A 143651-nucleotide genomic window follows, 5' to 3' on the forward strand; every position below is an offset into this window, starting at 1 on the left:
ATTTTCACAATCTTACTTATTTTCTTAAAATCCTCTAAATTTAGTGGTGCTCAGTTATTTTGATCTAGCATCCTGTTTAGCATTCACTCAAATTACAATATTTTTGTAGATAATTCTTGAATTTCTTCCAATCCTCCTCAGTCCTCTCTTATCCCAGGTCACGAATTCTGCCGGTCATCTCAGCCAGTTCCATGTAGTCTATCAGTTGCATCTGCCATTCTTCCAGTGTGGGTAGATCTTGAGTTTTCCAATGTTTTGCGAGAAGTATCCTTGCTGCTGTTGTTGCATACATAAAAAATGTCTGGTCCTTCTTTACCACCCCTTGGCCGACAATACCCAAAAGGAAAGCCTCTGGTTTCTTAGTGAAGGTATATTTAAATACCTTTTTCAATTCATTATAAATCATTTCCCAGAACGCCTTCACTTTAGGGCAAGTCCACCAGAGGTGGAAGAACGTTCCCTCACACTCTTTACATTTCCAACACTTATTGTCAGTCAGGTGGTAAATTTTTGCAAGTTTGACTGGGGTCATATACCATCTATAAATCATTTTCATTACATTTTCTTTCAAAGCGTTACATGCAGTAAATTTCAATCCAATACTCCACAACCTTTCCCAGTCCTCAAACATGATATTATACCCAATGTCCTGTGCCCACCTTATCATAGCCGATTTAACCATTTCATCTTGTGTATTCCATTTTAACAGCAAGTTATACATCCTTGAAAGTACCTTAGTCTTTGGTTCTAACAATTCTGTTTCTAGTTTCGATTTCTCCACCTGGAACCCTAGTTTCTTGTCATTTTTAAAAACTTCTTTAATCTGAGCGTAATGTAACCAGTCTCGCACTTTGTCTTTCATTTTCTCCAAACTCTGCAATTTCCAGTTATCTCCATCCTTTTCTAGTATTTCCCAATATTTTGGCCATTTAGCCTCCATATTGGGTCTTTTTCGGGCCTTAGCTTCCAAAGGTGAAAGCCACCTTGGTGTTTTATTTTCCAGCAAGTCTTTATATTTTGTCCAGACATTAAACAGTGATTTTCTGACAATATGGTTCTTGAAGGCCTTATTTGCTTTAACCTTGTCATACCATAAATATGCATGCCATCCAAAAGCATTGTTAAACCCTTCCAAATCTAACACATCAGTGTCTTCAAGAAGTAGCCAGTCTTTTAGCCAGCAGAACGCTGCGGCTTCATAATACAACTTTAAGTCTGGCAGGGCAAAGCCCCCTCTTTGTTTTGCATCAGTTAATATCTTAAACTTAATTCTGGGCTTTTTGCCCTGCCAGACAAACTTAGAAATATCTCTCTGCCACTTCTGAAAGCACTCCGTTTTGTCCAAAACCTGAAGTGTTTGAAATAGAAACAACATCCTTGGCAATACATTCATCTTGATATAAATTCTAACATTTAAAATAGCAGTAAAAACATTAAAGCAGACCAAAAAAAAAGTGGCAAAACCATAAAATCACACAAATGCTCACTGGAATTCGTGTGGAGCAGAAGGGATGGTACCATTATTTTAAATTACTAGAAGCTGCAATCCCATGCAGCTTTAAGGCACATCCAACTCTTATTGATTTTGAAGAGGTTGCACCAAGGTTGGGAAATTCTTTGATCTGCAAAATTGCGCCAGACAATCGCCATTGATTACTAGTACAGTAAAATATGCAAGTCTTAAATCATATATTGTTTGAGGACTACAATTAACCTTCCTTGTGATGCTTCTGTTGCTGCAGGTATGTATTTTCTCAGCACATAAACCACACTATTTTGTCCATGGTAAAATGCAACTTCTGTTTCCCTATCTATCAGGATCCTGCCCACTGTGATAAATATGCTTACACACGTGTGTATGGTCCGGTTTGTACATTCAACAGAGTCAATTGGCAAAGCTTTTCCTGAATTGAGACACTTGTGAGTTTCTTCTATAAAGTTTCAATCACAAAGTGGCTAACACCTTCCAAAGTTTTATACAGTACTCTTCAACCAACTACAATAAAGATTCCTGAGGCACCTTAAAACTAGCACGTTTCACATAAGCTTTCTCAAAGTAGAAGAGTTTTCTCCATCAGATGTTGGAGTCAAATGGCAATGGAATGCAAAAAGTACACTCTGTAACAAGAGCTTGAGATAAGCAAATCAGGCTTCACAGCAGCAGGAGCCGAAAACCATTGTCTTGATTCAGACCCAAATTAATAGAACAGAACTTCTTGATAAGTTGTAATTCAGCAATTTCACATTGGATCCTCCTTCCAAAGTTTAATTTCTTTGTGGGAGGCCATCTTAAGGATAGTAGCAGTGTGTCCTGACAGGTTGAAATATTTGTCTGCTGGTTTCTAAATATTGCCATTTCTGATGTCATATTTTTGTTTAGGAGACTTAGAGTGCACCTATAGTACCTTTAATGTATTTTATGTTCAATCCCCCCCTAGAGTCTTAGGCAAAATTGTACGTAAAATGTACTTAAAATACATTTTACATATTTTTGGTACCATTTCCCCATAGACTCTAAGAAGCAAATCTATCTTAAAATATGTAAAATACACGTGCAAAAAATTCCCACTGAGAGTGACAGCACATCATCAAGACTCCCTGTGAGATTTCCTGTTCTGATTTCAACAGGCGTTGCAGTAGGCGTCCCAAAGCAGTAGCGAGTCGCTATTTTCTTAATGTTCACATTTCTTTTTTTAAAAAAAAAATCACAGTTGTAATCGGAAACACCTAGAAGGCACCAGGTTGTTGTTGTTGTTGTTTAGTCGTTTAGTCGTGTCCGACTCTTCGTGACCCCATGGACCAGAGCACGCCAGGCACCTCTGTCCTCCACTGCCTCCTGCACCAGGTTAGGAAAGAATAAGCAACTAACTGTGGAAGCGCCATAATTTTGGGTGCATTAATACACATGCACATTACAGCACTTGCTTCATTTTAGTCCTTAATCCTCTGGCTTCCAGCAACAGATGATCTACTGGTATAAGTGTGTTGTAATAAATCACTAATGACTATTGAGCCTATGTATTTGTCTCACTGACTCCCCTACTTCAACACAGTGTCTCCTATAACAATACTGTCGGGCACTAGGCATGACGGGATGTGATAGTCATAGAAAAAACATTTCCCCTGCTTAAAGCACCTCTTTTTAGAATTGGAAGTGAGTCATCATTTTCCTATTTAATATTGTCCAGAGGGAATGTATTTTCAGTGCATTATTGTAAATAAAGCCTGAGCGCCAAACTGGATATGACTTAAATGCCTCTGCTTGGAATGGAAAAGTTCAGTTGATCAAAATTCACTGAACTAAATCAAAAGTCTCTGAACTAAACCTGAAAGTACTTCCCATAATTGCTAAGTGATCTAAATATGAATTACCGTAGATGCATTCTGGGGTGGAACTTAGAACATTTTTTAGTTCATTTTCCAGTTTATTCTCTCCTCCCCCTGACAGGAGACCCAGCCTCTTAGCTTTCTTTCCTTATTTTTTAAAGGAAGTCAGTCTGATATCTGTCAGTATCTAACTGGCAACATCTAAATCTATCTATAGTGCTTAGTTTTAGTTTAATTTAAATGCCATTTCCCCACTATGTACTGTTCCCAATTTGTAATGTTGCATACACACCTTAAAATCAACACTTGATTTTGCAGTTATCGGTTATGAAAATGTTTTATGTGACCCAGGATTAATGACCTTTTGTGTGCTATCAGTCCTATCATTAGGCAAATTGAAGCGATTGCCTCAGGAAGCAGATTTTGGGTGTCACAAAAAGGGCAGAAAAAAATATTTTATTTTTTGTTATTGTGTTGTTACTTCCAGGGAAAGGCATTTGAGGGATTTTCTTCCTCTGGTGCAAAAATATGCTGGTAAGTCTTGGGTGCTTGACTCAGGGTGAGCATGGTGCTTACTGTTCTGCCTCAGGCAGCAAAATGTCTTACACCAGCCCTGGTTGTTAAATGCGCCATCTCTACTGACAGTGAAAGAGGAGAGATCGAATCTATGTGAGGTAATTCTTATGCTAATTGGGTGTAACACTTCCTTTTTTGGAAGCGATGAAAGAGTCAGGAGGGGTGGGGGACACATTACCTGTACTGAGAGTCACAAATTCCATTTCCCTTAGTGCCAGGCTTCCAAACACCTGACAGAATTATTTGAAGTGGGGGGGACATGCCTCACCCTTGTACAGTACAGCTGCTTGACTCAGAAAGCTTTTGGTCTACCTCAGAGCTCCTTAGGAAATGTAAGAACAACGCTGGACCAACTTCACAGGAATCTGAGTCATTTCTGAGGGAAAACTGAAACTCTTTTTTTACATGGCAAATCAAAGGAGTAGCTTCTGCTTTCACCTCCACTCCTCCCCCCCCCACCTCCAACCTCCGCAATGCATGCAACACATTTACAAACAGGGCAGACTTGAGGAAATATCTTAAAACCAAGACTGAAATGTTAATAGCTAATGCTCTAAGTAACTTTCCCAAATATAAAGCTCAGCTACAAGTGATGGGTTTGTTTTTTTTAAAGAGAGCTTTCCCAGCCCTTATACTCTAGGTGCATGAAATACTTCAGTCTGCACTGGTTCCTGCCAGTTCATGACTGACATGGATCAGCCTGGGCTGTGAAGATTGTATTGCTGGGATCCTCTTCTGCATTGTATTATTTATATGGTTGATTATTACAGGGATAGGAAACCTAACAAATGGGGTCCAAATGCTTCTTTATTGGAAACCTGCTTCTTCAGGACATGCCCTCCCTCAGCTTTGCACCCCAAGTGTTCTTGCTGCCGTCCCGGACTCTGCGTTCATCATCTGAGGCCCTTCTTCATATACCTTCGCCACATGAAGGTGGCAACACGAGAACAGGCCTTTTCTGTATTGGCTCCCCGTTTGTGGAACGCTCTCCCCAAGGTGGTTTGCCTGGCGCCTTCATTATATATTTTTAAGCGCCAGGCAAAAATGTTCCTCTTAAACCAGGCCTTTGGCTGATTAATATGCTACAGCCTTTTAAATGTGTCTGTGGGAAGGGGGGGTATTGTTTTCCTGTTTTGTTTTTATCCTGCATTTTATTCTGTGAACCGCCCTGGGATTTTATGATGGACAGTATATAAATTTAATAATTAATACAATAAATGAATAAGAATGTGTCTTTAGCCTCTCATTTCTCTGGAAAGGAAGACAGAGGATTGTGTGTAGAAACAAATTTACTGCACAAAATTAATATCTGACGTTTGCTGCTCCTCCTACTTTTGCCTCTGGCCCCACCCATCTCTAGCATGCAGCACTTGATAGGTTGCCCAAAATGGCTGAAAAAGCCTCCCCATCCCACTTCTGGTTCTTTGCACGTATATCTTCTTTTTTCCAAGGACCTCCAAGCATGCGTGGTTCTCTCTCCTTTCTCCCTTTTATTTCCACAAAAGCCTGTGAGGGAGGGTTAGGCAAGTGACTCATCCGAGGGAGGAAAGGCCTAACTTTCCCCAATAAGGGGTGGCATGCATTCTGGTTGCTCCCATGCCCCCCTCCATGCTGCTCCAGGGGGTTAGGGAACCACCTGAAGAGATTTGGGGGCTCACAGAGGGAGAACGTCCCATTGAACAGGCAGAAGGAGCCCTTGTACTAATGGGACAACGTGGCTGGGTACAACTCACGTGCTCTCCTTCACAAGGGTAGTGAGGGTGCCATCACTGTCATTAGCCTGGGTGGGTACAATCAAGGGTGCCAACTTGAATAAAATATGGGGGAGGGGCACAGGTAAGCCCCGCCCTGTGTAATCACATGACGTGAGGCACACACACTATTTGAATGGCAATGCCCATCAACTGGGGGGGGGCAGCCTCCTCAAATATTTTATTGGGGGGCAAAGACCCCTCGGCCCCTAGCAGTTGGCTCCCATGGGTACAATATACTAAAAAACTCTCCGTCCTTCCTTGGACACTCTAGTAGGGCCTGCTGTGTGAAGAAATTGCACATGTATTGGGCTTTAAGCTATTTCTATGCTGCCTTGATTTTTATTTAAAAGAAGGGCAGGATAAACTTGATGCCATACATAAAATTAGGCATATTAAAACAGGGTAGGGTGCACAGCCCACTGGATTAATCAATTAATTTTGCCCTAAATGCAGTCACATTGTAAAGTGTATGGAGCAGCCTTCGCTAACCTGCTGTCTTCCAGCGTTTTTGGACTACAACTCCTGTCAGCCCCTGCCAGCGCTGCTGGAGGGCCCCAGATTGGCAAAGGAATAGGCACCTGAATTTCCCTTTAAGGCCTTCACACATTCCAAATATATTATCACGCCTTTGCTGACATCTTGGATAGCTGTTGTTGTTATGACACAGCACCACCGTGTGTTCACTTGAATGAACAGCAAGTAAGGGCCTCCAATCTATAACGTGTGTATATACAGCAGCATGTCAAGAACAGAAACTACCCTCAAGGGCATTTCATTCTGCTTAGGCGGGGGGGGGGCCCTCTTCACTTCACCCATGGGCATAGGCCCTAGAAAAAGTAAAACAATAGGAATACTTAACTGACCAATCACATCAGTTCAGCCCCCCCTAACAAAGTCCTGCCCCCCTCTAACAAAAATCCTGACTATACCCATGACCCCACCCACCCTCCAGAGAACAGTGCTGCAGCAAACAATGCACGGAAGAGCTTCCCCGTTTACACACACAGCTATCTTTAAATCCAATTGGATTATTGCAATACAGCATTAATTGAAATGTTTCCAAATAACAGACAGAACTAAGGGCTGATTTTGCTAACTCTAGAGGCCCATTTTGCTTAGATCTATAGCTTCGGTCAAGCCTTGGTAGCAACTGAATTAAGTAAAATGGTATTATTCCTGGTCCACCTGTTATGTATACATTTCCATTCCTTCACTGCTCTTTATCAGTAATATTGGGGAGCCTACTTTTATTAGCAATCTGAGTCTTTGACCAGCTTAAACAGATGTAACACATTTACAATACTATATGGTACGTCAGGATGGGGAGTCAGTGGCAACACAGCCAGATGGGTGGGGTATCAATAATAAAATTTTTATTTTTATTTTTACTATGTTGCTGGAGTTCCAGTTCCCATCACCTCTGACCTTTGGACAGGCCGGCTGGGCTGGTGTTAGTTGGGGTGCAATGACGTCCCCATCACTAGTGTATGCTTTTGTGGACTCAAGCACCCTTTGTGGGTGTATGAAGTGAAATCTTAAATAAATAAATGAGAAAAATGTAGGGTGGAAGTTGAACAGCAGTGAGCTGCAAACCGCAGTCGGTGAGAATTACAGCTTAAACACAACAGGCACACACAGCGGAGTGGTGATAATTACAGAGATGATTGTATTAACACATGTAGCTGGGCAGGAAACCATTCACAATACGCAGGTACCCTATTGGTAAGCTCCCACAGGAGGTAGCGATGGCTACCAACTTGGATGGCTTTAAAAAAGAATTTGGCAAATTAATAGAGAATAAGGCATCTATGGCTACTAGCCATGATGGCTAGGTTCTACCTCCACGGTCAGAGGCATTATGCCACTGCATACCAGTTGCTGGAATCCCATGTGGGCAGAGTGCTGTTGTACTCATGTCCTGCCTGGATGTTTTCCACGGGGGTCTGTCTAGTTGGTCACTGTGAGAACAGCATGCCTCACCAGACCTGATCCAGAAGGCTCTTCTCGTCATCTCCAGAGGTAGCCCTGCCATGCAGGAGGGAAGTGCTTCAGGCAGAACCAGGAAGAGAAGGGAAGATGAAGGCAAGGAATTGATGCTTTTGGTGCAGTGAGACTATAGCAGAAAGCTGGTACCACTCCACTCCAGTCAAGTCATTATCACTTTATTGTTGCACGACTCCATTGCAATAACTTACACTTGCATAACTCACATTGTTTCTGAGTGTAGTCTTGAGACCCTGTGAAATAGCTTGAATGGTTTTATAGGTAAGCCAATAATGCTGGATCTATGAGCTGTGATTTGAAGCACTTCCCTGAAGCATTGCGGAAAAAGTAGGAGCAATTTGCAGCTGCAAAAGATGTCATGTCACTTTGATACAGCACTCTTTTCTTTCTTTTTTTAAAAAAAAGATCTTGACTCTTCCTTCAGTTCAATCACAGTTATCCCTATCGTCTTGCAGGGAGGCAGCCAACTCTGTGCTTTAGGCTGTTCTTTATTTTCTAACATATCCCTGAACGATTCTGTTACAAACAGCATCCCTTCCTCTTGTTGTACTCCTCCAGGTGCAATGCCTGCTCTCTCTGCTTGTCCTCATGTGCTGTCAACAGTCTGCAACACACACAAAACAGGAGGTCAGCACAGAAGAGGAGTAAAGTAAGAGACAGGCAAATCTTGGCACTAATCTCAAATTGAGGGGGGAAGAAGCATACATTATCTCAGCATGAAAGGATGAGTACTCTAGCATCACACTGACAATCCAAAAAGCCAGACTAAGCTCACTGCTCCTTCAGAGACATCCAGTGTACCTTAAAGCATCCAAGGCAACATGATTATCAAATTCAAATCAAAGTGCATCTTTCGCAACTTATTTGGGAGCAATTCCTCCTGAACTTAATGGGACACACTTCAGAGTGTGCATGTATTTGTTTGGACTGCACATCATCTTGAATTCAAGTATTCTCAAACTGGCTTATGATTTAATATGTGATATCTGCTGAGAGAAACTGACCTTTCTGGGGAATCTGCCAGTTAACCCAACAGGCAGAGCTGGCTCAGCCAGTAGACAGGGTGAGGGTGCTACCTCAGGCAGCAGAAGCCCCCTGAGGCAACACTCCACTCCCCCCCCATGCACCCTGCCTGCCCTGCCGCCTCTGCCAGCAGCAGAGAAGCGCTTCCGCCATCAGTGTCGATTTCAGACAAGTTTGAGTCCATTTCTGGCAAGATCTTGCCTGAAAACATGCAAGATCTTGTGGAGTATATAAGATCTCACACGATTTTCGGTGAGATCTCACTGAATCAGCACCAATGGTGCTGCTGCTTCTCCACTAGTGCCAGATGTGGTAGGGTATGCAGTGGCAGCAGAGTGGGCTGTGCAGGCAATGGCGGCAGCAGCTGGTATCGTGGTGGCAGTGGGAGTGGCAGCAGCGGCAGGGGAAGGCAGCACTTCCAACGGAACAGATCTCCAGCATAGATCTGCTCCTGTCAGGAACTCCCAAGACAAAAACAAGAGACAGAACCTTAGCAAAGAAATAAGAACTTATGTAATCATTACATTGGCAATAGACCTCCCCCACAAACCTTCCATTCCCCAAACACTAAAATGAAGTGCTAACATTCTGCCTTGTGAGATTGTGGTGGTGAAGCTCTATGGCAGGAGTTGTTAACCTGAAGGCCTCTAGATGTTACTGGACCCCCATCTCCCATTGTTCCTGACCATTGGCCATGCTGGCTGGGGCTGATGGGATCCACCAGCATCTTGAGAGCCACATGTTCCCCAGCCCTGCTGTATGGTACCTGAGCATCTTGCAGTCTTTAATATATAATCCTACAGAGTATCCACACTGTGATAAATGGAGTTTAACTAACATTTGCAGTGTGGCAGTGCTCAAAGCACACCAGGCAACTGCAAAACACGGAGGAAGAAATTATCTCCACCCACTGGACTCTTACTGTTTAACTGGAACCAACACACTGCTATGTTTTGTCATCTGTTGCTGTTTAACCAGGACCAAGCCTAGCAACTTTGCTGCAACTGGATGAGTGGCTTCTGCTCTTTTTCCAGTTTTGTGGGAACTGTTTGCACAGACCTTGCCATGTGCAGCATGGGTTCCTGAATGTTATAGCCAGTCCTTGCACTGCACTCATAGAAGACAGCTTTATAGTCCTGCAAGAAGAGGGAAAGAAGGCAGAAAGTAACTTCAATCAACAATTGTCAGAATCTGCCACTGGAATCACATTTCCCCCCTTTCTTGCTACACCCATTAATATATTCAGGGTTTACCTTCATGAACACTGAAGATACTCTGTCTTCTTAAAGGTTCCTTGCTATCTAATTTTCAATGAGGTACCTAATTTATGCGAGTCAAAGCTCACGCACATTGAGTTCTTTTTATTGGGGGCCATTCACAAAACCTTCAAAAGTCCAAGGTAACATTCTAAGGTTTGAATAACTTTACTGGAAGAATGTTTGCGCAGGAATGCTTGAGGCACAGAGGAAATTCACACATATCCCTGAGCAGCATGAATTTTCCTCCAGGTCCCTACTTCTCAAATAGCAGATTCTCATACTGTACTGTTATAGCTGTAAAACACATTCATTTACCTCCCGGTGTCACCAACGCTTAACCCTAAACAGGTTTACTCTGAGATTGCAAGGAGATTGGCTTCCAAAGTGATGCCTTATGATCGACTTTTCCCAAGGCAGATCCTCTACTTTGAAATATTCATTCACTTCCTTCTGTATAGAACCATCCTAGAAAATATTTTCATGCTCAGAACAACTCCCTTAAGTATTTCCAAATATTATCATCAGTTATGGAAGATGCCATCAAGTTTGTTAGCAGTGAAGGCGATTGGTGTAAGGAGGAAAGGGAGATACAGAGAACCAGACCTTTGCCAGCCTTTCCCCCTCAGCCCTGGGGACTTTGGGTTCCTCTTTGTCTGCTGTATCCATTTTGTTTCCAACAAGAAATATCACTGCACCATCTTCAATTCCATCCTGAAGAAAAGAAGCCATAAGACATTGCTCAATGAAGCGTGTGCTCATAATTAAGGAGAGGCTAATTCCTACACTCAAGTATAAGGGTACTTAGAGAACACCTGACCATTTTCAGTTTAGACAATAGCTAAGCATGGTTCTAGAACCTAGTTAAATGGTGATCCATAAAGATTATGATTATTAGAATAACTTACATAGTGCCTTTCATTTTGAGAAGAAATATTAAGGTGGTTCAATCCGATTTGTGCTCTTAGGGATCTGAATAATTTGCATGTTCTGAATAAGGGACATTGGGGATAAACCTATCATATTTTTTATTTAAAGAAGAGTCAAGTTAATGCTTTGCCTCAATATCTTTTGGCATGCTTCAACTATAATTAAAGTCAATACCTGAGTATTGTTAAGGTTAGGCTACCTGCCAAGCAGAAAAGGCTCAATTTAAGGAAAGATTATTTTGCTAGCACCCTTTTCTTTCTCAATTAGCTCTCTCCTTTACTCAGGTTAGAGCCAACAGGGATTCCTCCTACACCTTTCTCCAGGTAGACGAATAGGCTAACTGCACATGCTCCTTCTGCCCTAAAGCTCCACAAGATTTCCAGCTCTCATCACCACAAATTTGTTGCCCTCTTATCAAGACTCCTTGGGCCAGACTGTTGCTGTAAGGAGGACCATACTTTCTTCCTCTGGGTGGCTTGAATGGGGTGTGTCCACACACAGACACAATTTGCTAGTACCGCAGTATCAAAAAAAGAGGTATGGACTGTAAAGACCAAGTTATCTGTGTTCCCTTCCAAGTTTATTCTGACCTGGATACAACTCATCCAGTTTCGGACCGCCATGAAGGAGCACTCTGCTGTGACGTCATACATGACCAGGATGCCATCCACTCTCCGGAAATACTGCTTGGTAATACTCTGGAATCTAATGCCAAACAAAATCTGAGAACCTTAAATGCATTCGTATCTTGGCAGACATTCCACTACTCTTAACTGAACCTAGATTTGGACTCCCTCTGTGTGGCCTTCTTATTGCTAACAGCTCAAAATGGAGGCTTGTCTCCACTTACAAAATGGTGTATGGAGCACATTCCAGTCATTTCCTTTGGAAGGCTGAGGCCTCCATAGAAGAAGCCTGGAAGAACTGAGGATTTCCAACTGGGTAAGGTATTGGGTTACATGCTGACAACAGCTTCCCAAGCAGGGCTTGTGCCAAAACAGGAGGTATCACAAAGGAAAAGTTTTGAGAGGGGCCATAACTCAACAGCAGAATGTGTTCTTTGCAGGCAGAAGTTCCTAGGTGCATTTTCTGGTATGTTTTGTTTCATTTCCTGTTAAAGATCAGACATCTACTTGAAACTCTGGGGAGCTATTGCCAGTCAAGAGTAGACCAGGGGCCCCCTATGTGATGACTGAGTGCATCTACAATAACCTTTTCCCCTGTTGAAATTAGACTTGAAGACAGCATTTGATTGCAGCCAATATAATAGGTTGTGGTGTGTGCCCACAACAGTTTCTCCAGTTTGAAATGTTCCTAGAGGTTGAAAAAAGGTTGGCAACTCCTGCCATAGGCAATACTCAGCTAGCTATGCAAACAGTGTGACCTGGCAAAAGGCAGCATCCTGTGTACCTCCTAGCATTGAGGTTTGGCACCACTGTAGTTGGTCTTGTGCAACAGTTGCTGTGTCATCTGGACTGATCCTGCTGTTTCTCTCCCCCCTCCCACCAGCAGCAAAGAGCACAAGGAACAGCACAGTCCTAAGGGGCTTGGATAGAAACCAGGAGCACAATTTTAGCAAGCCTCTCATCAGTGGAAGTACTACAGCCGCTGGCATGACTGTCATAAAGCACCCTTAACTTGGAAGAGGTGCACCCATAAGAAGAAGGACCCTTGTGTTCACTTTGGAGATAGAGAAGATTCTGCTTTAAAACAAGGGTGGAGAAAACAGGTTTTAAAAAGGAAAGACTGTCTCAATGGCATGGGCCTGCATTTGACACTCACTGTCATCTCTCATACATCAAGGTTGTTTTTCTTCCTGGTTTATTCCCATCTCGCTGAATCACAGCAACAGCTAATGAGTCACCACTGAGTTTTACACTGCAGCAGGCAGCTGCAAAACTAATGTAAATATTCCTCTACACACATTTTTGAGCAGGGTCGCTGCTCTCCCTTTAAATAATTATTTAGTTGAAAGGTAGGATATAGCCACTTAGGCAAAGAAGGGTCTGGATGTTGACCCGGGTTGTCCCCATTGCATTTCCTGTAGAGTTGTGTGTCTCTACTCTTCCCCCTTCTCTCAGCTGCTTAGAGTGTGCCATTTCAGAAAAGTAGGTGGAAGGATACACGTTGAATTCTAACCCCCTCCCCCAACAAAAAACTCACTGCAAGTAGAAAGTTAGCATGCCAGCGAGTAAGGAGGCTAGAGTATGGTTACCAGATTTTTTTCAATGAATTCGGGAACACTTTTTTTTTTTTAAGCTGAGTAGCAACAAGGAGTCAGTAGTGGGGATGGTGAGGCTAAAGACCCTGGGCCCAAGCACACATGCATATTGTATAAAGGTGCAAAGCCCTTCTTTCGCACCCTGTGTAACATAAATGCGCAGTTTTTAAAAAACTGGGCAACGGCCAGCCGCCCACAACTCCCAAGCCTCCCCCATCAGTCAAAACAAAGGGGGAAGGAGATCTGTACTGTTGGATGTCTCGCGGCAGCGAGCAGCTCCTGAAGCCAGCCAGAATCAACTGCGCTACCAGGCTGGCTCTGGGCTGCTGAGGCTGCCGCTGCCACGTTTCCCGGGGACAGATTTGCAAATCCGGGTACTGTCCCCAGGAACCGGGGATGTCTGGTAACCCTAGGCTAGAGGGCTTGTCTAAACATGACAAACGTGTATAAGAAAACAGCAGTTTCATAAGGGGGAACTTTGGAGGAAATAAGTGCTGGCAGAGGGGAAGCAGCACGCAACCTTTTGCCTTGCCCACTCCTTGGGTCCAAAATATTTCCTCAAGCTGCTTCTCCCCTGACCCCACAACCCACCCCTCTGCTTCAAATTGCTCTCTCCCCAAGAGAAGTTTTATTTTAAATGCCCACTCATACCTTGGTCATGAGGACTTGCTACACGTTTGTGAGCAGCATACAGTACTTCCATTTATATAAAGAAAACTGTAAGTGGCCAGATTCTAAGAGTCTTGCATGCAAAAAAAAAGTACTGGATATGTGAAGTTTTACACTAGTCAGTTATTGCTGTTAGTGTTCAAGAACATCTGGAAATTTTGGAAGAAGGTTCAAGTCTCCTCATATTATCACTGTGTGCTTTTAGGGCTATTTACTGATCTAAATCTCACAAAATCCTTTACCTTTCCTGCCCAGCTGTATCCCATAGCTGCAAAACCACCTGTGTGTGGTCAACCATCAAGCTCTTCACCTGGTAATCAACGCCTGCAGGAGAAACAAGAGGAGTCTAAGGCCAGGATAGCACAGTGGGCAGAGTTGGACTTTGCATCTGGGAGTCCAGGTTAAGCATGTCTGCTTGACTCCTTTTATGACTTTGGGCTTGGGACGGGGCACCCTTGGCCGCAGTTCCCAGCAGTTAAAGGGGGGCAATGAACTCCTTCGCAGTACTGTTGCGAAGAAGGCCCCACAGAAAAGTCTGTAAAGCATAATCACAAAGTAGAAGTGCTATTGAAAACAGTAGACGGTCAGGGCTGGGGGGAAATGGGTGGGTTTGCAAATAGGTTCATTATTTATACAGAGTGGGCTGCAGGTTATTTTCTTGTCTGCTTGGAAAGCACGTGCAGCATCTGGTATGCTACCACAATTTGAAGTTAAAAGTCTTCCCAATGGCTATCAGTTAGTAGGGATTTGGGAGTTAATGCCTTTAAACGTTCTTAGGGCACTAAGACAGAAAGTAGCCACCATTTGCTCTTATCACCATTCCTCCACCAGTCCTCTCATCCATCCCCTACCCCTCCACTACCTGCCACAGAGCAAAGTTAAGAGTCCCATGATCACAGCAGCAAAGGAGTAGACTTGACAAGAGGCCTGGTGAAAGAACAGACTACATGCGTCCTGCCATTGTGCCTTTTAGAGCATCAAAATATATATAAACCTTGCCTCTGACTGATTGGTTGTGATTTGAATTAGTCAGATCTTAGCACTTAGCTTGTCCTTATCCATTTGTAACTATTCCAAAAAAACCATTTTAAAAATCCTCAATGTTAGTTGACTTTAAACATTATACCGCTAAAGGAATACATAGTGTGGAATGTCCATGGGGAATATTGCCATGTTTACAGTAGTACTGAAAAGGGGGATGTGTAGTGCACAAATATTTCTGCTGCAGAAGTTGTTGAGCACATGGCACAAGCCTCACTTAAGCACTTCTTAAATTCCCTTATGTCTCTCCTTTCTGCAGTTTGGGAGCCTCAGTTACCAATAGTTGAGCTGATCCCAGCCAGGAATCTATTGTAGCAGAAGCGATGGATGAAGGTGCTCTTGCCAACTCCGGAATTACCAAGAAACACTACTTTGAAGACACGGTCAGGAGAAGAACTAGCTGGCTCCAATACCTGGATGTAAAAGCCATTATCAAGGTAAGAATGAAAAGGAAGAAGAAAAGTTTATAGAGCTAGGGTACAAATTGCATTTAAAACATTGCAAGGAACAGACAGTGGGAACACTAATATGAGCAAATTTATACCCATGTTCATATCTGCACAACCAGTTGCATAGACTGAGGCTATGTTCAGATATTATCCCCACTTCTCACTGCCTAGAAAGCATCTGCATAAAGATCAGGTGTAACACTCAAGCTCACATGGTCCAGCAATTTTAACCTCACACTATCAGGGAGATAACGTGTTTAAATAAATGTGGGATCTCCTGATCCAGTCATTCATGTCACCCCTATAGTGAAGTGATGGCCTTTTCCCCATCTCACCTGGAGTACAAAATATCTGTACAGAGCCTGTTAATATTCACCTAGCTGAAACAGTTTTCAGACTATACCATATGGGAGGAAGCAAAGACTGAAGAGCAATTTTAAAAATATCCACCTGCTTTGCAACATTTGGCCCTGAATAGATACAGGAGGTAAACAAAAAAATTCCAAAGGTTTTGCTGATGGATTTTCTTGTTTTTCTCCTTAGCATTTCTGTTCAGTGTCACTTCAAAATTAGAAAATATAATTGCTACTAGGAATATAATATGCATATTAGTGCAGGAAGCTAATTGTCATGTCCCTGGCCCTAAACGATTCTTGGAAGACTGAATCAATTGAGGCTGGGGCTGCTATACTGCTGGCTGAAGAACAGAACGAGGCTACCAATTCTGAACCCGGGGTGATGGTTGTCAACCTGTGGACCCTAAACATAGGGAACTTCATGGCCACTCCCATGAGCCTGATTCATGCAAGGAACCAAGTACATCCCATTCCACAATGCCTGCAACTGTCAGATGCAGAAGGACTCACCTCCAGGCCAGGAGGTCCTAGTTTTAAAAAGTTACAGGCAGGGAAGTAGACAGGAGATATAGGTAACCTGGACTATAGGAGTTATAAGGTTGCAGTCAAGCTTCAGCTTTTTCCTGAGCAAGTTGCTCACCTGGAGCTCTCCAAGGTACTGAAATGCCACTCTTCCTTCCTATACCCCAGCGTGACCTGTGGATTCCAACTTGAAGTCAGGATGGGCCATTTAGTATACACAAAAAAGCCCACAAATGATTCAAGATTCAATAACAAAAAGACAATACATAAGGTTAGTATTCCCCACCCCCCGCCAGCTAGACTCACCACAGTTTCATTACCAATGGGCAGCCTTCTTGGCGATAAATGAAGATAATTAGGTCTGTTGGTCTTTTCTCTCTGGAATGTGCTGGTCTTCATCAGAGACTTTGGCTTCCCAACATTTCCTGCTGTTTCCTGCCTCTCTGTTTTCCTAAGAACCGCATATTCCTCCACAGATGAATTGATTCCTCTTCCCTGCTTCAAACTGGCAGTGTTGGTCAGGAAGAGTTTACAGTTTTTCTCTTCCAAATAAAAATCTTTTGGCAGGACAAGGGGAGTACTTCCTGGAGCAAGCTGCCTGTGCCAAGGCACACAAATGATGGGAAGAAATGTCCAAAAGCATCAGCACAATCAACATCAGCATTTACAGAAAACTTACTCACACTTTCATGTAACGTCAGCACTGATGAGGACAGGAAACCAACAGTCTTAAAATGTGAGGAGGGAGGAGAGGAGCAGCAGCAGGTATATCAATGGGTTCCAGAATCCTTAAGGCATAGCCACACTACAAATGTATGCTGGTTTTTAAATTAGTTTTGCCTCTTGGGGCTCCACTAGATGGGACACTGAGAATTGTACTTTTGGAGGGGCTCCAAGAAGTGTCAACACCCACAGAAATGAATGCATGAACAAAACAAATGAACAGTTAACATGTGGAGGTGTGGACAGGGCCAGAGGCAATGCTCATAAGTTTTGGCAATCTACCTTGATTATCCAATATGCCTATCTAGTTGTGCTCTATATTTATATATTACCATCCCAAAGGAGGCCAAAGCTGCTCACATAGTTCAGAAATGTGTGAAATAACTTTGCTTATGGTGTTCTGCCCCTCCTCTAAATGCATGCAATGTAGGAAACTTGAGGGTGTGTATATGTTGAATCTCCTTGTTATCAAAATTAGACTCACCCCCTCCTACCCACCTACACAGTCTCATTCAGTCACCAGTGCCCCACAGTCCCAAGTTCATCAAAGGGCAATTCCCCAAGGACACCCATTGCCTCAACCTTAGTTCAGTTGAAGAGGAGAAAGGGAGAGAACAGTGTGACCCAACAGACCGACTGTGGTGACTACAGACCGACAGCATGCAGTGGGACACAACACAACATATTCAGCTCTGACCGTTTGACTGGCTTCTCCTCCACTAGGTATTTGCCTATCGCTGACCCCTTCTTCAAGAGGGGTCTTTTGCTTTCAAGTGCCTGAAAATTAGAGAGAGCAATTTGGAATCTGTCATCTAAGTAAATTAAGAAAAAACAACCACCATGTCACTTTGGGAGAGGCCCTCCAACAGTTAGTCAAGATTACCCCAGGAGCTGCCATTTTGTGGCTGATGAGACATTAAAAGGTTTTTCAGTTTTGGGGTTGGCATACAGAAAGTACTCAACTTACTTCAGTACCCCACTTGTTATTTATATTTAAATTTTAAATTCCAATAACAAAGAATGCATTCTCAGGATGAAAGTACAATTTCCCAGCTTTAAAATGCATCCCAGAGATGTAACAGTTCTGCACCCTGCTTCCAAAGTTGTGTGGATCGCTCACAACAGATTAATCATGATGGGACATTTATTGTGCTGAATACGGTTTAGAATGATGAATCGAAAGATTATTCATAAATATATTAGTTGTTTCATTCAAGTGGGTTTTATTGTGTGCTTTGGGCAGACTCAGAACCCAGTCTTAACCATCTGATTGGACCTCTAAATGGTCTGTCATAATACAGTCATACAAAAGAAACACTTTACGCAATGGAACATGAGCACAAAAGAGGCAATTGTTTCCTGGCTGTTTCTCTAGCTCTTGCCAGCTTTTATTGGCTCAGTGTAACATTGGCATTTAAAAACAGACGATAAAGGAATATTGCATTACAATGACAGAACACACAAGCATGAAATATTTGATGAGAACGATAACAGGGTACATGGCATTTTATTATGGAAGTCTGGATCACAGGCTCACATTCCAACAACAGCATGAATTCTGCAGTATTTTGCCATCACAATAGTTGTCATAAACACATACCAAAGACACATATACTGTAACTAGACCCGTGATGAATGGGTTGTACCTGGAGACCGGTTCCTAGACTTCTGGAAGGTGCATGCAGGTTTCTCATTAAGGGACACACAAAGGACCAGATTGTACATGGCACGCAACTCCCTCCAAAACTTGTGGATGTATGGACTTGGGGAAACTCAGTTTCCATTCATAACACACAGCGGTACAACCAAGCACAGTACAAAATGCAGAAGCTCAAGGCACGATGTTTTCAAATATCAATTTCAAAATTAACTTCAGAATGTTTAGGGTGGTAATCCGGATTAATGAACAACTGGGGACCTGAAGGGATTGGCAGAGGAAAAGAAGATGCAAGGAGCCGAGTAGTCCTCTGCAGCCTTGGAACTTGTAAAGGTATCAGCAGAGTTTCCACACTGTGCTTCAACTGTCCTAGTTTTGCACAGTATCTCAGGGCCTTACTAGAGTAAACGTTGGAAAACTCTTTTGAAATGCTTTTAGAAGCATCTGTGAGCAAATTAGACTAGGCCTGGAGTGCCTGATTGCTTGGTCCAATCTGAGAACTCAGATATGCCCATTGCAATCTCTTCAAAAGGATGAGGCAGGGGGCAAATCACCTGCTGGATCAATGTCTTAGCTGCACTTCGCCATGCAAGGCACCTGCTGTGCCTTTTAACTCTTGTCTTGCCTATGTACTGTGCTGACTGAAGCATTAAAGATTTTGGCAGAAACCGAAATCAAAGTTCAAGCTCTTCATCCAGCAGGGCATTTCCTCCCATTTAAGTGTGCATGGATCCACTCAGATTTCTCCCATGTTTCGTCTGGTTTGGCCTTCTCCCTCACAGTGCCAAATGATTTCCAGTGCTGGTATTTATGCATAAACAGTCTTGGCATATTTAGAAGATTTTAATACTTCACTATTGCAAGGTCTCCCTGTTATATGTTGAAGCAGACTTGGAAATATGTCTTGCAGCGCTGGCAAACTGCCATAAACGTGCAGGCAAGAACAAGCCAGATATCTCTCCTACAGAACGATGCACTGTTAAACTCTGGCAACCTGATTGGTCCATCATTATGTCACAGTGAATGAAGACTGGTAATGACCACCAACCAGGAATCTCTAGCTAAAAAACAGTACAGTTGCAAATCTAACGACAACAGAAACAGCAGGCTAGGAAGGCCCTTCAGGCTTTAAAACCAAAAACCTCACCAGATCTACATTATGCCAGTATACCCCAAGTGTGCATTGGAGTTTGTGCTCTTCTCTATCTTAGAAAAGCAACAGCCTGCAGATGCTCCAACAGACAGACACAAGCATTGCAGTCTTGGACAAAAGAGAAATATACAAAGGGCCCATCATCAAGAGGCTTCAAGACAGGAAGTTGCTGCTTCATCAGCAGACTTCTTTTCTCCTTGATGATTCTCTTTGATGGTAGATAAAGCCTTCTAGGAACACCATACTTTTTTTAACTAAGGCAAACAGACATCTTTTGTTTTTTTACTATTCTACTGCACACTCTTGCAATGGAAAGATTGCTGCAAATTGCAGTTAGCATGAGCAGATATCAAGGTGTGTGTGTGTGTGTGTGTGTGTGCGCGCGCGCATATATAGTTGACAGGAACATAATGCAACGTATTTTTTCTACTAGAAAAATTAGAACTCAACTTCCTTCATTCCAGTTCCTCCAGCATAGCTGTAGTTGGTACATCTTGATACAAGACTGAGGTTCAGAAAAAAGGGGGAATGTTTAAAAAATAGAAACAAGTAAGGATCCTTTTTTCCATTAACTGAAGGTTTACATTTTACTTCAAGAGTCTGATGTGCTAACTCTAACCCATGCAACCTGCCTGTATGCAAGCACAGTCCACAGTGTTATATTTGTTTCTGCACTAAACCAGTTCTTTAAATCTGCAGAATGACTGTATGCAGATCAAAAGCTTGCTCTTTTTGAATTCCCACATCAGATGCAATCTGCATGAAGAGTGGTGGGTGCCTTTCTTCCCAGCATCCAACCGAGCATCCATCTCATTAATATTTAATGAGATAGAGATCAGACAACAAAAGCCATTGTAGCTTGCCTGGAGCCCATATTCCACTAGAGAACAGAGATAGCACATTGTCAAAGGGACAATCCAGTGGCTACTTTGACTTGTGAAGAAAAACCAATTTATGTCCATATGAAGTCTCTCCACATCCCTCCATGCCATACTGTAAATTGCTTTCAATGCGACCCCACTCAAGAGTTCTAAAACGTATCCCATGGTGCAGCATGAAAGGGATGCTTTTCAAAAAAGACATTAAAGTGCCAAATGGGATCTGAGAACTCACTGCATTGCTCTCTCTGAACTGCAACTGCAGAAGACAGTTTCTCCCTGTTGCTTCTGCTGCATTTAATGATCTCATTGAGACTATGGAGATCACATGCCCCCAGATTTATCTGGAGATGCAGCCACAGGCCTAGTAATTGGAAAGATGAGTCGTGGGACAGCCGGAGAGCCAGCCCACTCATAAGGCAAGGTAAAGAAGCCACCTCTGGTGGTGGAAACACAAAAGGCAGTGCCCCACCAGCTCTCCACCTGCCCTACCACTTCCACTGCAGCTGGAACACTCTCTTCTAGGCGAGTGGGAGGGGAGAGGCCTGCAGCAAAGCTTTGTAGAACAGCTCAGACTTGCTCAGCTTTGCAGTTGCTCTCTCTCCACTCCTAGGTAAGCAAGGCTTCAGTGGGGAGGCAGCAGCAGTGTGTGTTGGGGAGGGATACCTCGTTTCACGCTCAGATGGTGAAACAGGATGGGCTACCCATGGACAGACAGGTGCACAGATGTTTGAACAATCATACCCAAAGACTAGAACATTGCACTGGAAACTTCCCTCTTCTTTTTACACAAAAACATACATAGCAGCTTCAATAAAAACATTCCTGCACCCTACGCTTGTACAACACTAAAGACTAGATAGCTGATCAGCATACTCCCCCCCCCCTTTATACTTCATTCCTGCCCTGCATTTGTGGAGCAGGGAAATCAGCAGCAAGAGGTCTTTTGGCTCATCTTCACATTTTGGTTGTCTGCCTCGCTAGTCTATGATCAAATCTACTAAGTGGTATGTTTCGTGGACATTACATCTCTCCTACCAAAAACAAACTGCCCAGGGATGGAAAAGGCCCATTCCAGGAACAGGTCAAAGTAAGAGGCAGAAATAGACAAAAAGACATCTTGTTTGCAGTCTCTTAATTGTGGGCTGCATGACAATGGAAGCCTAGAAGGGTAGAGGCACAAGATGATATAGCAGAAGAACTATAGGCTGGAATGAGGCAAGGCGGTTCCAGAGATGAATTCCAGACTACTCTGCAGAATGGTGGTGGTGGGAAGAGAAAGAACGTAACTGGGCGTTCTCCAAGCTAGATGGCAATGGCTCAGCCTTAAAACATGGAGGTTCAGCTACGGTTCCTCTGAATGGAAGCCTTAGTGTACAAAGTTCAAGATGTGCAAAAGATTTTCTACCCCTCCAGGTTGGAGGGACACCCAACTGTAAACGCTTTCTTGAAGAGTCAGGAGCCAGCAGTCCTTATTGCCCCCTTTGTAATTGCCTGGTTTAAAAATGCGCAGCTCTCTCTTTAAAAAATAATAATAATAAGTCCACATGCAGGCACTACAGGGTTTCTCAGTCAATGCCCCCCCTGTAAATGAAATGACCCCAAGTGATGGCAACAACAGCAAGCTGCAAAGGGGAGGCGACGGGGGATTAGAATTTTCTTTCTCAGACTAACCAGCTTCTTGGCTTCAAAGGCATCTCTCTCGTCTCGCAGCTTCTTGTTCATCTCCCTGCTCCAAAGGAAAGAAAGACACACAGAGATAAGCGGTGGCAGTTGCTCTACACATACTGTGGTAGGGAACTAACAGTCCTCAAAGAGAAGTGAGAAAGGGGAAGAGACCACTCCTTTTTGCAACCACAAATCCCCATTCAGGTTTCACAGAAGCTTCCTGTGGCCAAAATCTTCACTGCAGAAATTGCTTTGGTGCTGCTCTCAGACATTACTTTAGCACCATCTATTGCCACATGGGATCTGAATCACCCAAAGCACTGGCCCCTGTACAGCTTGCTGCTTAAGTCAAGTGGCAGCCCTGTGGGTCTGGCCAATTCCGCTGGTTTTGTTTGAATAGCTGACATAACACCAAGGAGCTTTTTTATTCTATACCTCCCTATGCACGTGAACAAGCCCTCAAGGCAGATGGTGAAGAGCAGATGTCAAGATGCCCCCACCTTTACCTGAGCAGTTCCAGTTGTCGCAGGAGGCTTTTCTTTTCTTTCTGCATATTCTTAGAGACTCTGAATACATCCCTACATTTAAAAGGGGAAGGGGGGGTTAATGTTTTAAGGGTTACATGTTTTGTCCTGTGCAAACATTGATAATATGACCCAAATGCCAAAGCTGCTGGCAGCAATCAAGGGCAGAGGGTGGACTAATTAAATTAACACTGGGTTAGGAGCTGACTCCCATTCTTGCTCTCCATGACTTGTTGATGCAAAATATCATTCTCTTGATTTCCAAGAGAAATTGCAGCTGAGGACCAAATTTACATGCACCCTTTTTGCACCCACCACACTGCTATGCTCCCCAATCACTCCACCTCCCAAAGTAGCCTTCCTTGTTAAAAATGAGCCAGTAGTCTATGTTGACATTATTTTTATTATTACAGTGGTACCTCGGGTTACATACGTTTCAGGTTACATATGCTTCAGGTTACAGACTCCACTAACCCAGAAATATTACCTCAGGTTAAGAACTTTGCTTCAGGATGAGAACAGAAATTGCACAGCGGCGGTGTGGCAGCAGGAGGCCCCATTAGCTAAAGTGGTGCTTCAGGTTAAGAACAGTTTCAGGTTAAGAATGGACCTCCAGAACAAATTAAGTACTTAACCCGAGGTACCACTGTATTTTGAACTGTATGCAGACTGTGCACACTGCATATTTAAGTTAAAATGCAGACATTAGCTCTAGATTTTTTTTTATTAATACTAAAAACAACAACCCTGTACCATTTGGGACTTTCTATCTGCAGAGAAAAGGTGGCAGAAGATCTACCTACTGGGATCCTATTGTTCTGCAGACATTACGTTCAAATTCTTATCCCGGTTTATAACTGAAGTCATGTTTTGACCAATTCAGTATTAGAAAGTAGATTTACTCTTCAATAAAGCAAAAGGTTGCCCAATTTGCAGTGACATCATACATTTTGAACAGTAATCTGACTGATTCCTGTGGAGATCAGTGTTACTGTTTGCCACATTGTTTGTTCTCAGACTAGTAGGAGCCATGGTTTTGACAATACAAGATTTGGATTGACCTTTTATGGTGAATTGCTGTGGGGCTTGCTTTCCAAGCCATTTCTATCCATCTTCTAGGAAACGTAACCAGGAAAATGATTTTTATCTCTAGTTTATACAGAGCAGAGATAGCCAATGCGCTACCTTCCAGATATTGTTGGACTCCATCTCCCATCATCCCTGATCACTGTCCATGCTGACTGGGGCTGATGGGAACTGGAGTCCAAGAACATCTAAATGGCACAACGTTAGCTACCCCTGACAGAGAGAAAAGAAATCATGTTACTATCTCAAGGCCACATAGGAAGTAGATTTGTGGAAGAGAATAAAAACATCATGCATGTTCTAATCCTTTAACTCAGTCCTGGAAGCTAGAAAGTGTTCGTACTTACAGACCCCCTTTAATTTTATTTCATAAAAATAATGTAACACTTGATTGTAAAACAACAACAACAACAACCTCAAGGTGGTTGTCTACATATCTGGGTAAGGCTTGCCTAAACAAAAACACTTTTAGCAGGCACTGAAAAGAGTACAGTGAAGAGACCTGCCTGATGTCAATAGTCAGAGAGTTCAAAAATGTAGGTGCTGCCACACCAAAAGATCAATTTTTTACAAATGCAGACCAGGTATTATGTGGCACCTGAAAATAGTGCCAGTACTGCAGTTTGCAGTAGCCACATATTATTGCTATTCATTTCTACATTCTGTAGTCCCACTGATTAACTAATAAGCGTAAACCAGCATTACACAGCAAAAGCAACTGGCACTTTTCATTGCATGTTCTACAGCCCCACCCCAACACACCTGTTTTTCTGTTCCTGCTCTAGCTGGGCTTCTTTCTGCAGCTGTTGCAGGTGACCTCGGGCTACCTCCAGCTCCCATTTGCTTCTCTCCAGTTGGTCCAGGAGATTGTCGTTCAAGATTTTCAGCCTCTCATTTTGCACCCGCATTTCCAGCTGCTCTGAGCTCTGGGACTGTAACTGATGTTCTAGCTAAAAATATGTAAGAAATCAAGATGAACAGATCTGAAAAACCAAAAGTACAAAGGCATCAGTAGCCAGTGTCTGCAAGCAGCTTTGAGCTGTAGGGGAGGTAGAATAAGAATATGTTAAAATAAAAAAAAGTTGTACAAAGGAAAACAGAAAGCAGAGCAATACATCTGTGGGTTTTTTTTAGCTGCAATGCATTCAAGTACATTAATAATGACAACATGTTAAGGACCTGAACCAATGGATTTAAGTTACTAGAAAGGAAATTCCAACTAAACATCAGGATGAAATTTCTCACAGTGAGGACTGTTTGACAGTGGAAGCGATTCCCTTGGAAGGTGGTGAATTGGAGGTTTATAAGCAGAGGTTGGGGGGCCATCTGTCATGGATGCTGTAGCTGAGATTCCTGCACTGCAGGGGTACAGTAATTACCATGGTATCAATACCCCAAAGACCTCCTAGCTGCATTTTCATTCCCTATTGTGAAGTTGTCTTTTGTGGTCCCAATCTATATGCCTGTTGGTCACATGAGTGGGTAACCTCAGAGTCATAGAATTGAAGAGTTGGAAGGGACCCTGAACTGAGAAAACCCATATGGGGGAATTCTTAATCTCCTCTCTGTTGTTTTGCCCCAACGTAACTGCTCTTTAGTTTTTAAACAATCCAGAGCAAATACTGACACTGGACTTACCCAAACTGCACCAATAACGCAAATTACACAGTGTTATCTCTCAGCCGCATTCCTATAAGAGGATATTATGGCACGATGATAACGTCATGTGCAAACAGAGCAGATGGCCTTCCTTGGGTTGGTGGAGGTGGAGTCACCTGTTTGGAGCTAAAATATGAATGGGGCTGGCATCACATACTAAGGTTGTGGGCCTTGGAGGTTAAAGGAGGACACTGTGTGTTTTGCAAGTGTACAGATGAATCTAAAGGTGCAGAAAAGGACAAGCCAAATTATTGGTGAACTGGAGCAACTCCTCTATGAGAAGAGGTTACAATGCTCAGGGTTTTTTAGCTTGTCAGGGAAAGGACAGTGGTTGTGGTGGGGCCATGACACAAGATGTTTCATATAATGCACAGCACGGAGAAAGAGAATATAATTTTTCCCTCCCTCATAGATTACCAGAATCCAACATCATTCAGGGAAGCTGAAGGGTGGGAGAGTCAAGGCAGCCAGAAAAGAAGTTCTTCACCAAGTGCAAGATTGAACTATGGAATTCACTCCTACAAGAAGTGGTGGTGGTGACCATTAAAAGGGAATTCGACAAACTCCTGGAGGATAAAGCTATAAATGGCTAGTGGCTACTGGACATGAAGGCCAGGTGTGTGTGTGTGTGTGTGTGTGTGTGTGCGCGCGCGCGCAGAGCAGTGTTTCCCAAATTTGGGTCTCCAGCTGTTTTTGGACTACAATTCCCATCAACCCTGACCACTGGTCCTGCTAGATAGGGATGATGGGAATTGTAGTCCAAAACCAGCCAGAGACCCAAGTTTGGGAAACACTAGTGTAGAGCATGTATTAGAGGCAGTATGTGTCTCTGTACGCCGGTTGCTGGGGAATACATGCGAAGGAGAGTGTTACACTCCTATCCTGCTTGTGGGCTTCCCATACTGGACTGGAGAGGCCTTTGGCCTGATCTGGCAGGGGCTCTTATTGTATTCCTACAAGTCCCTTAAGCCACTGAAGAATAAGGCTGGAGAGATAAAATAATCACAGGCAGCTCCTACACTGGGCCAAGAAGCCCCTCCAAAAAATTACTTGCTCCCCACCTTACAGGGCACTGATTCTCCGACAGCTGATGCATACAGGATTTGAGAGTTTTTCCTCCTTCAGTGCACCTAGTCTGTCTGGTGCTGATGGAGGGTGGGGAGGAGAACAGTGAGAAGAATTTCCCTTCCCTAAAGTATCTTATATACTGGGGGGCACTCACATATGTCTACTCATCACTTCAGGGCTTCCCATGACTTGCAGAAGTGAAACAGCTGGTCACAGCGAAGTATGCAACGCTGTCTGTTTCCCTACAATGAAGGCTTTTGGCACTGGTTTTTCTTGTAACACCAACAGGAACCAGCAGGAGCTGGGGCGAAGGTGGCATCTCAGGCACAAGAGCCCAAATCCAGCTCTAGCCCTGTACATGTGTAAGAAGCAATGACTTTGGTGTCAAAAGACACCGCCAGCCAGTTCAGCGGGACCTGTGTAGACAATGCGGAGGGTAAAATCCAAATCCAAGCAAAAGAAACAAGGGTCACCCCCTCCAAGTCACCTTTTTCTGGTGGTACAACATCTTCTCAAATTCTTGTTCTTTGCTCTGCAGCTCTTTCTGAAGCAAGCTGCTCTTCTCATGCTTCATTGATCCCTGCAAAAAGCAGATAAATTGGTGCTTTTCGTTTTTTTCTTCACTCCAACGTTCAACATAAAAATAAATCTCAGGCACTTTGCAAGGATGTGGCTCATTGATTTAGCAACTGAGCTCAGTGTCCAGCTCAGGCATCCTGAGAGTGAAGGAATGAGGTGTTTACCTGGCTCAGCAGCCGTTCCCTTTCTGCTTTGATTTGTTGCTCCATTTCTTCATAAAGGCACCTGATTTCGCGGTCATGGTCTACCTCCCTCCTAAAAGCACAGAGCAAAAGGGATGAAATGCAAGGAACAAATACAGCATAAAGACAAAGTGGGAGACGGGATTTGGGGGTGGGGAAGAGAGAGAATTACCTCTCCACTTTGAAAGAAAATAAATACATCTCAGCTAACATAAGATGTGCTGTCTCACTTTTCAGGAACTTGAGTATTGATATGGAAATCCTCTGGCACTAGGGGGCGCCAGAAAGGCTTAAAAAGCTACACATTGAGAACATTTTCTCCGGAAACTTTTGCAACCTGACTGCTTATGCTGCTTAAGGTTAGACTAAGGCTGTGTACACATTACTAGCTTAAAAAACAGCTAGTCTGTTCTTTTTCCCAATCTGGGTTGAAGCTGGGGAAGGTTTTTGCATTTTTTTGGAAGGGGAGCGTTGTGGGAAAACATATCAAAACAGTATTTCAAAAGCAATGACAGGATAAGTACTAGATGGAAGTGGATTGTGGCTAACACTGTGTGTACACCACTTCCTAAACTAGTGGTGGAAGCACACTGGATACAGACAAATTTTTAGTGTGTGCACAGCCTGTTTGTGGCAGATGTGATTGGATTATAGAGGAAGAAAATATTCATAGAGTAATAGGTCCCGCTGAAGGCATTTGGACACTTCCACCTCCTTCTTTGGCATTCACGAATCCTCTCGTGGATGCTGAGAGAAACTTCCCCTCCCACTTCCAGCATCCTAAGACTGCATTGCACTTTCTATGGCGTAGTCACATGCCGTCCAGAAACTGCTTACCGTTTCAATGCCTGCTCAATGGATTCCTTCTCGTGATGTATGTCCCTGACATATGAGGAAATGTGGAAGAGAAATTCTTCAAAACTGGTTAGGAGTTCTGGCTTTTCTTTTCGGAGTTGAGCCCAGAGCTCCTGAACCTCGTTCTGACTGGAGCAAAGACAAACAGTAAAGTTTATCAGCTTGAGAGTGATAGATAAGCATAGTCCTTGCACCAAACAGGCTATAAAGAACTTATTTTAAAGTACTTTATAGTTAAGCCTCCTAGGCATCCCTCCCTGAGATGAGAAAATCCAGGAAATAAGAGGTCAAAAGTCCTCATCTTACACTTGCCCGATAATAAATGTTGGAAATGTAAAGAAACTGAAGGTACATTTTTTCACCTTTGGTGGACGTGCCCAAAGATTAAGGCTTTCTGGGAAATGATATATAATGAATTAAAAAAGGTATTTAAGTATACCTTCCCTAAGAAACCAGAGGCCTTTCTCCTGGGCATAGTCGGCCAAATGGTGTTAAAAAAGGATAGAACTTTCTTTATGTATGCAACAACAGCAGCAAGAATGCTCATCGCAAAGTATTGGAAGACACAAGAACTTCCCACGCTGGAGGAATGGCAGATGAAACTTATGGACTATATGGAATTGGCGGAAATGACTGGTAGAATCCGTGACCAGGGAGACGAGTCGATGGAGGAAGATTGGAAGAAATTCAAAGACTATCTTCAGAAACACTGCAAAATTAAGGAATGTTAGAGTGATGTTGGACTGAAAATAAGTGGTTTCCAGCTGTACAGGTTAAAGTTAATGATAGACTAAGATTAAAGATTAAGATTAAAGATGTTTAAAAAAATGGAAATTTGATCTTAAGAGGGAAAATTTTAATGGTATATGATATTAAGACCAAGGATTAGGTTTAAAGAAGTTGAAGTTATATATTTTAATATTTTATCAAACTAAAGATTGGGATTAAAAAAGTGGAAAAGAAACTGCTGGACAAATAATTTGGATTGGAATACAAAAGAGGGAGGTATGAGGAAGTCCAGAAAATAAGTAACTTAAAAATGGAAATGGAAAAGAGATATTGTTTTTAATTGTTATGTTTTTTGTTGTTGTTTTTATTGTTGAATTTTGTGTTGTTTTTTTGTGTGTTTTTTTTTGTTGTTGTTTAAAACTTTAATAAAAATTACTTTTAAAAAAAACAAAAAACAAAAGTCCTCATCTTAAAAAGTAAAGATGCATCTGAACATGTATAAACTGTTGGAGAATCTCTTCCCCCATGTGATTTTGCCCAAGCCTTATTATGCTCCTAATCCACCCATCCCTTTCTGCTAGTCCACTGCTACCCATGCTAGTCCCAACATCATCTGGAAGACCACAGGTTCCCCCATTCCTGCTGTAGCAGTGCAACCCAGGAAAACATAGCACATGCATTTTAATGAAGAGGACATGATAGATAGAAAAGGTCAAAGCAATGCTTCTGCGAAGCAAGTTTCCTAAAGATGGCAACAGCAATCGTAATACAGTGGTACCTTGGTTTACGAACTTAATCCGTTCTTAAACCAAGGTGTGCTTTCCCATAGCAGCGTGGGACTCAATTTATAAATGGAACACACTCAACAGGAAGCGGAACATGTTCTACTTCCAAGGCAAACCAAAACACCTACTTCTAGGTTTGCAGCGTTCTTAATCCAAGTTGTTCATAAACTAAGCTGTTCTTAAACCAAAGTACCACTGTAATAAACATGCACAGGTTGGAAAGTTCCAACTTACTCTTCAAAGACCTGGGATGCTTCGAGCTGCTCCAACATGGAGCAAAACCTCTTCTCTTCCTCTTCCTGGTCCAAGTCATCTGACCAGCCTGACTCAAAAGTCTCCTCGTGCCTGGTGCTTCCAGAGCTCTCATACTGCTCAATCCCTATGAACTTGCCTAGTCAGTGGAATGAGAAAAACAAAGGACTATAAGATCTCTCTAATCCCAGGTATGGCTTGCATCAGTGTTTGAATTATGAGGGGAGAGAGCTTGTGAAATCCACAAGCTCCATATCAGACTCCTTCCACTTTTAGCCAAATCAGGGCAACCATAAAAATTAAAAGAACTGGAACTGGTCCACTTCAGACACAGAACCATGGTTCACTTCTGTAATGAAAGAAGGAAGCTCTTCACATGCTCAAAGGCACCCTGCATTACTCCATGTCACTTTCGTTATTTCAGATGTTCCAAGGGTAAGCCGTTCCACTCAAAACAGGTTCAAGGACTGCGTCCTGGACTTTAAACAACGCATTTACCATGGAGTTCTATACATGTCTACTCAGAAATGAGCCCCACTTGAATTCAATGGGTCTTACTTCCAGGTAAGTGATGAGGGCCAGATTAATACATGCTGAGGCTCTAAACAATGCCAAGTTTGAGAGACTTCCATAGTGTTACCCCCCCACCCAAAATGTGTAACTTCTAACAGAAAGGACAATAAAAACAGAAATAAAAATTAAAGTTTTATATTTGCATACGGACTGGTACATAGGGGAGGGTAAAACTAAAAAATAACCATCTGACTAAAACATATATTGCAACAAGCTTCTCTTTATAGAAAACACCTTTAAATTAAAATGCCTTATGGTTTCTTACTTTGCCCATATGAAGCCTTTTAATGCACAGCAGCACAATATCTGTCACACTTTAGAACTTACTAAATGAAAAAGGCAACACAGCCTGATACACAGCCCTCCCCAACCCATCATTGGTTTGATCCATTAAAGTATGGTTGTTTTAAGAGTTAACCACTCTGGCCTTAGAGACTGGGAACTGGCACAATTGCACAATGTCAATACAGGTTGGTCCAATTCCAGATGTTACCCACTGAGCTTTAGGACACCACAACATTTATGGCTTGTGCAAAACACACTACGAACATGACTGTGTTCTAGTTCAAATAAGAGCCTGCCGTTACCTTCTTGCCTAACTCCCCACTCCTGATAGCTTTGATCAGCACTCTTCCTGGAATCTTCGTCAGATTCCTTGAACTGTTGACTTAAAGCTGTTTTCTTAAGGAGAAAAAAAGGAACTTGGCTTCTTCTAATCAGCACAGGGCCATAGAAAGTCAGAAAAACCTCTGCTCTCCCTCATGCAGCTCATACTTGGCAAAACAGCTTTGGCTACACTTTGCTGCAGGTGGATCTCTCTGCGGTGGCTGCTGCACAATGTCTCCACAGGAGCTGCGTGCTTGAGCGCTGAACTGGAAGCATTGGAAAGAGCCTTCTCAGCAGAGACAGTGAGTGTACGGCACAATATAGCCCCACCTCAGCACTGCTCACCAGTAGGATGGGTACACATTCCACAATCATGCTCTGCAAGCATGAAATCTGGTACGATATACAGGAATACGCTTCTCCAAGAACTGCACTTTTGGAGATAAGTTTAAAAGCATGTAGGGCAAAGACAGCCCCAGAAGGTGCACATCTCATATATATATAATTAAGTGCCTGCTTTATATCTAGCAAAAATAACATTTGCCGTGTAGGAGTATTGCACTGGCTTGAATCTGGTCCCTGGGTTCCTATCTCAATACCACAGTTCCTCAATTCTCTGCAGTTGCCTTGGCTGCCTAATATAAACTGCCAGTAGTCCAAGGAAGGAAAATATTTATGTTAAGAACACAGGAAGCTGCCTTATACTGAATCAGACTCACTGGTCCATCTAGGTCAGTACTGTCCACACTGACTGGCAGCAGCTCTCCAGGGTTTTCAGCAAGAAACCTCTCCCAGTCCTACCTGGAGATGCTGGGGGTTGACTTTGTGGCCCTCTGCATGCAAGGCAGAAACTCTACCACTGAGCTAAGGCCATTTCTTCCCATTCTGTCCACTGCCCACATACATGCTAAGCAACAGTAGTTGTCATTTTCTCCATATAGCCACTGAGCTTCACACTCCCTCGTTCCTCTTACCTAGTCCCATACTGAATTCGACTGGCGTGAGATACCCATTATTGTCTTGCTCTAGGCTGTCAAAAACAGATTCTAGTTGTTCAGGAGTGAGAGGAAGTTCACTTTGTAGCCGCTGTGAAGGAGGAGGAAAAAGAAAGGGCAGACCATTAAAACCAAAAGAAAAAACTTCCATTCGTCCTATTTTCCCAGCTCCCTTCACTGTTACTGCCACAAGTGCCCAGATTCAAAGTGTGCAAGTTGCAAATTCTTAATCTGAGCCCAAACCCAGAAAAAGGTGACCTGAGGAAAGGAGGCAGCCCTACTGTTAGGCAGGATGGGGCAGCTGCCTCAAGGAGCAAATGCTGGGGGACAGCAGTGCCATTCCTCGACTGTCCCTCCTGCATCCCCCTGCCATTCTCCTCCTGCTGCATGACTGCTCCTGCTCCTGCTCCACCTCCACAAACAAACAAAAACATTCTAGCTCATGGCTTGCATGCATGGTAGGAGGGAAAGCTTCTACTGAACATACAGATTGGACCAGAGGTTGCTACACCCCCCTCACTACATTGATTTTTCACCCTTGCCAAACTCAAGTCAATGAACAGTGGAGCTTGTTGAGAGCTCATGCCGTTCTCCAAAAGAAGGCAACAGAAGTCCATAGACTTCATAATCTCATAATAAGGAAAGGTGTGGTGCAAAGACGATGTTTTGGTACAAGACAATATATCTATGTCCATCAGGACAGATACTGCAAGTGCTTCTGTTAACAGGTGTGTGTACAAAATCTGGCATTACATAATTTATTGCACAACTCACTGGGGAAACCAGCTCTTGCTTAATAAGCGTGAAACAGGATAAATTCCCCGAGTGACCTTAGGGGCTCTGGGAGCTTTAACAGTTGTACAAAAGAAGGGAATTCAGCAGGTGGAAGTTTGCAGGTCAAACTCCACCTGCAGACATTCTTTCTTCTACAGAACTCTTGCAAAGGTGCAAGAAACCTGCCCTCCTTTTTCACCTTGCTACCCTAAACCAAAGATGGGCACAGAGTGAGATCTGGATCTGGTGGTAGATGCCCGAGTGATTTACAGTTTTGTTTTGTTTTTAACAAAAGCAATAAAATGGCCCAGGGCCAGCCCAATATATTTTGCAGTCTCAGACAAGGACAAGCTACCCCCATTCCAGAAGCCAAGTGGACTGGCAGGTGAAAGTTACTCCAACACCAACAAGCGGATAGTGTCCTCCGTGTCACCTGAGGGAAGCAGACCAATTTGGGAGGAGCAGGACAAGCTCTGCCCTCCAATAGAGGGCAAATGGTGCACTCACTAGCTCCCTCACTCAGCCTAATGATATGATATCTTTCTAATACATATTCCCTGCCTTTCAATCAGAAGGTTGCAGGGTGAGTTGCAGCATGTAACAACAGAAAACACTCACAATACAATCAAAACAGCAACAAACATAACATAAGCAACCACCCAAAACAATAATTCAAGGACAGGGTTGAACTCCCTCATCCAGTTTCCAACAGAAGTCATCAGCCAAGGGGACCAACACAGTTTCGGTACCATGTCCAGCACATTTGCCACTTGAGGTGAAACAGGAAGTACGGCCCTGCCGCCTTCACTGTTGGCACAGATTTTGGGTGAGATTCTGGCAATTTCTAGAGAAATCTCGCTGAAATTGCACGAGAGCTCATGTGCTCTGCAAGATCTTACATGATTTCGGTGAGATCTTGCCAGAAATTGGCGCGATCTTACCCGAAATCGTTGCCGGTGCTGCTTCTCTGCTGGCAGCCTCACCTCACCTAACGGCTGTGCCGGCCCTTGATGTCCAGGCCTGAAGCCATACTGAAATGGCAGCAGGTCTGAGGCTGGGTCACTATCACCCTGTTGAGCATAGAGTGGGGAATTTTGTGTCTGGGTGATAGGTGCTTAGCGCTTTGCTCAAGCAACAGTCATTCAGCATAGCCTTTGAAGGAGAAACAGTAGATCAGGGGCATGAGAGCAAAGGGGCCTCTACATTTCTAATAGCTGTGTGGAAGAAGGAACTTTTGGCCAGGAGCTTTCATGACAGGTTGCACCTGCCAGAAATTCCACACTGCTGTGAAAGATACAGGATCCCTTGTCCTCCCTGGCATTTCATCACCCTAAGATAGAGAAGGAATGGAAGTACAGACAGAGCAAATTTCACAGCAGCAGCAACAGCAGCCCCTGATGTGTCAACAGGAGTTTTCAAGTCTTACACACACACCCCTTAACACACACACATTATAGACTTCTGATATCGGTGGGATGTTTCCAGCACAAAGGCAAATAAAATCTACACATGGCAGTACATCGCTCATAGGTGGCAGTTCAGGAAAGCAAGAGCTTTTCCTCTGCAAAGGAGGTGGCCACGGTCAGTTTTCCTGCTTACCTGCATGTCCAGCTTGGTGATAAAGCCCTTCTCCTCCTTGTCACAGAGCCTGAAGAGCTCCCTGGCCTTCTCCAGCATCTCCACCTGCATGTTTCCCACATCATTCAAGCAGAGAGTGGAAGAGATGCCTGAGGCTGCTCCATCCTCTTCCTTGTCCTCCACATGGGAACTTTCAGAGAGTTCTTCCCCTGGTCTTTCCATTGCTTCAAATGACCATTTATTCACATGGACTGGAGTGTATCTAACTGCAAATATAAGGCGTTCTTCTTCAAAAAGCAATGTTGGTTTGAATTGTTTGGACTCCTCAAAATACTGACCTGATTCACAAGTACCATTAAGCCATAGTTTAAAATCAACTATGGCTTAACACAAATGAGGAGTGTGCTGGTAGGTGCAGCCAATGCAATGCTTCCTTCAACCCTCCACTGTTTCCGTGCCAACAAGAAATAAGCCGGAGTCCAGCTTGTGGTGATGTCTCCATAGAAGCCAAAATTTGTTCTTGACGTAACACTCATGGTTTATATCAAGAGAAACAAGTGATGAGCCTGGGTTCAGAGGTCACAATAAGCTAGACTCTGGCTTGTTCTGTCTGTAGCATGGCAGTAGCAGCAAGAGGAGAAGGGAGGAATGAAATAAGCACTGTATTAGCTGCACCCACCAGCTCACCTTGCTCACTTGTGTTTATTAAGTGGGAACCAGCTGATTGAGTGAAAGGCTATCATCATGCTCCCAAGTAATATGCCTTGTTGAATATGAAACAAAGGACTGGCATTACCCCATTCCTATTACTGAAAGATAATAAAGAGAAGGGAAATTGACGTCTAGTAACAATGGGATTAACATGCGATTTTCTCACAGAAACCTGCATTTCAAAAGCAAAGGGCAGCTGACAGCTTTCTTGAAAGAACAGGACTGGGTGTCCCTGAGCATTATGGGTAGAGGCCTACCCACATCCCCTCTTTTTACACTTGCTTTATATTTCTGTAAAATGAAAACTCTCCGTCAGCAGCTGTGGGCTGCCAAGAGAAGAAAAGCATTAAGCAAGATGAGATCACCACAGAATCTAATTATGAGAAGATAGGACAGTAAGAGCCAAGACCCTCCCAATTGGCAACAGTGATACAAAGGAATATAAAGTAGGCAGCCATATTGGGATGAGCACAAAGGTTGAATCCTCCCTGTCCAGCCCAGAACCCTGACAGGGATGCAGACTGGTCCCCTCCTGGGTCATCAGATTTGTCACTTGGTGAGAAAGGAGGGGTTGATTGACTCCCACTGTATGTGCTCAATAATGTGCTGGTGGCTGCACCCATTGCTGTCATGCAGCTCCCAGGCCAAAAATGGTTAGTCGCCCCTGGAATAAGCACACATTTTTGGACTTTTAGATTAGCCAGTCTTTTGTTTAGGGAAGTTGTTAATGTTTGATGTTTTATCATGTTTTTAATATTCTGTTGGGAGCCGCCCAGAGTGGCTGGGGAGCCCAGCCAGATGGGCGGGGTATAAGCAATAAATAATAATAATAATAATAATAATAATAATAATTAGTGTTCAAGGCACCACTGGTTCAGATTCAGAGAAACACAAGTGAAATTCCTGAAGTTGCTACCAAGGGTTGCATTCAATTAACTTCTACTGAGAGCAGAGCCATTGAAATTTATGACAAAGACTAACTTTGGTACATGAATTTCAATGGTTCTACTCTAAGTAAAACTTAGTGGAATGCAACCCTTGGGGTCCTGATATGGCCAGTTGAAAGCCGCTTATTATTTATTTCCATGAAGCACTTGGGCCGCAAGTGTTTCATGTCTTAACAACGCCGCATCCTTAAAACAATTTTAACAACTGTTTCCTTTCCCTAGGTAATTGTAATCCTACAATGGTAGTTTAGCATGTTCAAAAAAATTCTCAGCACCCTCACCAATCTAAAATCCATATAACTGTTTGAAAGGAAATGAAGACAATTTAAGTGGCACTTTTGTATGCATAGATCGGTATGCTCTTTGGACTACTTCTTAGGATGTCCCAACATAGCAACACACTCTAAGGCTACAATCATACACATATTTAGCTGGAATGTACTTCTGAGCAGACGTGCAAAGGATTGCACTGTGTGAATGTCAATTAGGGGAGGGATGCAAATAAATTATTTCCCAGTTATCCCTTATACATAAAGGTAAAGATAAAGGACTCCTAGACGGTAAGTTCAGTCAAAGGCGACTATGGGGTGCGGTGCTCATCTCACTTCAGGCCGAAGGAGCCAGCGTTTGTCCACAGACAGCTTTTCGGGTCATGTGGCCAGCATGTACTGTACATCAATAGAATAGTTATCCCATTGTTTATTCACTACAGATAATGCCCCCTCCACAGGATATTTTGTATGCTTTTCCCAAACTGTAGGAACGCACTGCTTTCTGATCACTCTAGGGAATGAGCTACTTACACACACATTCTGTGGCACATCTGTTTTGCAGGCTCCTCCGCCTAAATGTAGATTAACAGCATGTCCACAAATTCTGCGCGAAGACAAAAAAGGGTAAGGCGTTAAGCATTGCTGCCAACAGTTCTAACTTTTATTTATACAACCGCTTAACCTAAAAATAAACTAAATCTCCAGTTAACAAGAAAGAATATAATTGTCAGATCACCAATAAAATCTAGGTGATATATACTAAATCATAATGCTAAGCAGTGCAACCAGGGAAAACAAATACATTTTTTAAAAGCATCTGAAAATGCCATTGTTGATGCCTCCCAAATGACACAAGGGAAGACCACAACATAGTCAGCAAGGCCTCCTACAATGATTCTCAGGGTCCACTGAGTCTGAACTGGGGGAAGTGATCTGTTAGTGGTCCCAAGTTGTTTAAGGCTTTAAATGGCAATATTAAAAACCTTGAACACGGCTTGGTTGCCAATGAACAGCCACTGCAATTTTTTAAACGGAGGAGTAATGTGTGTACAGCCAGGGACTCTGCTCAGCACCCTACCTGCTGCATTCTGCATGAGCTGCAACTTCCAAACAAAACCCAGAGGCAGCCCCCTTTTATTGGTTACCTAAATAATTGTGCAGTCTAGAAACTTTCCTGATCCATATAGCCAAAAGTAATTCCTATTAGAACAGGAATGTCAATTACATTGGGAAGACTGGGAGCAATTAAGTAATCTTCTAGGAAAGCAGCTTTTTCTTGATTAGGCTTCTACGGGCATCATTCATTCAGTCAGTCAGTCATTCATTCCCTGCCTTTTTTCTTAGATGGGACTCAAGGTGGCTTACAGATTAAAAACAAGAACTGCTAAAAACATAGATAAATCCATCATTAAAATACAATTACAGTGGTACCTCGGGTTACATACGCTTCAGGTTACATACGCTTCAGGTTACAGACTCCGCTAACCCAGAAATAGTACCTTGGGTTAAGAACTTTGCTTCAGGATGAGAACAGAAATTGTGCAGCGGCAGCACGGCGGCAGCAGGAGGCCCCATTAGCTAAAGTGGTGCTTCAGGTTAAGAACTGACCTCCGGAACAAATTAAGTACTTAACCCGAGGTACCACTGTAAATATTGAATGAATTAAAACTATATGCATTTTTTAAAAAAAAACTGTTTAAAACACTGCAATAATCGCAATAAAAACAGCATGGCAGCAGCCTTTTCATTAAAACCAGTCAATTCCCATAGCCTGTTGGAGCAAGAAAATTTTTACCTGCTGGCAGAAAGACAGCAAGAAGGGAGCCAGTCTGACTTCTCTAGGGAGGGAGTTCCAAAGTCTGGGAGCCGCTGTGCATGAAGTGTGTGTGAAGACAACCCTCAAAACTATCAAACCCTCTATGTATTTTTTTATCTCCATGTGGCTTAGAATATCAGATCATAAATCATATGCAGTCAAAGTTCAAGGAGGCCAGCTAGAAGGAAGTTTTTGCCAAGACTTTATGTAGAACCGCCACCAGTATTTTTATTAAGATGTTTTTATTTTTTAAAAAGGGGGGGGGATAGGAAAGTCGAAGGCTATACAAAATTGCCCAGAGGTGCTACAGGCAGGTGTAATACTCAAGCCTGTTGTTTCTGCTTCTAGCCCATTAAGTTTATTTTTAACATCCCTTTTAAAGAAAACGGGAAAGATCTGTGTGAAGTTTTAGTGGTGTATGCTCAGCAGAAGAGGATTAATACAGAAGACTGTGCTCATACTACCCACAACAATGTTTACTGATGATCAGTCAGTGGAACAAACCAGAAATATAACCTGCCGTGTCCAGACAGAATTAAAATAGTCCTTATTTATCAATGTGACCAAAATAATAATAATCACCCCACTGCTTTTGGAGCTCTTGGCTCCCCTCTTTTGTTTTTAATAACCTAAATCATTTGGTACAATCATCAGCAAACCTGGTGAACTTTTTAAGGGCCTTTGAAGTAGCAGGGAAAGAGCAAGGGAAGAGAAGTTTTACTTCATAGTTGTTCTAGGGAGAAGTTTGAGGAATAAGGGAAAGCAAGAAAGAATGCCAGATTTATAGACATACTGTATTTTTCGCTCTATAAGACGCACCAGACCACAAGACGCACCTAGTTTTTGGAGGAGGAAAACAAGAAAAAAAATATTCTGAATCCGAGAAGCCAGAACAACAAGAGGGATCACTACGCAGTGATCCCTCTTGCTGTTCTGGCTTCTGGGATAGCTGTGCGGGTTGCACTCGCTCCATAAGACGCACACACATTTCCCCTTACTTTTTAGGAGGGAAAAAGTGAGTCTTATAGAGCAAAAAATACGGTACTTCCGGATCAAATTCATTGGACTTCCGGGACAGCGCCATCGGCAATGGCGGAGTTCCTCTGACAGAGAGGAACCTGCTCTGTGAAAATCGGGTCTTGCCGCCGCGGCGAAGGCGGAGACCCTTTAAAAATCCCAGGCGGAGGAAGCCTGGGAACGTGGGATTCGGCTGACACCAGGAGCGCCTCCCCTACTCGCAGGGAAACCCTTTTTCAGGGGTCCGAAGCGACGTGGGGTGAGTGGCGCGATGTTTTGAATCAACCGCTACTTTTACGGAGTGAAGCCGCACAGCCGTTGCCGGAGAGCGCTGACTTTTTCCTGTGGACAATTGGACTCTAAACAAGTACCCGTGAGTAGAACGGAAAATTGGATTAAGTATTAAGAAATATTTTAATTTGGCACCGAAACTGGAAGGTTCTAAACAGGAAGTCCGCCTCCCGTTTTTTGTAAATAGATTGAAGCAAAAACTTTGTAAGCTAAAGTCTGGAAAGTCGTACATAAAGTTCTAAATTTCCTTCATTCATCACCACCAAAACCCCTCTTGGAAGCAGGAGAAAAGAGGGGATTTTTTGACTGTTTAAGCCTGCAGGAGAGAGAGTAAAGAAAGATAAATTTTCCACCGTCTCAAACCTGGGAACGGGGTGTCAGAGACAGAAATTTATGGGGAAAGTTCATCGACTGTGAATGGAACGTCTTTTGACAGATAGTAAAAAAAAAAAGAGAGAAATATATTGATTCCAATGTTGCTTCTTGCAATCAAAAGAAACAAAGTATTTGAAAAGTGAAAGTAATTTTTCCTTGTTGGTCCTGCTTTTAAAAGATGGATACAAATAGAAATTGTCTCCTCTAGAGGGAGCTTGTTAATTTGTTGCCGGAGCTGATTTGGGGACCTCACAGCTGTATGATTAGGATCGTGAGACCAGACTCTAACCTGGGGGGGGGGGGGGAAATGTGTTTACAAGAAGTCTTGGTGCTTCCTTTTTGCAAGACAAGTGCTTTGCTGGAGCAGATGCATGAGAAGATGGATTTGATGACTGTTGCAGTTAAAAACTTTGGACAAACGGCGAATACCCATATAGAAACCATTCAGGAACCAGCCCAGGAATCTGTTTTGATAGGGCAAGCACAAGGGCAGAAGAAAATGGAGGAGGTTGTTGTTGAACCTCAAATAACACAAATGGAGAGACCCGAGGCCTTGCAGGAGTATAAGCCGCTGTTCTCGAAGTTCGAATCTGGAGTGGACCAGGGGGGGTCTGGAGTTGTGAGGGCTCTTAATTTTGGAAAGACTTTGAAACATCCTTTTAAATACTTTCTGGATTACAGTGTTGACTGTGGGGAATGGGACTGTGGGGAATGGGCTGATCTGCTGAGGAGAGATGGAGATACTTTTGGATTGGAGTCCTCCCGAGACCTACCCCCCAATGAGAAAGGAAAGAAAATAAGAAAAAGATCAACAAAAGATAAAGGAAAGGGCAAGTATAAACAAGAAGAAGACCTGCAGAAGGGACATAGAAAAGATTTAAGAGCCTCGGACATAAGAGCACCAGGTTGATGGATTAGATAGACGAGAAAGGACTGACAAAACCCGAGACCAGGAAGAAGAGACGATGGATGAAGATTGGAAGAAAGTTTTAAAATTTATTTAGAAAAGTATTGTAAAATTAATGAGTATTAGAAAAATGTTGGAATGAAATTATTTGGCTTTAGCAGAAATGTCAAAAAGAATTATGAAAGAATATGTTATGGTTAAAAGAATTTGGTATATATAAGTTTCAAGTTTTAAGTTTTAGGGTTTTTAGGTAAGATAAGGTTAAAATAGATTAAGGTAATTTAAATGACAGAATATTGTGAAAGATGGAAAGGATTTGCTGGGATAATTAACAACTAGAATACAAAAAAGGGAGGTGTGAGGAGGTCGTTGAAATAAGTTAATGAAAGTTAAGGATTTGGGAATATTAGACTTGTTTTTTAATTGTTTGTTTATTTTTGTTTTTTGATTTAGATGTATTGTATGTTTCGTTATTATTTTTTTGACATCGGTTTTTATTGATCTGTATTGTTTGATTGTTATGTTTATCTACTTCTTTCTTTCTTTTTCTCCTTCTCGTTTTTTCTTTCTTCTTTCTTTGTAACTTTAAAATTCTCAATAAACATCATTTAAAAAAACAACAACAAATTCATGCAGTGGTGTTCTGTCAGAATTTTAAAGAAAGTAACACTTTTCTTTTGGCAGTAGCAACCAGAATTCTGGAGCCCGCAGGAAAAACAAGACTTCCGCCAAGTTATGACAACAAAGCTTGGGATGCTCTGATTCTGAACAAATGGATATAATTAAAGCTGGTGGCCAATTCACACAGACACCTGCATCTGCACCGGACTTAACCCAGAGGACCTTTGGATGTTGCTGAACTACAACTCCCATGAGGCCAAGCAAGCATGGACAATGGGCAGGGATTATGGGAGCTGCAGTTCAGCAACCTCTGGAAGGCCAAACTATCTGACCTTACCCAAAGGCAGGAAAGTCATAATATACTTGGGGAGTTTTTAATAGATAACAAGGAGATTGTTTGCTCAGTTTATTGTGCAACAGTTGGAATAATATCTTATCAAGAGAGGAGTGACTGTAAAGATCATTATTAACTGAGAAAGATAGAGCCACTTCATTCCTATTACCTGGCAGCTTGAACAGACACAGACATTGTAGAAACAAATGTAGAAACATACCAGGGTGAGCCAAAATGAGACCTTCCACACACTGGTATTATGTCAAAGAACTAACACAACCTGCTCCCTCACCAGAAAATTGCAGTTTTAAATAACTTTTGGGGGAAGAGTGGGAGATACCAGGGCTCAAGATGATCTGGTTACAGCATTCTCTGACTTAATCCCTGGTGTGCAGAGACTTTGTAGTTCCTCAGCAGTGGGTGAAAAGAATCTGTACTTCCTTACCTTCTTCTATGTTTACTTGGTATGTCCCAAGGCACACATTAAAGTACCACGCATCAGCACATTTGCTGAAGTCCAGCAGAACGTTCATGCAATGCCCCTTGAAAGCCAAGCCAATATTCTTGGCTTTATGTAACAGAGATAAGGACTGACGCTGGAGGAATAGTCAATGAATCTGCCCAGCACCTTTCATCAACAGCTGAGGTCCTCTTTTAGGTACCCTTCTGCCATCTAAAATAAAGTAGATGTGAACCGGAGAGAAGGTCTTTTCAGTACTAGCACCCAGTGTTTAGAACAGCCTCTTGAAGAGATGGTAAATCAACATACCTATATGTTGATAAGCTACCTTGTGTACTGCAGCCTAACAAAAAGATGGGGTAAACATTTTTTAAAGCAATAATAATCTAGATCTATATCTAAGGATAACCATAAGCAGGCGATCTAAACTGAGAGTTTAGTAGCTACAGAATTAAGAAACATCCAAGGATTGGTGCCCAGTAACAAAGAATTGCAACATGCATGGTGTGTTTACTGCCTCTACAGAGACTCTTAATCCGACACTGGAAAAAGGGTGAGATGTTTTGTACTAGGCACTCTATATGTTTATCAGCACCATATTTAATCACATCTGCTTTGCAGAGAGTTTCCCTGTCAAAAGACCCCATGAAAAATCCACAACATCCACCATGAGTCACATAAGGCTGGAGGAGCTGTGGGGGAAGATGAAAACTAAGGCCCATTGATGTTCCCTGATCACGTCAAATTTGTATTTCAAAGCCATTTTTAGAATGGACAGTTTTCTGGCCTTTGTTTCTGTGTGTAGGTGGAAAGGAGTAAAGGGGGGGGGGGGAGCGGACCACTGCTTAGAGAACCTTTTGCTTGCTTTTCATAACCTCCTGTTAAGATGGATTTCAAAAGGTCATGAATAGTTTGTGGAAATTAAAAGCAGGAGTGAGGGTTTCCAAACAACACACTCTCTCTCTCAAGCTGTGCTTATTGCTGTATTAGCCTCACCCTTTCGGGGGATTATAAGGCTTCTGAAAAGATTAACCTTTTAACATAATTCAATAACAAAACAGAAGCAGGAGTGCCCAGGTGAGGCCTGCTTTTCCAATGCCCCTTCCCCACCTCAGAGGATTAACGTTTTAACATTAGAAACTAGAGCGCTCTGTTTCTGGAGGGAGTCTATCCTTCTTGAGAAATGTTTTCTTCGTTCTCAAGCACATATGTTATAGATTACCACTGATCTCACTCCCAAGTCTGCACGCTTAGCACATCATAACCCAATGCACTTGCTTTCCCACTGGTGGGAAGAGGAAAGTGAGACTGTGGCCCAGTGCCCTCCGTGTGCTGTTGAAATCTCCCTCAGGATCTCTGGAATATCTTCATACTTTCCTGGCTCTCCGCCTCATCAAAACAAATGCAGAGCCTGTAAGCATTTCTGCCTGACACTTTTTAACACGCCATGCAGACAAAACAGCTTGGAATATATACATATGCCAAGTACAGTATGTGGTCTAAGGCGAAATGTGTTCAGATTGGGCAAGAGCAGCCCGTATCTGCTAGTTAACCATCTCCGCACACCCTTCCTCACTGCTTCTTAAAAATATGGACAGATATAGGAAACCCAAAATCCCTGCAGCACTATGGGCTCATCCAGACTTCCTTTCATGCTATGCTTTCAAGGGACAGGTCCTGTGCTTTAAAGCTCCATGTCTGAATAAGGCTGGTTGTTTTCTTTTGTCCCAGAGCTTTGTCTGAGAAACCCATCCTTTACCGCTGAATCGGAGCAAACAGCAGTCTGCGGGAAACTGCAGTGCAACTGGCAGTGAGAACAATCTTAAGGGTTTTTGAACCTGTGGCATGCCTATTGCTGAGGGCAACGTGGAGCCACCAACTAATCATAACATGACTAGAAGACCTGCATACCAACCCGTGTAACACATTGGTGACAGCTATACTAATAGCAGCAGCAGGTACAAGGATTTAAGCAAGAATAATCTCAGGGATAAAAGGAAAGGAGTGAATTGTTTCACGTAGGCAGCTGTTCTTTGTAGATAAATGAGAGCATCCTGGAGAACTATTACTTGTTGTTCCTTGTTGCTTTATTCTAGTCAGGTCAGATAGCCTAGGAATGGAGGGATTAAAACAATAGTTAAATCTCAACTTTCACTTAGGCTGAACAAATTGCTGCACCCTCAGACTGGCATTGGTGAAGGCCATTTATTATGTGATAAGTAGACAAGACCAGAGGGACAAGGAAGCAGGGGGAGGGGAGGAGTACCAGTTATGCTTGCTTTAGGAACTTATTCGTTTTGCATTTGATAATGATAAAGTTGCACATATTCTTGCAGCAGTGTGGATCAACGATTACAAGCACCCCCCTCCCCTTTTCAGTGTCCTGTAATTGCCTGTTGCCATATGCTTGTTTTCAACTGCACAGAAACAGAGGAAACAAAAAGCCACCCCAGCCTGTTGGAAATGTCACGGTAGGATGCTGTTTGTTTTGAAAAGCAGCCGTTCAGGGCTGCAAGCCAAGGCAAAGCTGGCCTTGGCCACAGCAGCAACTATCAAGGAGCACAAGGCTTTATCACAGGGCCATGAGAAAGGACACAGCACCGGAGCCACTTGACAGGATCACTGAGAGTTCTAAGCAGCATTGTTTAATGCCCTTTACCTCCTCCTCAACTGGTCACCCCATGGGCCCGCAAAGCAGCCCTCAAAGATAATATTTACCCAGCAAAAACAAACTTTGACATACCAATACCAGGAGAAATATATGAGTTCAGGTAGGAGTGCCTTGGCTGCCTGTGGATTTTATTTCCTCTTTCCTTATTAGCTGCTTCAAGATTTTAACTGGAGCCTGAATGGATTTTTAAAAACACTTTTAGGGTCATGGAGGTGACTGAAACAAGGCCATTTACGGAACACAAATCATTGCAGAAATCCCTTCTAAGAATCAAAGATCACACAGGAAGAGCAAAGGTAAAACCGTACATTGCTAAGTCAAATGGGAGCTGGTGATCTTGAAAAAGCTGAGAAGAACAAGCTTTTCTCAACCCTCTTTGGATTGCATGCAGATATATAGGACTATAAAATGCATCCACATCTCTATCTCTCTCTGTGTGTGTCCAGTACTTTTTTTCTTTAAAAAAAAGTTTAGGGGGACTCTCATTTTCCTGCTCATATTGAAATACTGCCCCTCAATGAGGCCAAACTTAGATTCACAAAATGTTTAGGTAGGGGTATGCTGTGTCCCCCCCAGAAAAAAGCACTGTGTGTATACACACACACACTTACACTTGTTTCCAAGGCTCATAAAATTAATGCTTTATCTTGGTTTTGCATGAATCCAAACTTTCCATTGGGAGGTATCCAATATGCAAAACACACCACTTGACATCATGTTCTGGCCAGATTTGCATCCTTCAATAGCACCTGCTGTAAAGCTAGACTATTAGCTGCTGCAAGAAGATTTCTCTTACAGTTAAGTGTCTGAGGAGGTGGACTAACGTGTAAATGCCATGGATTGCATGAGAGCCCCAGGAGTCTAGGATGCAGTCTAAGAATCATTTTACCACCACTGTTTGTGTGAGCTAGGCCTAGGTTTCGAACGTCACACATACCCTAGTTGTCTCCAAGAGCATGGAATTGGTAGGATACCTATTGGTCCTTTAATTGAACTTTCTGCCCCAAGGCAGTCTTTCCTGAAACAACTCTGATATCTCAAGTCCCTATAATTTCTGCCTCATATACTTTTGGACTTCTTGTGGCAGCCTGCTCAGAATGTTCCTCTGTAGGGAGAATCAAGTCCTGATGGGCAACTGTGTGTAAGCATACTTGGGAATGGGGCTTGTACTTAGATCACTATTTGAAGTTAATCCAAGTTGCAATGTCATTACTCTCCCTCATGTACAGCTGAAAAGAAATGGTTTTATTGAGAGCATGGGGGTAGAACAGAAAGCCAAGCAGGAAATATGAGTTCAATGAGATGCATGCAAATATATGAATCTCAGGAACTCAAAACAGGCCACACATGCAAATATAATCTCTTCAGCAAATGGATTTTGGTCGGTTTTCCTTGAAAAATAACAAGTGCTTGTTTCTGTCTTCTCTTCATCAAGGAGCTCATTTGCTTCCATTTAATGTTGAAAAGAATATGCTCTCACCCTTTGTCCATTCGATTAATGTAACATGGGGGCAGAGAATCATCCAGTGACATGAAAAGGGTCTCTGGAAGGAAATTAAATTATCTGCACTTTGATGCTCCCTTTCAACTTCAAATAATAGATATGCAAGATTAATCCCTTCAATTTCCTGACTGGTCAGCTGATGGGTCTGCAAAACAGTCCTCAAAGACAATATTTACCCCCTATATCCATGTTCTGTTTGGAAGCATATGAATGTAGGGCTCTGATCCCCCATCACGTTCTCAGCACTCTCACAAATCTAAAAATTCTCAGTTTTCTGTAAGAAGAAGTCTTTAATATGGTCATGGAGAGGTGGCTTTTATCCTTTAAAAAGGAACAAGCACTAACAAAAGCTGCAATATGGGGACACATATACAAAGCTGCATTATAGCAAGTTAAACCATGAGTCTATCTAGCAGAGAACCAACAAAACCATTGCACTTCTTCTAGCTCAACATAGCCACACCCTTCCCCCAGAGCGTCCATTAAAGTGTTCTGTTGCACAGTTCTCCACTGCCCATGAGTCATGTCAGGCACTTTGGAATGAACCGCTATAACGGGTTACGAAGGGAGAGCTGCTGTCAAACACTCCACACCTGGCTAGAGTGAAAACTCATCACGCTAGGCAGACTGGGCAGCAGGAGAACCCAGATCTAACAGTAAAAAAGTCAAGATTTATTATACCAGTGACCCAAGAGAAAACTCATGACAACTGCTATCAAAATCACATGAGCACCAGTTCAGGGGCCATTTGGGCTCCAATGAACACAACTCCCAGTGTCAACACATCTTCCCATTTACTTCACTGGAACAGGCAACGTCATGAAAGAGGGTAGAGGAGTGCCACGTGCACAATGGAAGCAGGCGCACCTGCAAAGAATTGATGCAACAGAGTGGCAGCCGCTGAGAATTGTTATTACACAAGTTCAAGTGACGTCATTTGGGGGTTGCATGACCTCAGTGATTGGCGGACTTTATATTTGGTGCAGGGGATCAGGCAGTCAAAATGTGTAGCAGACAGAATGAAAATGTCACCAAGAACTCACAGGACTGATGCCGTGACAAGATATGGAGTGCTTAATGGGGCAGAAAAAAACAGCGTCAAACACTCACTACAGGTCTTTGAAGTTGGTCTTCCAGTTGGGTGTGCCAAGCTCATACCTGAATGCTCTGACAGCTCAGCCATTTTCTCTCTCTCCACCTTAACAATATCTAAAGCCCAACCAGGCTGTAGTGACTTAAATCATCAAGAAAAAGGCTGATAAAAGTTAGTTTTTATTTAACTGATACTTTGGCATATCTTTTCTTAACAATGGAGCACATCTGACCACTATGTTAATTTACAACTAATTGAGTAATAATAGGCTTTGCTATACTATATACATTATTCATTCTTTTCTATTTTTTAACCTATGGAGGAGATATAGTATTTGTGCATAACACTCAGTCTTGGCTTATTTGATCCAATGAACTTCACAGCAGAAATACTATTGCATACAGGTGAGGATGCTGACATTCTTCTCAGCATATCCAGCCAGTTATCCAGAGCAAGGACATAGAAGAGGAATAATAATAAGAAAAAAATATTGCAAGTGCAAGGCCTCATCCATTCTATGTGAGCATTACACTCATGCTTCCCAAGTTGCCTTCTGGAAGTGCTTATCAGTTCAAATCAATTTACTTTAAAGGAACTGGGATTTGCAGGTAAACTAACAATCCACACCTGTGACAATGGCCTCGAAGAGCTTTCTCCAAACCATGGAATGTCAGCAAAACAAACTCCACATCAACACCACCATAATTCAACATAAAGTTAATCATGCTCTATCCCACTGAAGTCAATGCTTTTAAGTATGATTGAGTTGGATTGGTTCCTGCATGTTATTTACAGTTCAGTTAAAGCTGCAACCAGGGTACACTTTCCAGGAAGCAAATGCTACTGAATAAATGAAACAATAATTTATTATCTCTATCCCATTCTTCAAATTCCACACCCAAGTACTCAACCTGATGGAACACTTCTTACAAATATGCTTAAAATTGCAATGGGGGGGGGGAAATACTGTGCCAACAAAATAATGTCTCCTGCTATACAAGACAATTTAAACAGCACAAAGTTTCTGTTCTTGATAATAGGGCTTACGCAAATAGGAACCTGTCTTAATTGATACACTGATTTTTCCATTCTTTTGTCTCAGAATTACATTGTCCGCTTTTCATTTGTTAAGAATCCCCATTCCAAGTGGTAACAGAGAGAAGAAAGATGGCTCATGGAAATTTAGAGCTTCTTTCTATACCCCAAGTGGCTGTTCATTCTGCTACTCCTTTGGTCTGTATAGACTGCTCCATCTATCTGCAATCCCAATTCCTAATTACCCTCATTCCTTAAAGGCCTAAAACTGCCCTTGTTGCCGACACCAAACATGCAGCAGTTGAGTTTCCACAGCTGCAACAACACCACACTCTTACAATAAAGTTGAAGCTACCCACAGGCAACTATATAATACTAAGAGCAGATCTGTGTAAAAGTTACGTGGGACTTAGATGGGACTTACCAGCTTGAGCCCTGGGTTCAAATCTCAACTCGAAGAGCAGAATTTGTGAAAGGCCCCACTTTTTTACCTGTACAGGGGAGCAACAGAGAAGCCCGTGAGCACCTTGTGTCAGATATCCAATCACAATCAATCACCATAGCTGTTACGACAACTAATAATTACTCCTACGGTGCTTAAGATGCCAAGACAAGAATTTCTAATTCCTCATTGAAATGAGTCATAAGTTATTACTGATAAGAGTGGTTGCATCAGAGGTCATTAACTGGGTCATTGTTAAGGTTCTGTGCCCATAACAGTGACATAAGCAGCAGAAATTAAACACTACAGTGATGGGGGAAACTGTACCTGTTATATTTCTGTCTGCAATGCACTAAGGGTTGCAGAACCTCTTATAGGAAGAAGATGCAGCAACACTATGGGGACGCATGCTAGCACACATTACAATACTCTTAGGACTATACAGTGGTACCTCTGGTTACAAACTTAATTTGTTCTGGAGGTCCGTTCTTAACCTGAAACCGTTCTTAACCTGAGGTACCACTTTAGCTAATGGGGCCTCCCCCTGCCACCACGCCATTTCTGTTCTCATCCTGGGGCAAAGTTCTTAACCCGAGATATTACTTTCAGGTTAGCAGAGTTTGTAACCTGAAGTGTTTGTAACCCGAGGTGTATGTAACCCGAGGTACCACTGTAATCTTAAACACACACACAAACACCTAGCTGGTCTTGCTCATATGCCTTTACACTTAACTTTAGCAGGCAACACATTTCCCATTATGCTTCTTTCCACACCAGGAAAAGCACCACCTGCCAAACTTCAGTGTCTCAGGCAACTCTTGAGAGGCAACAACTGCAGTGAAGAACAATGCAAGAGTTTGACACCTGCAGTTTTCTCAGCACTGAACCGTATCCATTGCAGCTTCACCTGATGAAATTCTTCCTGTCACTGCACAAGAACTATGCCAGAGGATTATTTTTTTTAAGACAGCAGGTTCAGGAGGGCTTTGCTAAAGAACCACATTACGCATTTTAGTTTTTAAAAGGTGGTTATAAACAAAATAACTAAATAAAGCCACCATCTTATCGTCTAAGATTGCACTGAAGAAGTGGCTCTGTGTTCACAAAACTTCATCAGTTTGTTACTGTTTATTAACAGACCTAAGATGCCACAAGAATCTTTAACGTGTTTGCTAAAAGAGAATGAAAACAACTGATTCTCTAGAAATCTCATAGGGGAGAGGAGCCACCTAAGTGAGTGAGCTGGGTGGCCCAACACCATAAGCTTCGTGGAATTTTCTGTCAGCCGATTAGGACGCATTCGAGCCACTGAAGGCTCCGGATACCTCAAAAGGAAGCCTTCTACAGCTCAATAATCCCAGGGTCTCTCTGACACACCCTTTCGCAAGTAATACCGACGCATTCCTCCCAACGGCCATTATCGGCAAGCCTTTCGGGGGCGTCGCCTCCTAGCGACCTGTCCGCAGGTCAAGGCAGACCACAGATGGGGCTGCAGGTGGGAAGAGCGGTTCCTTTCTGAGGTGAATTCGCGTTAGCCAGGTGAGGTGCAGCACAAACTCACCTGGATATGCGTGTGAGACGTAGGTCGAGAGAAACGGCCCCCAAGACCCTCTAATAGCTATCTTCTCAGAAAGGGGGAGGGACCCAAAGTTTCCGATCGCTCCCGGCGTTACCTGATCCCTCTGATCCTGAAGGCACCTGGAGGAGAGACGCAGAAGGGAGGGGGAGATTTCTTTTCCTTCGCTGATGTTAAACAAAAGCCCAGCAGTCCAAAGAGTTGGGATCGATGTGCAAACAGAAAAGAAACAGAGAGAGGTTTTTTTTCCCCAACCCGGAAATGCCTGAAGAAGCCGGACTCGCCAGATGAGGGGGGAGGAAAAGACAGAAGGGAAACTCTTCGGTCGTTGCTTGAACTTTTTCTCTCTCCCTGGCGCGCAACGTGTTCGCAGCAGGTGCGGAGGGGCAGGGCCAGCTACCCTGGGGCTGCTTGAGGGGAAAGGAAGCTCGCCTCGTGGCCAGTTAGAGCCGCCTCCAGACCTCTTCCTGCTGCTGCTGCAGCTGCTGCCCCGGGCCCTGCTTCGAGGCGTCGAAGCCGGGCTTGCCGCCCTATAAGCGGCTACCCGCGAGGAAGCCCCGCTGAACTTGGAGGGCGCTTCCTTCTGAGTAGCGCGTGGCTAGGGCTGGGATGAGGCGCCGTCGCGCAAGGCGGGCTGCAGCCCGGCGCGGGCCCCACTTTGGGGGCGCGCGCACGTGCAGGGCCGCGCGAAAAGTTTGCAGGCGGGTCCCCGCTCTCCTCCTTCTCCTCGGGACCAGCTAATTGTGAAGCGGGGTGGCTCCAAGGGCCGCGGGCGGGGAATCCTCGCAGCGAAGCCGTTGGCCGAGCGCGCGAATTAACCTTGACATACCAGCAGCCCCGTCCGCGTCAATGTATTGCTTTTTCCAAGGCCTGGGTGGAAGCGGGGGGGGGGCGGGGGTTGGGAGGCGGGCACAGATATAGCCACGCCGGTGGCGAAATGCCTGGCTCGATCGAACAGAACAGATCCAGAGGGATTCCAGGCGGAGGAAAGGCAGCGCTTGGAGACCGCTCGCCGCGCTAGGAGCTGCCGCCCTCCCTGTCCGGCGCACGTCTGAAAGTGACGCGGACGGTATGCGGAAGCAGTGAAGGGGCAGATAAGTTAAAAGGGTCGTCCTATGGCTTGCTTCTTCCTAGATGCGTGGCAGCTCCCAGAGCAGCAGCAGCAGGGATCCTGCGGCACCTGACGACTAAGGCATGGTGCGGCGGCATAACCTGTCGTGGATTGGCCTCCATCCATTAGGACTTTTTGTTCTTTCTTTGAGCATACAGCGATCTAGTCCAGCATCCTGTTCGCACAGTGGCCAACCAGGCGCCTGATACAAACTCGCATGCGGGACCTGAACACAAGCGCGCTCTCCGCTCCTGCTGCTGATAGTCAGAAGCCTTTTGCCTCTATAGAGACAGAGCATAACTATCAAGGTTAATAGCCATTGATATCCCCCATGAATTTGTCTAAATTCCATCCATGTTGGTGGCTATCACTGCCTCCTTTGAGAACCATTTCCTTAGCTTAAGGGAATCTGGGGAATCCATGGGAATCTGGCTTACATTTCTTTGACTGTTGTTAGTATCTAGGTCAGGATATCATAGAAGCATGTTACTTTTTAATGCTACCATCCATGGTAATAATAATTATTATTATTATTATTATTTATACTGCACTCTTCTGGCTGGGTTTCCTCAGCCACTCTGGGTCGCTCTCAACAGAATATTAAAAGCACGATAAAACATTAAAGACTTCCTTAAACAGGGCTGCCTTCAGATGTCTTCTAAAAGTCAGATAGTTGTTTATTTCCTTGACATCTGGTGGGAGGGCGTTCCACAGGGCAGGCACCACTACCAAAAAGGCTTTTTGCCTGGTACCCTGTAACCTCACTTTTTGTAGTGAGGGAACCGCCAGAAGGCCCTCGGAGCTGGACCTCAGTGTCTGGGCTGAATGATGGGGGTGGAGACGCTCCTTCAGGTACTTTTACGGTGCTTTTATTAAGCCCCCCCCCTTTCCCCTTTACATAATCTTGTGTGTTGTGGCTTTGGTTAACAGCACAGGAAAGTCTTTTATCTTGAGTCAGACCATCTGACTGCAAGGCAGTGGCTGTCCAAGGTTTCAGATGGGGGTCTACCTATCTCCAGCCCTACCTGGAGATGTCAGGGATTGAATCTGGGACCTTCTATATAAGTGAAATGTGTGTCTGTACCACTGAGCTACAATAAGCATATCTGGCCAATATATGCACAAAATGGTGAGGCTGGAAAGAGTGTGTTAAATAAGGGGTGCATAGATTTTGCATCTGTCCCAGATGATGCACTAACAAACCCACGAGTATCAACTTGGCCAACACAAACACAGGAGAGTCAGATGGGACCAACAAGTCCCTGCACTTTCAGAATTCACAACTGGTGACAGCTGCTCTAAACGAGAGGCCAGAATGAAAGGTTTTCTGGATGTGTATTAAATCAGCAATGGATCTCAGTGCAAAATACACGGTGGTTTTCCTGGATCACCTGGTTTCATGACAGACAGTGGGTAGAAAACTGAGGCAAAGTGTTGGTGAGGAGTCTAGCAGGGCTGGGTGAGTAACAAGCTATGGCTCCAATTCCTAATGGGCTCCTGAGAATAATTGGTGGCTTCCAAAGGAGTAGTTGTGAGAATGGGATGTCAGGGTAGGGTCACACGAGGCATCTTGGTGTCACCAAGCTTAGGGTACCTCGGGGTCTGCCTTCCATCTTTGGATGGCCAGGCATCTCTCTCCACCTCTCCCCCCAAGCTGATTGCATCAAACAAGTTCAGCTTTCAATAGAAAGCACCACGTGATTACAGCTGCCAAGGCCAAGGGGTACAGATTAAAACACACACACACCAGTTCACATTTTTAGGAATTATTTTATTAGGGAGGTATATCGTTTCAAAATAAATACTTAACACATTTCCAATAAAACATGGGGAGGGGGGGGAGCAAAGCATAACAATATCAAACATGGAACTGTTCAAGCAATGACTACTAAAATGCTCCCTAATATATTCGCCATGTAAAATAAAATTGTTTCCTCACTAATCTTGTTGCTGCTCTGACTTCAGACAAAATATGTTACTCGTGAGCAAGTGCTAACATTGATCTATGACAGGCTGTCCCACAAGTGCACAATCGCATCAGGGTACCGCCCCCCCCCCCAAATCAGCCCAGAGATTTCTGGTCTCAAGTAAGACTAATACAAAACAAAATTAGTTCTAAAGGTTGGGTCTTATTCTCTATTTGGCACTTTGGATTTTCTGCAGATTGCAGGTCAGGCTGGTGTGCATCAGTGGAACAGAGAGGACACCAGTCCCTTGTCACAGCAACCACAGCGTCTGTGGCAACATTACCAATCCACAAGCTGCTACTGGTTGCAAGGAAACTGGATAGAGAGAGAACAGGAGAGGAATGGGTGCTGTAAGGACAGCAGCAGCAAGTGGCATTAAAAAAGGAAGAAAAGGCACTGTGAAAACTTGAGAACAATGCTACACTAGCAAGATACAGGCAATCCATTAAGGCAAGCTATTGTTCCATTGGCTTCTGGTGTAATCAGATGCCATTCTTTAGTCTGAGGAAACCATATTAAGTGCCAAGTCACGCAAAAGCTCGCACCTGCGTCACCCTATTTCAGCCTTTATCCAAAAGACTCCAAATTTGGCCTTACAAAGCCTTTTCCAAGACAAAAAGTGGGAGAGGTTGGCTTCCCCCAGCTGGCACACAGCTATGGTGCATAGCTTCTTACTATTTGTGCTTAATTTACAGGTTGGTGGTTATTAGAGCCTAGACTAACCTAGACCATAGCATTTTAACATGTTTTTGTTTTTTTAAAGAAGTCAGGGTTAAAGAACATCATGGATCTCTTTTCCTTTCAAACACCCAATGCATGTCAGAATACTAGGTTTTGGCAATAAAATCTGGATTTCGTCCAACTAAAGCAATTAAAAATTAAAGCAGAAAAAAATACTGAATTTTACTTGATGAAACAAGCATTTATAACCCTGGTTATTTTCCCATCTGACCAGATGGGTTGCTACAGAAGAGGCCATATAAATTATAACATATTAGCAGCAAAACAAACACAGCAGTATAATCATTCTGCCTTAAGCAGCAACTTACTAGAAAAACCTAAATCAGTGGTTCCCACACTTTATTTCCCACTCAAAAATTGCTGAGTGACTAAAATGACCCCCCCCCCCGCCTGTTCTGGCAACTGCAATGTGCTGCACTAGATGCTGTATGATTTTTAATTTCATTTCTATTGCTTCTTTTATTTTTTATATTTTAATGTATTACAATTTGAATCCCCTAGAATTCAAATTGTAAGTGTTCTTTGCATACATGTCACAGACCACCTAGATGAAGCTAGCAGACTACTGGTGGTCCACAAATCACAGTCTGGGAACCCCTGATTTAAATTGTGCAAGACATTAAAAAACACACAAAAAACATAAGATACAGTGTTGAATAAGTTAGTGGTTGACTATATATGTACACATACAAACATGTTTACTGTTTTCTTACAGGAAAGAAGTTCACATTTACATTATGATAAAACAACAGGGGAAAATAAGCACATGGCAGAATTTGGGATGACGAAGGCAATGTCTTTTTTTCTGAATATTTCAAAATACAAGAACCTCCCCCCCCAAAAAAAAATTACTTGGAGCAGACCAAATGGTAGTTCACATGAATTACAACAAGTCTCTAGCTATTATCATCCTTCTATAGGAGAGAAAAGACTTTTTGATATACAAGCACTCCTTAAGAGAAAAAAGATTCTGGGTGCTATTTCATGCTAATCACACTCAGAGCAGACCCACTGAAATCCATGGACTTACAGTATTTCAATAGGTTGACTCCAAGAGCCCTGCTCAGAGATGCTTGCTATTATTTCATGGAAGAAGGGTGAGATAGATGTTTACTATGATGCGCTCTTCATGAGCATTTCCCCCCTCCCAACAAGAATACAGGGGACATACAAATCTTTGCATGAAACAGGTAGCAACAATTTAACAGCATGTCTTCCTCCAAATAAGGAGTTCCATTTTTAGGTAAGGCCCTCCACAGAAATGGCACCACAGATTATATTTCAGTTAAAATGCAGAGGACCTCTAAATTTTCCTCTGCACAAATAGCTGCTGGCTGCATTGTTTTCTTAACCAACATAAAACTAAACACACATGCAACATCTCCAAAGTTAAGTCCGCAGCTAGAGCTCCAAGGCAAATGTTTGTAGAGAGAACAGTAAATTCCTTGCCACCCTGTGTGTTTACATAAAGTTATAGAAGAGGGACTATTGCATTGGCTAGTGCCAAATGCTCACCACTCCCATCCTGCCTAGTCACAAAGGCTTCATACTTGAAGAATTCCACATTTCTAAACTACTTATAAAATTGTTAAGGCTACATGAGCAGTCAATTATGCTACTTATGCTACATGAGCAGTCAATTATGAATTGGAATATTTTTCTTTTAGTGTCAAGACGGTTTTCATAACTCATTCTCAAAATCTGTTTAGCAGCTGTGTCACTCCAGAAGCTCTGCAGATGAAAGCATTTCTAGAAATCCTAGTATTGGCCACCATTAAAAAAATGCACTACAAAGTCATAATGTCCTGACTTGAGCCCATTTCAAATCATTATACTCTGAATTTTCTTTAAAAAAAAAAAAGCCCCAAGGATGTACCTCATGGGCCTCAAAGAGTCTCATAAAGCTCAGCAGTGCAACACACCCCTACTCAGATGCTTTGGAATGAACAAAAACGCAAGTCTATTCAATGTACACTGAGTAGTGAGGTATGCCTACCAAAGAATACCCACCCCTTTGTTCTGCAGTGGCACTCTGAATTGCATCTCTATTAACACTGCTTAACTGATATGTACTGTGTCAGCTCCCCCTGCCCCTGAATACCCCTTGGGTTCTCTTTGGCATTCAACTGACTGACTGCGTTGTGAGAGGATGGAAGATGGTAGGTTAGTGTGCAAAGGAAGTCAACCTCCGCACAGTCCAAATACAAAGACTTGTTTCTCCCTGTAGCACAAACCTATCTGTGCTTTCATGGTACAAATCACAACAGGGAAGAAATATATATTTATATTATATATACACAGATATATAGATATGCCCCAAAGCCAATAGAAAAGCAAGCCACAGAAAACAGTATTGCTATATGATAAGGGATGCTGCTGCTTTGCTGCCACAGCAAATCTCTGCTGGGCTACGCAGTAGCATGAACAAGGCAACAGCAGTGAAATGTGAGATAACAGTTTAGTGCTGAGACAATTAGTAGTCAGTACATCACATTTGAAAGGCATCTGTAGGGAGAGGGATTCTATACAGCAGACAGGACATGTGCTGCTACATGGAGTGCTTAACCTTTAACACACACTGCAGTGAACAATTCCAGCAAGTGGGGAACTTTGCAAAAGCATTGGGAACACATACCAGATCTTTGGCTCAGAAAACTTCAGAACCTGGCAAGTAACTAAATGTCCTTCTGGCTCTATTGACTATAGGGGGGAAGCCCTCCAGGTTAACCTAAGACATGAATCCCTGTTTCATTCGCAGAACAGGAACCAAGATCCACTGAACTAGCCTGTAGTACAGTGGAGGGGAACCTGTGGCCCACCAGATGTTGGACAACACCTCCTACCTTCCCTGACCATTGGTCATGCTTTCTGCGGCTGATGGAGTCCAAAAACATCTGGAGAGTGCAAGGTTCCCCCCCTCTGACACAGGTGGATACAAAGAAGGATGTGCATTCACTTCTGACACTTTCTGGCACCCTTTCCCTCCTTTTCACACTGTACTGCCATCCCTTTTAGGACCTCCAGCTCCTGACTAACCACCACACCAGTCACAATTCTGTTGGGGTTGCCAGGTCCTTTCAAAAGTGATCAAATATACCACTGGCACAAAGTGCATATGGATTCCTCAAGGTTAAATCCAGTTTGGCCAGCATCAGTTTTGGCCTCCAGCTTCACTTTCATTTTGTGAGTGGCAAAACACCCCTTCTCTCCTCACATGCTCAGCTCCAGCTCATCAGATGAGCCACAAACCATTTGAAAAACATACACTAAGCTGTCTTAGCTCCTGCATTCTTCCTCTATCCTTCTTTACATCCTTTTTGCACATTTGAAGAATAACGTAGTAGTGTTTAGCATCATCCAAACAACATGGAGCATCAAAAAGAAAACAACAGCATAGCTCAAGCATACATTTAGGATTGTATTCAATTCAATTTTACTCAAATGAGACCCACTGAAATTAATGGATCTAAATTAGTTACGGCCATTAATTTCAATGGGCCTACTTTTAGTACAACCCTTACGAAGCACGTTTCAGAGCTTCTAATATTTACTCTCTCCATAGATAAAAAAAAAAAAGTCCCTTAGAAGAAGGTGATCCTGAGAGGAACAAGGAACTCTAATGTTCTAAGAGTTCATTTTTACAAGTCTACATTCCTAACATCTATATTAAGAGCAGTGGCACCCAGATAGATTTGAAAGAGAATGTGGGGCACAGGCATTTAAAAAGGTGCATCAGCTGAGAGTTGAAAACCAAGGGCTGCCTTAGATAACAAGAGCCAATCTGGCAGCCAGTTGTTGTAGCCTGCCTGCTTTTCACTATTCTGTGTAGCGCAGGCAAAGATGATCTATGAGGGACTCGGCTTTCTTCAAAACAAAGACCCTTTTACAACACTGAGGTTAAAAGCAAAGAAATGCCAGAGTACTGATTTGTGTCCCAATCCTCTTATCACAAATGGCAAGTTCAATATGATATGAGGCCTCTGAAAAGGTGTCCCAAGCAAAACTCTTTTCGGTTCAACCAAGAGACCAAGCACTTCTGTCACAGGTGCTGGGCATTTATACACCATCATCTATAAGAGTGTACGCAACGCCCGACACATTGCTATGGGTTTGAACACTGTGCAGCCACCAGCTTAGCAGTTGCACAATGGCTATATTGATGTAAATTCTCACTCTGCAAATGAGAAAATAAGAAGTCTCTTAGCAGGTGTTACAGCTCCATTAGGAGGCTGTTGAGAGGCAGTGGCTGTCCACCCTCCCCTGCCCAAAGTGTGGCAACGAGATCAGAAAAGCTGGAGGCTTTCTTGTGTGCAGCTTGCTGGCGGGTGCCTCATCTGCAGCCCTTCTGATGGGAAGATGGACGCCTGCAGGTCCACGTTGATGCAGAACAACCCCAGCATCAGCTGGCGCTGGTACTCCTCCCATTTTGTCATAACGTCCGTCAGGGAGAGGTTACTCCGCAGCCACTTGGGCAGCGCCTCCCCATAGCCGATGCTCAAGGGGAGGGGCAAGCTTTGGCTTTTTCTGAGTTCCAGGTGGTAGTACAGCCTGAGAGAGAGAGAGAAAGAGAGAGGGGAAGATTTTTAGTTTGTTTGTCATGCTGTACTCACAAGCGCTGTTTGCTGCACTGGAGCTTCCAGGCTAGACATGGAGATACTGAGAGAGGAGTGGGGGATGAAAGATCACACATTCCCCATTGCAGTTTCCCCTTAACAGTACAAGATGCCAGTGTGATGCTACAGTCGCATACAAAAAGTCAGCAGCACAGACTAGGGTCATGGAAGGTGCAGGTGAGCAGTGCTCAGATTCTCCTTGCATGCCTCAATACTGACCTTTGACACCCTGGCTATCCTAGTCCTGCCCCTTCCTAGTCCCGTCATTGGCCCATAAGCAGAAAGTGCCACGTGAGCTGACTGAGGTCCAGGGGAAACTTTGAGCCTCCAGAGTCCCCAGGCTGATGGTCGTCACACTGATGAGTTTCATTCGGTCTGAGAAAGTGAGTCAGGTGTACAAGTGAGAACACAAGCTGCGTAGAGTGGGCTGCTCTGCAAAATGAGATTCTCCACTGGCAGAACGGACTCCGTTATCTCTCGATAAAACCTGCACCCCGCCGAGTGCAAGTGGACTGTGCGACACCCAGATGTAATGCACGAGCCACCCGTTGACATGGTAACTGTTTATTGTCACACGATAAATGCAAACAAATCACTTGAAAAACCATCTATTTGTTATATTGTAAAACATTAAATGACAGCTTTGTTACTGAAAGCTGTTTCAAACAATAGAAAATAAAGGGAAATAGGGTGCCTGTTGTTAGGTTGGAAAAATATATACGTAGTGGCTTTCTCTCCCCCTTACTTTTTAAAAAAGTTGTTGTTGTTATTTAATTAAGTATATAAACAATTGCTAAAGTAGAAAATAACAAACAACTTGTCCCAATAAAATCATATACATTTGTCTTGCTATACAACATCTCATTTGGTTACTCTAAAAGATCACACCACATTTCCCTGTGAGTGTTAGGTGGATTCCTACCACTATCCAAACAATTTATATATTCAATGATTCCCCCCCCCCATGTATTATAAAAAGAATAGGGATGGTGTTTGCCCTTTGCTGTTCTGACCTGACATGTTAGTTTCTCTGCCAATGCTATTGACCACCGACTATTATACCAAGAATCAATGTTCAGCCCAAAGCCAGTTTTCCAGCATCCATGGCTATCTCCATTTGGGCAACCTCTGGCTATCTCCACCCCCCCCTCCTACCTTTGAGATAGAATCCAATCACTTTTTGGCAGTTCACACACAATACATTTTTGCCCACTGTCCTGAACTGCCCTGGGAACATGTTCACATGCAGAAAAGAAACTGAACCAAGAGTGAGCAAATAGATGCATTTGAAGAGGGTTGTTTGGGTTTTAAACTTAATCCAAGATAGCTCTTCAGAACACTCTGTATATGGGGTGCTACTATATCTAAGTTTTACTCAGAGTAGATCTAATGAAATCAAAGACCCTAACAGGTTCATTAATTTCAATGGGTTTAACTCTGGAGTAAAACTTAGTTGAACACCACCCTTGGAAATTCTGCATTTTTCTTTTAGAAAGAAAATTAGGCCCTTTCAAATATATTACGTACAACATCTAAGGACTTCAGGCACTTAGTTATGTTATTTCACCATCAAAACAAAACTGGGGACTGTCAAGCCTGGGTTTTCAGTTATTTGGTTTCTTGAAAAAGAAGCGCACAGTGCTGTAGTTTCATAACCATGTATTCGGTTACCTAGGCACAGTAACACTAAACCTTCCTGAAGAGTAAGGCACCTTTATTTTATAGAGGGCTGTGCAAAGTAAGATGACACATCTAGAACTGCCATCTTAAGCACACAAACTTGGAGGAGAGTACAAAGGGGCTGATTTCTGAATAAGCACGGTCAGATTGGAGGCCAAAGTCCCCCTGATTACCATTTATATGGCGCCAGTCCTATGGCAACTCCTAGTGTCGCAATACTTAGAAAAGCAAACAAGATAATCCTACCTGGCTGAGAGATGGCTTCCCAGCTTCTTCTTGGCTTTCCTCATCAGATAGTGGCAGACTTTCCTCGTCTGCTCCTTCATCCACCTGATATCCTCAGGGACATCTGGCAGCCATTCAAGCAACCTGAAGGAGACAGGTGACCAACAGGGACGCTGTTATGTAACACAGCCCATTGCTACACTGCAAGCACGAAGGAGCACCAGCCACGTTGCCGCTTTGCAAAGGTGTTCTTAAAAACAGCCTGCACAAGGGCGCCTCTTGTGACAATGGCAAGTATTCACATAAAGAGCATGCCTCCCCTTGCTAGAGTAGACCAATGAGCTTTCTAGTCCTGAATCCCATTTCCCATGGTGGCTAACTAGGTGTCTATGGGAAGCCCAGATGCAGCACATGAGAGCAAGAGTTTGTTCCTGTTCCTGTTTCCCAGTGGCTGATAGCCATCTCTGACCCTGCACATAGACCTCATGGCTAGTAGCCATTGACAACCACATGGGAGAGGGTCCTTGGCTTTCAATAAATTCCCTTGGAATGGATTTTACCTTTGTTTTATTTAGAACGAAGTCCCATAGAATAGCAAGTTCTTAACGATAAAGTTGATACAGCAATTTAGGTCCCAATCGCAAGCGTTTCCCAAAAGCATATCAGAAACAGGATTTAGAGCATACCTGACAGTGAAGGAGAGAGCCGACTCCAGAGGAAGAGTGTATGGAAGCATCAAGGTAGAGGCCAGGCGCACAGGCAACAGGTTGGCAATGCCGGTGAAGAATCCCCTCCTCTCAGCACAGGCTTCTAAGAGCGCTGGAGATGGAGACAGTGAGTTATTCCAGTCACCAATTCAATTGGGAAAGCAGAGACTGCCCCCTCTCAATTTTTAGAGGAGAAACCCCTGTCCAAAATTTAGCCCTCTCACGGCTCCAAACATCAGCCCAAAAGGCAAGGAGTAAAAATACAGTATAAGATTTTGCCCAGCTCATGAGAAGCAACCAGAGGGATTTCTATTACTCCTCTTCCCCAGAGAAAGAGTCCAAGCCTGCTTTGTTTGTCCCATGCCTCATTTAAAAGGTAGTATTCACTATAGAACTTGAATGCCTCTGAAACCTTCAATTCTGTTGGGCAGTATGAGTTAGCAACATGTTATTGCCAGGGCCCTGAAGGCCCCACAGTTAAAAAAAACAGCATTAACTTGTAATTTCCCAATGCAGGTGTAGGTTTGAAATGAAGTGAGGGACTTTGCATGCTACAACAGAAGTGGGAATTGGAAACACAAGTCACCAACATTTTAAAAGCAATTACTGGATGTCCATACTACTTTGAAGATCCACAAAATCTCTCTAGCCATAAACATGCATCTACTACTAAGCAGGGGGACCAAGAGGTTTGTTATAGGCGGGAAGATTGTGTCAATTCTAGAGCTGGCAGCAAATCACTTTATTCATCTCTCCTCAACACTGATCCCCATCTTATCTGTCTACAGGCATTTCCCGACAATTTTGCTGGTTTTTATGCTTCTGTGTCCACTATCTGTTATCTCATGAGTCACCTAAGAGAAGTTCCAATAGGAAAATAAAAAACTATAGCCAGACCCTAAATCAAGGCAGGCAGCCTGTTCTTCTCAGATACCAACTTTACTGGGCAGTGGAGATTGGAACCAGAGTTTCAAGTCAATGCTGTGCACCAACTTCAGAATTTCCACATGCATAGGTGAACACATGCATACTTTCAAAACACTGCTCAGTACACTTGCATTATTAATGAGAAATAGAGATTTTCTGAAGTCCTGTGATATGTTTGTAGGGGACCATGGAGCAAATTGTATGCCCTTACATTAGCCATACTGCCCACCCTGTGTATTTCATGTATTCACAGTCTCCTAATTTACCTTTGGACATGGCCAATTATGGCCAACTATACAATGAAATCAATTTAACCGCCATGGCTTCCTCCGCAGAGCCTGGAACTTGTAGTTCGACTATGTACCAGGGAAACCAAATCATCTGCACAGAACAAAATAAAACGTATGCATATGTGCAGAATTGGAATGTCTATCTTTTGCCTCTCAACATTCTTCTTTCCTCCGCTTCTCCCGTTTTCTCCCACAAAGGAAAAAAGCAGGACATAAGTCAGGGGTGGGGAACTCGTGGCGGAGGTCCATCATCAGATGCTGCTGAACTACATGTTCCTCACCCCTAGAGCATTATAAAAGCCTCAGCCTAGCCTGTGTAATGAGCAGAGCCTTGTGTTAGACACAGACACACAGCAGACTCTCCAACCCAATATCATACCTTGGTTCAGTTTAGGAGGCAAGTGTTCAAGAATGTGATCTTCAGCCTCTGCCAGTGCAGCATTCTCTCTCAGCGGGTCCTCTTCCTCTGCCTCCTCCTCCTCTTCTTCAGCATTCCTCACCCCAGCACCATTTTCAATAGCCAGCAAAGGGTTGGTGGGTCTTGGACGATGGAGAAGACCTGAGGAAGATGGGAGAAGGAACTGTTGTGCTTCAACCAAAAAATTAATATGCTTTGCAGATTATCTTTCCTAACAGTAGAGAAAGTGGCAGTCACAGCCAAAAGCCATCTGCTGTCACAGAGGATATCGTGTACAATAAGCACTGGACATCAAATTGCCACCAAGGCATGTGAGACAGCTGTGCAAGGCAAGAGGGTTTACAAAGGAGAGAAATAGCTCCTCGGGAAAAGACTCAGTGGGCATCAATGCTACACTCTTTTTGGCACCAGGTTAAAACTTATTTGTTTACTCAGGCTTTTTTTGAAAAGCTACATTTGTCTTTGGAACATTAAAAAAAAACAAAAAACAGGTATCTTAAAACAGTAGAGCAATGGTGGATTATGTTTTCCTTTCTTTGTTGTTATAACTGTACACTGCCATCGGATCTGTTTGAATAAAGTTTAGTTTACAAATATTTAAAAGAATATTGTAACACGTACGTTGTACAAACTGTGTGCTGTCTAATACCTGGAAGTATCGTGCAGCAGAAGTATGTCGTTTCTTGTAAAACATGCGCATGGAGGGACATTCAAATGTTAAATCCTGCCCACCAATATACCCCACCTCTGCAGACTAAGAACTCAGTACCACGTGGTTTATCTATCCAGGGACCTCCAACTCCCAGTAGTCTGTGATCTACTCACAGCATAAAAAAACTGGCAGTGATCTACTCATTGTCGTAAAAAGACTGGCAGTGATCTACCCAAAGGTTGTGGAGCTTTTTTTAGGAAGCCAAAGTTGGTGGGAGTTTTTTGGTTTTTTTGTTGTTGTTTGTTTTTTTGCTTTTTTGTAAGGAGATCGCTGAGGGGCCAGAGATCAACCAGGATCTACCAGGAACACCATGTGATCTACCAGTAGATTGCGATCTACCTGTTGGACATGCCTGAAGTGGTACCTCGGGTTACAAACACTTTGGGTTACAGACTCTGCTAACCCGGAAGTAGTGCCTCGGGGTAAGAACTTTACCTCAGGATGAGAACAGAAATTGTGTGGCGGTGGCGCGGCAGCAGCAGGAAGCCCCATTAGCTAAAGTGGTACCTCAGGTTAAGAATGGTTTAGGTTAAGAACGGACCTCTAGAATGAATTAAGTTTGTAACCAGAGCTACCACTGTACATGCCTACACATTCTGTAAAGTACCATTTGAAATTCTAGAACTACTATACATAGCTTCAATAAGAAGTCCCAAGTAGACCCTTTCACACCTGCAACCATAAGAAATCTTTGGCTGTCACCAAGTCAATTTCCTCTCTAATTGCCTTCTCTGGGGTAGCACAGTGGGGTTGCTGAATCATGTAATATAAGAACATAAAAAGAGCCCTTCTGGATCAGAGCAAAGCCTCAGTTGGTTGAGTATCCTGTTCTCATAGTGACCAACTGTTGCCTGCAGGAAGCACACAGGCAAGACCTGAACTGCATCAGTGTAAGTAGTTAACTCATGAACTGTAAGGACAAAAAATGCAGTGCACAAGATTGCTGCACTACAGACAGTCACCACAAGGTGACACTATAGACACAAACAGTGTGCTCCGGCCACAGCACCGGCTCATGCCAGAATAATAGGCAGAGTGCTAGAGAAGCATTGTTATGCTCTTGCACAGCTTCCATTAAATGAATTTTGTGCAGGAGAAGACCCCAGTGGATCATACCCAGTGCCATTTTGCATCTATGTGATCAAATACAAAATAGATTCTCTTCTCATATCCAACATTTTGCTTTCATTCAGCGATTTGTGTAGGAGTATGTAAAACCTCTTGATTTACTCAGAACTTTTCTAATTATGTAGAATGGAAAGTGTGCTCAACCTCAGCTAAGTGGAAATACAATTGGTAATAATGAAGCTGGCTGCTGCATAGGTACTATTAAAAATGTTTTCTGCATAGTAACAACTGGTTAGATGGGACAACTGAGGGTTAAGCATGGCCACCAATGGATTTTATGCACAAACAGGACACAAAGAAACATATAAAGCAGAGAAGAAAAATGTTTTTACACAGTTTTACTTTTGCTAGAAAATTTGGGTGGGGAGGTAAGGCAAAACCTTTTGCTAAGTGCTTACCATTCTTTTTCAAGAAGTGGAGTGCATCCCTGTATCCTTGCTTGCACATGTCCCGCAGAACCTGCACACAGAGATAAAGGAGTCAATTATGATGATGAAAGCCTGTGTCTAAACATTCCAGTTGGAAGGGCAAGAGGTGCTTGTTTTCTGGTTACAACCATTGCTACCCCAACAGTGTTTTCTACTGCAGCAATAAAAGAGGGAGAAAGGGCAGAAAGCAAGAATGGACCAACAGCCTTTGTTATGTTGCTAACTAAAGGAAGAGGCACGAACACGGAGGAGACATATTATGGTCTGGGCAATGGCTCTGAATGAACACCCATGGGGGAAGAAAGAAGGCCAACAAAGGAATGTCCATCTACACCAACTGAATACAGTCCATAAGCATTTTCAAACAATGCCTAATTGAAGGTATTTTCAGGTGTCTTCATGTTATTCCAATGGGATTAAAAAAGGCATTCAGTGCATTCCAAAAGTTTTAAAGGCTTCTTGTCCCATCACTTTAAAAAAACAAGTCAGATTAAATAATAGAATGAGCATTTGCCACTCCAAATTAGGCTACCTGTCAACACCTTCTAAAGAATGGGAGTGGGAGTCCCAAGTTACATAAAGTGCATTGGCTTATCACCCACGTGCCTTTCAGCGACTTTGTTGCTTGTTTCTAAAAGGAAACATGCAGCTGTTCATGAATCACCATATGCCCGTCTCTCAGAAATGGGTAGCATAAACACCACTGAAGCTTTATGGAGGGCAGGTTGGTTTCTATAGGTGTGTAAGCTCCATTCAACACCAGTGGGACTCACTTCCAAGTAAACATGCACAGTCTTGTGTTAGAAGCATAAGGGCTAAGACAGATGAAGTGCTCTGATGAAGAATGACTACAATGATTTGTATTTAGAAAGTATATAAATTCAGGTTGCCTGCAGTTCCTTCAAATGAAGAGCCATAAACAATGTTTACCATCTGTGGAAGCTCAAGCGTCACTACAAAAATATAGACAATCATGCTGGGCTCTCACCTGAGGCTCTGGTGGAAACAGGGCCTTTGAAAGGCGGTAGAGGTTGCGCATGTTGAACTGAATGCTGGTATTCGTGACCCTAAGCTCATGGATGTTTGTGGAGCTGTCCCGTGGACAGATATCACTCTCCCCAGAGAAAGGGGACACCGTGATGGTGTTCTTCAGCTCATACTGTGGCAGGTTGTCAGAAATCCCTCCATCAACATACCTCTGGGAGTAGAGAAAGAATGACAAGGAATCATTGAAGGTTTTATTATACAGATACAGTTTACAGTCTGTCCCACCCCCAAATTTCCAAACACTTATAGGCAATTGCAAATGTACCAGTTCACAGTTGCTTGGCGAGTCTGGCAGGTTATAGCAGTCATATTCAGGGGATGTGAATTGCCACCAATATACTGATGACACACAGCTCCATCTGTTTCATTGGTGCCTGGGGAAGCAGTAATGGGCTGGGTGTGGGCCAAGAAACAGAAGCTGAATCTAGACAAGCAGAGGTGCTGTGGTTGCACAGAGTCCGAGAATCAGCATAACACCCTTATTCTGGAAGGGGTTGCACTCGTCTGCATCCTTTCCTGAATAGAGATAGCCTGGCCACTATTATCCATGCTCTGCTGTCCTTCAGATTAGACTACTGTCATGTACTCTTTGTAGGACTGCTCTTCCAAAATGGTTCAGAAGTTGCAACTAGTGTAAAATGCAGGGGTCCAGAGTACTAAAACAGCTGCACAGCTTGCCAATTCTCTTTAGAGCCCAAGTCAAAATGCTTATGTTGACATTAAAATAAGAGAACTTCTCTTTTACCAACCTACCACCTGGGTCTGAAGATCAGCTAAGGAGAACTTCCTGATGGCCACTACAACAGAGGTGTTCAGTAGTGTGAGGACCCACAGTACAGCCTTTCCTGTGGCAGCTCCAAAACAATGGAACTATCTCCCTACTGAGTACTGTAGTGTCTTGCATCAATGCTACACTCTTTCAAGAGGGAAGTGAATATACTCCCCCCCCCCAGGTTTCTGGAGGTTAGGAGGCATAATGCACTGAGGTCAGTGTATGGCACCCATTGTCACCTTACATTATCCTCTGTTGTTTTAGTTTGTGCTGAGTTTATTTCATATAGATGTTTCAATTGGCCTCGGAATATGCATTTGTGCATTTTAATATGTTGCGCATCCCCCTGTGACTTTATGATAAAGAGTAGTATCAAAATATCTAAATAAAATGAGTGAGATCCATGGGGTGACAGCAACCAGAGAAGATCCCTAGGCCTTCTACTGACATACCCACTGCCTACCTACATTAGCTGGAAGGCAAGCACTTCTGAACTATTGCTTTACTTATCAATTGTTCAATGCATCTGGCCCAACAGGGCTTCCTGTTTCAGACAGCCGGCTTTTTGCTGTGAGGTATTTGGGAGACTCTTGGGTTGCAATGAGACTGGCTAGAGACAGAGGTGAAGGCTCTGCTGGCTCTAGCCTTATCTGCATGCATAGACAGGGCTAAATATGTTTAATCTAGAGGAGAGGGATGCTTTGAGATTGGATCCAAACTAAAATAAGACCAGGGAGAGGTGATGAAGCAGGCACATCTCCAAAACAAGACATACACACCCCCTCCCAGCTGTTATTGTTAACAACATTTTGTAACAAAAGCAATAAATAAATAAAGCTAGCCGTCTATTGGGGACCTTCCGCCTACATTCCAGTTAGGAACAAACTGTTCGTGCCAACCTTCTCCACAAACTCCACCTCTCTGCTTCTACCAGACACTCCTTGAGTTCACAACCTCAATTTGATTTAGTGCCGTTGCAAATGGGCTTTTCTTAATACACTCAGCCAGACCAGAATGGAACAGATATCAGGAGAAAAGGAAAAACAAAACCCTTTGGTGCAGCTACCTTTAAACAGTTCACTGTGGCTTGTTCTGAAATGACAATAAACCATGGCTTACTGCAGGAATAAGCTGATGTGTTTCAGGCTTGCGCCATCTTCCTTCCCTTCTTATTCTCCCACATGGCTGCAAGGAAACTGGAAGCCTTAACTTCCGATTTCAATTAACAACAGCTTAACATAGTATTAAAACCCTGAACTGTGGTCAACTGAAACAAGCCACCGTAATAAAACTATGGTTTGAAGTTGGCTCCTTTTGACAAAGGGTAGCCACAGCATGTCAGGGTTCAGACATTATGGTTTGTTTATTTTACTATTTATTTTCAATAGTAAAATGGCCAAAAAATAACATAGAAATGATAAGTAACATTAAAAAGTATGTAAACAAGCCTAACCAGGGTTCAGACATTATGTTTAACTGCAGTTAGTTTAAGGCAGGGGTAGGCCTTCTAAATCTGGCCAGTGGATGGTCTGGGAATCAGCATGTTTTTACATGAGTAGAATGTGTCCTTTTAATTAAAATGCATCTCTGGGTTATTTGTAGGGCATAGGAATTCGTACATTTCCCCCACCCCCCCAAATATAGTCTGGCCCACCACATGGTCTGAGGGACGGTGGACCGGCCCCCTGCTGAAAAAGGTTGCTGGCCCCTGGTTTAAGACAACACCTCCTCACAGCCATGCTGTCAGAGAAGAAATGGTTTTTTTCAGGAGCTTCTGCCTCACTTCCCTGTGCCATAAGTTGTGGTTTACTGTTATATATGAAATAGTCACATGGGGCTTCTCAGAGAAAGCTGGACCAGAGGGTTTTTCCTGCCTTCCCCAGATTTATTGCCCTTTGGCCTGGGTGGTGCTGAGTAATCTCCTATTCCAATGGCACTAAAGTCTAAGAGTTCAAGGAAAGGGTGCTGCTGCACTGATAGGCTGTGTGTGCTGTGCCCTCAACAAGAGTGCAATTAGCTGACATGCTGGCTTATTTGCTGCTAGACACACACACACACACACACACACACACACACACACACACCACCCTTGATGCCTGAAACAGGACTGCATGAAAACAAATAATCTCAAGTTTGGAAAAAAACTGACATCTACTACTGTGCTACACAGATCTATTTTCTTAAGGCAATATTGTTGGCATCCTTGTCAGGAGCTGGATAAAACACAGCTGCAGATAGCAGGGAGTTTCACCACTTTATGCAAGTCATGACAGACACCTATTAAATACCCATTTTATAATCTGAAGATTATGACTAATACAGACTTTGCGGCTTCAGCATCAAGCAAGATACTCCCCCTCATCCCTGCTCCCTTTGACTTAATAGCCTGCCTGATGTGTCCCTGGGATGATGACACGATGACTAAAGCGTGTGGCTTATGGTCATCAGTTCCAACAGGAATGAAAACGAGACAATCAGTCGCGAGCCACTTCTTCAGCTTTAGCCCTCCATGTATAATACGGAGACAGTAACAGCCAACCTTGCAAGGATCACAGCATGACCTCGTACCAATGCAAACAATTTTGGAAGCCCAAGTCCACGATGGCTTACTTACCACTCCTTGAAGACTGGGAGGGATGAGGCCACAGTACACTGGGATGAAAGTGCTGCAAACACATGCCTGAGAGAGACAGGAAAACACCACATGAAACCTAAATAACACGCGGGGGAGGATTTATGTATCCAGAGCACCAAGTAAATATCATCTGATGGAACAAGTGATAGCTACAAGACAGCCTTTCACCATGAAAGCATAGTCAAGTCAGGTGTCCCAGTCCCTGGTGGCTGGGAACCTACAGATTCACATCTAAAGCAACGAGGCAGTCACCATGTTATTACTTGCCTGGATAAGCTCCTCTTTGGAGCTGAACTCCGATAAGATGACATTCTCTCCATCTGAGACCCGCGTCAGCGAGATGCCCAAGCGTCCACTGGCCACCTCATGCCCGTTGTCTGGCAGAGTCTTGTATAGGCAGGTACGGATGATTTTCACTAAGTTGAAGGAGGGGTGCAAGGGGCCAAGAAACCTCTTCCGAGCCTCCTTAGAGACATGGATGATGTTTGCACCAGCCTCACCTAAGGCACAAGAGAACAACGGACGTTAGGAGGGCGCTGCTGCATGATACTAAGCTTCCAGGCTTTACACGTTAAGGCACTCTAAACAGCAGTTATCTCTGAAATGCAGGCATCACAATGACTGGCGGTTTCAGAATCATAAAACTATGGTACTGCTGAGAAAGAGAAATGGACAAAACAGCTCATGGAAGGCTTGTCAGTGACTGAAAGAACAGTTAGAATTTGAGTTTCAGCCTTGTTATATTCTGTCAGCAAACACTGTTGTTTTAATGGTGGTTTTAAAATTACAGAATGGCAATGCCCTTTGTGCCATTTGTAATAGAAATCATGCAATTAAATAGTCCTGAGGAGGAAGTACATGGTTCCCCAAACAGGTTGCACACTGCAAGAAGCCGCAGCCACTAAGCAGTTTGTTGCAGCATGCACCCATGTTTCAAATGTTGTAATTTTAGTATAGCGAGTAACTTCTGTTTGCTAATCTAGAGCTTCATTGGGAAATGACCTCACTGCCATAAGCCCTTCCCTTATTCCCCGCGCCCCATATCCAGAGTTGTTTACCTTCTCATGCAGTTCCCCCTGCTAACCACAAAAATATACTCAAGGTTAAATATAAAACAAATCTACTATGTTATAATAGGCTATTCTATTTTTTCTTCTATTACGTGATCACTGGTTTTCAAACTTGGATACTGCACATCAATAGGATACCATCTAATAAAGCAGCCATCAGGGATTATGTAGCTTAACTATGTCTTAGTACTTGAAACATGGTCTCATCATGAAATCAGCAGCAGTCTGGCATATCTGTTCTTGCACCACAAAACCCTACTGCACCATATTCACTACCTCAAAATATTAGTCAAGGAACATTTAAATTGATGCAAATTACGACCAGAAAATCATAAACATTAACTGGAGAATAATTTGTTACATCTGCTATGCAGTGGCGTGCTCACATGGAATATTTCAGAACATCTGGGCTGGCCCAGTGCATCTCGGGGAGCTCAGCATTCCAGGTGTAAAAATAATAAAACTTCTATGATCCCTTACTGGCAGATGAAAGTTAAGTGTCGAAATAAGCCTCCATTGTGGATTTTTAAAAGAGCACTATTGGATTAAACCAGACTATTCCAGTCTAGCATCCCACTCTCACAGTGGCCAATGGGAAACCCACATGCAAGACATGTGTGCAACACCACACTCTACACTTGTGTTCCCCCAGTGACTGGTATCCAGGGCATACGGCTTCTGATACTGAGTTATCCCATAACTCAGTTATCATGACCAGTAGCTATAACGATCAGTCAGGGATGCTGAAGTTGTATCCTGCATTGCAGATCCTGCACTGAGCAAAGATTCTAAGATCGTTAAGTGGGTGTTGGTCCACAATAATTCTTCATACTACCAGGCCTAAAAGACACTCCCCCAGTACACACACACACACACACACACACACACACAATAAATTGAATTTCAAGTGCTTTGACTTCCACATTCCTCTACTGCTCTGATGTCAATCAAAGGATACTGCAGCATCACTTAGCTACAGCAAATGCAACACTTTGGGATATTCAGACCTCCACATTCTGTAACTGACAACCTGGCTACAGCACTCTTTGACTCACATTGGAGCGGCTGAGGAAGTGGAAGCCAAAATGTTTTGCTATAATAATTTGATCAGTTTGTGAGTCACTGTAATAAATACATGGTATTAGTGATTAAATGCATCCTTCCATGAGTCAGAGCGAACTGGTCTGAAGTACTGTATGAGATACTGCCACCAACTTTGATACACAAACCCCCACAAAGGAAGACTGATTTCCCCAAAGAGAACTTCTTAAGCTTGGCAGCAACACAGGCTTTGATTCAGTCTTCAGAGTTCTGTTGGACAGGAGTGAACTGGGCAAAACAACAACAACCCAGCAATTCTTTCCCTATTGAGACGCTTCCACTGCTCTATCACGTCGCTCCAAAACAGTCCACAGTTGTGGGAACAAAAGCTCAGCTGCTTCATTCTTAACTGTCCCAGCGATCTGCAGTGGGTCAGAGGCTGACTTAGTAGAAAAACAAAGACTCCCATTTCCCCACTTCCTCTCTAGGGCATGCCAGCCAGAAAAACTTGCAAAAGGCAAAGGGGGTAGGGGAGAGACAGTGGGCAGAGAGACTAAAAGCTGTCAGATTCGAATTGCCAGAACTCACAATGAACGTAGACTGACTTGTTAGGACTTGTCTTCACCTATCTGCCACCCTCATATCTTGTGCTAGCAATTTCCTTAGTTTATCTGCACTGTATGAAGTACGGTAGTTCTTTCTTTTGTCAGTTCTGTATCTCCCACCATTTGGCTTTGATGGATTGCCATGGCTTCCAGTATTATTGGAAAGGAATAAAAACTTCTGTCTATCTTCTACACACCATGCATCATTTTATATATCTCTATCATATCCTGTCTGACCCATTATTTTTCTAAGCTAAAAAGCCCCAAATTGCCCCTGACCCTGGAGGTACATCAGCCACCATGACTAGCAGCCATAGCCTGCTCCTCCTTGGATTCCTGCAATAGAGAGGTGCTCTTGGCATCCCTCCTGGAGGAGACCGATTTTAGGGAACAAGCAAGCCCTTGCAATATACACTAAAAAAAATATCCTGGTTTTAATATATATACCGTATTTATTTTAATGTTTAGATTAGTTGTACTTCTAGCCTGTTTTTCACCAAATAGCCCCAGGGCAGCTTAACAAATATATAATTAAGGTAAGTACAGCTGCACAATTACAAACAAAATAAGAACCACAAAGATAACCGACAACAAAACAATAGCAAGGAACTGCAGTGTAGGAGTGCTGATATTGCAGATTAGAGATGTAGTCAGAAAATGTCAACTGTTTTCACAATCACAGTTTTTGGTGCTGACAACCCCAATATCCTTTCTTAGGTTTTTAGCGAGAGCACATAAAAACCAGCAGATTGTGCTCTGCTTTTCATAATGCTGCCAGCAAATATGCAAAGCGAGTAGCACCTGCAACAAAATGTTAACAGTGTGCAGTGCTTCTGTTTATGGGTGCAGGTTCCAGAATATTCCATTCTACTACCCCTCCCAAAAAAGTCAGCATTTAATGGCCACTAGGGTCATGGGCAACTTTTGGAACTGACATGGCAAGGCATCACTGAGGCTGGGACTGTAATTAACTCCCCAGGCACACGTACACTTTGCACTCTTAAGCACTGGGTTGCAGGGGGAGAGAGGCAAGCCTTCCCTAAAATTAGGGAAAGCCAGAAGCAAAAGGAATAGCTCCTCTTCAGCTGACCTTTAAGTCCTCTGGAAGGGGGTCCTTACCAAACATATCAGTACAGTTCTTATGCATAAAATGTGTCCTTTACTTATTTAAAAGCAAGAACATAGCTGTGTACTTTGAAAGTGCCAAATAACCTTTAAGGAGGACATGGATAGAGTGAACTTCAGACTTCCTAGAAGAGAGATTCAGCTTGGATGCACTGCCAAAGGAGAGTGGATTTATTTGGATAGACTCCAAAGTAGATGACAGCAGTGATGATAGTTGAGCATGTGCTATAACCTTTTGAAATGCTATGTATACACACTCACACACTTTAACAGAAGAAGGCCACCAGCAAGCTGAGCTTTGGCAATGCTAGAGAGGATTATTAATGGGAATTAGAGAACTCACACTAGAGTGCTGAAGGAGAGGGAAGGTGACTCCTATTGAGGAATCACAGTAATAAACATCCTTAAGATATTATCTCCAGTTCCTAGCATAAGGCTGGTAGAGGATATAAAAGATGGGTGGTCTCAATTTGTGTGTATGCCCAATCTCTCTTCATCCCTCACCCAGAGTGCTATTCAGCTAGGCTTTACTGGAGCAGATCTACTTAAATTAATGGACCCAACTTAATCATGTTTATTAATTTCAGTGGATCTTCTTTAAGTAAAACCTAGCTGAATACAACTTCCAATATTTTGGTCAACCATCTCAATATTGTTTATAATATGCTCCATTGCAATGCAGCTCCAGAGAGGGTTACAAATAAAATACAAATTTGCATTATACTACAGTGCCTTAGAAAACAAGGCAGTTAATTACAAGCATAAAAAGAGAAAAAAAACCCACATCAAGCCTGACACTAATATCCACCAAAGTCCTGAGTGAATAGAAAGGCTTTCACCTGGCACTGGAAACTAACGAAGTGGGGCTTTATTTTTCTATGGGAACTTTCCATTTCATAAATTCTTAAGTTCACAATGAACAGATGCCAAATACAAATACAGTATTAAGCAAGCTTGTTACCTTTCTTTACTAAGTACAATAAAAACAAATATGCTAAATTAGACCACTCTCTAGGGCAGGCACCCCCAAACTCGGCCCTCCAGATGTTTTGGGACTACAACTCCCATCATCCCTAGCTAACAGGACCAGTGCTCAGGGGTGATGCGAATTGTAGCCCCAAAACATCTGGAGGGCCGAGTTTGGGGGTGCCTGCTTTAGGGCATCAGAAAATTTCCCAGTTGAAATTACCCTAATTGTATTTTGATTCTTGAAAAAGAAATCCAGAAAACCCAACATCACTGCAGGAAACTCAAGTGGTGTAAGCTCCAGTCACATCTCAGAGGGATTCCAAAGCTGGGGCACCAACCCAGAGATGGCTTGCCCCTTGTGTCACTGCATAATAAGCTTCCCACAGAGGAATTAAGCAAGGCTGTACAGATGGAGGCCCTATTCCAGGCAACCTAACCTCAAATTGTGTGGGGCTTATAGCCATGTTTGTTTGGGGTGCTGCTACATGACAACCACATACAAGCTGCCCTGGTTCCCACCAGACTCTTCTCCCCTCTTCCTCCTCCATCTCCATAAGCCCTCCCTGCTGGTGCCCAGAAGCTCTAATTTCGGGAAACCCTGTACCTTCTCATAATCTCCCAATACTTAAACCAACAGAACCAAGGCAGGGAACCTTTGATCCTCCAGATGTTGCTGAACTAGAGTTCCCAGCAAGCATAGCTAGTGCCCAGGGTTGATAGGACTTGTAATTCAGCCACATCTAGAAGGCCAGAGGTCCCACACCACAGCAACAGAGAGACACAAAATAATTAGAAGCACCACCAGCTCTCTTCCCAGGAAGGGTCAATTTGACCTGCAAAAATATTCAACTCACAAAAGCAAAGCAATTCAAATTAGTGGCAAATAAGATTTATCTGCAAGCAAGAGATGGCAAAGCTACTGTCATTCTGGAAGCCCCGGTTCTTCTTGGGGAGGATCCATCTCAGAGCAAAGGGCACTAGCTAAAGCCAGGAACATTCCAGTTTCATTAGGTATTCCATTACAGACCAACACAAAGGGCATTTTAACATGTGAGGCTTAAAAAGCATTCCAAGAGGAAAGTAAAGCTATACTGGCCAAAATACACACCCACTTGTACGGGGGGGGGGGGGGGGAGAGCACAGCCACGATTACAGAGGAAGGGATAACTAAATAAATTCCAAGGCATCAAAATGGTCTCACAAGGGCATCAGAAAGGGCCCAAGGATATGATTTGCGTGACCTGCAAGGAGACACTTTGAATTTAAGACTGAAGAATGCAAACCTTGATTGAGAAAGTTGGTGCTGTCTCTGTTGCATGAGGAAAGGGGAACAGGCAGAGGGATTCTGGAGGTGGGGAGCTGCAAAGAACAAATGTTTGTCCTTTCAAAACATGTGGTTTCAGATACTGAGACTGATATTGCACAATTGCAAGCAGAGGCGGATTTAGGGAAGCACAACTGGTCTTGTCACAATGGGTGCAGAGCCTCAGGGGCACCACGACTATGAGGTAGAATGGAAAGGGAGAGGCTCGATGGGGTGGGGTGCCAAATTTTGGTGTTGCATAGGGAGCTGAAGAAATGGGAGCCCTCAAGGTCTGCCACTGTTGCAAGGGCTATCATTTAGTCAGCTTTCCACCTCCAAGGTATGCCAGCTACATTTTAAAAGCAGACCATCTCAAAGAGACCCAACATGATATAGGAGATGGGATGGGAGATGGACCATTTCAGACAGAAACAGCCACTCTGCAATCAGGCTAGACTGTTTCTAACTATGAGGCACATGCAATCCCCCACCCCCATTGTAACATTGTGATGGGAGTAGCCAGGGCTGTGGAACTTGTTTTCTTCAAGAGCTCTTTGGAACAGATGCTATAGGCCTTATCTATCAAGGTCACCCTACTCTATACATCTGGGCATCAACCTCATTAAAAGAGCTGCTTCCCAACAGTGTAGGATCTGCACAGATTTATCAAACACTGATTCCAAAGCATCCTTCTGTCTCTTCCCAGTTGCAAATCATCTTATTCCAGCCAGGATCATGACAGCTGCCTGGATTTCCCTACAAGGCTACCATGACACACTGGTTGCTCTTTCTCTCTCTGCCACTTGGCATTCTGCTTTACATCACACCCTTCCTGTTTTCACACATTCCATATCTGTTCCAGCAGGCTTTGCTTTTTGCCAATTTGTTTTTCATCCCTGAAGAAAAGAAAGGCAGCAACACCAGTCAGTACTTCACACACACACACACACACACACACACACAAATGTATTGCAAATGACAGGAAGCCAACTAAGTTACCTGCAGTTGAGGCTGGGGGTACTTACTAAAGGTAGAGGTATTCAGTGGGCAGACCCAAGATAGCAACTCTCCAGTCAGCAACCATATCATAGATTCCTCATAGCAGAAATTGGGGAAGGAGCTTCTTTCCTGTCAAAGTTTCAATTTTCCCAATTCAGCAGTCCCAGTGTCCAGCAGTATCCCATGCCTGCCTCATTTTATTTGCTAAGTTTGGGGAAGTTTAACAAAGGCACCAGAAGAGGCTGCCTTAGAGCAGCAATGAAGCAGTTTTCAACTATATTCTACTTAACAAGAAGCAACCATGTATATCTCCAGTCAGTGGAGGGTGCGGATGAGATGAACAGCAGAGGAAAACACACTTTGTGGTTTCCCAATAAACAACTTCTGCTCGCTTTGTTCCTTCTCCATCTGCATACGGCAGTCATGAAACTATCTCTCACAATGTAAGCTTAGAATCCAAAGGGAGGCAAATTTTTGCACATCTGTCAAAAAACTGTCAGACGACCACAGCAACAACTGGTGCAAGTTTATAGTGACTCTTCTTTTTTTTAAGGATCACCCACGGAATAAGCACAGAGGTTCCTCTGTAACTAAAAAAAAATCTGTGGAAAGGGGGACTATCATAATGATGCCCACCAATTACAATCTACTAAGTGAGTCACAGTATCTTTTTAAGATGCTTGTTTCGGGAAAAGAACTCAATGAGTCGGTTTAGCCTTCTAGACCATTCTGAAATGCTTTCTGCACACATAGGAACAGAGGGTTTCAGGCAAAAGGTCTTCCCCAGCTTCACCTGGGGATGTCAGGGATTGAACCTGGGACCTTCTGCAAAGCAGATGCCCTACCTCTGAGCGACAGCCCTTCCCTGGCTGTTGAGTTGTTGCCTTCTCTGTTAACTAAGGCTGCCTACCAGCCCTCTAAAAGCCTGGAAGCCTCGGAAGATGCTGCAGCAGGTGCCCTTCCTGCCTTGCTCCTCCACTGCTCTTCTGCTCACCCTTCTTGCTGCGGAGCCAGAGAGCCCCACTTGCTGTGGCAAAGTGGGAAGAAAGGTAGGCAAAGGCACTAGTGGAGGAGAACAGAAGGAGAGTGTGCATCTTCCTTTGCTGCTCCAGTCTGTTTTTTCAAAAAAACAACAACCCCACAAACAAAGCAAGGACAGATATTATCTCTTAAGTTGGCAGCTGGCAATGTTGTTGTCAATAGACTGCACCACCCTAGAAGGCCTTGCCTCAATCCGAAAAACAGCAGCAAAAAACAAAACCCCAATAAAGTGATAAATCATTGGAAAAGAACAGAAGTTTATAACCTTGCATGGGAGACAAAGCTTCTTTGCAGGCATTAAGACACTCACGTGACTACTGCCTCTTTATGGGGCTTGTTTCCTCAGAAGTGTTGAGAAATGGTGTACACTAGAACAATTTGTTCTGATGTTTGAGTGGCCTTCTGCACTCCCAGGCCTACGAGTTTCTGAGGTGGGGTGAGGGGTGGTGGGGAAGATGGGGCCAGCTATGCAACTTCTTCATACTCCTCTTTGTTTGGGATGCAGTGCAAAAAAGACAAGGAGATTTCCCTGTACAACAGCAGCCCTATGCTAAAGGCCATTCTCTACGAGGAGAGCACACGAGCCATCCTTCCTACACTACAAGCTGCCACGTTAATTTTTTTTTTAAAAGGTCATCTTGCACAAATATTTGAGAAACGGCGCCACACAAACAAATAATTCTGCAAAAGAGAGTTCTTAGAAAGCCTGGCCAAGAGCCATGGCTATGCTTCCAGTTCCTGTGAGAACTTATCATTTGCACAAAGTGACTTTCAACCAAGCAAGGACAGTAAGAACGGCTCCCCATAAAAGTGGGGAACAGACGGTTTCAAATTAATTCAAATTTTATCAAGCTGCATCATGAAAACATAGCTCTCTAGATGGGCCTATTTCCATCCTGGATAAGCTTAGCACAGACTGGCATCAGAATCCTTTTGTTCTGTGGCTTATTGGGTTTGGAGCAATTAAAGCTAGCCTTATTCATCAGTCTCCTTAATTATAAACTATAATTATAAGCTCAGCCTTCATTGTCGGTAGCATTACTTTACTACAATATATAAATGATTCTGGAGAATGAGTAGATAGACCGTCTTTTTTATACAGAAATCTCAGCAAGCTCACATACGTACATTCTGCACAAGCAGTACAGCATTTTGGCTTTACGCAATAATGCAAGATGAAAAACATCATGATGGCAAGATATCCCCACTCTGAACCCTACCTTTAGCAGCACTTTCATTTAAGAAAATGAAATGGTTTCAATAACTGTGCAGCAGTAAATTCATTTGGGGATGAATATTGGTTATAGAACCTAACAGATTCCAGAGCATATTATTTCCATTTTGTAAGCCTTGTTTCAAATTCTGACTAGGACTGAGATGAGCATTTTCCAGAAAAAGTACTGTTAATGGGGAGAGGGACAAGAAGCTTCATTTACTCAATTCAATCACTACCACTAATGCTGTACAGTGGTACCTCGAGTTATAGACGCTTCAGGTTACAGGAGCTTCAGGTTACAGACTCTGTTAATCCAGAAATAGTACCTCAGTTTAAGAACTTTGCTTCAGGATGAGAACAGAAATCACGTGGCAGCGCAGCAGCAGCGGGAGGCCCCATTAGCTAAAGTGATACCTCAGGTTAAGAACAGTTTCAGGTTAAGAACGGACCTCCAGAACGAATTAAGTTCTTAACCCGAGGTACCACTGTATTTATAAAGCACAATAAATTCCCAAATTGCAATGATAACCCATAGCGATCAATTACCACAATTTACAACAACACTAAATAATTCAGCTTTACGTCAAAATCAAGGTGAAAATCCTCCCCTCTTCCAAGAAAAATCCTCATCCACTGATGCATAAGTCTGAAATGCAAAAAGATCCTAATTTCATATGATTATATACTTATAATTATGTACGTATTCATGTTTAGTCACAGACTTTCAAAAATAACAGAGATCTTCCTTGTAAGGGTGTGTATGTTGTGTACTTAACATGTTGCATTGCATGAATGAAAGTAAAGTATAAAGCACCACTAACAAGGTGTGAGAAGATAAGCATCTGAACACTTTCTTTTGCAAAAGGGCAGTGGGTGGCTGTAAACAGTGTTTCAAGCGACCAGAATTTTCAGGATGCACAGTTTTGCAATTTACAGTTAACAAGTAAGGCCAGCCAGAGTTGAGTCATCCAGAATAGAAATGGTACTGTTCTGAGTGATATTGTGCAAACTATGAGTTCTGCTGGTTTGACACCTCCTAGCAGCCACAATTATTTAACCTATTTCCCACCAGAGGTTCCCCTACAGTAGGAGACTAATGGGGCAGGTTGGACCTCTTTAACAAAAGAATGCACCGTCCAGTGTAAATGGAGCTAACAAATGCAGCTCCTGCCACTATATAGGGCTCAGTCTGTTTGTTGCTGAAGGAACTGTGTATCTACAGCACAGCCTTAGCCTTGCCTTGCCTTGCCTTGCCTTGCATCCAGCTGGAGCCTCACCTCATCTCGCCTCACCTCATTCCACTGCTGCCTACTCCCTAGTTCAGCAGACTAGAGGAAAAACAACAAGACAGAGGGGCTGGGGAAAGGCTGTATGTGTACAGTAGTGCTCAAGAGAGACAGTGTGGTCTAGTCTAGTGGTTAAGAGTGGCTGACTAGAACTTGGAAGACCCACATTCAAATTCCCATTGAGCGGTCTTGGTCCAATCACATGCGCGTTCGCTCTCTCTCTCTGTGTGTCTAAGGCACCTGATAAGGAGAAGCACAGTGTGGGTGGGTGTCTGTGTATGGTGCTTTGAGCTCCTCGGGAGAAAGGCAGGATATAAGTAAAGTGGTGATTCAGGGGCAGACTCGGTAAACTTTTGTAGTATGGTGCCCTGTGTGAGGTCAAAATTTGGTGCTCCCAAATGGATCTTCTCAATTATGGATCTTCTCAATTTTGCGCCTCCTCGAGTCGGTACCCTGTGAGGGGAGACAGCCCACACTGCCCTAATTCTGGCACTGGGTGATATCAATACTTTGCAAAGATGTGTTGGCCAATAACAGTTTACCTCTACCAATGCGCAAACTGCAGTTTGTTTCCATAACGGTTTACCAAGGCAGGGTGGCTTTTAGATACAAAGCCATTTTATCAGACGTGTGGGCTGTGAAGCTATACTGAAAAACACCATGCTGTTACTTGCACTCCTCCACACCACTTCTTGAGTGCTTATTGCTGCAAGAACAGAGGTCATCCCCCTCCATCCCACCCCCAGTGAAGTTAGCAGACAAGACTCCACCTTTGTTACCAAAGCTTTCCTAATCACTCAGACCAGAGAAAACTAGACTGCTTCTGCTGAAATGCAGAATTAACCATCTTCACCATATTTATTCTGTACGGCCAGTGAGACCATAGGAGAGAGCAGAGAGTATCTGTGCTACCATACATTTGCTTTCCTATAACACTCTCTCCCTTTCCTCTTCGACAGAGGCCTTTAAGGAGTGCAAGTGCCCAACTAGATGTGATGGGGCTGGGGAGACTCATTGGTTTCTCATGAGCCTCCAGTTTTCACTTGTGAAGCAGGAAAGAGTATAATTATCATAAGATGTGAATAGAAGGGCCAGTGGAGCTTAAGCATCTCTTCTCTTATGCGGTGCCTCACCCTGCCCAATAGCTTCAGGCTGCTTTTCAATGTCCTGGCAAGTCCAGCTTAGCAGGGTTTGAATGAATCCTAACTCCAAGTGTGTTGTGCATTGTTTATTTGCTTGCTTGCTTGCTTATTTATTTACTTAATCTCCCCATTCATTTCTATTCCATCTTTCATCCAAGGAGCTCAAAGTGGTCTACGTAGTTCTTCTCCTCCCCATTATATTCTCACAGCAACCCTGTGAGGTAGGTTAGACTGAGAGTGAATGACTGCCCACGGCTGAGGGGGGATTTGAACCCTGGTCTTCCAGGTCCTGGTCCAACACTCTAACCACTAATAATAATAATAATAATAATAATAATAATAATAATAATAATATTTTATTTATACCCTGCCCTCCCCAGCCAAGACCGGGCTCAGGGCGGCTAACACCCGATATAAAACAAATTGACTGAAATACAACTTAAAAACAAGATTAAAATATAACATTAAAACATTAAAACTCAAATCAAAAGCTTTTTTGGGGATGAAAACGTCAAGTCTTCACCAAGACTAACTACAAAATATTGCAAGTGTTAATGTAAAGTGCAAATGCCAGAGCTCAGATCCCTGATGAACTGCAAAGCTCACTCACTGAATGGGAGACTCACTCCCTTTCTGAGCTAACCCTGCCTCACAGCACTGTTGTGAGGATACGCAAGTTTTGCTATTTTATCACCCAACAACTCCTTAGCATGTTTGCAATGTTCCTTTTTATGGTGTTGAAGGGTTGTTTTGTTTTTGTTTTATTTTTAAAATCTGGCTGGCCTAGAACTTCCAGAGAACATAGTAATATAGGGTCAGGCAGGAGTCTTCTAGTCATTAGGACAGTGATGGCCAAACTTGGCCCTCCAGCAGTTTTGGGACTACAACTCCCATCATTCCTAGCAAATAGGACCAGTGGTTGGGGATGTTGGGAATTGTAGTCCCAAAACAGCTGGAGGGCCAAGTTTGGCCATCACTGCATTAGGAGATAACCAGATAAGAGAGGAGAAAATCTGCATTGCAAATTCAGGCCTCAGAGGCTAGATCCAGCACTAGGGAGGCCCTCTGCGCCCTTTCAAAATCCCCTCTCATGAAAGCCCCAAGGATTCACTCTGCTAGGTTGCTTCATATACTGGGCTTTCTCTCCCCCCAAAACCCTGTCCTCTTTGCCCTTCCATCTAGTGCTTACGTACTAAGGCTTATGGTTTACAATTTAACTTTGCCCCATTGGTGTTGGGTTACTCACGGCAAGCTGCCAACAGTTAAGTCATAATGAATTTATTCCAATGGACTGCCCCCCAAGGGCAATATAATTCACAAGCAAGGCACAGTGATGTGTGGTTCAAAGACTAAAGTTTTCCACATACACTTGGTTAAGCCATTGGCATACTCCATCCTCAAGGGAGTCTTGGTGCTGCAATATCTGGTGGTAGAAGTGGAGTTTTCTCATCAGCAGATTACCCATGGATTCCTTCATCTTTCCACAAGTCTGTTTCTGGGGGAGCAGTTGCACAATTCAGGTTTGCATTGTACACAAACAAGAATTTGCAAGGGAGTCTCATTAATGTAGGCTCCTCTAACTAAACAATGGCCAGAGATTATGGCTGCTTGCATACTGCAATCATGTGGAAGCACAAAATACAGCCGTGGACACTAAATTCAATTACATTTTTTAAAAGGAGGTTTTCTATTCTAACGGTGGCAACAAGAACAGTTTGAATTGAGCCCAGAAACAAAACTGGTAACCAGTGTAGACATAACAAAACTAGAGCAACAATTAACCCCAGTGAACCACAGTTCTGGCAGTTGTGTTCTATACAAGCTGATGCTTCCACCCAACTGGCCCTTATAAAGGGTTCAGAGCATCTGGTCCTTAACAGCTCACAGTGTGGTAAGAGATTGGAGGAGGAATTAAAACTCAATTAAGAAAACTCATTTAGCAAAGTTCCAGTACTGACGCCTTATCACAGAATCCAAATCTCGGAAGCAAGAAAGCCTATACTATACAATGCCTCCCATTTCCTGAAGCAAGTTACGTCCATACTGAGTAACACAAGTAACAAAGGCAGCCTGGATAGGTGCACAACTGGGGCTGAATTTCATTCTTCTCTCTTGCTCTTTATACTCTAGTGACAAATTGACAGGACTAAAGGTGGCTCTTTAGAAAGTGACAAATGATGTGCCCCACCATCACAAAACTCCTAAGAGGCTTCAAACATCTAGAGCCTTCTGAAGCATTGGAAGAGTTACCTGGAGATAACGAGAAGGCTCATCATCTAGCAATCATGCTCCTTGCTTCAAGTTACAAGAAAAGAGTTTCCAAACATCAGGAAAAACTATCTGAGAGTAATAGCTGTTCAACAGTGAAACAGGCTTCCACGGGAGGTTGTGGATTCTCCTTCCCTGGAGGTTTTTTAGCCAAGATTGGATGGCCATCTGTTATGGATGTTTTAGTTAAGATTCCTGTATTGTAGGGAGACTAGATGACTCTTGAGGGTCCCTTCTAACTTTATGATCCTATGAAATGTAAGTTGTAAGATCTACTAATGAAGTAGGTTAGAATTCAATAGGATGGCTCCTTAATGCCCCCAAGTTATGCTGTTGTCACCTGATCACCCACTCATAAAAAAGGAGTTACCATCACATTCTTAAAGAGAGAGGTCTGAGATTTAGTCCGACTCAAGGTAGTTACATAATGGTTAAACAACAACAATGGTTGAACAACCAATTTACTAGTAGCCAGCTTGCACCTGATATACGCTTAACCCCCTAAGGGCTCTGAAAGGAGATTAACAGCTGACCTGTGCCAGTTGCTGATTTCTGAAATCACGTGACCATCTCCTTTATCTGACTACCAGAACATGAAGCACAGCCGTTCCTAACATTATGTACTGTAAACAGCACTTCACTCAGGCATGAGTATGAGGGAAAACTTGTGACAAGAACAGACAACGCCTACAACCCAGGAATGCATGCTATCTGCACAGAATAGCAAATGCTTACAAAAGGCAATCCACATAAAGTTAATAAGAGGAATACTTTTCAGACAGGATTTATAGGGTGCTAATGATTTTTTGGTTCATTATGTTTTACCTTTGAATGCTGCTATTAGTTGGTACTATTATGTTGGTTTTACCTTGCTAGAAAAACAGCTTGGTGACCATTTTTGTTGAAAAGACAATATATATGCTGTATTCATTTATATCTAAATTAATATTCACCATGTCAATGCTTCCTGCAGAGTAATGAACAGGTCTAGGGACAAACTGTCAGGGAACTGCCATCAGTGCCGGAGGGAGAGAGCAAGATCCAGAGGCATTCCAGAGAGCGTCCCGGGATTGGGAGAGGCAGCCCATCTTCTGGGGAAGAGAATCACCGTAGCACCAGTGGAGAAGGGGGGCAGATGGGGGAAGCGGCGAGGCGGTCCCATGACTCCTTGCTGGGGACCAGCGGTGAGAGTAGGGATCCTCCGCTGCCTACGCCCTCCTTGCGCAGAAGGCTTTCGTGCAGAGAGAGTAGGAGGAGACTAGGCGTCAAAGAGCTTCTTTGCTGAAAGAAGTTTAAGAAACGCCCACAGACGGATTCTGCCAGCGATTGAGACAGCCAAGGGTGAGTGGCTGTCCGGACAGAAAAGGTTCACTCAGGCAACCCAGCCAGGTGTTTGCACCGGCTTACGCACGAGCAACCCCTAGAACCACTACACAAACACATGAAGATGCCCCAAGGAACAAATTATTATATGCTACAGGAGATAACAAAAAATAAAATTAGACATTTAATAACCATCAGAATATAACCTAGGGAAGATTCCTCCCTAGCCACAAATACATGAGAACAGTGCTCACAGTGCAAAAGCATAGGACTCCTTGATATCTTAGTGCACAGATGAGCAATATCAAGACACTGTTGGAGTCGTATCAGCATAGCCAATGGTGAGAGGTGATGGGAATTGGTAGTAGAGCAACATCTGGAGGGTGACAGGTTGCCCATCCTTGTCTTAGTACTTTACTACAAGTTTATTGCTCTCTCATCTCCATTTGTCACTATTTCTAAAACTCAAGCAGAGTTAACAAACATTGCTTGCAAATGAAACACTGATCTTATACAAGGTTGAACTATATGGTCTGCTCATATACAACAGAGCACATTAGAGGTTACATTCTATACAAACACAGACCCTTAATTAAGGATTGAGTCCCTTGCACTCATGCTAGGGAACAGACCTTAGTGAACCCAACTGGAGTTACTTCTAAATAAACACACTTAGGACTGCACCGCATGTCTTTGAGGGCTCAAAGGTGCCAATAATATCCTCTTACGAAGGGAACAGTTACTGAGTAGCCTCAGAAGACCAGAGCAAAAAGCATGTCTAACACCACCTTTACAGGAGGGTCTCCTGTCAAGCCATATTCTTTTCCCTGTAGTCACATGGAAACTTGCTTCTTTATCACCCGATGACATAGACCTGATCACAGAGTAGCCAACACTGAGTCCTGGATCAAGGCTGGAACCAAAGGTCTTAAGGAAGACACTCATAAAACCCTTCTTATATCATCCTAAGCAAACCTCTCTGGAATGTCAAACATCTTTATCACACAAAATATGCAATTCTTGACTGCAGAGTGTAGAGGATGTGTGTGCATGAATCCTCACTACTGAGAATGTCCTCGCATGCTTTAATGGTTTTGCTGATTGTGCCAAAGATTAGTGATGCTTCAGAAGGCTAGTAAGATTCCCTCAAATAACTTCTTGTTGATTACCATTTTCTGGCAGTAGCTAACACAGTTACTTGCATTTTCTTTGGAGATACTTGAGCTATACTGGTACATATGATCCATCACAACAGGGATTCTTCTGACTCATCAGTGTATCACTGGTACTTTTGCAAATGTGTTGCCAGCTTCCCAGCAAGAGCACAGAGGACTTTGGCAGCTGTCAACACGGGTGTGTACAAGTCTTCTAGTTCCAAGCCAACAATAATATGATAGACAAAAAGCCACGACAGATTTAAAGCTCCAGTTTTGATTGGCAGAGGCGCAAGGGGTGTTTAACCCTCTTCCCATGCTATTTCTGCATTGACCATGACACTCCCCTCCTGTAACCAAGATCAACTTTGTTGGATGGGAAAAAGAGATTCCCAAATGATGCCTACATTATTTCCCAGGTGGTTCTAAGAACAACTTCATTGTGTGAATGTGCCTGCATTTAAAATTCTAATAATAACGTGGAAGGAAAGGGTTAGACACTAAACTACTTGACTCAGAGCTACTATTTCCTGCCGAACTGTGAGCCACCAGCAATTGCTTTTTAAAAAATGTTTAAAATAGAAGTTATATCCTTTGCCATGCCTGTTTTGGCTCCTGCACTTGGACTAATATAAAGTGACCCTAACACACACACAGAAAAAAGGGGGGGTGGGGAGAAATTGAACCGAAGACTGAGGCTATGCTAGATCTTGTGAGACAGACGTTTTGCTCTCAAAGGTAACTCAACATGACAGATTGGAAATAACTTGTTGGTAACAAAGATATCATTCCCTAAAACTATGGAGTCAAGTTCTAGGGATGCTACTTTTTTTTAAGAGTAGGAGTATATGATTTTGAGGGTTGGCTCATACACACATTACTTTGGGGTATATGATTCTGAAGCCATGTGTTCAACATCCCAACTGGGTGAAGTACACTTCCATTGAGAGAAGACGTAGGCATCTGGTGAGGCAGATGTACAGCACTCTAGGCTGGAGATAGATTACTTAGGCCCATGAACCACAAAAAGATGATGCAAGGGCACAGCCAGACACGAAATTGTGGTGTGCATGGAGGCGGTTTGGCATAATCAGCTCGCAATTACCAACATCATTTCCTATTGATAGGCCATCTCTATATGTAATCTTCTACTGTTCCTCCCCCTCAGTCTAACTATTCATTTCCCCTTCTGCCTTCATAGTCATTCTCTTTCTTCCCACAAACTCCACCAGCCACTCTGTCCACTTCCTCTCTTCTCTTTCCTTTCCTTTCCTCAAACTAACATGCTACCCCACAGGGCTTTCTTTCTTTCTTTTTTAAATGATATTTATTAAAGTTTCACAAGAAAAGGATCACATTAATAATAATAATAATAAAAAATTAACAATAAAAAGAAAAATACACAATACAAAATACAAAAAGAAAAAAGAAAAAACAGTTAAAAACAATTCCGTCTTTTCATCACTTCTTTTACGTTTACTTGTTTCCCGGACCTCCTCATACCTCCCTCTTTTGTATTCCAATTCAGTTTGTTAGTCCAGCAATTTTTCCCCTCCTTTTTAATCCTGATCTTTAATCTTAATATATTATAACATTAAATTTTTACCTATTAAAAACCAATTTTTCCATTCTTTTAACCATTACTGCTAGAAACCGCTTAACTTCAATCCGTCATCATTCTAACATTCATTAATTTTACAATATTCCCACAGGGCTTTCATCCAGTGGGTCGGATCAAAATGTGACTAACCCTCCATGGGCTTGACCAATCCCCTGACCCCAAAACAAAAAAAGGCTCCAGAAATGGTGCCGTAGTTGTAAATGTATATGCATGCAAATTTTACTAGATTACTATTCACCATGGGCATGACAGAACATTTCATTTATTTATAAAAAATATTTACATACCACTGTATCATAAAAAGATATCACAGTGGTTTACAGCAATATAAAAACATAAAACCAAACAGTAACATCATAACAAGTTAAAAGCAAAAAGAAATTAAAAGCAAACATCAATAGACCATTGTGAGGGATGTACTCTTAATTCCCTGCATAGGCTTGACAGGATAGAAAAGTTTGCAGCAGGCGTTCAAAAGCTGGCACAGAAGGCACCTGCTAAATCCAGACAGTCCTTAGCCTTCATTAGCCTTTCCCTTCTTCTCTTATCAGGTAATTATAGCCTTAGAACTAGAGAAATCTGCAGACCTAGAGAAACTTTGCCTAGTTGTGAGTAGCGTGTGTACATGTTAAAAAGTCACTCCCAATGTGAAAACTCAATGGCAGAAAACCAATTAACTGCTCTTTAACAGATCAACAATTTCTTACGGTCAGGGCACATGCTCACAAGCAGCACTGGAAGCCTTCACTGCCCGCAGGGGCGTGGTGCACATCCTGGGGGCGGGGCACGCCACCTGCAGGGGCGTGGTGCCCAGCACGGGGGGGGGGGGGCAGCCGCAATGGCACCCCACTGGGATCGTGCTGCCAGGGGCGGTGTGCTCCTCCCACACTCCTTTTCTTCCGCCAGTGGGCTTAAGGACTCTAATCAGTGTGAAGCTGGTTTGAGAAACAATGCATCAAATGGGAATATTTCATAACAAAATACAGGATACATATTGAGTTAATGTGTTGTTCTGGATCAAAAACCCAGAACTGGGAATGCACAGAAAACAGGAGTGTGAACACATCCTCTCTACCCCCTCTCATTCACCTCCCTAAAAAGAAAAACAGCTTTCTAAGGACAAATGCAAGTTTGTTCTTCTTCCATAAAAGAGTGACAATGAAAAGTGTCCATATAATGCAGCCAGTATGGAATCTGCAAGATAAATTTTTGGGAAGGAGCTGGCAGGAACCTACCGTAATTATGAACTTGTAGATTTTGAAAGCAACATCCAGGGCTTTATCTCCCATCCACTTTGTATTCAGGGATATAGTACACCTTACTGAATAAATAACACATAGCAATACAAAGTGAACAGCAGAGGCTTTAAATTTGTTTGTATCTGTTTTAACAGAAATTTGTGCAATCTTAATTATGGATTTCCTTTCCTGAGCCACAATTAAAACAAATGCATACACAACATGCATACATACTGAGTTTTCTCATTGGGCGTGACTCCAGTTCAGCTGGAGCTCAGAGGCATGTAATGTCACTTTAAATGCATTTCAAGACTATATATCCCATAACCAGTAAGTCTGGTTACTCCATGGGGTGCATCTTATTAAGTTTACACCTGGAAGTTTCTATATGCTCATTAGTATCACTCACTTTGTAAAGGTATTTTTAATTAACAAAACAAGCCTGGGTTCCTGTTGTTTCTACCTCTACAAAGTTCATATCTACACTTTATATCTCATTGGACTATTTCAGCTGCCATTTGCTTTTTAAAGAAGTGTTTGATCCAGAATCCAGGGGATGAATGTACATATATGGCACCTAGTGTAGGTGGGCAATGAGTAAATGAAGATTAGATTACCAGTGTGCACTTGTGTGTAAAACAGCCTGCACCATCCAGGTGCTCTCCAGGCATTTTGGACAACTCTGTGCTCTGCAGTGATGGAAGTTCTAGTTCAGAACATCTGGAGGGCTCCAGAATGGCAAAAGCTGTAAGAATACAATTTGCATCCTGCCCTTCTTCCTGGAAGCGCCCATGGCAGCAAACACATCTTTTTTTTAAGCATTCTAAAAAATGGTTGAAAACTTTCTCTACACTGTTCTTGTTCACCAAAGCTGATTAAATTACCAATGAAATTGAAAGGGAATCTTTCAAATGACTAATCACAAAACGAAGTACAAAAGTATGTTCATTATCACCAGCAATTACAGCACAAGGTACAATCTCCATGACAGAGTGGTTTGCCTACTTTTGCTTACCAGTAAGATTACGAGCAAGATTAAAATAAGTGGCCACTTGAACACTGTTCTTACTGATGATAAAGTGACACAATTAATGTGGCCATAAGCCACCCCTGTTTTAAAGCATATATGTATTTATATTGGTGAATGGACAGCGAAAGGAAAAGATGGATGTGAGCAGCAAATTTGCATGTACAGTACTGTATGTGTAAAACATGTAGGAAAGACTCATTCAAGAGCCGGGATTGGTTGCTGCTCATTGGGCAAGTGTGCACTCATGGTAAACATTCACATGATGTATGAAAAGTTATGTCATTTCATTGCCACTTGCACTGAACACGTATTATGCTTTCCTACTTCTTCCCAAATAGACCCCTACCCACTAGCAGGAATGGCCTAAAAGACAGTCATCAGAAGCAATGTTCTGTAACTATGCAATGGGGAAAGCTGAAACCAGGGAACTTCCTAGCTATTCTATAGTTAGGAATTAGTCTTGGCGAAAGCCAGGGGCAAACGAAGGCTAACCTGGGGCGGGGCAAACCGCCGGCTGCGCACATGCTGCGCCGCTACATATGACACATGCGTGGTGTCGCTACATAGAGTGCATGCAAGTAACACCGCGCATGCGTTGTACATAGCGGTTTGCTACTAGCACCACTCGAACGACATATGGACGGTGGTGGGATCCTCTGCTTGCGGCTGCAGCTGTGAACAGAGGATCCTCCACATGCGGCTGCGGCGGTGCAAGTACCCAGTGGGGTGCCTTCTTGTCACCACCCCCAGACATGGCACCTGGGGAACACACACCCCTTGCGATGCCACTGGCGAAAGCTCAGCCCTGTGCTTGCTTAGCACCAGGTCTCAGTTTGGGAATACAGAAAGCTACCTTATATAACAAGCAAGACCACTGGTCTAACTAGTTCAGCATTGGCTACTACGATAAGCAGTACAGTAGTTCTTTGAAGTCTAAGGCAAAAAAGGGTATTTCCTTATCACCAGCTATTCAAGTCCCCTGTTTAACAGGCAATGCCAGAGCAGAGACTGAATCAGGAAACCTCTATTTGCAAAGCAAGTGCTCTGCGACAAAGCTGTGTGTTGCCCGTACATGCGGAATAATGAGAATATCCTGTCATACCAGAGAAATAAGCCCCAACAAAAGTACAGTACTGGTGCATGCATTACTCAGGGCTGCATGCAGAGCCAGCAAATGGACTGACCCACCCCCTGCCTTGTTTCCCTGGCATAGCCTTTGGGCCTTCAGTTGCTGCAGGTCAAATAAAAAATTAGAAATGAAAGGTTTTCCCAACAAACAAAAGCTCTGTTTTATCTGCTGGATTTCTATCTGTTGGGGTCTTAAGGGCACAAAATCCCTGCAACTGAGAAGGAAATAATCACAATTTTAGGGTTGGAATGGACCTTGGAGTCACCTAGTCCATAGCTGGCAGGTGGCAACTCACATCTTGTTTCCTTCAGTCCAGCAAAGACTAAGCTCATGTTTCAAGGAGGATTCTTGCTGCCCAGTTCTAAGTATATTTACTCAGAATTAAGTCACAGTACAGAATTGCAGCCTTAGAAACCTTTTTTTAAAAAATCAGTTTATTAGAAACCTTTATGAGAATTCCACGAGAGACAATTTTGAAGGGGAAAAAAATACTAACTATCCTTTTAAAGGACAGTTAGTGACCCCTAATGCACACCACACTCCCTTTCAGATAGTGTGCATACAGAGGGCTTGAAAACAAACAGATGATCTAATTTAGAGGACATGCAGCTTTATTGTGTTCCAGGTTCCCGGAGAGATAAGCAAATAATAAATCAAGATTAACAAAACAACACCACTTATAAGATATGGTAGAAAGCATAGGTCTGAATCCATGAAGCCCAAAGACTATGAATGAATATTTAGGGAAGGGCAAAATGCTTTTGAGATACTACTATGAGAATATGTTTTTGCTGATATTCGGCATCTGCATCTGTGCAGATGTGATTTTAGGCGCCGTGGAAGCAAGTCCCCGTGCCGGTTTAGCACATTGTGCAAGCGGGCAGCTCGGTTCGAGGGCAGCTCGCAGGCTGGTCAAATGACCTCCGCGGGCTGCTTCCGGCCCATGGACCTTAGGTTGCTGACCCCTGCTGTAGAGGGAAGTGTGGGGCAGGTGGGACATCTGCCTGAGAAGGTAGCCCGTCTGACTTCACCCCCAAATGCGTACTCCATTGTCTTTCAAGACAGACAGATGCCAACAACAATTGGTTCCAAGAAGGTAGGGTGTCTTACACCCACAGATTCATAACAATATATATACACAGGGTGAGTCTTTTAAAAGAGGCTCCGTGGAACATGTGTACTCCGTATCCATGGGGCCTCTTTTAAAGGACTCACCCTGTATACACACACACACAGGGGTTGAGTACTGTGTTGCATTGTACATGCTGCTTTGAAGACAATTCAGAAGCTTTGGTTCATTCAGAAACAGGTACTAAGCTATTGCCTCGGTCTGCCTGGTAGAAACTTAACTTCCCAGCATTGAAATAACTTCCATGGCTTCAAGTTCATTTTGAACCACTGCATAAATTAGGGCTCAGGTACCTGAAGAAACACCTGCTCCTATATCAACTTCTCTGTGCCTCGAGATCATCTTTCCAGGGCCCCACACCATCCAAGTAAAGTAAGGCAGGTGAAAACCAGGGAGCAATACCCTTCTCAGAGGTAGTGCCTCCTTCGTGGAATTCCCTCCCCAGAGGCCTTACCAGAGCCAACATTGCTGTCTTTTAGGTACAAGGTAAAGACAATTACGGTATTTTTTTTTGCAGTGTTTTATTTTATTACATTTTAAAATAAAAACAGTCAACACATAAAACACATTATTTCAGTTTTATATTGTTTTTGTAAACAACCCTGAGATCTCCACAGGAGGACAGAAGTATGCAAACCTTTTAAACAGAATCCAAGCCTGTACCTACCCACACCCAAATGACACATAACAAGGAAGAGAAAAAGGCATGGTTCAGAAAAAGAGCGTATGTTTTGCATGCAGTACTAAGGTCTGACTCAGCATGAGGCACGTTCACGTGAACCAGAAAAGGCGAGAGTCATCCGTTCTGCGGGTCAAATAAGCGGTATGTGTGTGTCCCCCCCCCCCGCCCCGTCTCTGCGTGTGTCACCGCTGAAAAAAGCACACCCACCCATTAGTTTCGGGGGGGGGCGCGTGTTGTCATCTGGATTCTTCCTTCAGAAGGAAAGGGAAAGCGGCAGGACTGACAGGAAGGCGCCCTTCTCCCAGTAGTCTGTTTTTGCGTCCCACCCACCGCGTACAAGAGGAACGCAAAGGCACCGGATGACACAGGCAGGCTCCTTACCTAGGCAGGCTCCAGTGACCAGGGCTGTGGCCGTCAGGGCTCCGGCCGAGGCGCCATAAATGTTCTTGGCATTCGCCACCAAGAAAGGCGCGTGCTCTTGGAGGCAGCTGGCGACCCCGATGTGGTACACCCCCAAGAACCCGCAGCCCGCGAAGGAGATATTCCAGGTGGAGCCCAGCGGGTACATCGCCTCACAACCACCTCCTCTTCCTCGCACGCCCTCACGGATGCGGGGCGAGGCAGGGGGGCAACCACGGAGGAAGAGGGACACGGAGCGAGCTCTCCCGGCGCGGGGCTGGGCACTGCCGGGCAGCTTCTGTGGGTCGCCCTGCCTGGCTCCTTCTCAGCGCCTGGCGTGAAGGGGTTTCTCCGGTGGTCGCCGCGCTGCCACTCGCTTCTTCCGCCTTCTCTCTAGTCGCAGCAAACTCAACCTGAGCGGCGACGGCCGGGAGGGAAGCGTTATATCGGGTGCGCGCCAGCAGCGGGGAGGAGCCCCGCTTGGTCACAATCCCACGACGCCAGCGAGCGGCTAATGGCTGCTGCGCGGAGGCGGTGGCGGCGACACTCTCCACGCCCCCTCGGAAGGCGGAGTCGGAGGGCGCCGAAAGCCTTCGGGGGGACGGGCGCGCACCAACCTGGGTCGTGGGGTGGGCGGGCTTTGCCAACCCGCTCCAACAACCCGCCGCTGGGGAGTATTTCCCAGAAAGCTCGAGGGCGTTCCGAGGCGGTATCCAATCGTGGGGGCGCCCGGAGCGCGCATCTGGGGGGCGCCCTCTTCGCAAGCGCCGCTGCTGTAGCTTTCGACCCAGATATGCTTGTTTTGGGAGAGATCCTGGCTTTCCCAGGAAGCCAAGTTTGAAGGTCTCGCGCACTGCGGTTGCCTCAAGCGTGTTATGGTGACGCGCGGGCGCGAGTACACACTGGAGGTTAAAGGGTACGTATGTGGTGCGCAGAGGGAAGGCTGCTGTGTTTGCCAGGCTGGGGGTCGGGGATTTGAAGGGCGAGGCTCAGAAGAGGGTGGTCTCCTTGCGTTTGTTTTCTTGAAAAAGAGCCCCACGGAGCTCAGTCCCAAATAAACGCACCTGAGACTGGGGTGTTAAGCATAGCTGTCAACTTCTCCCTTTTCTTGCGAGGAATCCTATTCGGAATAAGGGAATTTCCCGTTAAAAAAGGGAAACGTTGACAGCTATGGAAGGGGTTTTGGGGAGAATTAAAGTTAGACCATCTTTCGGCGGTGCCCTCAGGACGAGGCTAGGGGGCCCTCCTCAGCAGGAGAAGTAGGAGGGTCCCCCAAATGCTGTAGCATTTGCGAAGAGGTGAAGTAATAAATGGGAAAGCTATCAAACCAGTCCGGAGTCTAAAATTGCCCGACTACACCGCTACCTTCCTCCAGCTTGTGAGACTTACTAGGAAGTGTCATAAAACACAATGGGCCTAAGACTAGTAAACGTGTACAAGATTCATAGCTGTCAACTTTCAGATTTGAAAATAAGGTATCAGCAGCCTCGAAAATAAGGGATCAGCAGCCTCACCTGTCCCAGGGACAGTGTACGGGATATCTAACAATCCGGGATAGCAGCAGGAAGCAGCGGGAAACGGAGCTGGAATAAGGGAATTTCCAGCAAAAAAAGGGAAGGTTGACAGCTATGACAAGATTGCTCTGCTTGTCTGTTGCAGAAAAAAAAAAAAAAGCTGGCAAGAAAAATGCCTTGTAATTAGCACCTTGGTAGCGAACAGATTTATTTTAGCATATCCTTTGGTGGGTTAGAGTCCACTTAATCAGATGCATGAAGTGGCAAAGCAGGCTTGGTTTCATAAAAATGTATGCCACAACAAATCTGTTGGTCTTTAAACCAGGGATGGGGAACATGTGACCCTCCAAATGTTCTTGGATTACAACTCTCACCAGCCATTATAGCCAGTGGTCAAGTGTAATGAGACTTGTTGTCATATCCATTTGCAGCATTGCTAGAATGAAGGGTGACTGTGACCCCCTCACTCACTCATTCATGCTTGGCCATGGTTTGGCTTAGTATTATATGCGAACCAGCCCAGTGTATCTGTTGGAACAGAGAGACTAGACAGAAAAGGTCTGGGTTAGCGGTTCTGTCCAAATAGTAGCAAGCTACCTAGAGAGATCCCATTGTTTTTCTTTACTGTTTGCTTGTCATGCTGCCTGTGTTTCAAAAGTAGGCATTCAGATGTTAACCATTTCTTTTTAAAATTGGGGCCTCAGGGACTAATGTAAAGTGAGAACAGCCAGTTCCCATGTTCTCCAGGCTGCTCTGTTTTTGTGACACTGGTCTGGGGGCTGGGATATTATTTTTTTGCACAGAAAATTTGCATCACTTAGCAGCAAGGGGTGGGAAGAATGTTTTCGAAAGTAAGAAATAACCACCCCCACCCCGCACAGTGATACCCTGATCCATTTTGCATCTTCCCCCCTACAGTGGATCCAATCATGGCACATCAGTTTGGCCTGTGATACTAAAATGAAAATAAAATCAATGCCTACTTAATCTACATCAACTAAAATGAGAAGGAAACCTGGTGCTCAGGCTTCATCTTTGGCAAGTCTACATCCAAAATGAGAATACTGAAAGCCAGTGTGATCTCACACACCAAATTAGTACCGTTAATTATCAGCATGACACTGCAGTTCATTTGGTAAATTATCAAAGGATAATTTAACTGGGCAATCTAGTTGAGATTATCTATACTAATTGGGATCTTTTAAAGAGACATTTGCTATTAAGCAACATCAGTACATGATGTATTAATTACAAGTTGTTACCTTTCCTTGTATGCTAGCATGAAATGGAATGGAGGAAATAATTAAAATAATTCCTCAGCAATCCTGTTTGTCCCACCAATGAGTGTTAGGGAGGCAATGCAGACGTGCCTTTTAAGTTGCATTCCAAGCTGAAATTTAGCAGATGAAACCATCACAGATGATGGGAGTTGTAGTCCAGTACTGTATACTGGAGGCCACGTACTAATTCTCCAGTGATTATGAAAGCTACCAATTATTTGTCAAAAATCCTGAAGGTCCTATAGATGCCTACTACCCAAGATTACTTCATAGGGTTTTAGCATCTTTCCATTTACTTTCATCACCCCTTTGTTGTCAGTCAAACTATAAGTTAGAAAGTGGAAGCAGAAAATTTATGAACTGATACCTAGGCCAGCTGGAATACTTTCAACAAAAGGTTTGGACTCGTGAAGGTAACTAGATATGGCAGGTGGGTTGTGTTGTGTGTGGTTGCAGTGGTCTAACTATCTATGTAAGCATATATGAAAAATGGTACCTTGTAGAACTGAAATGTAATCAATAGCAAGCCAAAGATTAAAGGTGTACTTTACCTGGAGCCTCTGGTGAATCTCTGGAATTCAACTCTGATCCTCTGAAATACACTTTTGTTTTAACAACACTGCTGAAGTTATTATTTTACATATTGTTCTGTCCACATATTTTTCTGTATATCTATAAATGGCATTGGACTCTAGAGGAGGAGCAGGGAATGTGATTAGAAATCCATTGTGATAATAGTCTACAGAAACAAGAGGAAGAGGTGGACAAACAATAATGGTGTGTGTGCATTTCTCACAAAGTCAGCTCTTTCACAGTCAGAAGCCACACCAGTGTTCTCTAAACCATATTTTCATTTACAGTATATTATTCCTTAAGTCACATGCCTGTTCATAGGCTGAATATCTTGCACTGTGAGTGGAGCTCATAATAGATCTCTCCTATTCAGTAAGATCCTGCTACTGTCTCAAACCCGTTGAAAGAAATGTAAACAACTATGCCTTGCTTGCTGCCTGCATATGAAAACATTATAGTTTGGTCACAGAATTTCCCCATCCTTTTAAAAACATGATGCAAAAATATCCCAACTTCACTGGAATTAGGAACCAGCCAGCTTTTACTCAAGACTAGCTGAGAAGTCCATAGTCCATTATAGGGTTGCCTTTGCACTTTGCCCAAGGCACTTATTATAGCTGTTTTTGTTTCTGTGCCAATATTTAGAACTCTATGGCAGCAGTTTCCTTTTATGCAGTGCATTGCATTTTTACAAGCATATGCACTCTGAGGAAAAAGTATCTAGTTGTTTACATAATTGCTGCATTTTATATAATCTCTTGTAACATGGTGCAATACCTATGTATTAAAGAAGCGAAGTTATGTATGTTATGTTACTGGATGCTACTTTCAAAAGTTTCCTAACAGTCTTAAAGAAAAAATTTTTATTAAAAAATACCCTATCTTAGGTGAGTGGACCAAGTCAGCTACATCTGTATTCCAAGGTACTGGACACAAGTGTGGTGCTGATAACACCAAGGTTGCAGATTAATTCCCATAAGGAACAGGTGCATATTCCTGCATTGCAGGGGGCTGGACCAGATGATCCCCAGGGTCCCTTCCAACTCTTAGCTCACTTTACACTCCCTGTCACTTGAAGAACTGTAGTGAAATTATTTTGCTTCATGAAGGCCACAAAACAGACAAGATACCAAAGGGCACCAATCAAATTAGAATTTTTCATCAATTTATGAGGTTATGCCACTTTGGTTCAGCCATCACTTTTCTACTTCATATTCGGGAGGCAAGGGCCAGTATAATATTGAGTGTATGCAATGCATGTGTTACATGGACTGATTTTTCTGCCATGGCCATCACTCTTTAAAGCAGGGGTTGAAAACCTGATGGAGGATTTCAGCTGCCCTGTATTCTAAATATATTTAAATAGGTCTATCATATATCCGGAAATCCCTGGACATAGCTGGGATTAGTCTGTTGAAAATAGTGTCTAGGCGGAATTTTCCGTAAGCTGTTAAAATGTATGGGAAAACCTGGACATATGGCATCCCATATTGGAAGTGTTGGTTTTTTGCCGATTTTCCTAAAAAACAGCAAAACCCCCCACTTTTTTGAGTTCTTGCAAAAAAAATAATTCAACTCCTGTGTCCAGATTTTCACTTTTTGAAATATGGCAACCCTAATTTAAATGTATTTTAAATATATTTCATGGCACGTGGGGCTCTGTATTTCATACTAACACAGAAGAGCAAAGTTTATGGCAATAAAAGCAAAAATCTAATTTTTAAAAACTTCTCAGAACAGGTAAGACATAGTGAAGTCTGGGTAACCAGGAGGTAGTTCTGCATGGTTGTCTACTGCTCCGTGATTTGACCATAATTCAGTATTAGTTTTGTAGATGAACATTTAACCCTTTAGAAGTCTTTTGAATTCAAAATGTGGCTTAGTCTGATGCATATTTTGAAACACTCTTACTCAATTTCTATAAAGTGAACCAAAATTTGTGTAAAAGGCATCAGCTTGTCTGCCTCTACACCTGACATATATCAGATTAAGGCATCACATTTAAGGTGTAAAAGCATGAACAAGCTGCCTCCTGGTTTTTATAAAAGGCTCTGCCTACATCCTTATCAGCCTATTTCTCTTCCAAATATTTTAGTTACTGCAAAAACTTTTTTGTTGCGGAAAAACCTATTTTTAATCTCTTAGCAGAGTTAAATAGCATCGAATTGCTCACTTTATGTTAATACCAAACAGCTTTGAACCACTCTAGAAAATCCGTAATTCACAAAACAATAACAAGAGTTGTAACTTTATCACAAGATGCTACTTCTAAAGAATTACCAAATGATTCAGAACACTGTACATGCAGAAAGCAAGGAAGCTTACCAAGTACGCCACAACAAAACAATATTTTAACCAAGTTTTATTATAGATTAGCCCTCAACAAAAGTTTAATCGAACAGCCCAAATCCCATATCATCATCAGATTCTTCAGACTCTTCTTTCTTTTCTTCTTTCTTCTCCTCCGCTGAAAAGACAAGTAGATATAAACAGTTTAGCAGACAACTCTCAAAACAGCATTTTTATAGGCTAATTCTATATACTAGTGGTGGGGAATCTATGGCCCTCAGACATTGTTCAGCTCCCTCCAGCATGGTCAATGGCAAGGGGTGATGCAAGCTGTAGCTCAGGAAACACCCAGAACATCACATGTCCCCATCACCACAACAACTGCAGCTGCCTTAAAGATGAGGTGTGAGGGTCAACCAATCTGGAGTTAGAAGAAGAAAATCCAAACAAAGTCATGATGCAAATAGCTGAAGGCAGACACTGCTCATCAACAAGCTGTATTAGGTTCAGCACTCATGTAGGCCCTATGATGTCTCACTGCACTTAGTAACCCCGTTACAATATGCCAGCATTACCTACCGCAAATAAGCAAAAAGGAAGGGAAAAAGAAAGCAGAGAAGATTGGCTGGGTCTCAGCATCCCTACCAAATCAGAGTATCATAGCTGAAGAGAATGTATCTGAAGTCTGAGCTAGAACATTACCTTGCAAGAATGTTTTCCTTACAACTGGAAGAGCTATTGCCAAGACATTTTTTAAATGTCGAACTGGGCAATGTTTCCAAATGCAACCAAGTCAAAAAGTAACAACTCATATCATACGAGTTGTTCAGTTAATCTCATGGACTGTGGCTATTCAACGTGAAATTACCAAGTTTTTGGATTCCTCTCTAGAAGTCTTCTCCCGCTTGATGCCTGCCTGCCTGCCCACCCAACCTTCCTTTTCATGATCCATTATACTTACCAGCTGCTGGTGCAGCACCTGCAGCAGGAGCAGCAGAACCTCCAGCAGAAACTGCTACAGCCCCACCAACCGGCATGCTGGCAAGCTTGCTGTTACCTGGGGGACATTAACAAGGAAAATGAAGAACTGTATATGAAGCCAACGAGAGAGAAACCTGAGGACAAACCCCCAATTCTGCAGTGTTCCCTACTGCCCAACCCTTTCCCCCCTTCCTGCCCCAGTCCATTTCTGATAAAGGGAGGAACAGAAGGATGAACTTTTGCCTAGCACTTTAGAAAACCAGTTTTGTCACAAGCGCCTCAAGTTGTTGGCCCTCAATACATCAGACATCAGAGGCTATTGACACAATACCAGTGATCAACTTCAGTTGCCCACCAAACTCACACCAGGTGCCAAAAAAGGAAGTCTTAATATTTTATCAGCCTAGTTTCTGCATATAAACCAGGCCAACTGGTCCTTCAATGCCCTTCTCCCATGCAACCAGTGGGAACCTTTTGTTCCCATTAGCAGCATGAAGCCAAACTTAGAACTGTGGTAAGGAGTACACTGTGCAACTACAGAAGTTACATGATGAATGGACCCTAGAGATTTAAAGACTAGCTACCAATTAATGCCAACAGTTCCAGGGAAGTTGGCAATATACTATTTCCCTTGTGAGAACAAGCACGTCAGTGGGGGAAATGCCTGTTCTTTGTTTCTAGGAATATAAATCTAAACAATTGCATGGTATTCCTGGAGCCAGAACAGTAAACACATTTTATAACCATTCAGCATATTCTCAGAAAAGAGTATGTGTAACAGCAGAGCCAAGAAGTAATTTAAGTGTACAAAAAAACCCTTTATTTAGAACAAATACAAAGGGCCTCACATAAGCATTAACAAGTCCTGTAGTTTGCTGTACCAGTTTTCCTGCAGGCATCTAGACACATCAACATTATCAGATAATCAAGGATATAGCTGTTATAGTAACAGGAGCAGCCATATCATTGTAGTTACTATGACTATGTATTCAGCACCAACAATTTACATGGCACCTAATAGCCTAAGATGCAAGTCCCTCCTGAAAGGAGGTTCCAACATTTTGCCAGTGGAAACAAAAAGGAGGCATGTGTGACCACACAAGGATGGGGGATTCAGAAGGGCTTCACAGGAAGAGAGGTAATGCCACTGTGCTGGCATTCAAGAGGAGTTCAATGGGTGGTATAGAGTTCTACATGGAGTGGAGGGCAGAATGACAAGGGGAAACAACATAGAAGCCTACTATAATTAGGTTGGGAGATGACCAAACCAGAACGTTTTACAATGTTGATTGACATGACTTAACAATGGGGGGTGTTAGGGAACAATCCAAAATAAAGCCAAGGCTTCACCACTGGTCTACAAGGTGGATGCTACAAAGAGCACAAGAAGACCTTTGACATGCTCCCCAGGACGCCCAGGGACTATCAGGGTGGGGTACTGTTGTTGCTGGGGCAAAATTTAGTTTTGGATATGCATTATTTTTTGTTGGTGATCCAAGGGTGTGTGTGTATGATGTATACACACACACACACACACACACACACACATATACAACTTGATTACCAGCAAAAATATACATATATTACTGTTGGATTTATTATCATTGTATATTTGTCCACCATGAGATGTTTTCATTAGTTCACTGAGCATACGGCTGCTTAAATTTTGTCATAGCTTGTAACTGTTAGTGAATTATGTAAAATGTTTTGGTGTTGTGAGCTGCCTTGAGCATGGATTACTATGGATAGACAGCGCAAAAGTGATACTGCTACTGCTGAATTTACAAAAAAACAGTTGTCCAAGTGTGCAAATGATGAGTAGCATGGGACCAATGAACAAGCCATGAAGATTCTCAGTATGTCCAGAAGGCACTGCCCACAATGGAAACAGTGAGCAAACAACGAAGACAGGATGGAAAAGAACCAGCCTATAACAAGAGTTCTACCTAAGGTGCGGGAAAGGGCACAATCAGCAATATCACAGAGATTGTACATGGAAAGAGAAATTTAAACAGAGAAACATGAGACACTAGGAAATACACAGCATGTTCCAAAAGTCCAGAGGCAGAGGGCAGAAAAAAGTTGGCCAGTAAAGAAGGAGGATGTTGATATATACCTGAAATGCAACCCATATATTCCAAATATTGGTGTTAAGATGTAAGGAGAAGACCAGGAGGTGAGGGGCAGACAGGATTAAGGAAATGCGGGGAGATACTAGTAGGGTGGTCATCTCACCAAGCAAGATAGCTTGAGGGCGATGGAAGAGGGGTATGAAGTTGGGACTAGGACAAATAGCGTCATTATTTTATCATGGAAGGAGGCATGGTAGACAGGGAGAAAGATGGCAGCAGAAGACTTTAATAGAGCAAACTGGCAAGACAGAAATTATTATTCTTTTCAGAGACCCATTCAACCAGCAAGATTCCCCCCCCCGAAGGCAATGCTGCTTTTTAAACAGCAATTTGTTGAGAACATCCTCTATACAAATAGGCAACAAGTGCCTGTTTTTATGAGGGTTTCCCCAAATTAATGTGGTCCACCAGCGAAACCCAGCAGGCACCAGCATGAGCCTGTAGGAATTAGGATGGACCCATTACATTTCCAAGCATATTCCATTAATGCCACACATATTTATTGATTACACTCTGGATTGCCATTTGCTATGCTGAGTAACTACAGTATTAAAGTTTGGCCACTTGACTATTTCAAAATTGAATCATGTCGCTGTGGTAATTTCACTCCCAACAACCCTCTCTGCTGTAAGCAAAATAGTTAAATACCTCTGAACTAGTGACCTCTCAGCCCCAACACCTTCAGTGCCAAAGAGGGACTCATGGTCCCTTTCAAACCTGTCTCCATTTTAAACTCACCTTGGGAGATGACATCTTCAATGTTTTTCCCATTCAGCTCACTAATGACCTGTGGGAAGCAAGTTGAAAAGTGTTACCTAAAAACGGTTTTAAGTGCAGGGAACTAAAGAATTAACAACTGTGGCCAAAATACTGCGAAACTGAAGCAACTCAAAACACTTAAAAAAAAATACAATTGGTCTTGCCTAGAGCTGCCCTGGGGAAACTGCACTGTGCCACACTGAACTCAGAAAGAGATTACCATCTTCTCAGATGCGTTATTGCAGCTTTGCACAAAAAATATAGTGATCCCCAGGGCACTTTTGGTTAGCTACAGTCAAGCAGATTAGCTATCCAAGTGGGAATAAAATAACCTCTTACCAAGCACAGCATGATGTTCATCTGGAATCTCATCTGAGTCAAGAACTCAAATAACTGAATTGTTTTTATACAAGCCCCATATTTCCTTGGGTGGGGGAAATCATCAGTTTCCCATTATGCTTGCTGGGCTTTTGAGAAGGCAGATAGATTTCTTCAAAGTCTATCATGGAGTGATTGAAACCAGGTAGAAACTACTAATAATGGCTGAAAAACTACCAAGCCAAAACGTTGGGACTTTTAAAAATTAACCTTCTGTCTAAAAAAGTGTTACCCTTTCATTAAGCAAAGGTGTTTTTTCATTGCTGATTAGCTCATTTAGGTTGTTTACCATAGTAAAGTTCAAGAGAGAAAACTTTTATTTGCATTTCTTTTTATGCTGTACAAATTCTGCATGACTACCAGTTGTCCCAATCTTAATATTAGAAAAGACAGAATATAGCGCACACAGAACTGAGCTATGGCAGCTTGCAATCTGCTCTTCCTTCCTGTTGGCATGAAGTCCAGAAGCCAAAGAAAGATGCAACACTGAACTGTAGATCTAGCTCAGAAGAAGCCTTTTATAACCAGGCCTTTGGCTGCTTACACAATCTATGGTGTTTGAAATATGTTTGTGGGAGAGGGGGTTATTGGTTTGTTTTCTATGTATTTTGTGATCTCATTTGTTTTAATACTATAAACCACCCTGTGATCTTCAGTATACAAATGGAAGTCTCATTAGTACAGGATATGCAGTATAATATTAGTTATTCCAATTCATTCTGGGCACTGAAAGTTAGCCCCAAAGCAGCTGAGAGGTACACAGGAAATATCCAGAGAATACTTGTGAAATAGGAACCAATAACAACCTTCTTCAAGCCTTCATTTTGCATAGTCTCTCTTTGGGTGATAAGGGGCTTGTGGTCCAGTGTAGTCTTTTCAATGAATGGCATTTATGCCACACTGCACACCTATCTGTCACTCACCTTATTCACACGTTCGTCGTCCGTCTCAATGCCTACACTGTCAAGAATTTTCTTTAAGTCTTTTGAGCTTGGGGACTCATTGCCCCCAAGGACAGCAAGAAGGTAAGCTGCAACGTAGCGCATTCTGGGAAGGAAAAAATAAGGCAGGTTGTTTTTTTTTAAAAAAAATTGGCCGATACAGTGGTACCTCAGGTTACATACGCTTCAGGTTACAGGCTCCACTAACCCAGAAATAGTACCTCGGGTTAAGAACTTTGCTTCAGAATGAGAACAGAAATCGCACAGCAGCAGTGGGAGGCCCCATTAGCTAAAGTGGTGCTTCAGGTTAAGAACAGTTTCAGGTTAAGAACTGACCTCCGGAACGAATTAAGTACGTAACCAGAGGTACCACGGTACTTATTTGAACAGCAGATGATTTTTCCTGTGTTTAATACATATGATAGTCCAGTGAGTTTTAAAATGGATGATACCACGTAAAGTTCCAGGGGAGTATGCACAGCTGCCCTCTTAATTTTTGATATATCTATGCTTAAGAACTACCCTTATGTATTCCATATTAGGGGCATCCAGTAACTCACTCCAATTTAGAGCACATGCTTCGCCTGCAGAAAACATCAGGTTCAATTCCTGACATTACGACTTTAATTTTAAAAAGGATCTAGTAGTGAATGCTACTATTCTTTACCAAACACTGCAGTGCCACCACTATTCACGACTGGACAATATTGTGGCAGATGAACAAACAGCCTGACTTGGTATAAGACACCCTCTTCTTACATTACAACACACAATATGTTCTCTCAACTGCAAATTAAATATTTAACTTGGGCGGAAGGGGGGCTATAAAAAAAATAACGATTTCACTTCAGGGCTTTCTAAAAATAAGCCCCCCCACGGCAGACACGTGCTACCATCACAACTCCCACATTCACGTTGGACAAAGCCGCCATGCCGCTGATATTTTAAGTTTCAACTTTCCATCGCCAGAACAAGCCGGAAATGGGAAAACCTAATGCATTACGGTCGCTTACCAGGGCAAAAAAGCATCTTCACCCACTTGTTGCAATCTCTAAATTTTTATTTTAAATCGGAATGGGGGGACTGCTCCCCACCTCCTCCACTCGCCCTTTTTGCCTGGGAGGCTTCTAAAGCACTCCCTTCGCCTTCGCCGTTTCTAGGGTATGATATGCCCTCCGCATCCTTTCGTCACAGACCACCACGATCACAGGCTCCTCTCCTTCCCAGCCGGGCCTTCCCTAACCTGGATCAGGAAGCACATGGCCGCCATGTCACCCCCTCCACCCTGGCCCACATGGTATCGCCTATAAACTGCCCGGCTTATAAACCCGCGCAACGGCAGGCGGTGGAGATGGAATCTAAGCACGTTCTGGACGCATCCATTACAAAAAAAGGGGGCGCAGAGTAAAAGAAGACCCCCCAAGCCTACTCACTTCGGGCCTCTGGACGTGCGCTCTCTACGACGGCGATAGCAAAAAGGAAAGGGAGGAGCCTACGGCGCGGGGTTCTTCCCAGTACTCTCCAACAACCGGGTTTCTCATTGGACGCAAGGCATAGCCAACCAGAAACCGCATAGTTAGCGGCGCCCTTACGGTCGTAGCACTAAACGGAAGTGAGACGCTTCCTGCCCGCCTTTGCAGCCGCCATGTCACTAGAGGCACCAGCGACGCCCATAGGGAGGAATCGGTCACTGCGACTGCTGTTTCGGGATTAGAGGCGTCAGCAAGCGCCCTATGAAGGGAAAGAGGCTATATTTTCTTTGATCTGTGGCGGTGGCGGCTCTGAATTACGCGATAGCTGTGTGAATACAGCCTGCGGTTTTCATTTCTGTTACTAAGCCCTTTAAGGCGGCCAGCCTTGGGCGATGTTTCTGCACAGAGTAGACTTGCCTGTGAGAAAACATGCGTAGGATTGCGCTGCAGGTTTCTCAAACTCAGTAACAATATGAACCTAGATACGTTTCCTTCTAAGTAAAATCAATTGAGCTCAATGGGGCTTCTTCCCAGGAAACTGTGTGAGGACTGTTGCATAAGTGAACATTGAGGGGCAGTTTCTTCTAATGTTGTAATTGTTGCATACAGGGGAACTGCTCCATTCTCTCGATCATTTAAAACCGCAAGAAAGAGCAATTAATTTGGCCAGTCCTTTCTACACCCATGCCTTCATCCTGTTTCTTGGTCTCATGACCCTTAGATCCAGAACTACTATGGTTCTCAAGAAACAGCTATTAAAATGATGATGATGCGAAGAGCAGTTTGGCAAAGGAGAGCATCAGTTTCTCAAAGCAGCCAATGAATAGCAATGCACAAAGGAAGTACAGCAGAAGAGAAAGTATGAGAGGCTGCAGCCACACTAGTCAGGGGTGAGATACACTAAACCAGCTTCCAATTAAGCTAAACTGTGTTGTAATATTAATCTATAACTGTGCAGGCTCCAGGAGAATAGAATGAGATTGTTTTGTTCCTTGTGTTCCTCCTGTGCTACTATGAGTTAAGCCATGGTTTGGCTTAGCATGCCATCAGAAGCCAGGCTCATAGCAAATAATGCACTGTTAGCAATATTTGTTCTCTCAGTCTGGAGAAGACAACCCAGGAGCTTGAAAATGACATGCCAAGCCAAGCCAAACCTTAGCTCCCAGCACTGCAGCCACAATAGGACCAGAGGAGAAGCAACATGGCAACGATCTCTCCAGGAGCTTGCACATTTGCACTAAGCCATGGTTTGGCTTAGCATTATTTGACTGGGTCTGACTAAAGGAATGCCATTGTGTTTTATTAATGTTCCTTCCTAGAACCAGCACTATGATCCAATAAAATAAAAGTATTATCACTCATCTTCAAAATTATTCATGGGACAAAAGGACAACAAGTTTCAGAATGTGTAAATCTTTGTCTGGATAATGATCTTATTTGCATTTAAAGCAGTAAGCCATATCTGAAAAAGAATCTGTACACAGTTGATCTGTACACACGATCTGTAGTTAAACAGCCAAAGGATAAATAGCTACATAAACAATTGTTATGGGCTTAGCACTATACCCTCCGGGGAGATCTTATTAAGCACTGAACAGAAGGAGGAAACCATATGCCCTGCCTCTATCCCAGGTGACCAATCATTTTTCAGTGTGCAACAGAATTAAGACTGCCATGCATAACTTGGGGGAGGGGAATCACTTATCAATAGCTAATAGCATGAATACTGGAACAGTTAAAAAAGCAAGAACACTGAAAACCCAGGTTATCAGTAAAGGGCCATTCATCCTTTGATAATCTGAAAAAAGGCAGTTTAACAACATACTGCAAACATAGTCTGGGGCTGGGGGTAGTTTTTCAACCTAAGTTTACATAGGAGAAAAAAGGGTATTATGAGTTTGTGGGTGCCTTGACGCACCCATAAATTCTTGGGTGCCACACCCTCCCCATAATTCCTAAGTCTAGTGGCTGCTGGAGTTTAATCAATGCTTGGAGTATTAAGAAGGGCTGACAAACACTGCATTTAGCAGTGTAAAAATACAGGCCAATGGAGTTTTGGAGGCCTGGGAGAAGAGCCATTATGGAGAACCAAAGGAAGCTAATGGGCGATGATGATGACGACAACAATGATTTATTAAATTTGTATACCGATTAACAAAGCAGATACCTTGTGCTAGATAGCAGATGGGTGTGAGCCCTTCCTTCCACTAAGCAGTGTGTTAAATGCAGCAAGTTGAGCAGAGGGACAGTGAGTCATGTTTTTATTTCTTTTTGGATCCAGGGCTGCAGCAATGGGAGAAACAAGACCCGATTGGAGTTAAATGTGTTGAATCCCGCCATCATAGGCCCAGGTTGTATATATGTGTAAATAAACCATATATCATAAAGACATCACAGACTCCACTGTGCCTCATTCCAAAAGGAAACACAAACTCTGAGTAAAGCACTTGGATTCCCTGGAATATCATACCGCTCAGAGATTGGGGTGGCATGTAACAGTATTATATGTAAGGGGAGGAAATACTACTTGGGTATTTCCGTATTATGTATACAATCCTGAAGTAGGCAGAAGTAGAGTAAGAACAAATAAATATTGATGAGGACTGAGCATGCTCCATGGCCTCCATAAAATGTTGGGGGGGTGTGTGGAAAACTAGGGGAGACATGAAATGGTCTGCTTGAGCCTCTTACATCATAGTACATACTGGAGTATTACACGGTTGGCTGTCTAGCTAGCTAAACCCTAAATAGGAATACTCGTCTTTAAAGGGGTAGAATACGCGGCAACATTTTGTCGCAGGTCCCGCTTGTTTCAGGGGGGCGCGGGGGGGGGGGGAGAACCGGCCTAACGAGTTACAAGAATCCGCAATGACCTACAAATCGCAATTGCAAAACTAGCCCTTAAGGATCGCGGCAGCGCGCATTTGTTAGGAAGGAACAGATCACAATGGACGCAGTTTCGCCGGGACGTCCCCAGCAAGCCCAAGCCGTCGCTTTGCTCGCCGCCTGCGCTGGCCGAGGCGGGGAAGCCCGGGGAAGCGGGAACTTGTGCAAGAGGGCGGGAGGGATCGGCCTCCTTTAGGGGAAGGAGGGCCTGGGAGAATTGGGCTGTTGCTTCGCCGGCAATGTGCAAACAGCGGGGGACTGGAACTGCGCCGCAAGCCGTTAGGAGGTCGACCAGCAGACCCGAAGGCTGCGATCCGGAGCGTGCTTACTTGGATTAGCAGTTGCCACTGAAATCAGCAGCCTTTACAAACTTTCCAGTAAGCACGGCAAGGATCGGAGTAGCCAGAAGCACCGGCAAAAAGCAAAATATGCTTGTCCGGCCCATGTCAGAACATTTTCTTGTCTGGAAAGCGGAGGAAAGGGCGGGAGGAAACAGGCCGGGTCGGGTGGCGCGTTTCGATTGAAACTTTTGTTTGGAAGCTCTTTTGCTTCTGCTGGGCTAGAGACCTACGTCACTGCTTAATCCGGGCAATTTCTCTGCTGGTTATCTGAAAACTTCATGCAAAGCTTTTCTCTTCCTGCTCCGGGCCCTAAGAAGCTGATCCTAAGTGCGGATACTCAGAAGCAAGCGCCGCTGCGTTCAATGGGGCTCACTTCCTGGTGAGTTATATGTAGCGTCGCAGCACAAGGCTGCAACCGTACATTCCTTTCTTTGGCACGACTTTTCTCTGGAGTCTGTATTTTCAGTGCTAAGCTGTTTCTTAGGAAATGTGTACTAATGACTAAAACCACCTTAGAGCCTTATTTCTCTTCACTGAAAAATCACAGCTAACCGTCCACCCCAGAATTAGGGAGAAAGACTTGACCTGAACTTCCTCCCTCCCGTTTTAGGAGGGAGTGTCCTTTGGCCTGACACTCGCCACGCTTAATTTTGCACCCTCTTGGGTAATAACGGCATTGCTGCAGATTAACGCAATTGTTGATGAATTATTTCCACGACTTTCTCCATCCTATTTAATTCTGTAATGAAATAAACATTATCTCTGTCCCTGTCATGTGCTTTAGAGATGGGGGACATGTGGCTCTCCTGTTGTTGCTGCACTACAACTCCCATAATCCCTGACCGCTAGCTGATGGAAGTTGGAGTCCAGCAACAACTGGAGGGCCACAGGTTTTCCATGTCTCCTTTAGTTCTGGAGAACAGCGTTTAAAGCAGCGAGAGCCTACATAGTGCTCCCTGGATGGTTTGGACTGCAACTCCCATTATCCCCATCATTGACTCTCTCTGCTAACTGGGGCTGATGGGAATTGTAGTCTGCAATATCTGGTGGGCACCACTTTGGCTACCACTACTTTAAAGCATGTTGGGAAACAGAATAGATTGGAATAGTTGCATTAACACAGCTACAAGAAATTGATTTCTAGAGGTGCCAGCATCTGTCCTTGAAAGATGCCGTGCATATTGTAAGGGAAAGTTTCAACAGGTTCCACTTCTGTCATTGCAGTGCAGCTATCTGTTAATTTATCACTTCCACACTGCTAAATCAGGGAAATCTCTCTGGGGAAATAATTGGAAGTAAGAGTGTGTGTGTATGGGGGGGGGTGCAGTCGCTCTGAGAGGGGACAGGTTTTTTTAAAAAATGGCTCTTTTGCCAAAGATTGGCTTTTTGCTTTTTGAAGGTTGTAACAGTGCCTAATGAAATAATAATAAGGATAAGTTACACTTGAAGAAGAAAATAAGGGGTCACATGAAAAAAAGCATTAGAGCTGTGGTGCTGTGCTGACTTGGGAGCAAGTCCCATGGAACTCTGTGGGACTTGCTTCTGAGTAAATGTGCATAGGATTGTACTCTGTCAATTGTATTCATCCTGGCATTTTTTAGTTGACTCCTCATCCACAGTTCCTAGGGAAACTGTGCCCAGATGTCAAGGATGAAAGTGCTCTAGCTTCCTGTAGATGGGTGGCATGTCATGCTGTTGTGAATGAAGCTGCACCTGTTTTTAAAAAATCACATTTGCACAGCTGGTTATCTTTATCGGTTCCCCATGTGTAAAATGCCATGGAAATACCTGGCATTGCCTGTGTGTTAGGGATGGGGATTTGGTACTCAAAGATCTTTAATTTTTCTATTAAACTTTTCTTGCTATATTGCTTGCAAATATCTAATATTCTTTTATTAAGATGCATTTATGTGGTTCTAAAGAGGAGGCAAAGAACTCTAATAGTACATGAAAGATGTAGAAACTTCAAACGCAATCAGTTTCCCCACGTTGTCTTTCAAACGTCCATTCTTCCTTCCTAGTTTTATCAGCTTTGGGGCCCATTATATGCCTTAATATGCCACTTAAACAGCCCAGCTGGGGAAGGTGTTGTTCTGCCCTCATTTATGCTCAGTGCCTCAAGTACAGCTTCTGCTATTTCCTTCATCTGGATGGATTTTGCGTGTGCACTGGTTCTTCAGCGTTTTGCTCCTCTCCCTCCATTTCTTCACAGGGGCTGCCTCTCTCCTCCATCTTCCATTTCAATCCCTTGCGGTGGCACCGGTGCTCGTTTGGCTGGCAAGTCAAAACATGCGCAGCCCCTGGCAATGTGACACCAGAAGATGGCTGGGCCACAGGAGCTTGGGGACCCTCTGGGGGAGGGTGCTTTGGAGGCTGAGGCACCTGCTAGTTCCTGCTTGGCTGGCAACAGGCTCAACTTAGACGTCTACCCAGAGGGCTGTCGCCTATTCCTCAAGCTGTATGAGAAGAGAAGGGAAGAAGTGGAGCAGGTGGAATTCTTGAGGCTGAGCTGCAATGAGGAACTTATCACTTCCACACTAAGCACCATTCCGGTCCTGAAGGGCTTAAAATCCCTTGTACTCAAAGGTAAACTGCATGCTTCTTTTCTCTTTCTGTCTTTTGACCGACTGTTTCACTTTTTAATTTATATTTCTCCCCTCGGTTTAGATTAGCTTTTAGGTTTCCTTCCCCGACCAAGCCCATCAAAATGACCTTAGGTCACTGTTCTCACAAAGGTGCACAATGGTCTGAATCTGCTGCAATCCTATGCATTTCCCCACCTCAGAAGTAAGTCCCACTGTGTTCAGTGGGGCTTACTCACTGCCAGGAAAGTGCATGGTACAGTCCAAAACTTCAAACCTATGCACGCTTACCCAGGAATTGAGCATGGTGAGATTTACTTCTTAGGAAACCTGCAATGGGTGGGTCTGCACCCTCTTTTGGGAATGGGCCTGTTGTGTTTACTCATATGTAAACCCACTGTTTTCAATAGGGCTTTCTCTTGTTGGAATGGACATGGGACTTTCATTATCTTTGGCTGAACAAAAGTCAGGTTTTCCTACTGTATTCCTTCTGACATTTGGCTTGGAACAGACCTTGTTTCAACAGTGAATGAAACGAGACTGCTTTCTGATCTTTAGTTGTAGAATGGGGCTTGCAGAAGTGAAAAATGATGATGACAGTTCCATATCTGTCAACATGCAGAAAGTGCCAAATTGGGACAGTAGCTTCCCTTTTTACTATGATTATATTACAGTAGAGATGATTTACTCTGTGTCTATGTAGCAACATGAAAAAGCTTTTGGATAGATATTTACTCTGATTTTTATATGTCTCATTTAAGCTGAGGGGGTCCTTTTCTTCTTCCTGTGATTCTCTCTTCATCACCCACTTTTTATTCTCATGCCACCTTCCCATAAACGGAAAGCTCTGTCCTCTTGCTCGTGTTGGGAATGAAATGGGCAGGCGACAGAATTCTTCCATGTTGTGGGATTTTTAAAATACCCGTCAAAAGCACAGAAGGCAGGGGGTTCGATGTTGTGCTGTTTGCCTTTGCCTTCCTCTACCTAAGTCTAAGGGTCCCCACCCCCTAGCCATCTGTAACATGTGCACTAGATTTGGCCTGAAGTCCTAACCATATTTACTCCAAAGTAAGTTCCATTGGAATCTGTGGGGCTTACTTCAGGTTATGCATACATAGGCTTGCATGGTTTTTTCAGAACAATAGGAAAAAGATCAGGCTGCAAATTGATAGCCATGTTGAAATCTACAAGGCACGTTATATTGGCTAACACGTTTATGACAACACAAGCTTTTGTGGACTGGAGTCCACTCCATCAGATAACCTGTAAGGCATCACAAAATACACCCCTCCACACACACTTGTGGCAAACTATCTTGGCTACTCTTTGCCTTTTGAAATTGGTGTGGCACTCCCTTTAGGAATAAGCATGTGTGCCTAACTCTTGAACTGTTTTGATCTTTTTTTTGTTTCAAGTATCTACAGCAAAAACAGCAACTGTAGCTTTCATTAATGCAGCTAAATTAATACAGTTTCAGCTGGCCAACCTATTCAAAACCTAGGTTTCATTAGTACAGGTATTTATAATAACCAGTTTATACTGAATATAAGCAACAGTAGCTGTGTGTGTCTCATGCGCAGCTGCAAGCTACCAATCTTGTTGCTTTATTATCATTGTTATTATATTGGACTGAAAGCTAAGGGGCCAAAAAAGACACTTCTTTGTGAGTGTAGCATGTTCATCACTCCTGCTGTAGCCCTGAAAGCAAAAAATCCAGACCCACTTCCACTGACGGTTATCGGGTACCTGTAGTCCCTTCATGCCCCAAATCCTTCAAGCTTCTTGTATTTTCCAATTATCTCTGTTCAGTCTTCCATATTGTTCCATTGGATATCCATGTGCTTATATGAGGCTAGTTAACGGAGATCCTTGCAACGAGACTTTCTCTTCCTGCATTTTCCTGGCCTGCAGGTGGACACACCAGAGATGAAATTGGCACTCCCCAGAGAGGGTTGGTGGCATCATTGCCGCAAGAGCTGGGGGAGCTAAGCCACCTTGCTCACCTGGATCTGGGCTTCAACAGCTTCAGTGCTCTGCCTCCCTGCATCACCAAGCTGGGCAGCCTCAGGAGCCTCCTGGTGAGTCACAACAGCCTGCAGGGGCTGCCCGAGGACTTTGGCCAGCTCAGCAACCTCACTTTCTTCTCCGCCATGAAGAACCAGCTCCAAGGTCTGCCGCAGAGCATAGGGGAGCTGGCAGCACTAGAAACACTGGACCTCTCTGAAAACGCACTGGAATCGCTTCCCGAAGAGATTGGAAACCTGCAGAGTTGCACAGAGCTGGATCTCTCAGGGAACCTATTAACAGGAATACCTAGCTCTCTTGGTAAGTTGTTCCCAGTTGCAAGAGAAAGGGAGTAACTATTTTAAGATGCAATTTGAGACTAAACAAATTACGAGATTAAGGCTACGACACGTTCAGGGTCACATGGCATAGCTGCAGTTTTCCTGTGCAATTGTTAGGAAGTAAGGCTCATTTAACTCAGCGGGGCTTACTTTCACAGAATGAGCTTAAATTAGGTCATTTTTGATGAACGGGAATCCAAAAAATGCAAATATTTAAGGAAACATATATAGACCTCTTCTCAGTAGCTGTTCTCAGAGTGGTTTACGATACAACTTTTTAGGAAACCCAGTAGTTATACAATCTAAAATATTTAAAGTTGTTAAGATTTGCAATGGGAAACCCAGTCAGATGGGCAAGGTATAAATAATACAATTGTTGTTGTTGTTGTTGTTGTTGTTGTATTCAGCCTGAAGCAAGGCACAGTCTTTGCAGCAGCACTGTCACGTTACTGATAACCAGAGTCCTGACTAAACAGGAAAACTTTTCTGGCCACTGTTTCAGATTTGGCAAGCCTGCAGCTGGAGGGTGTTGTATAGCTGCAGAGGGATCCACTACTACTGATGGTGGTACCCACATAATCAGGATGTAAGTGTATTATAGCACAAAGGGAAAGAACCCTTTTTTAGCTTAAGGGCCATATTCCCCAATGGTCCACATTCCGGGGGCCGCATGACAGTGGTGAGCAAGGCTAGAGGCAATGTGGGTAGAGCAAGTGATTTGACTCTTTGTACAAAAGGCTACGTTCTAGCCTTGCAAAAATCAAAGGGATTTTACATGCACCTCCATACACACACCTCTTCACTATTGAGGTGAGCTACAATGCCAAGGGAATACTAGGATTAAGCCTGACTCCCCCTGACCTTTGTTAATTAGATTATTTATTACATTGTGTTCCTCGAATACCAGGCACGTCCCTTTTGGCTAGTACGAGAACCTTTCTATGGTAAACGTTTATGGTATGAGTATGCTGTATAAATTTTATATCTATCTCTCTGTGCATGTATGTATGCTTGAGGACTGGTTTTTATTGTGATGGAAGTAAGCAAGACCCCGAGTTGTTTTCTTTTTTGTTATAGGGGATTTGCAAATTGTGAATGGGGGAGAGTTGCTTGCATATAAGGATTTACAAAGTGTAGGCTGATTCTCTCTCTTTCCCACTCCTGCTCTGACTTGCAGGCAATTTGCAGTCTCTGCGGCAGCTACATCTTCACAGCAATCTTCTGGTGACAGTTCCTGCATCCCTGGCCGGCCTTCACAACTTGTCCAGGCTTGATCTGCAAAACAATAGGCTGCGCAGCATCCCCCCAGAGATCCAGAGCCTCCCCTTTGTGCACCTCCGTGGTAATCCTCTAGGAGAGCCAGAGGTGCCACTGCAACCAGGTTAATTGCTTTTCTTCTGTCTGATTTGTTTAACAGCTGCTCTAACTGGCGACAGTCAGAAGCTGCCTTGTGATCTGTGTGGCTGGTGCAGAAGGCAGCTCTGTGTTTTTTGTGAGATGTGTGTAGACACATCTGAAATTGCAGCCCTTACAATATGAAGGACTGATTGAAAGACCACCTGGTTGGTTTTCACAGGCAGCTGAGCCCCCTTCAGTCATTCTTCTCCATCCCATCAAAATTGCCTGGATAGAAAAAGTTGGGCTTTGCCCTTAAGCTCCGCTGCTGCTGCTGTGTCCTCTCCTGGCCCTTTCCCCACCATCCAGGGAGCCTGCCCTATGAGTATAGGCTTCTCATGTGACCCAGATCCAGGGCTTTTTTTTCAGCTGGAACTCACTGGAGCTCAGTTCTGGCACCTCTCAGCTGGGAGCCATTGCCATCCTAAGAGAACAAGGGAGGCACTCATGGTGAGTTCCAGCACCTCTTTTTCTAGAAAAACAGCACTGCCCAGAGCTACATGTGAACAGGGAGTAAATCATGTGGGGAGCGCATTTGCCTACAGCATGCTTCCTTCTTCAGACCTTCCCAGCCAATGCATGGGGAGCGAGGGTTGAGGGGGGCAGCAAGCTTGGCCCTGCACCTCCCCTCACATTACTGCGACTACAAGAGGGCACATCATCCGAAGTGGACTCAGATTCAGCTCAAAATGAGGCACTGCTGAAAATAAGAGAAGGCTGCTAAGAAGGGTGGGCAGACCTTAAAGCCAAAAGAGAGACCAATTTGAATGCAAATTGCCTTAAATTTTCCTGGGTGTTTCTCTCAGGCACTCTAAAGCCAGGTTTGTGGTGGGTGACTTTGAAGCAAATGGGTTGATTCACTGGTGACTTTACTTACAGTCGCTGATAAATGAAAATCGCCATTACCCTTAGACAGGCGTTGCTTGTGAATGTTACTTTCTCATAGGACGGGGGTCACCAATCTGGTGCCCACAAAGACTTTCATGGGTACTTCAGGGCAGATGTCCCAGTCTCTGAGTTTTCATGTTGAAAAAGGAAAGTCAGTCTGTAGCCCTCTTAGAAAAAAAAGTTGTGAGGTAAAATGGGCAGGTGCCTTCCAAGCAACATCTGTGGCATGCGAGTGAATCTGGTGTGGCACTTTGTATATGTTCCTGGTTCTGAGGGGTGCTTCCTATTGCTATAGACAGCAGCCACATCCCTCTGTGTGTGTAAGTAAAACCTATATAGCATGACAACGTCTGTAATCATGACCAGCAGAACATAGCTGTCTTCCCATGGTTAGCATAAAGTTGTCAGGGATGGCTGCCTCTCTAATTTTGTGTAGTGCATTGCAGCCATTTTGTTTTGCCCTGCTCTGCCAACAGCTATTTTGTGACTCTCTCAACATTTGAAATGTGCCCACCAATCCATAAATGTTAGTGACCCTGTCATAGGTTTTATTTTGAAATTCTGGTGGGAGTTCATGTCATAGAAATCATGGTTTAATATTCAAGTGGTGAAATATCTGGGGCTGGCCCTGTGGGAACAAGGCACCACCACCAACAATTTTATTATTTATACCCCGCCCATCTGGCTGGATTTCCCCAGCCACTCTGGGCAGCTTCTATCACATATAAAAACATAATAAAACATTTGAGTAAGCCATTTGTCTTCAACGGGTGGAGCAGGACCCACCGCTGGTTTGAGAGCTAATCAAAGGGGAGTCACAACAGTAGCCCTCCCACCATACAGATATATGATAAAGAAAGAATTGAGGCCCAAGTGCATGTTTTTGGTTTGAAAAAGTTGAAGACTACTATACTCATTCCTACAGAAGCACTTAACACGTTCTGTTTATATTCATGTAAACTTTGTTTTCTGACTTGTTGCAGACTCAAACTCAAGGCCAGAAAAATTACAAAGACTATTCCTTGAAGCTGGTGAGGATAGGTATTTCACATACTTTTTTTGGCCGGTGTCTTTCTGTACTATCGTCATGTCAGAGTATCTTCCTAATTCACTTTTGGCATAATATTCTCCTTGCTTCCCATGGCTCCTGGGAGGGAGGGATATACATCTAATACTAATAATAATTAATTGTACTGTGATGCCTTGTTCAGTTGTTGATGCAGGGATAGTTTCTGTGGGTTAATCATCCCCGTTTTTTTACAAATGAGCCAAGCTGGATTTCTAAAAAGAAACTGGTTGCAAGTTAACTATCAGTGGCAAACTCATTGAAGGGAGCAGGGCAGGCACCACCAAGTAACATCTCAAAGCAGCACTGAGGGACATGGGTCTTGGGTCCCTGTTTCTTATGGGACTCTTGAGTGTGGAACAGCGGCCACTGTCTTTACTGTTGTTGGTCATTCTGCAGTCGGAGTGCCATCACTGTTTTAATCTTTGGGATGTTAAGATTGCTACTAGTCCAATAGTAGCAATCATCACCAGATAAGCCTAGAGGGGGCTCATACATCCAAGGGCCAAGGGCCCCCTCATTCCTGGAGCCTGCAAGTGGGACCTCTGCATACCAGCCCTGAAAGAGGAAAAAAGCAAGGAAAATATCTGAGAATAGCAAGGATATGCTTAGTTTTAGTTTCTTATTTTACTTTGTCACTTTTATATCCCACCCATCAACTTTGCAAAAACAGAGTGGCTAACAATATGCCATATCAAGAAAAAATTACATCAAGTAGCAGTGTTGGGAAAACATTTTCACCTTGTGCCCAACTGAGGCCAATGTGGGGAGACAATCAAATTCCATTTGGGAGGGGGTGTCATAATTAGCTGCAAGGGGGCACCACCAAGAATGCCCTGTCTTCTATCATTGCCCACCCAGCAGAAGCTAAAGTTGGAATAACAAACAGCTGATCCCGAGCAAATCTTCATAGATGGGTAAGGCTGAGGCAGTACTGGAGGAAGTGCTCTCCTGGGTACTTGGATCCCAAATTGTTTAGGGCTTGTATTAGGTCTGGAATGTCACAAGTCACAAGTGTAAGGGATTTGAGTACCAGAGTAAAGTGATCCCCCCCCCCCCATAACAGCCAGGTAGTTGCAATTTCCAAACTCTGCACTCAGACATGGCTAGGAACAGCCATATCTGATAGTCATTCAGTCATCCTCCAAATATTCTAGAAATGGAACCCAGATGCTGTTGAAGGTGATGAGACTATCTGATCATTTGGAGCAATTATCCAAAACTCAGTTACCACAATCAGGGTCCCAGGGAGAGCAGGGAAGGCCATGGGATTGGAGTAATCTGGAGTCTGGATGCAGCTAAGCGAAACACAGTGTAGCCAAGCCTTAGAACTGTATCTAGAATTCTGACAGTCTATAGATATTTATAACTCAGAACTTTGGAGTAAAGAGGACTGTAACGTTGTAGAAACATCCGTGCTTCTCTTTGTTTCTTCTAAGCTTTACTGTGACCCCTGAAGGCTGCAGAGTTTTCCTAGCTTGTGGTGTCCAGTTTTGCTTCCCCTTGGGTGCCACCACCACTTCGGTAACTATCCACTTCCAAAAGCACTCCCCTGACCCCCAGTGGGTAAAGCTGAAGGACCATGACATCCTGCTGAGTGAAGTCCTGGAGCTGCAGCCTCATGGGATTCATTTCCAGAAGGTAAGAAGAGCTCATGAAGTCATAAAGGAGTTTAGGCTAGAACTGCGCTAATTCCCCCAAATCTTTCAACTTGGGCACTGGCATGGGGGAAAAGAAGAAGAAGACTGGCCTGCCAAAAAGTGGCCACTGAGAACCCGGTGTATTAAATGTGATAATGGCTAGGTTGCTTGCAAATCACCCTTTGTGGCATTTAGGCTGCTGCCAATGAGGTTCAGCTTAATCAAATGCGAGTTCCATCAGGAAAAATGCCCCAGGACAACCATTCTGCTTGTGAGATATGTAGAATGTGGGAATAAGATAAACAGAGTTCTAGTTTGGGTAGGACCTTTCCTTTTTTTAAAAAAACAACAACAGCTGAAAAGGTATTTAATAATATAATCCCTCCCCTTTGCCATATGTTTTAAGAATAGTAAAACAATTAAGCACATTATAAAACCTACACAGATTTGCATGCAAATATTATGAAACAACCAGGAATTCAAATAAATTAGCCATTACATGTTATTCATTTACTTAGACTGAAGGCTGAGGGTGACACACTATAGGTGCTAAAAATGAATTGCACTAAATAAATGTCATCAAAGTTCCCATCTCTCTGGCTGTTTAGCCCTGGCCCCTGAAACTCAGCAATTGTGTTCTTGCATGTTATATGCATTGCACCTTCTGTGCTTTGCAATCACTGTTGCGTGCAGCATCCCCAGTTAAAGAACCAGTGCAGGTCTGAAGGTTGGCTGGAAGTGTATAGAAGTTCTTTTTCGGTTCACCATGCAATAAAACTGATCTCTTACTACTAGCATGTCTGTGAGCTATGTGGGAACTGCTGCGTTTTCCCCAATCTTGATGCTGTAATATGCAACCTTCCATGCTGTTGCCCTCTCCGCTTCCTCTTTACGAGGTACAGCAGAAATGAGACACACTAACAACCTTCACTTGCTCTCCACGTCCTCCCCAATGGCTGTCGGCTCCTGAGGTCCTTCTCTTGCTCCCTGGAGTTATGGAGATGTTTCCTTCTCGGTGGTTAACTCATGGAAACTGTCTTGTTCCATCTTGTGTTCTTCAAGGAGGTGCTGATCTGGCTGCCATATGCCTCCACGCAGTACCTGCATGACCGTGAGATTGTAATTCGAACCTTCAGTGGGCAAAATTGGAGTGACTTGAAAACCAGAGTGGAATGGAAAGAAAAGCCAAAGGTAGGCCACGAAGTGCAACGGGTTGTAAAACATGCCAGTTACCTCACTTCTCAGCGAGTTCTTCCTTGCATCAGTTGGGTGCCATATTGAATTCCTGCTGGAAGCTTGGAGGGAGGGCTGAGCTGTAATCTGCAGCTGCTTTCTCTTCAGTTTTGCCATGTGTTTTCCCCTAGAGATTGTAATACACATCACCCACTCCGTTAACTCATGCTGCACCTAGGCATGCTAAGTAAGTCTTATACTTGGTTTTATTTGCAACTGAGATGGGTGGCCTTTCACAGAGAGCCAGCATAGTGTTGTGGTTAGGCAGGGGAGACTCAGGTTCAAATCTCCACTCATTGGTGAAGCTCAGTAGGGGCCAGTCACTGTCTTCTAAACCCAACCTACGTGACAAGATTGTTGTGAGGATCAATTGATAGGGCAACAATCATGTGTGCCACTTTGAGCTCTTTGGCAGAAAGGTTGGTTATATGTGTAGTACCGTTAGGAATTGCACTCTCATTTGTTGGCCTCTCTGTTCTGTGTACTGCCAAAGAGAGAGAGCTTTTAAGGGAAAGTTCTGTAAGTTAGTAGGTCTGTCAAACACAAATTGGACAAATTCAGATGTGATGATTATGAATGATCAACATGCTTGAGCTAGTTATTTCTGTGAGTCAGCTAGCTGTTTCATCATCTGAACCAGCACGCCCAGATTGCAGAGGAGATGTCCTAGTTTTCTTAAAACCAGAGTTTCCCGGTTTGAATGCCGCAGGGAACTCTGGTTTAAGAAAGCAGGAAGTCTCTTCTGAAGCTGGGTGTGTGAGATGAGGATGAAGGGGCACACTCAAGCTTGTTGCTCATTATGTACAACCCAACAGGCTATGGCCTGTTGTTGGAAGTGGCCCTGTTACATTTGAGCCAGGCCAGTTCGTGGATATTTGTAAGGAGTATAAGACCTGCGCTCATTTTCAGTGCCTGATTCCCTGTGTTTAAAGTATTGTTGCATGTTACAATGGTGCCTGTCATTCCTTCCACACCCTCTGACAGAAGCATGTGGCCTGCTGCAGCGTCCCTCACTTCTCCTGGTTCTTGGTTGTCTCTCGACTTGTGGAGAATGAATGCAGAGTCCCTCAAGAGGGAGCCTTGCTTTTTTCAACTGTCGATCCCAACATCAAAGTGACCTTTCCCCCTGGCGTGACTGAGGAGACGAGGACAGTGAAGCTCCAGGTAAGCCTCTGCCCAGGAAGCCTAAAGAGTCCAGAAATGTATTCAAAGATTGGAGATTTAATTTTTTTTAAGTCCTATTCCAGTCAAGTTGCACAGTTTAGGTCATGAGTGCCTTAATGTTGCCCTGGTGTTATAAAATCAAAAAGACATGCCCTGAAAGAATTTTGGAAGCTCCTATTTGACTTATACAGTCACTGCTCAAATAATTACTTTTAGGAATAAAACTATTGACACCTGTGGCTGGAATCTTTCCCAATATTGCTTCTGAGTGCAGCCTTTTCCACAGTGTTAGATCCCTCTTTGATGGGACCCTTCACTTTCAGGACCATTTTTTCAAGACATTGATAGCTGCTGTGGGAAGGGGAGTCTACAAAGTCCATTGCTTGTGTAGGAAACCCCCACACTACCTGATGGAGCCAATTCCCCCCCCCCTTTTTTTAATGTTCAGGTGCTGCCCGTGTCTTCAGAGGACCTACAGGAGATCACAAATGATCCTGAGACGGTTGCTAGCCCCCTCCTCTGCCTCTCCCAGAATTCCAGCATCGACTTCCTTCAGCCTGTAAAAATTCAGCTCCCTCTGCCCCCAGGAGTCACAGGTAGGTTTGATCTAGAAATTCCCTCAGCAGAAGGGTTTTGACAGAACTGTTAATGCTTCCTTAGAATTACCATACCTGAATTTCACAGGCTAGTTAAATTTGCAGAACGTTGGTACAATTAAATGCGCTTTCAAGCTGGACAGTTAATCTTCTGTTGAGGAAATTGGGTTGTGCAAGTATAGTGCACTATAACACACTGAACTGCAAGGTGCTCTTGTTTATTCTGGGTCACGCCGCCCCAGTCATTTCACAATTTCACATGTTCCATTGATAATCCAGTGCCGAAGGCCTTCTGGCGGTTCCCTCATTGCGAGAAGTGAGGCTACCAGGAACCAGACAGAGGGCCTTCTCGGTAGTGGCACCCGCCTTGTGGAACGCCCTCCCTTCAGATGTGAAGGAAATAAGTAGCTATCTTATCTTTAAAAAACATCTGAAGGCAGCCCTGTTTAGGGAAGTTTTTAATATTTAATGCTGTATTGTTTTTAACACTCGATTGGAAGCCGCCTACAGTGGCTGGGGAAACTCAGCCAGATGGGCAAGGTATAAATAATAAATTATTATTATTATTATTATTATTATTATTATTATTATTATTGGAACAAAACCTCATCCATCCTGATTATGCACTGAATATAGTTTGTCCTTGAGGTCTGTAGATAACAGCATATTTCTTTTGGTCCACAGGTCTGACCCTGGATCGCTCCAGGGTGCATCTGCTGCACAGTGACTGGAATGCTCAGAACTGGAATGACATCACCAGTCAGGTGGTGCTGGAGTTCACCCACCTCTATGCTTTGTTTGAAGTCACACACTTCTCCTGGTGAGTTGACCCAGGAGGCACACTTCATACATCTTCCTGGGCCAGCAAGAAGAGAAGGTTCCATCCCTTCCTGCCCTCCATACACATTATATATAACATAAGAACTGGGAGCTCCACAAAGAAGAGACCATATTCATCCAGTTGTTTCCTCTTTCCTCTGAACAAGGGGTGGGAGTGGGTAGTCAACAGTAAGATAACTGTTTAGTATTCTTTGTTAAATGGTCCTCGGTTCCTGCTTCTTCACCAGGCAAGAAGGATCATATTGGGCTTATATGAGCCAGGCTGCAGATCTGATTCTGGTTCTTACTGATTTCCTGCAGTGTATACTTGAACGTAGTCCAACTCAGGCTATTTGTGTCTTTCTAGAACATTTAACAAAGAATACAGACACAGAGGAATGCAATCTTATAGGTACCAGGTGTGCTGGACAAAATTTATAGTATCATAATGGCTTGTTCATGTTGCTGATTCACTCAGACATGGAGAATGTGAGTTGATCACATGAAGGCTGGCTTTGTATCTGCAGGGAAGCAGTTGTGCTGATGCCTCATGCTTCACAGCAAACTCAAATGCACCATGGCACTTGATCCATCTGCTTTTAGATGCTTTGCTGCGGAATAGTAGATACTGGGATTGAGTTCAGAGTTGTGCTCAGGGTGAAGAAATTGCATATGCATTTCATCATGAACGCCGATCAGCACAGGCACATTCAACTCATCACGCTAAGTATTGTCTCTGAGTTGTACCTTGTGGAATGATCATGTTTTGTTTTGTATGTGTATTCAATAATGAGATTCACAGCTTCTTCCTTTTCCTCAATCACATATCATTTCCTTGCTTTTGGCAGGTATTTAAATAGGTGAATCAGATTGCCCCTACTGGGGCGGGTCTGTTTTCTGTATCATCTGTTCAGTTTTCCTTTGACATAGAAGTGCACTTGCACACCTCCATATGTTTCTTCTCGCATAGAGAAACAGAACTTTGCACTCATGCCACCCCCATTTGCAATATATGTGCTCACAAGCGAAAAAAGCAAACAAATCAAAATGATTTTGCAAATCCCCACTCTTTCCCCCAGGTACTGGTTGTGGTGCACCACCAAGACCTATATCGGTGGCTTTGCCAAATATGTCTATAAAAGGTTGCGCATGTACCAGGTGAACTTCATAGCTCTGCAGAGGAAGAAAGATCCTGAGCAAGTCTTGCTGCAGTGTGTCCTAAAGCACAAGGTAAATTGTTCACTGTCCTGGTTTTGTGTGTGTACATGCGCATGCAGTAGTGCCCATCCGCTTGTGATCTGCAAGCATGAAATGCAGCCAAGAACTTATCTATGTTTAGAGCAACTCGTAACCCACCAAACTAAACACAGCCCTCTGGTCACCAGGGGATCAGTAAGTCGCCTGCTGTTGCTCTCTTCCTGGATTGCAAAAAAAAGAGGAGGGCACAAGCTGTGCAGGACTGGAGCAGAAGCTTGTGCTCACTAGCATGAGCTATATAATACATGAAATCCAGAGAGACCTTTCTGGGTTTGAAGTGGGGTGGGTGGGAACCAGCTGGTTGTGAGTAGAGCCTTCTCCTATGAATACTTGAGATTGGCTTTGTGCATTCTTTTATGATGGGCTTTAGTTGAAGTAAGAGCAGCAAGCATGGCGAGAGCAGGCAACATTGGCTAGTGCAATCTATGGTTTGCTGCAGCAGGGTGAACGAGGCCAGCTTAGGTGGTCAGCTTGGCATGAGTCCTCATAATAGGGGTAACAGAAGCAAATAAAGCAGCAAGAATGGCTGGGGTAGTGCAGCAGAAGCTACCCTTTCAACACTGGGTGTCACTGCCGTTTGCAAAGGATGGGTGTGGCAGTGAGTTCAGGGTTTTATGGGTGCACTAGTGCGCCCAGTCTGGTACCCCTGCTGGTGTGCCCATGCAGCCCAGAGCTTGGTCCTGGCCTGGCAAGTGGGGTCAGGAGGGTGGTTCTGCAGCACCAGCTGCACCAGCTGCTCCTGAATTTACAAAGCTTCTCCCTCAGAAACCTTCATCCTCCCATTGAAACCGCACAAAGAGTAATGAAATGAATTGGCCCTGTGAACCCCCAAGATCTATTTCTTTAAAAATCTCTTCCTGGATGTCTTGTAGGTTGATCCTGTTTTGAAAAGGCTCCACGACAGATACCGAGGCCCTGAGCCATCGGACATGGTAGAGATGGTTGAAGGGGAGCAGTTCTTTGCAGCCTTTGAACGAGGCATCAGCATTGATGCAGGTAAAGTGCACCAGAGCCCGCTTGTGTAAATACCCCTGAAGAACAAAGGGACTTGGCCCTTGCCCGCCATCCTCAAATCTGTTGACACAAAGGGGTCTTATGAAAGGAGGCTTTTTCAGGGCTCAGAAGTGATTGTGCAGCCACAAGCTTAAGTCAGACGTGCTAATAAACCTACAACCCTTACCAGCTTGCACTTTTTAAAAAACCCAAGCCTTCTAAAAGAGTAATAGCAGTACCTTTTAATTTTTGTGCTGGCCACTGAATAGGGGAAGCCCCCTCCTTGGCTAGCATTGAGATGCTAATGTAAGATAAGACACCATGTTTTCCTGGCCCTTTGCCTGTCAAAAGGGGTCTGCAGCAAGGGCTGTGGTGTCTGCTCAGCAGGTGATATTTTCCTGCATTGGGCCATTGGGAAATCCCCCAAACCAGTCAGTGAAGACAGGTCATCTATCAGTGAGTATGTCCATGCAAAACCATTGATTTTCTCATTTTCGCTGGCCAATTAATGATGCAGAATCAGTGGGGGGGACTGAATTATCCCAGATCCTCATCTTGCCCCAACAGCCCAACTTTGACAGGTGGGCAGGACCCTATTTGTCTCGTTGCCCCTTGATTTTTAGCCTCTTACAGCACTGTGGCTTAATGCAAACTGATGCTTTGCCTGCATTGCCTCCAACTTAACTCAGACCGCCCAGACTGCACTGACGGAAGGATTTCGTTCAACTTTTTCTCTCACTTGAAAAACGTGAAGGAAGTCTACATCACCTCTGAAGTGGACAGGAAAAGCAAATCTGTGAAAGGGCAGGTACATCGGTTTCTCCTTTTTGGCCCCAGCAAAGTTTCCCATGATATATTCATTTATAATACGCATCTTAATAAATGGACACATCTCTCATTAACAAATGTATTCCTTTTCCTCATTGTCCTCATTCCTAATCATGTGCCAGTTCATAAACAGGGTTACTTATCTTCTCAAAGTCCATGGCCACGATCCAAAACATGAGTGTACTTAAATCCTGCTGAAACAAATCAGAGTTAATTGCTCCAGTCCCACGTATTTCTCTGGATTGCACTCATACGTTTGTGAAAGGTGCAGAATCCAGTCTCTAGCCCAGAATCTCAATTTTTTTTAAAATGCAAAATGTTATAGAGAGAAATTTCAAAACATGCAAGCCCAATATGCAAAAGGCTTCAATGACTGATGGGGTCCAGGTAGGGTCTCCTGCCTAGGCTTGCCAAAACACCTTCACTTTTCCAAGCATCAAAACTGTTATAAAACCTCAAATATTGGTGCCAAAATAAACCATGCAAATTTAGCTAGCTATATTTTCCAAGAAAGCTCTCTTAAGCAAGCTGAGAGATCATAAATTTTAGTACGTGTTGTGTAACTTGGTCCAAATAAGATCATAGGCATAAATTATATTTAGTTTCATCATTTTGTGCCTGGATAGGAACATAATCTTCTCTGGCATACAAATTCAATGGTTTTGGTGGGGCAGAGGAGGGCAAGTGGGGAAGATGCCAACTCTGGTTTACTGACTTCGAAGAACATAGCATGAATCCTCTGTAATCAGTGGAGGATGCACTTTATTGCCCTTAATATCTGTGCTAGGAGGAACAAGGGGAAATGGCGGAAGGACCCTGAGGGACAGGCAGGGAAGTAAAGATCACCCAAGGTGAGAGACTGGGAAAAGAGAGGAGAGCTCCCAGGCGTCGTTTCTGTGGCTGGCTGGGATTAAGAGTTACTTCGGATAGAGGGAAGATTCTGTATTTGTGCACCATTTTTGAATTTTAAATATCCTGCTGCTGATTTTCTCCTCCCTTATTTTTGTTATGCTGCAGCGGTTAAGAGAATCTGTATTGTATGTGGATCTGTAGTCTATGATGTGTTTCCTATTATTATAATTGCATTTTTGTAACTTTTTGATCTTTTAAGGTTTCCTTTTACCGAGGTGCTGTTCCAGATGACATTCCTGAAGAGGTTACCAAGAGGAGGAAAGGCCCTGATTCTCATTGGCTAGCCACCTTGCCAATCAAGCTACCCGTAAGTTGCCTAAGATCCCTGGATCAGTCCCCAACAGCTCCACATAGGGCTGAAAATGTCTCTTGTGTGAAGCCCTGGAGAGCCACTGCCAGTCAATGGAGACAGCACAGAAGTAGATGGATCAATGGTCTGACTCAATATATAGTAGCTTTCTATGTTCCTAAGTGGAGAGATAATTGTGGCAGGTTTGATTGCTGTGTTGCTGGTTTTTCTTGGCCCATGAATAATAGACATATGTGGTTTTTTTATTCTGTTTTGGCAGAAATTGAAATCCCAGGGGAAGGAGCAGCCTACAACCCCAAATGGCTTTTCTCTTCCCCCTCTGAATTTGGGGAATGCTGAAACTGGCTACTTGACCCAGGCCAACCTACTTGCCATTGCTGGGCGTGTTGGAGCTGATTGGCCAACGATTGGCTTAAACCTGGGTTTTTCTTACCAGGAGGTAGAGCAGATACGATACAATTACAGGTGAGTGAGGCTGAATCTAGCCCTAAGGTGGCAAAAACACTGCCAAAACAGCCAAATAATGATGGAGCAGGCTCAGTAGTTGCAGAATATTGAGCATCAGTTGAGAAAGAAAAATGAAACACTAATTATTTTGACCGGAAGGCCGGGAGTCCTTGAGCTCCTTACCACATAATATAACAGGAATGGGAAACTCCAGGTGTTGGTGGTATTTAGCTCCAGCCAGTAAAGCCTGTGGTCAGAGATGAAGGAAGTTGTTGTGTAGCAACATCTGAAGAACTTTGCTAGCATATAGCAACAGCCTAGAGGGGAGGGTGTGACTGGCTGGCACCCTGAACAAGAGCACTCCAACACTTGGTAGCAGGTCTTAGATGCTTCTCATTTTTTTCTTGCAGAAGTTGTTTTGTCTCCCTCCCTCCAAACCTCAGAGAATGCGGGAAAGCGAAAGCTGGGATTTGCAAAATATTGGGGCGGCTGGCAATAGATGGGTGGAGGCCAGGATTGAAAGAAGTGAGGGGCTGGAACTTTTGATGAGTGCAAAATCCAAAACCAGAATCCTTCTGGTCTTTAGACAATTATAGAAAATGTCTGTGAGCTTCCATGTCCCTTCCTCTGCCCCATAAGGACTGAAGCTTGTTTTTAAAACACGTGTGATTTCTCAGGAGGTGCTAAATTAGGCAGAAGAACCTGCAGCTTTGATCATGCCAACCTTTCTGTTTCCGTGTCCCCTGCTCTACGAAGGCAGTTGGTAGGCTTCTAGAGAAGTGGTTGGGTTGCTGCCTAATCTGAAATTTATTTTTCCAACGGTTGCTAATGAAACAGGTCTTAGGATTTTATTGTTTTATACTTTGTGTGTTTCGAACTATTGTAAGCTGCCTGGAGCAAATGAAAAGGCATATTGTAAAATATTTCAATGAGACTCACCATTGTGTGATGCGCCATCTGTATTTTCCAGAGACGACCTCGGGGCTCAGGTTCTGCATATGCTCTTCTCTTGGGCTCAGCAAAATGAAAAACACCCCGACTGTGTCGACAAGCTGATCAGTGCCATGAAGGAGAGCGGCCGCCAAGACATAGCAGATGAGATCACAGCCATCATTGCGCTGGGAAGGCAAAAGTACAGGGAGTCCATCAGGAGAGTGGGTCTAGACCAGGAGAGCAGCACCGAAGACTCTGCCATTGCCATGGTGTAGCTGCCAGCAAGAGGCCTCCATTGCCTTGCTGTGGCTTGCATTGGGCAGGCAGGAACCAGGCAAAGGACGGGCAGTGGATCCGTGAAGGACCTGAGGCTGAGGACTGTTGACAACATGCATCTAGCCCCAAGTACTAATGCTTGGTCTCATGTCAAGCCCCCAGATGTTCTCACCCAGGGCTGCTAGAATGAGAATGACCTGCCGAACATTAATGACGCAGAGACATGCTGAGCCCTAAATGTTGCCAGTTTGGTGACTTATTTATTTCATGTCCATCACTACTCCTATAAGGGGTAGATCTGTTGTTAAATTCAAGATGGTTTCTGTGGGTGTCACCATGTCCTCAGACACCCTCCTTGGTTCTTGGCAAGGCCTCCTGCCTCTCCTAAATTGCATTCCGATTCTTCCATGGGGCTCAGCTATCTGAGCATTTCCCCACCCTGTATGCTTGTGGGCCCCACAATGGGGTGCTTGGCCTACTTTTTTGCTTGGCCAATAGTTTGGTGTGTGTGTTGCCTGCTTTTTTGGGTTGGGTGTTGCCTACTTTGTCTCCATTTTTATTTTGTTTTTTGGGGGTGGCAATTGGTATTTTGCCTCATGTTTTGAGGGGGAGGTTTCCTGAGCATTGGCAGTTTTTCTTCTGTGGAATGGATATTTTGTGGAACCCGTAGAATAAATTCCACGTTGTTCTAAGAAGCTTGTTCTCTCAGCACAAGTGCTTCCTCTTGCCTGATGGAATCTCCTCTCTCCTCCCCTATCTGCTGTTTCTGGGGATTCTCCTTACCCAATTGGGCAGGGGCATGGGTAAGGAGAGGAAAGCCTCATTGTGCTAACAGAAGTCCTTGTGTGGGCTTCTGGTAGCAGGACCAGTTAGTTAAATCTGGCATCATGACATTTTCTTGGACTTCCAAATGCACCCCTTGGCCCCAGAAAGGTTGGAGGGCCTTGCTCAGAGAAGATTCTCTTGTATTCCCCCCAACATGCATGGCTTTAGATTTTATTTTAATAACTGAAGGATCATGGGATTTGGGAGTGGGAACCAGGAAAAGTGACATGTGCCTGCTATCTGCTATCAGACGTTACATCTGGTTCACTTGGGGAAGGACTCTGGGCCTACTACTTAGACTCCCAGTTGGGGGAACTGTTGCTATGTCTTGTTATTAACTGCCAGTTTCTTCTGGTCTCGGCTGCTATCTCTCAACCTAGCCTACCTCACAGGATTGTTGTGAGGATGAAATGCGAAAGCATTGAGCTGCTTGGAGGAAAAAGGCAGGACACCAATGAAATAAAAACAAAATTCAAACCTTCACGTTGTCACTGGCCATAAGTGTGGGATGCATGGCTGTTTGAGGAGGATAGGTTTCAGCAACCCTCACCTCTCAGTACCTATGCCCTCTGGACCTTCGGGGACATGCTGCTGCCATGCTCAGTGTCAGGCTGGTATTATTATTATTATTATTATTATTATTATTATTATTATTACTACTATTATTAATTTTTATTTATACCCTGCCCTCCCCGGCCAAGACCGTGCTCAGGGCGGCTAACATCAGGTATAAAAACAATTGATTAAAATACAACTTAAAAACAGGATTAAAATACAACTTAAAATGCCGCCTCATTTCAGTGAAAGCCCAGATCAAAAACTGTTTGTGGGGAGAAAACGTAAAATCTTCACCAAGGCCAACTAGCCAGACTGGTCCTACGTGGGCCAGAAAAAAGCCAGGGAAGTCCCCAAATAGGGGGTTCCATTATAGAAGGAAAAGGAAAGAGAGGGAGGGGATCAGGCTAATTCCAAGCCAAAGGCCAGGCGGACCAACTCTGTTTTACAGGCCCTGCGGAAAGAAATCAGATCCCATAGGGCCCTGGTCTCATGAGACAGAGCGTTCCACCAGGCCGGAGCCAGTGTTGAAAAGGCCCTGGCCCCTGGTTGAGGCTAATTTGACTTCCTTAGGGCCCAGGACCTCTAGAGTATTGCTATTTATGGACCTTAAGGTCTTCCGCGGGGCATACCAGGAGAGGCGGTCCCTTAGGTATGAGGGTCCTAGGCCGCAAAGGGCTTTAAAGGTCAAAACCAGCACCTTAAACCTGACCCTGTACTCCATCGGGAGCCAGTGCAGCTGGAAAAGCACTGGGTGAATATGGTCCCGCCACGAGGACCCCATAAGGAGCCTCGCCACAGCATTCTGCACCCACTGGAGTTTCTGGGAAAACTTCAAGGGCAGCCCCATGCAGAGTGAGTTACAGTAATCAAGCCTGGAGGTGACCTTTGCATGGATCACTGTGGCCAGATCAGGGCAGGAAATGTAAGGGACCAACTGTTTGATATGGTGGAGATGGAAAAATGCTGCCTTTGCAGTAGCTACAACCTGCGCCTCCATGGAGAGGGAGGCGTCGAAAGGTTACACCCAAACTCTTGACAGAAGCACTGGCACAAGTTGAGCCCCGCAAGAGATGGGAGTTGGCCTCCCAACCCCATGCCGTCCCGACCCAGCCAGAGGACCTCTGTTGTCAAAGGGTTTAACTTCAACTGGCTCCCACGGAGCCATCCAGCCACAGCTTCCAGACATCTGATCAGTGTGTCCAGGGCCGACTCAGGATGACCGTCCATCAACAGATAAGAGTTGGGTGTCATCAACATATGATAACAACCCAGCCTGAAACCCTGGACAATCTGGGCAAGGGGGTACATAAAGATGTTAAAAAGCATCGGGGAAAGGATTGCACCCTGTGGCACTCCACACACCAAGGGGTGCCACAATGACATCTCCTTCCCTAGCGCCACCCTCTGTTCCTGACCTGAGATAAAGGAACGCAGCCATTGTCGGACTGTGCCCTGAATCCCCACATCGGCAAGGCAAGTGGTCCAAAAGATCGTGATCAACCATGTCAAAGGCTGCTGACAAGTCTAAAAGAATCAGCAGTCCCGACCCGCCTTGGTCCAGTTGTCTACGGAAACAGACAGTACAAACGGTCTTCCCAGCAGATAAGTTGGGCTGTGGCTACTTCAGATACTTGAGACCCAAGGCATTCAGGGATGAGTAAGTTAGCAAGACAACATTTAACTGGCCCCAATAGCATATAGGCAGCCAACACAGTACAGTGGTACCTTGGTTCTCAAGCGCCTTGGTACTCAAATAACTTGGAACCCAAACACTGCAAACCCGGAAATAAGTGTTCTGGTTTGAGAACTTTTTTTCAGAAGCCGAATGTACTCTGTTTTGAATGTTATGCTTCTGATTTGAGTGCCACACTTCCATTTTGAGTGTTATGCTGAGGTCTGTCAATTTTTGCTATTTATTTTGTGTTTTTGTTTTTGCGGCTCTTTTTGTTTTGTTTTTGTGACTGTGTGGAACCCAGTTCAGCTCCTGATTGATTGATTGTGTGACTGCAGTACATCATTTATTGCTTTCATTTTATGGATCAGTGCTCTCGTTAGATAGTAAAATTCATGTTAAATTGCTGTTTTAGGGATTGTTTTTAGAAGTCTGGAAGGGATTAATCCATTTTGCATTACTTTCTATGGGAAAGTGCACCATGGTTTTGGAACACTTTGGTTTTGGAACGGACTTTCGGAACGGATTAGGTTTGAGAACCAAGGTACCACTGTACCCTCAGAAGCAGTATTATGTGGTTCTGAATGTGGCAAACAGGGTCACTTGTTTACAACCCTACCAGCCGCATCCTGCAGCTTCCAGAACACTTTCCCAGGTAGTCTGGTGCTGAGCACATTGCACCAATCTAGATCTGAGGTCACTGGAGCATGGGGTAACTGGTTCTAACCTGTCCAGTCCATAAATTACCATAAGTAGTGCATGAGAACTTAAGTCACTTATATTAGCCATGTAAATTTTTAAAGTCCATAAACTGGGCTTGTAATGCAGCCTGATGTACACTAGGGGGAAGCAGCACAGCTCCAGATTTTATACGTGCGAAGAAAATGGAACCTTGCCTGAGCCAGGCTGGTTTCTTGGCCAAGACAACCCCATCAATCAGTCTGCAATAAAGAAGGTAAAGTATTTTAGCCCCAAGATAAGACCTGAGCAGATTAGACTCTTTCTCTCCTTCCTTTAACTCACAGGCTGAACTGTGCTTGGCAACTGCTTCTTGAAAAGCTATACCAAATTAAAGGGGGAGAGGAGAGGAGGATTAACCCTTTTGCTGCTGTAACCGATGAAGCTGTGGGAACAACATGCAAAAAAACAAGTGTTGCAGGTTATTTTTAAAAGAGATCAGCAATACTTTATAGACCACAGTAAAATGTTTTTAAAACATGTGGTGCTTGAAACTGTAATGTTGCTCTGGTATGCATGTGTAAGATGAGTCGTCTTCAGTGTTTTTAGACATAAATTCACCTTTAACCCAAGCATGCACTTTGGGATCCATTTTTCTTTATTGCCCCCTGCATATTTGACCTGCCAGCTGAAAACCAGTGGTCTACCTAGATCAACTAGTGCAACTCCTCGCTCTGTGCAGGAAATTTGGCACTAGAGCCAACCCCAAAGGTGAGTGGGGAGGTTTTATCACTCTCCCCCCGCCCCCCAGTACTTAGACCTCCTATGCAATGAGCCACAGGTGGCTGCTCTCAGCTTTTCTCAATGTGCAAAATGGGGAAGAAGAAAAGACAGGGAGAGGAATTGAAAGAAAAGAATGCCCTTGAACACATGGCTTTTGAGGAAAACATTCCTCAGTATAAAAGCCAATGCAAAATGGGTCCACTGCATGTTTTTCTTGTTCTACATTGATACTGACAGCGTGCTGTAGATTCCAGGGAATATACTGGCCTGATATGGGTGTGCATGGAAGTCTGGTGAAATATACTCAGAGTCGCAAAGTGATTTCATGCTCTTTATTCAGCTCATAGTGGTGAGGAGGAATGAATAATGTCCCCTCACAGTATCTGCTTTATATACATTATTTACACAATGGGCTGCACATGATTGGCTAATTCTGGAATTCTACTGTAAGCCAATCAGGTTGTGGATTCACTTCTATCTGGAGCAGGATTGGGTGGTTCCTGCCAACCAATCATACTGCTGCATTGTTCTAGGACCAATCAGACTGCTGCATTCTGAATCCTATTGTTCTAGGACCAATCAGACTGCTGCCTTTTGGATCCTATTGTTCTAGGACCAATCAGACTGCTACAGTTTGGATCCTATTCAACTCAGTACATAACACCCCTCCCCTCTAAGTTCCAGTCCTGCCCGGGAGGTCGCATTCATAGTCCTCAAGGTATGCCGGCGGCCTACGTGTGCGTTGTGGCCTGGGGTGTTCCCTGGTCCGGGCTCCGGGTTCTGGCTCGTGTTCCAAGGATGCTGGCTGTGATGCGGCTGTTTGGTCTGGTGCAGCCGGCTTGCTCAGTCGTGGTTCTGGTTCCGGTGTCCTTTCGGCCTCACGGGTCCTCTCTGTATTTACTGATTCTGCCTCTCCTGCTGGCCCCTCCTGCTCTATGGGCCTCACTGCCCCGCTGTTCCCTTGGGACTCCTCTGACCTGTCCTCCTCCTGGTTTTCTCCCGGGAATCGTCGCCGTATCTGGTCGCAGTGGCGGCGCCAGCATTGCCCCCCATCCGTTAGCACCTCGTACGACACGGGGCCAGTGACCCTGGTGATTGTGGCGGGTACCCATGCTGGGCCTGCCCCAAAATTCTTTGCGTACACTGGGTCCTGGGCCTCGAAGGTCCGGGGGTTCCTGCCTTCCCCCACCACTACCTCATCCTGAGCTCTATCGGGGTGAAGGCGGTCCAATCTGATTGCAAGGCGCCGACCCATTAGTAGTTCAGCGGGGCTCCGGCCAGTCGTTGAGCTGGGGGTGCTGTGCTGTGCTAGAAGGAATGTGGCAAGGCGGTACTCCCAGTCCCCTTGCGTCATGCGGCGAAGGGTGTCCTTGGTGGTCCGCACCATGCGTTCTGCTTGGCCATTGGTGGCAGGGTGGAACGGCGCCGAACGGATGTGGCGGATGGCGTTCTGCGCTGTGAAGGTTTGGAATTCTCCTGACGTAAATGCAGTCCCGTTGTCTGAGACGAGAGTGTCAGGGAGCCCGTGGGTTGCAAACAGCCTGCGTAGTACCCGGATGGCTGCGGACGTGGAAGTGGACGGTACCAGTGCGACTTCCAGCCATTTGGTGTAGGAGTCCACCACTATGAAGAATGTTTTCCCCTGAAAGGGGCCAGCGAAATCCACATGCAGGCGTGACCATGGTGCTCGGGCGGACTCCCAGGACTGGACTGGGGCCCTTGGGGGATCTGGGCGGGATTCTTGGCAGGCCTGGCAGTGTTTGACCCAGGCCTCTATCTCTCCATCGATCCCCGGCCACCACACATAACTCCTGGCAAGGGCCTTCATTCTTACTACCCCTGGATGTGTCTCGTGTAGGGCTGTGAGGACCCTTTTGCAGAGGGGCTGGGGAACAACGACTCTGCTTCCCCATAACAGGCACCCCTTGTGGGCCGACAGTTCATGTTTGCGGGTTGTGTAGCCGGCGAATTCTGGCCCGGGGCTGCTGCTGGGCCATCCCCTCCACACCCAGTCCAGGACCCGGGAGATGACCCTATCTTTCTTGGAATGGTGTGCAACTTCTTGTGCCTGAATGGGGCGGTCGGGAAGCAGCTCCAGGCTCATAACCTCTTGTGCAGGTGCTGGGTCAGGGCCTGTTTCCGGTAGTGGTAGCCTGCTGAGGGCGTCCGCATGGCCCATCGCCTTCCCAGGTCGGTGAATCAGTGCATACTGGTAGCTGGCAAGGAAAATTGACCACCTGAGGACGCGAGGAGACAGCACTTGGGGGGTCTGCTTTTCGGGGGCAAACAAGCCAAGCAACGGCTTGTGGTCAGTCACCACGGTGAAGGGCCGCCCGTACAAGAAATCATGGAATTTTTTTACTCCCTTTACGATTGCCAGACCCTCCTTGTCGATTTGCGAGTAGTTCCGCTCGGTTGTGTTGAGTGTCTGGGAAAAGTACGCCACCGGTACCTCTCTTCCATCCGGGAGTTGGTGCCCCAGGACAGCTCCAATGCCATAGGGTGAGGCGTCGCATGCTAGCACCACCGGCAGCCTCTCGTCGAAGTGTGCCAAGACCGAGTTTGAGACAAGCAAGTCCTTGACTGCCTGGAATGCGGCCTCCTGGCGCTGGCCCCACACCCAAGGGGCCCGCTTGTCCAGGAGTCTGTGTAGGGGCTCCGCTACCGCCGCCTTGTGGGGAAGGAAGGAATGGTAAAAGTTCAATAGTCCCAAGAAGGCCTGAAGTTCAGTCTTGCTCTTGGGCGCTGGGGCATCACAAATGGCCCGTACCTTGTCCCCAGTCGGGTGGACCCCTTCTGCGTCCACCATAAATCCCAGAAAGTCCACCTGAGGCACTCCTAGTAGACATTTTTCCCGCTTCACCTTGAGACCCGCCGTCTGGAAACGGTGCAGAACGGTGCGGAGGCGGTCCTCAAACTCCTCTGGTGTGGGGCCGGCAATCAACACATCATCGAAGAAGGGGGTGACGCCAGGAATCCCTTTAAGGAGAGAGTCCATTATATTCTGGAATATGCCTGGTGCCACGCTGACACCGAATTGCAGCCGCTTTACCCTGAACGCTCCTCTGTGCGTCACAATCGTCTGTGCCTCTGCTGTGGCCTCATCTACTGGCAGCTGTTGATATGCTTGGGCCAAGTCCAGCTTGCCAAAAATTTTCGACCCAGCCAGGGTGGCAAGGACATGGCTGACCACTGGCACTGGGTATGCGTGGGCCGTGAGGGCCTTGTTTATGGTACATTTGTAGTCTGCGCAGATGCGGACCGAACCATTAGGCTTGACGGGTGTGACGATTGGGGTTTCCCAGGGAGCATTAGGCACCGGCTCCAGCACTCCTTGCTCTACGAGTCGGTCCAATTCCTCGTCTATACGGGGTTTCAAGGCGAACGGGACCCGGCGGGCCTTGAGCCTGACCGGTCGTACTGCGGGGTCAAGCTGTAGCGCAATGGGGGGGCCCGTATACTGTCCCAATTTCCCATCGAAAACCCCTGGAAATTCCTTGCATATGGCGTCCACGTCCACTTGTAAGCTAGTGTGGTTCACCCCGGTGACAGCTAGCCCCAGTGGTCCAAACCATGCCAATCCCAGTAAGCTAATGTAGGGGCCCTTGACCACAAGCAAGTCCAGTTGCCGCGTCCGCCCTCGGTATTGCACCCTGAAGGTCCCCACCCCCATTGTGGGGACCTTACGTTTCTGGAAGTCCCGGAGGGTGAATGGGGCCGGCCTGAGTTTGGGACCCCCAGTGGGACACAGTTTCCTTAAGGTCCTTGCCGAGATTATGGATAGAGTTGAACCCGTGTCAAGCTCCATGCGGCATGGAGCCCCCTCTATCTGTACCTCTACATAAATTTTCTCTACGTTGGGGTGGGGCAACTGGTATACCTGGAAGTCCGTGAGCTCCGTCGAGTTGCCTTGGTGCGTTGGGCCCCGGGACCTGGGGCTCTTGGATTGGTCATCTGATGCCTGGTGTCGGGTGGGCCGAGCCCGACACACCCGGGCGATGTGTCCCGATTTTCTGCACTGCCTGCACTCTGCGTTGCGGAAACGGCAGGTCCTCCTCTCGTGACTCTCCCCGCAGCTTGCGCAGTTCCCTCCTTCTCGTCGAGGCAGCTGTGGTCTGTGCGCTGCTTGAGTGCGCTGCTGTACTCGGTGCACCTCCTCCCTGTCGGATCCTGAGTCGTCGGTGAGGTCTTCATGGTGGACCCTCGGTTGGGATGGCAGGCTCGGCCGTGCCTCTTGGGTCGACCTCTCGGCAGCTTCTGTTGCCAGGGCCTCCTCTAGAGCGACCTGGAACGTTAGGTCCTTCTTAGCGTAGAGGCGTCGTTGCAGCTTCTCATCCTTCAGGCCACCGACGAGGCGGTCACGAAGCATGTTCTCCAGCTCTGAGAAGTTGCAGAACCGGGCGGCTTGGCGGAGAGAGGTCACAAACCCAGTTATGGTTTCCCCAGGGGCTTGCCGCTTTGCGTAGAAGGCATTTCGACGAGCCACCACTGAGGGCTGCGGCGAAAAGTGCCCCTTCAGCTGTTCCATTATTGTTTTGTATGGAACAGTAGCGACGTCTTCAGGCGCAAGGAGAGCCCGGGCGATTTCAAACGTCTCCTCTCCGCAGACGCTGAAGAATATCGCCCTCTTCTTGGCGTCTTCTTCGTCGGTGACCCCTTTGGCTTCTAGGAGGAAGGTGAAACGGGAGGCGTACGCTTCCCAGTCTCCAGATGCTGGGTTGAATGGCGAGAAGCTGCTGTTGGCTGCCATTCTGAGTTCCTTGTGCCCCGGAGCTGAAGCCTGGATACACGGTGCGAGGCAGCGGTGCGGCAGTTGGCGGTGCTGCGGTGCTGTGTGTGGCAGTCAGCTCAGCGGGATCCCACCTTCGTCGCCAGTGAAATATACTCAGAGTCGCAAAGTGATTTCATGCTCTTTATTCAGCTCATAGTGGTGAGGAGGAATGAATAATGTCCCCTCACAGTATCTGCTTTATATACATTATTTACACAATGGGCTGCACATGATTGGCTAATTCTGGAATTCTACTGTAAGCCAATCAGGTTGTGGATTCACTTCTATCTGGAGCAGGATTGGGTGGTTCCTGCCAACCAATCATACTGCTGCATTGTTCTAGGACCAATCAGACTGCTGCATTCTGAATCCTATTGTTCTAGGACCAATCAGACTGCTGCCTTTTGGATCCTATTGTTCTAGGACCAATCAGACTGCTACAGTTTGGATCCTATTCAACTCAGTACATAACATCTGGTATTCTCCTGCATTGATGATCTTAAGCACAGTTGCTGGTCACATTATTTAAATCATGAAATTCTATTTGTTTCATCTTTTTGTATGGAATTGTATGTTAGCATGCAGTCTGTTTCTCTTACTCTTGTCTAAAGAAGGGGAGAAAATAATTCACTTTTGTTTTGAACAAGAAACCTTGGTAACAGCCTGATGTTGGCTGAACATGAATTATTCCGTTACATAATTTTTTTAACCCAGATAAAAAGAGAAGTGAAACTTCTTTCCTACAGGCAGCTATCTGAGTTAGCTGCTTTTAGCAGCATGGGCTGCAGTCCTAATCCCACTAACCTGGGAGTAAACTCAGTTGAATTCAATAGGATTTCCTTTTAAAAAAAAATTCCAAAAAATTTGATACAACATTATTACATTCCATCGTTCATCAAATTCATCTTGTTTGACTTCCTCCCCGCCCCGTCCCTCCGCCCTGGCTTCCAAATTCAATCAGTCATAATCTTGCATATCATTATTTTTCCTGTATAAGTTTCAAACCTTATTAATAAATAAATTGTTCAAATTTACCCCGTCATAAATGTTACAACAACCCTGCTAATGTTTTAACATATTTACAGTGTTCTTTAACATATTCTATAAATTTTATTCAATCTTGTGCAAATTTCTTCTCGTCTTGTTGCCTGATCTTCACAGTAAGTTTTGCCATTTCGGCATAATATCATCTTTGTTATCCATTCTTGCTTCGTCACTGTACCTTCTTTCCATTTTTGGGCAAACAACATTCTAGCGGCCGTGGTAGCATACATAAACAGTCTCTTTAGATTCCTTGGTATCTCTTCCCCCACTATTCCAAGCAAAAAGGCTTCTGGTTTTTTATGAAAGGTTATCTTAAACATTTTAAAACTCATTATAAATTATTTCCCATAAGTCTTTTGCCCTTCTACAAGTCCACCACATATGCATAAAGGCACCATCATTATCTTTACATTTCTAACATGTTTTGGTGCAATTTTTATACATCTTTGCAATCTTAACTGGGGTTAGGTACCAATGGTACATCATTTTCTTATAGTTTTCCTTTAACAAACTACATGCAGTAAATTTTAGATCCTTCTTCCACAGCTTTCCCATGACTCGAGTGGGACATTATGTCCTTGAGTGGGATATTATTGCCCATTTTACCATTACATCTTTAACTTGTTCATCTCTTGTTTCCCATTCCAACAGCAGTTTATACATTTTTGTTAATAATTTTTCATTATTTTCCAACAAATCTTTTTCAAACCTTGAGAATTCCTTCCGAAAGCTGAATTCAATAGGATTTCCTTCTGAGTAGTGCTGGGGAAGAAATTCAATTCAGTTCCTGTTGTAAGGTGAACCCACTTAATCCATACTTTCCAAAGCAAGACAAGAACAAAAATGCAGCCATCCTTCTAAAAGCACACTTTTCTGAATTTTGCAGTGTAGTTCCCCAATCAATGTGCTCAAAAAATGCACATGCAGCAGTAAAGAATTGGGATGCAACCCATATAACAATATTGTGGATTCCTAGGAAGCAAAACATTGCCCCATTCCCTGTTTGGAAGGCTATCCCTTTACAGCCACACTGCTTCCTGCTTCACACATCAGAATGGTTCTCAAGCTACTGAACTAGAATACAAAACTAGTGTCACTGTTGTGGTAAGGGAGGAGGGAGGTGTTCCTCCCCCCCCCCATTCTCTGCAAAAATAATTGCCAAGCACAGTTGAAAAGTGCTTTCCTACATTTCTTGAAATGTGATTTATCACCTGCAAACAGCAATGTTCTTACTTTACCAGCGAGAGCTGCAGGTGTAACAGCAGAGTCAGCAGTGTGGTGGTGCTAGGATAGAGGTTTGATTCTTCTAACTCTAAACAATGTTCTCTTATGGTCAAAGAGCATGAATTTTGCCTGCATATCTGTCAAGGATGTGATACATGCAAGTTAATTGGCTAACAGCCCGTTGCTTCATTATGGGGGGGAAATCGGTGAAGTGTAACAGTGTGCCCTGATTTCAAAGAAATTGCCTCACATTTTGGTGTAGTATGGCCTATCTGCTTCTATTGTTGTATAATCATTAATGTACCCACATTGCTTTCTGCTGAGTGGTTTTTCTCTGCTTTTTCAAAATGTGAATTCCTGTTGTGAGCCTCATCCTACTTTTCCTACTCAAGCTCTTCTTGTCCCTTGCACCGTACAAAATAATTCATTCTTGTCTTCCCTGTTTGTTGTTGTTGTTTAGTTGTTTAGTCGTGTCCGACTCTTCGTGACCCCATGGACCAGAGCACTCCAGGCACTCCTGTCTTCCACTGCCTCCCGCACTTTGGTCAAACTCATGCTGGTAGCTTCGAGAACTCTGTCCAACCATCTCGTCCTCCGTCGTCCCCTTCTCCTTGTGCCCTCCATCTTTCCCAACATCAGGGTCTTTTCCAGGGAGTCTTCCCTGTTTATTCACCTTAAATATCCCCCCCCAAAAAAAAAATTTATCTGCAAAACAGTTTCGTGTCTCAAAATCTCTCTGCTGAATTATCAAATGTAAATCCTAGGCAGTGAGCAAGGCTAAAGTTTTGTCTTCACTAAAAAGAAAATACCCACATTCTTAAAAACAAACAGAATAATTCTTTATACATTGTTTTCAGAGGGAGGGAGGAAAAGCTCCATAGGCAGTAATATTTAATAGTTGGAGCTGCTAAGAACAATGTTTCATGGCAGGATGATAACTCATTAGGAGAGAATGCTGATGACACAGAATACTATTGCAGGAATATCTCTTATTTTTGTAGCCCTGCCTCCTGATCCTTACTCTTTCACCCTTTTTGAATATCAAAGCAGCCAAAATATTTGTTTCTCTCCCTCATTTAAGTGTGCAGGCATACATGACACCCCACAGCTGTTCAAGTAACTGTCATACATGCTGCCCTGACCAGTCTAGCTTCTATGTGAAAGAGGAAGTGGGTCTCTTTGAATGGCTTCCTTTCAAGCAAAAAGGCAGTTTCCAAGCTGGAGTCTGTATGCCTTCGATGTTTGCTTAAAAGTAATTCCCCTCCCCTTCTTCTTGCTTGCCCTCAGATTTTGCAGACTAATGATGGAGAATATGGAGCAAAATGAGATTATGGCAGTGTGCACACTATAGACCTTTAAAGCAAATTCAAAACTCATTTTTCCACTCAAATAATTCTGGGCACTGTGGTTTGCTAAGGGTTCTGGGACTTGTAACCCTGTGAGGAGTAAACTACAGTGCCCAGAATTCTTTCAGTGGAAAAATGTGCTTCAAACACGCTTTAAAGGTATAGTGCATGCACAGCCTAAGTGAATATTAACATATATTTGTGCCTTCCCATCAGTCTAAAACAGCAAGACAAATGAAAAGCAAACTAGTCTCTCTTTTTGGAAATTGTCCATATGCAAAATAGCACTGTTGTCCTGCCCCACATTCTTCACAAGCTCAGGGGCTCCCCGGATGCTGCAATTTGTCCAGGAAATATTGTACATGACTGAACAATCCAGACATCTGTGTTCTCTATCTGCTCTCAAACTGCTAACACAAGTTCCTAGAAAACCACAACTGCAGTCTCAGGAAGTAGGACTGTGGAAGTTGGCTGTGCTTTGATGACACAGGCGCTTGGTGGATGGCACATCACATGGTGAAGCAGTGATGCCTCCCTTGCCCGATCCATGCTGCTGAAAACTGAGTTACACACTGTGTTTGTTTCCGCTAGAAATGTTATGCCCAAGAGGCCATTTTGAGATGCTGTGTATATGTTAGGGGTAATGGAAGTTGAGTTGTTATAAAGTGCCTAACAATTGACCATTGCACATGTTAACTAAGTTGCATGGAGAATGTGTGCATCACCTGTCTATGAAGAGTGAATTGTGCACATTTCCCAGTCAATATGCACAATATCCAATAAGTAATAATAATATAATAATAATATTTTTTTATTTATACCCCGCCCTCCCCAGCCAAGGCCGGGCTCAGAGCGGCTTACAAGCAATAATAAAAACAAGATGAATGATTACAACTTAAAAGCAAAAATAAAATACAACATTAAAATAATGGAACATTAAAATGTAGCCTCATTGCAGTAGGAGAAGGAAAAGAAAAAAGAAAGAGAGGGAGGGAGGGAATCAAATTGGCTCCAAGCCAAAGACCAGGCGGAACACTCTGTCTTACAGGCCCTGCGGAAAGAAATCACATCCTGCAGGGCCCTGGTCTCATGAGGCAGAGCGTTCCACCAGGCCGGAGCCAGAGTTGAAAAGGCCCTGGCTCTGGTTGAAGCCAATCTAACTTAGGGCCTGGGACCACTAGGGTGTTGTTATTTATGGACCTTGAGGCTCTCCGTGGGGCATACCAGGAGAGGCGGTCCCGTAGGTACGAGGGTCCTAGGCCGTGAAGGGCTTTAAAAGTCAAAACCAGCACCTTAAATCTGACCCTGTACTCCACCGGGAGCCAGTGCAGCTTGAAAAGCACTGGGTGAATATGCTCCCATGGCAGAGACCCCGTGAGGAGCCTCGCTGCAGCATTCTGCACCCGCTGGAGTTTCTGGGACAGCTTCAAGGGCAGCCCCGCGTAGAGCGAATTACAGTAGTCAAGCCTGGAGATGACCGTCACATGGATCACTGTGGCCAGGTCGGGGCGGGAAAGGTAAGGGACCAACTGCTTGATGCGGCGAAGGTGGAAAAATGTCGCCTTGGCTGTTGCTGTAACTTGCGCCTCCATGGAAAGGGAGGCGTCAAGGATTACACCCAAACTCTTAACGGAAGGCAATGGCACTAATTGGGCCCCCGCAAGAGAAGGGAGTTGGTCCCTCATCCCCATGCCATCTCAAACTAGCCACAGGACCTCTGTCTTCGAAGGATTTAGTTTCAATCGGCTCCCACGAAACCATCCAGCCACAGCTTCCAAGCATCTGGTCAGTGTGTTCGGGGCCGAGTCGGTGTGGCCATCCATCA

The 143651-nt window shown here is 44.1% G+C and overlaps 4 protein-coding genes and 2 long non-coding RNA genes across 11 annotated transcripts; 3 read left to right on the forward strand and 3 right to left on the reverse strand.

Moving 5' to 3' along the window:
- Nucleotides 1-7803: 7803 nt before the first annotated feature.
- Nucleotides 7804-51636, reverse strand: CRACR2B (calcium release activated channel regulator 2B). Of its 4 annotated transcripts, none has more exons than XM_081011317.1 (18): nt 50510-51636; nt 48931-48997; nt 34474-34718; nt 32080-32191; nt 29909-30065; nt 28143-28289; nt 27288-27378; nt 27032-27124; nt 24580-24767; nt 22714-22785; nt 22214-22268; nt 16435-16722; nt 15079-15214; nt 14003-14084; nt 11461-11575; nt 10547-10654; nt 9744-9820; nt 7804-8265 (listed from the first exon to the last, which is right to left on the reverse strand). In XM_081011317.1, the coding sequence occupies exons 3-18, from the start codon at nt 34672-34674 to the stop codon at nt 8181-8183; spliced, it is 2007 nt and encodes a 668-aa protein (XP_080867443.1). In that variant the 5' UTR covers nt 34675-34718; nt 48931-48997; nt 50510-51636; the 3' UTR covers nt 7804-8180. The 4 variants fall into 4 exon arrangements, with proteins under 4 accessions (XP_080867443.1, XP_080867440.1, XP_080867442.1 ...); XM_081011314.1 differs by having other exon boundaries at nt 50622-51121; XM_081011316.1 differs by lacking the exon at nt 48931-48997 and adding an exon at nt 36914-36986 and having other exon boundaries at nt 50510-50574.
- Nucleotides 35300-38169, forward strand: LOC308480349. The gene is made up of 3 exons (XR_013988065.1): nt 35300-35820; nt 36906-36975; nt 37700-38169. It is a non-coding gene; the product is annotated as an uncharacterized lncRNA (long non-coding RNA).
- LOC308480353 lies at nt 50776-53692 on the forward strand. Its single transcript, XR_013988067.1, has 2 exons — nt 50776-50900; nt 51659-53692. It is a non-coding gene; the product is annotated as an uncharacterized lncRNA (long non-coding RNA).
- PNPLA2 (patatin like domain 2, triacylglycerol lipase) lies at nt 53386-94065 on the reverse strand. Of its 2 annotated transcripts, XM_081011541.1 has the most exons (10): nt 93678-94065; nt 70193-70425; nt 69905-69970; nt 66460-66669; nt 65442-65502; nt 63165-63344; nt 61548-61680; nt 60883-61005; nt 59176-59331; nt 58752-58891 (listed from the first exon to the last, which is right to left on the reverse strand). In XM_081011541.1, exons 1-9 carry the CDS (start codon nt 93862-93864, stop codon nt 59220-59222), a joined length of 1305 nt encoding a protein of 434 aa, XP_080867667.1. In that variant the 5' UTR covers nt 93865-94065; the 3' UTR covers nt 58752-58891; nt 59176-59219. The 2 variants fall into 2 exon arrangements, with proteins under 2 accessions (XP_080867666.1, XP_080867667.1); XM_081011540.1 differs by lacking the exon at nt 59176-59331 and having other exon boundaries at nt 53386-58891; nt 93678-94062.
- A 5342-nt stretch (nt 94066-99407) lies between these two features.
- Nucleotides 99408-106131, reverse strand: RPLP2 (ribosomal protein lateral stalk subunit P2). The gene is made up of 5 exons (XM_081011702.1): nt 105976-106131; nt 104525-104648; nt 103203-103251; nt 100313-100408; nt 99408-99529 (listed from the first exon to the last, which is right to left on the reverse strand). Exons 2-5 carry the CDS (start codon nt 104645-104647, stop codon nt 99453-99455), a joined length of 345 nt encoding a protein of 114 aa, XP_080867828.1. The 5' UTR covers nt 104648; nt 105976-106131; the 3' UTR covers nt 99408-99452.
- Nucleotides 106132-108877: 2746 nt separating this feature from the next.
- PIDD1 (p53-induced death domain protein 1) lies at nt 108878-130230 on the forward strand. Of its 2 annotated transcripts, none has more exons than XM_080998151.1 (16): nt 108878-109620; nt 111454-111827; nt 113735-114148; nt 115346-115549; nt 117435-117492; nt 118957-119158; nt 120220-120348; nt 121375-121554; nt 122003-122150; nt 122835-122970; nt 124049-124199; nt 125099-125222; nt 125909-126027; nt 127159-127266; nt 127529-127734; nt 128687-130230. In XM_080998151.1, exons 2-16 carry the CDS (start codon nt 111563-111565, stop codon nt 128922-128924), a joined length of 2682 nt encoding a protein of 893 aa, XP_080854277.1. In that variant the 5' UTR covers nt 108878-109620; nt 111454-111562; the 3' UTR covers nt 128925-130230. The 2 variants fall into 2 exon arrangements, with proteins under 2 accessions (XP_080854277.1, XP_080854278.1); XM_080998152.1 differs by having other exon boundaries at nt 108878-109345.
- Nucleotides 130231-143651: the final 13421 nt, after the last annotated feature.

Source organism: Podarcis pityusensis, assembly GCF_964106645.2.
Source record: "Podarcis pityusensis genome assembly, chromosome: 1".
NCBI classification, from domain to species: Eukaryota; Metazoa; Chordata; class Lepidosauria; order Squamata; family Lacertidae; genus Podarcis; species Podarcis pityusensis.

Bases quoted from the DNA above. Each gene is read 5' to 3' on its own strand.
- CRACR2B (XM_081011317.1), bottom strand. From the start codon at position 34,674: ATGGAAAGACCAGGGGAAGAACTCTCTGAAAGTTCCCATGTGGAGGAC. The intron at 9,821-10,546 runs GTCTGGTTCTCT...CTCTTCTTGCAG, and splicing joins AGGGGGAAAGGCTGGCAAAG to GACTATAAAGCTGTCTTCTA. The intron at 8,266-9,743 runs GTCTGTGCAAAC...TGTGTGTTGCAG, and splicing joins CCCATGCTGCACATGGCAAG to ACTGTTGACAGCACATGAGG.
- RPLP2 (XM_081011702.1), bottom strand. From the start codon at position 104,647: ATGCGCTACGTTGCAGCTTACCTTCTTGCTGTCCTTGGGGGCAATGAG. The intron at 100,409-103,202 runs GTGAGTTTAAAA...AATGTCCCCCAG, and splicing joins TGAAGATGTCATCTCCCAAG to GTAACAGCAAGCTTGCCAGC. The intron at 99,530-100,312 runs GTAAGTATAATG...TTGTCTTTTCAG, and splicing joins AGGTGCTGCACCAGCAGCTG to CGGAGGAGAAGAAAGAAGAA.
- PIDD1 (XM_080998151.1), top strand. From the start codon at position 111,563: ATGGCTGGGCCACAGGAGCTTGGGGACCCTCTGGGGGAGGGTGCTTTG. The intron at 115,550-117,434 runs GTTAATTGCTTT...GACTTGTTGCAG, and splicing joins AGAGGTGCCACTGCAACCAG to ACTCAAACTCAAGGCCAGAA. The intron at 117,493-118,956 runs GTATTTCACATA...GTTTCTTCTAAG, and splicing joins CTTGAAGCTGGTGAGGATAG to CTTTACTGTGACCCCTGAAG.
- PNPLA2 (XM_081011540.1), bottom strand. From the start codon at position 93,864: ATGTACCCGCTGGGCTCCACCTGGAATATCTCCTTCGCGGGCTGCGGG. The intron at 70,426-93,677 runs GTAAGGAGCCTG...CTTGTGCCTTAG, and splicing joins GGTCACTGGAGCCTGCCTAG to GTGAGGCTGGTGCAAACATC. The intron at 63,345-65,441 runs GTAAGCACTTAG...CATCTTCCTCAG, and splicing joins CCACTTCTTGAAAAAGAATG to GTCTTCTCCATCGTCCAAGA.